This window comes from Cryptomeria japonica, chromosome 10 (genome assembly GCF_030272615.1).
Source record: "Cryptomeria japonica chromosome 10, Sugi_1.0, whole genome shotgun sequence".
Lineage (NCBI taxonomy): Eukaryota > Viridiplantae > Streptophyta > Pinopsida > Cupressales > Cupressaceae > Cryptomeria > Cryptomeria japonica.
In genome coordinates this window covers 656,326,993-656,471,171 of record NC_081414.1, presented here as the reverse complement: position 1 = coordinate 656,471,171, position 144,179 = coordinate 656,326,993, and positions in this window count along the sequence as shown.

Genomic DNA, 144,179 nt, shown 5'->3' with positions numbered 1-144,179 from the left:
GGCTAGTAAGTCATACTTCTCTTTTACACAAGAAATTTTAAGAGAGGGATAAGTGTAATTCATTAGAGCCTTATTCCTAGAAAAAGGGATTTTAGAATGAGTAGAAAATAAAGCCTCATAAGTGGGATTAAAAATTTATTGAGGAGATTCATAAAGAGATTTGTTCATCACCAAGATTTCCTTATGAAGGGGATAAGTGTTGGAAGAAGTAGAAGATGATTTAATCGAGGTGAGGTTATCATCACTACTAAATATAGTACTCACATTGAGAGGTGGTCTTTTAGATGATTTGGTGGGCTTAGAAGGATTATATCCAAGTCCAAATGAAGCTTCATGTGTATTATGTTCAAAAGGAACTTTAATTCCTTGTTCATTTGCACTAGAACCATTGCCATAATAGCCACTCTTAGCTAAAATGTGAAAACCAAGACCATAAAGGGATGCTAAATCAGATCGATATGGTGATGCCTCATAGGTATCAATGCTATATGAATTAGAGGAAGGATTTGAAGAATAATTTGAATTAGAAGTAGCCACAAAATGGTTACTTAGTTGTTTAGACAAAGTAAGTTTCTCTTTAGCTTCCTCCTTAGATTTTTCCTTCTTAGTCTTAGATTCTTTCCAAGGTACCCTATATTATCCTATAAAAGTAGGGGTAAAGTCTAGAGATCCCCAATCATCATTTGCAAGCACTTTTTTGGGAGAAAAGATGTCCTTGGGAGGAGATTCTAATTGAGTAGAAGAATCAGGAGTACTAGAAGGAACAACATCATTAAAGGAAATAGATGTATTTGAACAAGAAGATCCAGATTTTAATGGTTCTTGAGATTTGGCAACAAACAAAGTGTATTTCATATTGTTAAAAAAGAATTTGACTTGCCTATGCAAAGTTGAAGGGACAAATTGTATTCTATGAATCCAAGGTCTCCCTAATAGAATGTTATATGTCAAATTACTAGGCATAACATGAATAGGTGTAGGTAATACAATAGGACCTACCCTAATAGGAAAGGTTGTGAAACCCAGACATTATTTATAAACATTATCAAAGCCTCGAATAGTAAGAGAAGAAGATTCGATGAGAGAATGATCCATTTTAATCCTATCAAATATGTCCATAGCACAAACATTAAGGCCAAATCCATTGTCCCCAAGGGTTCATCTTATAGCACTATCATGGATAATAACCATAATCATAAGAGGATCATATTGATTTTGGATTTCAGGAGAAGGTAACTCATCTCGTGTGAATATAATTTGAGCTTTGGATTTGTTCATAGGATCAATCAAAGAAGTCATGTTATTAGATGTCACTGCAGGTGAGACATCTAATCTTTTCAAATCATCTTGCAACATCCCATGATAAGTAGGTGAAGATTGAACCAAATCCCAAATAGAAATCTTAGCAGGGGTGGTCTTAGGTTGTTCAATGAGATCATACTCCTTGCTAAGATTTTATATACGAGGTGCTTGTGGAAGAATAGGTTGAGAGAGAGGAAGTTAAGTTGGGATAACTAGAGGAGGACTAAGTTTACTATCATTTCTTGTGTTGTACGTATGACAAAAGGTATGATAACTCTCTCTAGTAATTTTCTTAGCATACTCATAAGGGCTCTTAGTAGGATAACCTCCTTGCATAGTAATAATAGGTTTCTTAGGAGTACAAAAATAATCATTAGCATAACCACCTTGAACCACTATGATAAGCTTACACTGAAAATTTTGAGAAGGACAAGCACCTTGAACTGTGAAGAGGTGTTTATTAGGTGTTTCATTCACATGTATCAAATTGATTGATGATGGTTTAGAAATATCGAAGGTGTCCTTAGAAGAAGAATGAATGAGATTGTTAGAAGAATTGTTGATAGTCTCTCCTTAAACTAAAATGTTATCATGGATAAGACTAATTTTAGGAGGGAGACAAGAAGTAGGCATTGACGTTTTAGGAGGAAAAGTAGGAAAGGTCATATCATCCTATATCACCAAAGGATCTACATGGGGAATAAACTCTCTAGGAGAAATATCAACATTACTCTTTAAAGTCTCACCTTTGAGAGGGAGATCTTTGAAAGAGATGTCAACAATCTTACCATGAACTAGGGTATCCTTATGAGTAGAACCAAGTTGAGGAGAGGGAGATCCTTTACTTTTAGAGGGATAATGATTGAGATTTATGGAAGGTGAGATGCTATCAAGGGAGTCATCAGTCATGTTTTCATCCTCTTTGGCTAGGGTTCTCTTATGGGGGAGATAATAATAAACACCTTCTTCTAATGGTTCATCCCAAATAGTGAGGTCATTAAGGAAAAATATTATAAATATCTTGCACAAAGATGTCCTTATTGCTAATGCCAATTTTGGAAGAAGGGATCATATTTTTCTTTTATCATTCATCCTTAGGAAGGAGAGAATCACTACATGTATTTAAATGATCCTCTTTCCTCAAAATGTCTTCAATAGGATCTTTAGGGGAGAGAGCATTAAGGAAATTAATTATGATTTTATCTTCTTCCTCTAAGGAATCTTTAAGGATAAGAAAAGCTTTAGGAGAAGGGCAAGAATTTCTCATTAATGCATCATCTCTAGTGGGAATTTTGTTGAAATCAAAAGAGGAAATGCCATCACTAGGAAAAGTAGGGACAATAAAATCTTCATGCACAAATTCAACCTCATGAGGGGAGTATTCTTTAGGAGGGAGATGAAAATATTTCTCCAAAGATTCATTCTTAGGAAGGATATCTTTGGAAGAAGTGTTCATAACCTCTTGTTGTACTAACATGCCCCCATTGGTAAGACCAAGTTTAGGAGAAGATAAATCAATGTACCTCCATACCTTTTCACTTAGAGAGGCATCATGTAAGGAAGGTTAAGTAAGATTAATAAAATTTTTTATGATATCATCCTCTTCCTTTAAGATGGATAGATGGGAAGAGCACATTTTAGGAAAATTGTCAAGATCACTCTTCAAATCTTCATCCTTAGAGCATTGGAAAGTTTTGTAGGGATTGGTAACAAACATTTTAGGCACTAAAATTTTGTCATAGATAGGAGGAGGCTCTTTAATAGAGGGAAAAATTGAAGAAAGGGAAGATAACCCATTATCACATCTACGGAATGAATGCATCATGACAAAAAATTCCTCTTTCAAATGATAACATATGCAAAATAGAAAGAAATATTCAATTTTAACCAATGCAAGAACTATAAATATTGATTTAAATGAAATTTATGAGTGAAATGTGTTCCAAAATCAGATCTGAAATTAATGATCCAAATTAAGCTATCCACAAGTTCAATTTAGGGTTTTTAACAGAATTAACCTCTAATTTTTTTTTGAAATTTGTAAGAAATTGAAACTTGTAAATGTAAATTTGAATTTGAAATAGAAAACACACTCAAATCTAAGAACATAAATGAGAATTAAAGAAGTTTGGATTCACGTTGGGTTCACCAAAATGTGGGGGTGGGAAAAGTGAGACCAAGTGACTAGGACCTAATCCCACTTTCGCCAACACATTGGGAATATGAAAGAGCCTAGAGAGATAGCTCACTTTGGCTACTTCTTGTGAGAAAGAGAGAGCCAAGGATTACCTCTTAGGGTTTATATTCCTCTTGTTACAAATGATGAGAACAACTAGGGTTTGAATGATCACCTAGACTAGGAGATACAAAATGAAGCACAAATGAACTTGAAATTGAACAAACTTGCAGATCTGAAACTGAGATACTAAAAGCATGAAAGGGGAAGTATTCTGAATGTGTACCTAATTTTGCGAATTGAACCAAACTAAACTAGAACAGGGTGCCATGCCACTGTCCTGTTTCTGCAGACAGGAGGCTGCAACTGAAACACTGCAAATCTGAGATCTTGAAGCTACACCCTGCTAAAAATCACTTAAAAGAAGAGGGACCATGATGCCATGCCACTGTCCTAGGAAGGAGTAGGGTGCCATGCCCCTGTCCCAGGAAGATTAGGGCAGATCTGATGATTCTGGGTGATTCTTGTGCCTTTTGCTGAGCTGAAAGTGCCTTTGGGTACCTGTTTCAGCACCTGCAATTAAAAAGGGAAGGTTTTATGGCTACATGGGGTTTTTCATTAGTCAAACCACTATGTTGGTGATTTCCACCTCCACAAACAGTCAATAATATACTAAAAATGTGTGTGCTAGAACCTTGTGTGTATGCAAGATCCTAAAATGAAAGAAACTAGAGCTACCATACCCATGAGAGTAAACCCTAAATGTAAATGTGAATGTAAATAAAAATGATTCAAACTAAATATGCTAAATGATCTAAAGCATCAATGTAAATGTGCAAATTGATGTAAAGAAGCTCATACAAAGACATGAAAATAACATGAAATCATACCAATCCCCATGGGAGAGATATTGTCACAAGATCTCCTATTACTCTTCAATGTCTTCAAGGATCCTAATTGATGATGAATGCTTTCTGAAATATTGTTTAATTTTGTTGAATATTTTTGAAGAATCCACAAAGGATTCTCTTTCACTACATAGAAGGCTCCTTATGCTCCAAAAACCTGCTCTTAGATTCTTAGAAAGATCCCTTCAAATGAAGAAAGAGAGCTCTTATGTATCAAACCCTAGATCTTAATTTTGACTTAATTTTTTCTTTAGGATGAACTAGGAATGGAATTTCCTGCCAATATTTTGGGGTTAAGCATTATAATATCATAGATTTGTGCTCCCGAAATTTTGGGAAAAAATCCAAGGACTATGTGCACTCCCACCACAGTTCGACCAAATTCTCACCAAATTTTCAAGGCCATTAGATATGATGATATTACAGCGGATCCCAAAGTTACAACTGATTTCGAGGTGTTTTGATATGCAAAATCAGGCCTTAAAGGTCGAAATAGGACATAATTAGGGTTTATGATTAAATGATTTCTTGGAGGAATAAAATAAAAAGGGGCACACTTAGGGTAAAGGGCCAAATTTAATGATGTATGAAGTGATGAAATAGGACTGTAGATTTAATTAAATTAATTAAATTCTTAAAGGGAAATAATAATGCAAAATGCAAACACACTAAGGTGGCTGCTAACCTAAGTGTGAAATTGTACCACACTAGCAAGGGTGTACAATTTACAACACTATAGCTGTATTGAATATTTTCTTTTTCAATTTTTTATTCATGATTTAATTGCCCAATGGAGTAAGCACTAATCCATATTGGTTCAAGGTCAAACACTTTTATTGAAATAGTATCACTTTTAAAATAGTTTGATGTTGGAGTAGGTTAGTGTTAATTTAATTTGTCTATGTTTTTCACAATTTAGTACTGTTGACTAGGGAATTATTTTAAGCTATCCTAAATGCCAGGTATTAAAAAAAATATGTTTAATATATCCACAACTAGCCACAATGTATGAAAAATTAAAATATTATTATAAAAGGGTATAATATTTGGGTGGGTGCAAGAAGTTGAGTCCCACTTTTGGGCAAAAAGTGGAAGTGTTTTCCCTATTTTTCATTTATTTTGTCGATTGATGTCAAAATTTGAGGTACTTAGAGTTTGAATATGAACAAACTTTAGTAATAGAAAATGTAGTGCTCGGAGTCTAATTTTCAAATATGTAATTTATTTCAATATTCACATGGTAGAAATTGCTTTTTAGTAGGCACATTTAAAAACCACTTTTTCAAAATGTCTGTTTCAGGACCATACCACACATGTGTACGACCACCATATTTTGATGTAAATAAAAGAATTTTTGCAAATCCTTCTGGGAAAAGATACCTAATACACCAAATATTGATGAGAATATTTTTTCTTATTTTTTTATTGAATATATTTTTTTTAATTAATTTTTAATTGACTATAAAGTATATTTTCAAAACATCTGGTGTATGACCACCATAATTTGATGAAAAAATAATATTTTTTTTATTTTATTTTTTCAATCTTCAAAAGAATTGTATGTAGATTGATGTCATATAATTTATTTTCAAAAAAACCTAAAAACAAAAAAGTTATTAAAGTTTTACTAAACCTCACTATTTTACATTTAGGTACCACTTTTGATTAATAAATAATGCAAAAATAGTAAAGCTAATCATATCACTGTGAAATTTACATTTTTGAAATTAGGACAGTGAGAACTCTAATGGGTTTTTATTTCATTAAAAACTATGATTAGGAAGACCTTCAAAAAATTACGGCAAGGCATAAATCTAGTATTCTAGTGCCTTAGCCATTTTTTTGGAGGTCCAAGCATAGGCTTGGTCCCACCAAGCCTAACTCGAAGCCAAAATCGAGGCATAGGTGTGTTCCCCGCTCAATCTTTTATGAAATGGGCACCCGTTATTTAAAATTCAAAAAACGGGCACCCATTTTGAAATTTATAGTACTTTAAGAAACGTGTGCCCGTTTTTAGAAACGAGTACACGTTTTTAGAAATGGGTGCCCATTTTTAGAAACATGTGCCCGTTTCTAAAAATTGTGCACCCATTTCTTTACAGTGGTCCAATCCTAAATGGGCACCCATTTTTCAAAACGTGCACCTGTTTTATTTTTATGGGTCGGGGCTCCGAAGCTAAACGGGTGCCCGTTTCTTAAAAAACAGGCACTTGTTTCTAGCAGCAATTTTTTTTTCTCATAGACTTCTACGGAATTGGGACCCAACTTCTTGTACCCACCCATTTCTTGAATGCATAGATATATGTGCAATGTGTATTATTAAGTATAGAACTCTAACTCAGCTAGTTGATCTTAACCTCATGACAAATATTTAGGATTAATTATCATTTGGATATAGCTAGTAATTATTTTTGTATTATTATATTTTAATAGATGTAAAACCCTGTTAAGGACACCTCTAGGAATATTGCATTGCACTTAAGTTAACCATAAAGTGTATAAATATTACCAACTCAAAATAGGCCTTCAAACATCCAAAAACTATTAATTAGTCATAACATCATCTCAAAGAGGGTCAAAATTTTTACATATCTTATTATATATCCCTACAGGTATTAGCATGGTGTGACCATAAAGTATTGGTGTTGTTATTCTTGCCATCAAGATTCATATCTTTGGGTCAACAACTCATATTGTCATCACTCCATTCATCCTTTAATTATTTATTAGTTATCATTTATTTAATTATTTTGATAATTTTTCATTTGTTAATTAAATAAATATATACTTGTCAATAGACTTCCCCTATGAGAAAGCATCTTGATCAAAACTTATATTGTCAACACTCCATTCATTAAATATTTTGATTGATGAGATATTTAATTATAACATTGGGTAACCACTAAGACCTTACTCAACTATGTGTCAAAACATATGTAGATTTTAATTATTATATAAATAGTTACACAAAAAAATTGATAGAAAAAATGTGAGAAAATAGTTTATATTCATTTCTAATTGGTTGTTAACCATCTTATTAATAACTTCTTATAAATTCAATGAATGTGATAGATTTTCCATGACAAGTATGCAATGTGTCAAAACATATGTAAATTTTAATTATTATATAAATAGTTGCATAATGTTAAAATACATTTAAGCTATTACCTTAATCCTTTAACCTTGTATAGATACAAGTGCTAATTTATTTAATTAATTTTACAATTCAGCTTTATCCTCTTTGATCATTGCCCTTAATTTTTTCACATGAATCATAATATATAGTTTTCATCATGTGACAAGTGTCTCTTTCACATTTTTGACTAAGTATGGTTTAGAATCATTATATCTAGACACTTACTCAAATTCAAACAAACTTCTCATTTGATCCATTCATTCCAAACTAAACCTCTCAATCCTAGCCACTCACATTAGGATGTTGTCATAATGCATCTCCTAAACCTAAATAAAATTTATCATGTGACACTTGTCTAATCACTCCAACTTTGAGCTTAACCCTAATCTTCATTGAATCTTAGCCATCCATCATCAATGTCGTATAGCACTTGATTTTGCCTCTTGAGAATTCTATAAAGTAGAGTCATGATACCTGACTTGCATAGCTTCTTTGCTTCTTTTATTATGATGTTATGTTGTCCAATTTTCTATCTAAATATTCTACCATAGATTTATGCTAAAGAAATTTCTATCTTATCTTTCATTATCCCATTCAGCTCAATCTACAGAGAAATAAAGATTTTAGGTGAAGGTATTGTGTCTTTATTATTAATTTTATCTTAATTTTATGAAGTGTGGAAAGGAACAGGTGTACTATGTAGGCCAAGACAAGAAATTATTGACCATCATATTTATTGTAGTTTACCATCTTACAAGTGCTGAAGTGGTCTATGAGTTGTACTATTGTTTGTGTTGTTTTAGTGATTCTAGAAAAAAAAAAAAAAAACCCAATCAGGCATGGGAAGGAGATAAAAGGTTTTAGATGAAGGTGTTGTGTGTATTTTAGTTATTCTCCACTTTTTTTACCTTTAATTTTTTAATCTCTTTCATATTGATTTTCTCTGAAAGCCCATGCCATGAAATTATTCACTAAAATATTTCTAGTAATTTACCATTACCAACTTTATATGTTAACCATCTTACAAGTGGTTTCAATAGGTAAAGAGAGAATTGACTGACAACATCAATTTGGGGTCACAGACTTGGTGATGTAAGATTATGAATATTTGGCCCGAACAGAGAAGAGTATGAGGGAAATTGTCTTCACCTTCATTCTTAAACTCTTGAAGCTTAGGAATTTTTTAAGACTTTGTTATTAGAGTGTTGGTCTTCCAATACCCGATCCTTTGAAATTGAGGTAATGACTATTCAATCCATGAAAATGCATCGAGATGATTTATTCTTCTTCATCACATTATTTCTTTGATGTGAATGAATGTCTGGAAATTCTATTTTTTTCTTCAAAATTGTTAGTGGATAAACTTATGAGAAAATGCATGAGATATCTGGAGGCTATTGTCCAATATTAGATTTTTTTTATAGTGACCACTAGAAATGGTTTATCCACCTAGAAATGATTATTCATTAAAAGGGTTTGGATTTTCATGTAAGTTGCAACAATAAAGATAAAATTAAGCCAAAATTTCATAAATGATTTGTTGAATCTCTAAAGTAGCTTGATAAGATTAGATCATTTTTAATGAATTATTATTTAATCAAAAGGGATAAATTTGATGAGAATAAAAGATATAAGTAGCATATATTGTATTTAATATGACAGTTAAGATTTTTAATCTTGATGGTGTTCAATCTATCTCGCAACACAATATTTGCAACAAATTTTGTTGCTCAACCATACCATATCACTGCAAATTTACATGCATCATTAATGGATTAAGTGATTTGTAGGTTTCTCCTTGCTTCCCTTGATATTTGAACTCATTTCCTAATGGTTATCATGCATTTTGAAAATTAATTATAATATATCAATAATTGTGAGAATGGGATGATGGGTTTTCTCACATCAACCAAGTTTTTATCATCCTTATGTTGTCATCCACATGTTGGATACCAAAATGATGGATCTATATATACCAATTTAATTTTTCATGTAAATTGTTAGTCATCAATCCAATTCATGGGTTTACTAATCTATAAATATATTATAGGGCATTAGAAGATGAACATTTGAGCTACAAATTGTAGCATCCTAAATTATACTCCCTTACAATTTGGACTGCATTTAGGACTCTCACCTTAGCGCTTGCATCTCCATTCTTTATCGAGACCTATTTAACCCCCACCATGCAATAATGGCCATATTATATCATTTTATCTTACTGGACTGCTAACCCTAGCCTAAATATGGGGCGGGACCAAGGCATGGCACCAAGGTCCTCACCAGGACCATGCCATGGTCCTCCCTAATTGGAGCCCATTTTGAATCCTTTTCCCTATTCAAAATTTAATTGAGAAACATTTCCTTGTATTGGCCTATGTCGCAAAATTAACATTAACGATTGGCAAGTATATAAGGAGGTCTACCAATCTCATTTGGATACAAGAGGCATAAGTGGATTTGAATTCTCTTTTAACAATACATTAATTAATTTAATTAAATGTAAAGTCTTCTTTTATCATTGTACACATCATAAAATTGGTCTCTTTACCTTAAGTGTGCCCCTTTTTATTCCTTCGATTAATTAATTCATCAAAAGACCTAATTATGTGCTATTTCGACCTTCAAGGCCCAATTTCGCATATCTAAACACCTTTAATTGTCACATACACTTGGGGATCATCTAATCATCACAATACCTTTTATCCCTAAAAATTTGGGAAAATGTTGATCATGTCGATGTGAATCACATCGATCTTACTTTTTCTCCCAAAATTTTGGGATCATGAATTGGTAGTATTATAATGTTCAAAATTGATTTGGTGTGAATATATATCATTTATAGGTTGGCTTATGATTAAAAACATTGTTATGGTTTCATATATATATCCTTTCATTTCCTCATTTGAAGGGATCCAATCCATCAACAAGTAATTGAAGGGAGCCTCTTGTGAAGTCAAAGTGTAGATTATGTCAAGTATTCTCAAGCATTCATCAAGTCTACATCAACCATTTTTTCCAAAATTTATGGAGAAAATTAACATCATTAATTTGCAATCATGTATGTGTGATTAGGGTTTTTTCATGTGCATTCCATTTCATACAACATATGTGATTACATTCAAGAAATAAAGCATTGATATCAATCATTGCATATTTGAGGTATACCTTTACATTATTTATTTCAAGAATTTGCATTATTTCATTCAAGGTTGATTCCAAATCAGGATTTGACTTGGGCAAAACCTATTCTCTATTGAGATACATGTGTCTCAACCTTACAATTTTTAGTAAATTGTTCCAAATGTAGTTGGGAGGTTTTCCATGTGTTGGTGCCTTGAAAAAAGGTATATGAGTTGTCAAAAGATGCCATGTCCATAGTATAATATAGGAGGGCCAGTTTTAGAGATTATATGACACATTTCATGTTAGTTATGAGGGCCAAAAATAGGGGATAAGAGTTTGGACGTGAGTAACTATGTTTAACCTAGTTTTCTTATCTTGGAAAAACAAATGTCAAGGGTGGGCAACACATGTCATGGAGGTTTAGTCCATGGTATTGTAAAACCACAAATGGTTTCCAGGTTGTAAAATTCTTATATAATGAGGGCTTGGAGAGGAGTTTGTATGATGGAGTTTGGTTTGCAAGGCTAGGTGCTAGAAGGATGCTAGTGAAGTCTCTCTGAGCTTGAGTTGAGGTGATGCTCTTGTAAGAACTTGCATTGCAAGTGTATTGTAATCTCTTGTTGATTTGTTAATATACTGTGCAAGTTTTAGAGTGTGGGGTTTTTCACCCATATGGGTTTTCCCCACGATAATCACTATGTTATGTGTTTATTGTGATCTCTGTAATAGTTAAGTTGAAATTTGCATAATCATCCTCTCAAGATTAGCGTAGGAAGTGTTTCTGCACACCTTTGCTTCCTTACAAGTGGTATCAGAGCCTGGCTAGTTTTTGGTTGTATTTGTTGGGTACAGGGTTTTTTGAGCTAATCAAGGTTTGAGTGGGAGCTTGTGCAGAGTATTTCATTTCTGTATTGCAGGATCGTAAAGATGGCAAGTATATCAGGGAGGATTGATGTAGAGAAGTTTTCTAGCACAAACTTTGAAATGTGGAAGCTGAAGATGGAAGATCTGTTGATTGATTGAGATCTATGGGATGCAGTCGATGAGAATAAGTCGAGGCCCACAGATCCGACTTTAGCTGCACAATATGATGTAATGGATAGAAAAGCTAAAGGTCTCATAAGATTGTGCCTTGCAGACTCAATTCTGATTAATGTCCATGAAAAATCTACTATGAAGAAGCTTTGGAAGAAGCTAAGTGAGATCTACCAAGCAAAATCACTTGTGAATAAAATTTTCTTGAGGAAGAAGTTGCATTCCTTGAGAATGGAAGAAGGTGGACAAATTTCTGAGTATCTGGAAATTTTTAATATGCTGGTGACTCAGTTGACCTCAGTTGGGGTACCAATGGATGAAGAAGAAAGGTGCCAAATCCTACTATGTTCGTTGCCAGACTCATGGGATAGCCTTGTGATGGCCATAGGGAGTACTGCAGTTGCCTTGAAGATGGGGGATGTTGTTGGTTCTCTACTTTCTAAGGAGATGAGAAGGAAGGTCTCTCTGAATGCCAAAGAGGCTTTAAGTGTTCGAGGAAGACCAAAGGAAAGAGGCAAGAATGAAAAGCAAAATGACCATTCTAAGTCCAAGAATAAGGGGAGATCAAAATCTCCTGGTAAGTCCAAGGTAATTTGCTGGAATTGTGGAAAGCCCAGACATTTCCGAAAGGACTGTAAAGAAGAAAAGAAGAAAAAGAAGAAGAAGCAAGATTCTGATTCTGAGTCTGAGAAGGAAGATGGAGATGCTTTTATTGCAGCCTTGGCCACTCATGCAAGTGACAATGCATGGTTGATAGACTCAGGTGCATCTTTCCATATGACTCCTATTAGAAATTGGTTTAGTAAGTATGAAAAGTTTGATGGTGGTAAGGTGTATTTGGGTGATAACTCCTTTCTTGATATTGTTGGTCGTGGAAGTGTTCATGTTAAATTTTCTGATGGTAGAACTAGAAGATTTGATGGTGTCTTGCATATCCTAGGACTAGCAAGAAATTTGTTATCTATTAGCAAACTAATAGATGTGGGTGTGCATGTACAGTTTTCTAAAGCGGGTGTGAAAATGGTGAGAGGTGCTATGGTAATAGCAAGAGGAAGTAGAATGGATACATTGTACCCGCTTGATGCATGAATAGTTGAGTGCAATAGCACTTCTGATAAGACTGTGATAAAGACTATGTTGGAAAAGGAGAGGGTGTCTCTTTCAGTAGATGGTCATGGTTTTTGGGTACCCAAGGGTGATTTGTCTATCAAATCAAAGTTTCTTGCAGAGAAGACAATGTTGTGGCACCTGAGACTTGGCCACATAGGTGAGAAGGGTCTATGAACTTTGAAAAATAAGAACCTTGTTAATGGGTTGAATGATTGCAATCTTGAAATTGATTTTTGTGAGCATTGTATTTATGGAAAACAAAACCGCATTCAGTTTTACTCCAATTCTTATAAGTCTTCAAGTGTTTTGGATCTAATCCATTCAGATGTATTTGGTCCAGTTGATATTTCTTCTATTGGTAAATCAGTTTATTATGTTTCTTTCATTGATGATTTCAGTATAAGAACATGGGTTTATTTTCTTAAGAGTAAAGCTAAATTTTTTAGTTGTTTCAAAGAATTTAAAGCAATGGTTGAGTTGTAGACTAGAAAGAAAATAAAATGTTTAAGGATAGATAATGGCAGTGAATATTTCCAATGACTTTGACACATATTGTAAAGATTGTCATATTAAGAGATAGAAGACAACTTCGTATTCTCCACAACAGAATGGAGTTGCAGAAAGAATGAACAGGACCTTGATGGAGAAGGCTAGGAGTATGCTAAGTGGTGCTGGTCTAGAATAAAAGTTTTGGGCTGAAGCTATAGCCACTACCTGCTACCTGATAAACAGGTCTCCTACATCAACTCTTGTTGATAAAACACCAAAGGAAGCGTGGTCGAGCCACAAGCCTTCACTTAGTCATCTGAGAGTTTTTGGTTGTGAGGCATATGCTCATGTGCCAAAGGAGAAGTGGACAAAATTGGATAACAAAGTTGTTAAATGTATATTCATTGGATATAGTTATAGTGTGAAAGGATACAAGCTTTGGGATCCTGTTGCACAAAAGGTATTTTATTCCAGAAGTGTTATTTTTAGAGAAACTAAGTCTTCTTCTGTTACAGTGTAGCCAAAACAAAAGGAAGAAAAGAAAGATGTGATTCAACTGCCTGCTACACCTGAAAAAGTTGAATCGAGGCCCTTAGAAAGACAAGAAGTTGATGAGAGCTCTACAAGTTCTGAATCATCAGAGGAAGAAGAAGAACCTGAACCTGAACTTGTTCAAAGGTCTACTAGACAAAGAAAACCACCTGAAAGGTATGGATATTCTCTTGATGATTGGAGATGCATATTTGCTTTGAATGTTAATATTGATGAACTGAAATCTGTAGAAAAGGCTCTTGGTATGAATGATTCAGAGTCTTGGAAAATTGCCATGGATGAAGAGATGGCAGCTCTTAAGAAGAATGACACATGGGACCTTGTACCATTGCCTAAAGGACGAAAGCCTGTTGGTTGCAAATGGGTGTTCAAAAGGAAGATAGGTTCAGATGGAATAATTGAGAAGTACAAAGCATGTTTGGTTGCAAAAGGTTACTCCCAGGTTGAGGGAGTAGATTATGGTGAGATTTTTTCTCCTATAGCCAAAATGACATCCATTCATTTCTTGCTTTCTATTACAACAACTTATGATCTAGAGGTCAAACAAATGGATGTAAAAACTACTTTCCTTCATGGAGATTTGGAGGAAGAAATTTATATGACACAGCCAGAGCACTATGTGATAAAAGGTAAAAGTAATTTGGTCTGTAAGTTGAAGAAATCCTTGTATGGTTTAAAACAAAGTCCTAGGATATGGTACCATAAGTTTGATACATATGTATTGAGTTTGGGGTTTGTGCGGTCTAAATATGATCATTGTATATATTTCAAATCTGATGGTGATCATTTCCTAGTTATTGCCTTGTATGTTGATGACATGTTGTTTATTGGGAAAGGAAAAGGTTTGATTGTAGAATTAAAATCTCAACTCTCGGCAAAATTTGATATGAAAGATCTTGGTACAGCAAGACACATTTTTGGGAGTGGAGATTGTAAGAGATAGACAAAACAAAAAGCTTTGGCTAGGCCAGAGTAAGTATGTTGGTACTATTCTAAGAAGATTTAATATGCAAGATTCTAGACCATTGAGTGTTCCCGTTACAATGGGAACAAAGCTTTCTAGTTTACACTGTCCTACATCCCCATTGGAGATGGAAGAGATGAGTCGAGTACCATACCAAAGTGTTGTTGGAAGTTTAATGTATGCTATGGTTTGTACAAGACCAGATATTGCCCAAGCAGTGGGAGTTCTTTCCCATTACATGTCTAATCCAGGAAGAGCACATTGGGATGCAGTAAAAAGAGTTTTTAGATACTTGCAGGGTACCTCAGAGTACTCTATATGTTTTCATGGAACAGGAAATGAACATTCCTTGGATATTAGAGGCTTTGTGGATTCAAACTGGGCAGGTGATGTTGATAGAAGAAGATCCACCAGTGCATTTGTGTTTACATTATTTGGTGGTGCAATTAGTTGGATGAGAAAGCGACAGGCTGTGGTTACTTTGTCTACTATAGAGGCAAAGTATATGGCAGCTACTCATGCCTACAAAGAAGCCATTTGGCTTAAGAGATATAGAATTTAAACAGGGTGCAATGACAATTTATAGTGTCAGTCAGAGTGCAATCTGCCTAACGAAGAACCCGAATTTTCATGCCAGGACCAAACACATTGATGTACAATATCATTTTGTGAGAGATATGGTAAGGGATGGCAAGGTGAAGCTGGAGAAGGTAGAAACTTTGGTGAATGTTTCTGATTCATTAACTAAGCTCATGAGCATAGAGAAGTTCAGATGGTCTTCAGAGTCTATGGGCCTCTTGGCCCCTAACTGTTGAGTCCATGGTAATATGGATCCCCTGACTCTTGCAAGGTATTCGACAAGTGGGAGAATGTTGAGATACATGTGTCTCAACCTTGCAATTTTTAGTAAATTGTTCCAAATGTAGTTGGGAGGTTCTCCATGTGTTGGTGCCTTGAAAAACGGTATATGAGTTGTCAAAAGATGCCATGTCCATAGTATAATATAGGAGGGCCATTTTTAGAGATTATATGACACATTTCATGTTAGTTATGAGGGTCAAAAATAGGGGATAAGAGTTTGGACGTGAGTAACTATTTTTAACCTGGTTTTCTTATCTTGGAAAAACAAATGTCAAGGGTGGGCAAAACATGTCATGGAGGTTTTGCCCATGGTATTGTAGAACCACAAATGGTTTCCAGGTTGTAAAATTCCTATATAATGAGGGCTTGGAGAGGAGTTTGTATGATGGAGTTTGGTTTGCAAGGCTCGGTGCTAGAAGGATGCTAGTGAAGTCTCTCTGAGCTTGAGTTGAGGTGATGCTCTTGTAAGAACTTGCATTGCAAGTGCATTGTAATCTCTTGTTGATTTGTTAATATACTATGCAGGTTTTAGAGTGTGGGGTTTTTCACCCGTATGGGTTTTCCCCATGATAATCACTATGTTATGTGTTTATTGTTTTATTTCTACTCTATGTGCTTCTTGTGATCTCTGTAATAGTTAAGTTGAAATTTGCATAATCGTCCTCTCAAGATTAGCATAGGAAGCGTTTCCACACACCTTTGCTTCCTTACATTCTCAACCCCTCTTCTTTTCTTTCTAGGTGTAGGAAACATGTATGAAGCTCTACTCTTTAGATTAAGCTTTATTCACAAAGACAAATCATCCCTCTTTGGCATGCGAAAAGTTTGGAGGACCAATGTGATGCACCAAGATCCTAACACTTTTTGGGGAATTTTAGGGAGCAGGTCTGATTTGACATATATTGCTCAGACCTACATGCGTGCAAAAATCTTGCATTTGTAGCTCATTGATTTCTTAGCTTTTCCTTCAATTTTTAGCATTTACCCTATTTTAAGAATTCAACTCACAAAAGAGGAATACATTCAATCATAATTCACTTAGCATTTTGTCTTCATCTAATTCATGAGTAGATCTAGTGAATTCCCCATCCTCTTTTGAATGTAATGTCCTTTAAGTGAAAAATTAGTGGTTTTCAAATTTTGGGTGTAAATCCTAAATTTTTGCGCATTACATTTTGGTGAACCCAACTCCTAACACCATTTTTTATGATTTATGTTATCAGATCTGAGTGTTTTTGCAATTTAAATTTGAAATTTTCATTTAGAAGCTTGATTTCCATGCAAATTTTAAAAAATTAGGGGTTAAATTCATTAAAATTCTAAGTTTTTATTTTCAAAATTGAACTTATGTTTTTCTTAATTTTGAATAATTATTTTAGATCTAAGTGCTTTTCATATTTAACAATTCAAAATTTCATTTGCAAGTTAAATTTTCCAATAAATTTTAAAATTAAGTGGTTTATTTCAAAAACCCTAGTTTTCAAATTTAAGATTAACTTTGTGGGTTGTCTAAAGTTTTAATTAATTATTTTTATATTTGGTAGTAATTCAAATTCAAAATTTCAATCTTAGACCTCATTGGAAATTAAATTTTAAAATTTTGTGGTTAATTAAAAGGACCCTAATTTTTAAATTTAAATTAATTTCTCAATTTTGCATTGATTACTTCAATTTTCAAAATTTGAACCTTAGATCTAATTTTAATTTTAAATTTTAAAATTCAGAGGATCTTCTCACAAGACCCTAATTTTAAATTTAAATTTTGTAAGAGGTTACATAATTTTTCACAATTATTCTCTAATTTTTCAAAAAAAAAAAACATCACAAACCAATTTGCTTATTTTTCTTGAATAATCATTTTCTAAAATTTGGCATTATTCAAGTTTCAAAATTCAAATTTCAACGTTCAAAATTCAAAATTCAAATTTCAAATTCTCATTTTTAAATTTTATTTCAAATTTTCAAAATTTAAATCTCAAAACAATTTTTTTTTTATTTGAGAATTTTATTAATTTGCATAAATTAAGAGGTTTTATTTATAAAATCCTAATTTATTAATTTACTTCAATCTAAATTTAAATACTTGTCATGGGAATTAATGGATTTGATTTATTTTCTATTTCAGATATGATTACGTTGCTTTTTATGTACATTTATTATACTTGTGTTGTATAATGGCTTTTTTCACTTCATGTTACTTATTTTCATTCATAGGACTTGGATGTATTACATTTTTAGGATTTCCAAGTTTCTTCCATTTCATTAGCTAGATCTCAAAGATTATATTTATTATATATGTTACTTTTTGGTGATATTTTTAAAACAATGCATTTCATATGTAGATCATTTAAAAGCCTTTGTGGATCCCACAAATAGAGATGGTAATGGAACATTTAATACTTGTACCTCTCCTATGGAATATAATGTGAATAAAGAACAAACTAATACTCCTATGAATTATCTCTCTAATGCATAGAAAGCATTGAAGAGCAACATGACTCCATCTTCTTCTCATATGCATACCCTAGCACAAGAGAGGAAAAATCAAGACATGGGTGTTTCCATCTCTCTAGATCACCCTATTCTCCTAGAGCATTACTTAATCATCAAAAAAAAATTAGAGAGGATGATGTTATGTATTTAATTCATGATCTCTCTCCCCATATAACGTTAAGTAAATATGAGGCCTTAGATGATAAGGGTCATCCCTCTCAATCAACCAAAGAGGATATGCATGATGAAAGAATGGAAAATCCTCCTCCCCAAGATATTCCTTCTTCATCTACTAATACTTTCATGCCTTCTAAATATTCTTACACTATAAGATTCAAATAAATTCATTATAGTGTTCCTCCCCCTTTTCAATTAACAAATTCCTATAGGAGTGGCTTTAACAAAGTATCAAAACAAGGTTTTAGAGGATGAGGACTTGACAAATTTGAACAAGGAATTAGAGTCCCTATAAACCCTACTACACAAATTACTACATAAGGCCTAGGACATGATCATAAATCTACTATGGATGGCCTCCTTAGGATTCAAGACTTTAAGGATCATCTTGCAAGACAAAGGATGCATCAAGAGGCTAAAAGGAATCCTTCTTCAAAGACTCCTTTTTGTTCATTTCATCAAAATCATGATCATGATGCTAGTGATTGTCCAGATTGTCAAGACGGTATACAAAAACTAGGTGATAATGTAACTATTAAAATCATTGAAGAAAATCCTTCTTCTTCTTGTCCTAAATCTCAATATTCTAAATCTACACCTATTGATGATCAAGAACAATTAGCAACTAGAATAACTTGGAAATTGAAGTATGACAATAATGTTATTTTTCCCTTTGTGTAATTTATCACTAAGCATAAAGAATGAATTGGATATTATCTTTTTCATTATTGTGGTTCTCATTCTCTCGGAAAATATAAAACATTCAAAGAATTTGTTGAAGAACAATATGATTGTGCTCATATACATCATTCAATAGATCTTTCTCTGTTTCTTGGTGAAAAGGTAGTGCCTTGGCACTCCCCTCACCCTCGTGTTTCTCCTCACCCTATAACACAAGTAATTAACTTAATTGGTGGACCTTTGTAATTAGAGGTGGTACCTTTTCAATTTTAGATATATTGGGGTATCAACATGGTTCACTTTCTCATCTTTAAACTTTCACCATTTCCTTTATGGAGTGCATTTTTCATAAATCGATGTCCTTTCTTGCATAGGCTTATCTTTCAGGTGAATGCATGTGTATTCCTTGCATAGAACTTATTCTTATTTTGAAATGGAACATCTATTGTGGATAATCTCTCCTAAGGAAATGTGTAGTCATCCCCCCTAATCCATCCTTTTATTCTTGCTTAGGGGGAAATGATGGCTTCCCCCTTTCTCCCTTCATCTCTAAAGTTTTATTATTCTCTTTAGGGGTTGCATTTCTCATGTGTTGATATCCTATATAACATGAAATGATATATCTTTTATGACTAATCTATCTTTAAGTGGAATATGTAAGCTTTCTCTTCCCATTTCTCTCTTTAAATATTTTCTCTTCTATGAAGATGCATTTTACATATATTAATGTATTATCTTATATTGAATATCTATCTAAGTGATTATATTGTGTATTTATTCATGTAAAATCTCTTCTTAAAAGGGTTTATATTTCTTTTTCTCACTCTCCCTCTTTGAAGATTACCTCTTCCTTTAAAGCTCCATTATACATAACTTAATGTTCCTTCTTGCATGGGATTATCCTTCATGCAATCACATGTTTGTTCCTTGGTTAGGATCTATTCTTTGTTTGAGATGGTATTTCTCTTATGAATATTTTTTCTTTTTGAAGATGTGCAATTATTCTCATTATCCTTGCACTTGGGGGGCATTGATTTCTCTCTCTTATATTCTCTAAGGATCTACTTTTCCTTTGTTTAGTGGTGTTTACTTATAATTTGGTATCATTACTTGTGTGAAGTTGTATTTTTCTCAAGGATTCTATCTTTTATAAGAGGTGTAATTTCTTGGCTTCAACCTCTTCCTCACTAGGAAATGTATACCTATCATAAACTTACTCTCTCATATCCATTAAAATGTGTGTCATCCTTCATCAAGAATCTCTTTCACATAGAAATAGGGGGAAGGTATGATTTCTTGTTCTCCTTCCTTTCTTTTGGTAGAAGATGTTATATTTGTTCAAGAAACTCCTCTTGGAGGTCTTTTGAGAAAATATATCTTCTCCTCCAAGGATCCTCTTTACACTTGTGGCAAGATATCACTTTTTCAACTATCTTATCCTTGCTTGAAGAGTATTCCCTCTTAAACTTGGATTTATGACATTGTTGCATAAAGCATATCTCCTTGGTATTGAATGTTGGTATCCTTGTCTCTAGCTTCCTTAAGAAATCAACATAGGGTTCGGTTGACATCTTAAGGGGGACACCCATAATGCTCCCTTCATACCATAATATACTATATTTTTGCATATCATTTTTGCATGTCTTAAACAAGGTGTTCATTCCCTAAACTAGAGGACACAAATTCTTATATGAGATGCTTCACACCCGAAACCAAACGCAACATTTGATATATGAGTTGGATGAGGGTACACATCATCAAAACCCAAGAAAAAGTCTTACATGGGATGTCCTCAAAACTAGACATGTATATGTCATTCACGTCTTGGAATTTATTTTTGCACACACAGTCACCTCTTGGCATTTACATTTGCACACACAGTCACCTCTTGGCATTTACATTTGGACACACAGTCACCTCTTGGCAATTGCATTTATATTGCATGTCTTAAACAGGTTGATACACACTCAAAAATGAGGTGCTTCATACTTGAAACTAAACATCACTTGCACACATGCACAAGGATGACTGGAACTAGCAGAATAGGGCTAGACTATTCCTACTCTCCTCTCCAACATGGATCATGTAGATGCAAACATGTAGAGGCAAGGTATCTATGTTCTCTCTTTGTCACCATTCTTCTCATGAATCATCTAGATAAACACATCTCATTTGTATTTATGTTCTCTCTCTCCTTCTTCTCATGACCTCATAACTTAGCTACTTGTAGTTCATGGATGACGCTTACTTTTCTCTTTTATGTGATCACCTGTGTTCGTGAGATGGCATTTGTCAAGAATGATATTAGTGGTTGAGATATTTTGATATCAAGGTCTCTTCATCTAGTTGACTTGAGGAGTTCTTTTCAGTTCTTAGCATTTATTGTGTGTCCTTTTATGTCTTTTGCCTTTGTTTGCCTTTTTGTTTTTGTTTTTGTCTTGTTTTGTGTGCCCTTTAAAATGTTTGAGTGAGTTAAGATCCTAATATTGGGGGCCTAGTTCATCAAAATTAGTGTTGTCTTATACTCCTTTTTATCTTCCTCTTCATTTCTCATCTTCTTTATCTCTCTTTCATTTACTTTACCATGAGTATTTGTGTAAGCTCATACTCTTGCAAAAGTGGGGGATAAATGTAGCATACTAAATTGTACTCCCTTACAATTTGGACCATGTTTAGGGTTCTCACCTTAGCACCTACATCTCCATGCTTGATCGAGACCTATTTAGCCCCCCACCATGCAATAGTGACTATATTATATTATTTTATCTTACGAAACCATTAACCTGTTGGCATTATTGGTATTAAGTTGTCATTGATGTCAACTGGTTTTGTAATGCCCCGCCAGGAACCCCAAAGGAATACCACAAAACTAGGCAACAAAGGGGGAGAAATAATTTTTTTTTTAAGGTATAAAACACCTTAAGTGCATTAATTACTACATTGCAAAAAATAAAACAAGTGGAAGACTTACACCAAAATTCCTAAAGGGTTATCAATGAAGATTAAAACTAAAAGTTAAATTACACAATTACGATTAATCCATTTAATCCAACATTACTCAATTAACAAAACTAATCATATTCAATAACAAATTACACCATTAAAATAATGAAAGAGTAACAATATAATATCCTTTAAAATAAAGCATTTATACATATCATAATGGAAGCTGATAAATAACTTCCCACTCTTAGGATTACATTGACCATAAAAATACATGGCTTTCAATATACATTTAAAGTTAACATCCATATCAATTACAAGGTTACATAAACTTAATGATACAATTGACCACATAGGTCTCATAAGATTAAAATCCAACATGAGCTAGAGCATGAATCACGAACCACAGGTACACCTGCGAAGCAAATCCTCACATGAAGCTATGAACAAGAGTATTCAATGGGAAGTTGCACTACCACTCGACAAAATCACTCCACAATACTCATGTGACTCAAACTAACAATACACTAGTGACCCTAAAGAGAGAGTGATATCGCATGGCTTAAGATAGTTACCCTAAGTAGGCCTCCATAGGTCTCAGACCCCATCCTGGGTTATCCTAGTAACCTTTTCCAAACCCCTAGCTCCATTTAAGTCTCATGTGGACCCTACCAACCTTTTGTGAAGACAAGGTGGTAGGTTTTCCATTCCAGGCCTTCCCACTACATCTTGAGCCTATACGAGCACTCAACCATGTGCGGGGTACAATATCTTAATTAATATTACAACTACCCACCCCCTAATCAATTATTAATTGACTTCCAATGGGTTATCTTGCCAACCAATTTGGGTGTGGCCCCCACTCGACAACCACTCTCTAATAGGACACTAACAAACATGGTCACTCTACGAGGACCCTATGGCGACACAAAAAGCCATAACACCACTATCCAAATACAAGTGGCCAAAACAAAGACATACTAATCCCTGACCAACCATAAGGATCAAGCACTACATGGTTACAACAATGAGGTCACACTACATTACTTGGTCAAGGAATACCAAAATACGTCACAATAGGACAACTAACATAAATGAGGGATAACAACCAATTAAACCCCCTTGCAAGAAAAGCTAAAATCACTAAGACCCAACACAGTCAATCTTTTAAAAGAACAACAATCATGTATATAACTTACAATTTTCATCAATCAATTTAAACAATCATCAACACCATAAAACTATGAGAAAATCAAGTCATCATTGCACTGATAGGGCTAAGGATCTAACTAATCAGAATAATTTATTTAATTCAGTTAATTTGAAATAAAAATCATAACAAAATAATAGACAAATATTTCCCAATTAAAACTCATTTATACTCAACAATAAAACCACTTTATTATATTATTAATAAATTAATAACCATTATTATATATAACAAAATATATATGTATATAATAATCGTTATAATCGATTAATAATTAATAAATTTCCAATTTAAAATTACCACACTAAAAAGACTGGCAATATTACTTAATACTAAAATATGTATTAATAATATTAAATTAACTAAATTTTTTTTTTTTCATTTTAAAAAATTAATAATAAAAATAAAAACTTAATACCAAAAAGTATTAAAAAATACTATTTAATACTTTAGTTAAAATTCTATTTTAAATTTTAATTCAAAATTTATTAATAATAAAATAATTTAAAAAAAATTAAAAATAAAAATTAAATTAAATTAAATTGAATGGCAGTTTGTCCACGGCCCACCGTCGACAGTTGCCTGCTATCACAAACATGTGATAGCAATGCACTGCACTACTATCACATGCTTGTGATAGCAGGCCAGCGAAGCCTGCTACCACTAGCAACTTCGTGCTTGTGATAGCAGGGCAACGAAGCTTGCTACCACTAGCAGCTTCGTGCTTCTATCACATGCTTGTGATAGCAGCTCGCTGCTTGGGGTAGAGTGGTCAAGGTGAGCCCGGCTCCTCGCCATGCAACCCAAATAAAATAAATAAATTATATTTTATTAAAACTCTTTTTTTTTTAAATACCAATTTTTTTAATAAAGTATTTCAATAAAAATTTAAACAACCCAAAAAACTATGACTAGTAAAAAATACCCAAAATCTTTGTGACAAAACAAAGAATAGTATAACTCAAGTTTAATAAAAAAATTCTTCTACAAAGCCAAATTGGCTGAAAACTAAAGAGATTGGCAAACCCCAAATAAATATTTGGGCCAAAATTAGAATAGAGAAAGAACAAATTTAACTCAAATTCCTCATTCCTCTAAATTTAAAACACTTAGGAAGAAATTTAATTGGAAAAACAAGAGGGTAGTTTTGGCAAAATTTTGCTAGCATAGCCCCCCCAAATTTCACAAATCAAAACTAAAATATACACAGAAAATCAATTCCATCCATTAGACATAAATGGAGGAATTGATTTCAAGCTAAAATATAAACATGAAATAACCAAAGAAGGAGATTGGAGAAGCATTCTAAAACAATATTGAACTGAAATTTCCATTAAATCTCAAAGCAACTACTCCAAAACAACTACAATCATTTTCAAAAATTTCAAACAACACACAGGGAGAAGAGGAAGAAATTTAAATTCTTTGATGAAAATACAAGAAGAGGCTATCCAACGTGTGAAGCTATCCAGGAAGCAATTTGTGGAAGAGCTTCAACCCTGCAATTAAATTCTCAAACCCAGTTCCTTCTTCTAGAACAATTTTCAAATTTTGCCTTCCAAAAATGAATCCCCCTCTTCCCATGAACTCACAGGCATAAATACAAAAATATTTCAACCTAAACTTTTAGGTTGAAAGTTTTCCCCCAACCAATCAAAATAAAGCTATTAAACAAATAAGGAAATCTGATTTACTTTATTCTCATTAATTAATCTTTTTCTTTTAACAATTAAATACCAAAAGTCAAAAAGAAAGGTAGAGAGAAAAATCCTTTATTATTTATTTTTCTCATTTACCCTTTCTAAGAGATTTTAACTCAACATGACATTTTTGATATTTAAATAGAAAGGAATATACTTACTAATTTGCCAAATATATTAATACTATTTAACACAATATGTATTAAGCCATTTTAACATTCAATTCAAGCAACTTTATCTATTTAATTTAAATCAATTACTCAAGGCATATTTAAACAACTAAGTACGCCAACACAAAAATAGTATCATTCACTCAATATAACAACCATTTAAATAATCGAAAGTATGCAAAATGAGGAATGATCAAAAGATGACTCACAAAGCGAAAATACTAAAATAGTACGACTCGCATACTGGTCAAACGGGAAAGACGACCGACTGACAACACTCACATGAGTGCGACTACAGGTCAAGTTAGGGTCCAACCACTATCTCCTCCACTCCCATTGGACAAATAAGGTATGCTCAGACCTATGAAACCAAGTGGAGTCGATACCCCATACCTACAACATCCTACATCAACGAACCACACATGCATATTGTAGGATTTTGCCAAGATCAAGGGCACAATGAAAAGCATAAAAAGAGACAATAGAATGACAAGAACAAACTGTATTCTCATCAATATGCAAAATGATCAACTAGCTTAACCAATACAATGAATATAGGCCTACTTATATAGGCAAGGCCATATGTATTTATGAGCACACAAATATGACATGTGGCTCAATGAGAAACAAGGGTAGGTAAGAAATACTAGGGGTAGGTAGGAGAAATAATATAATATTCCACAAGAGGTGGATGACCTACCGAATGTGGAGTGTAACAGCAAAATAAGACCACAAAAGGTGGAATTTCTCCTACAAGCTCTATCCCTATGTGCACACTTCCCTAAGTGTCTCAAATCCAAACTACAAAGAGATGCATTATCCTAAGTTAACTTAAGTAACTGTAATAATATCCAAAATGAATATTTATTTACACCAACACCCCCCTTTAAGTGCAACTTAGGGGAATGAAAACTCAAGTCAACAATGCAAGATGGGTCCCGGCTACTAGGCCATGATAGGTACCCATGTACAATATGCAAATGCAAGCAAAACTATGCAATGCAATCTCTCACAAACAGAGAAAGGGAGAAAACCCAGTGGGAAAAAACTCCCCCCAAAAAGAGAGATGAATGTACAAAACACTCTCAAAGGAGAAGGACAAAACCTAAAAGAGGAAAAAGTCCCCCCCATAAGAGAGGAAGGAGAAGTCAGCTGACCCCCCCTAATGACACATCCCGCACCCCTAAGAGAGATCGCCACTACTGGAACTTACTCTTGGTGAAAGGTTTGGTGAATATGTCAGCAACCTGCTCTGTTGTAGGATAATACTGCAAATCAATGACCTACTCCTGGATGAGCTCTCGGATATAGTGCATATGAATCTTGATGTGTTTGGTCCGCTGGTGCTAGACCGGGTTCTTCGAGATTGCAATAGCACTCTGATTGTTGCAATGTAGAACTATCGGCTGTGGAGTGGTGAATCCAAACTCGGTGAGAATGTGCTGGAGCCAAATGGTCTTAGTCACTACGTTAACAACACCTCGATACTCAGCCTCAGTCGAAGAGAGAGCAATAGCATGTTTCTTCTTGCTCTGCCAACAAATGGGGCCTGAACCAAGGTGAAAACTATAACCAGAAGTAGACTTACGATCATCAAGATCACCAGCCCAATCGGAGTCTATGTAACCAACCAAGTGAAGTCATGTGCCTGCTGCATAGTGAATCCCATAGTGATGTGTACCCTAGATGTAATGAAGGATGCGTTTGGCAGCTTTCCAATGAAGCTCATGTGGTTCCTGCATGAAGTGGGAAACCATGCCAACTGCAAATGAAATATCAGGGTGTGTATGAGTCAAGTAGATGAGACTAGCCACAAGCTGACGATACAAAGTGGTATCAACTGGTGGAGAAGAACACTAAGCCTCAAGCGTGACTCCTGAAAGAAAAGGAGTCGAGGTAGGCTTACAATCAGCCATATGAAAGCGTGCAAGTAGATCAAGAGCATACTTGAGCTATGATAGTGTAGTCCTGAAAGGTGACTGTGAAATCTCTATCTCGAGAAAGTAGTGCAGAAGACCCAAGTCAGTCATAGAAAATCTGTCATGCAAAGCAGATTTGACCCTGCTAATGATGGATGAAGTACTCCCTGTAATGATCAAGTCATCAACATAGAGAACAAGTATCAAGTGAGAGTCATCTTGTCACAAAATGTAGACATTCGGATCAGAATGACACCTGGTGAACCCTGCGGAGAGAAGAAAGGAATCCATCTTGGTGTACCAAGCCCTGGGGGCCTGCTTAAGGCCATAGAGAGATTTCCTTAGTCTGCAAACCAGGGAAGTATCCTGGATGAAACCCTATGGCTGCTCCATATAAATCTCCTCATTAAGATCACCATGAAGAAAAGCACTCTTCACATCCATCTGATGTACAGCCCAACCATGAGCTGCAGCAATAGCAAGTGTCAAATGAATGGAGTTCATCTTGGCTATGGGTGCAAAGGTCTCAGTATAGTCAACACCTGCAACCTATGAGAAACCTTTCGCAACAAGCTGAGCCTTATACTTATCCACACTACCATTCGATGCAAACTTGGTCCAATAGATCCACTTACATCAAACCATCTTTCTCCCCTTAGGGAGATGGACTAAATCCCATGTGTGGTTCCTCATCAAGGAACTATACTCTTCCTCCATAGCTTGGTCCCACTCAGGAACCCCTGATGCTTCAATAAATGTCTGTGGATCGGAAGCGGTAGCAATGAATGCATGTGGAAGATCCTGATGTTGTGATCGAGTTCTCTGTGTATGTGAAGGATCCCCAACAAGAGAACCTGTGGACTCAAGTTTCTGTCGAGCCCAATGAGGTCTAGGTGGAGGTGGACAATGAGGTTCCTCAACTGTAAGTGGACCCTGCGGAGGTGTAACCCTGCGAGTCGGAGTTGAAGGAGTCTCATCATCTGAATCACTAACATCACTATCCACAATGGAGGAGGGTGGAGGAGGTAGAGAGGCTAAGCTAGGAGAGCTTTCCTCAAAGTGAACACTCCTCTCAATGAACACCTCATGTGCCTCTAGATCCATCAATCTGTATGCCTTAACACCCTCAGGATATCCAACAAATATGCAAGGTCGACTCTGAGGTTCCAATGCCTTGCGTTTTTGCTGAGGTATGCGAGCCCATGCTAGACACCTAGAGACTCTGAAATGTCTCACAATCAGTTTCCTACCAGCCCAAGCTTCAAAAGGAGTAACACCTTGCAAAGCTTTGTGAGGAACCCGATTCTGGATGTGTGTGGCACAACTGATAGCCTCTGCCCAAAAGGCGGGATCAAGAGAATGTGCATGTATCATACAACTAGCCATTTCTTTGAGAGTTCTATTCTTGCGTTCTACAACCCCGTTCTGCTGTGGAGTGTATGCTATAGAATGCTGAAGATCAATCCCCTCAAATGTACAAAAATCCTCAAGTCTTTTGTTCACATATTCCCTTCCATTATCTGTGCGAAGAATCTTGACTACTTTCCCTGATTGCTTCTCCACACGAGTCTTGAAGTCCTGAAATCTATCAAATACTTCACTCTTATGAATGTGAAAGTAGACCCAAGTGAAGCGGGAGTAGTCATCAATGAAGGTAAGAACATAGCGGGCCTTACTAAATGAAGGTGCTAGAAATGGACCTGCTACATTGATGTGAACAAGTTGAAGAACTTCCAAAGCTCTCCAAGTTTTCCCTTTATCAAACTTCTCTTCGGGATGCTTGCCTATGGAGCAACCTGAACATACACCCTCTGAAAAACCGATTCGAGGTAGACCTGTGACCATGTCTTTAGTGCTTAGCTACTGAAGATAGCGGTAGTTGAGGTGACCAAACCGCTCAGGCCATAGCTTACTTTCTAAATTTGAATGAGTAAGCAAGGCCCTAGAAGGTGAACTTGGCACAAAGTGGGAGAATGAATCAAGCCTTGAGTTGTCATTGACTTGTCCCACTGCTACCAAGGCATCATCATCAAGTTCCCTTACCACAACTGAATCTAGTGTAAACTCAACCTTTTTCCCATTCCCATAGTGAGTGATTTGGTAGATGGAGAGAAGGTTGGTAGACAAGTTAGGAACATAGAGAACATTCTCAAATGTTCCATCATCCATGTCAACTGAACCTTTCCCTTCAACCTCTACTTGTGTATCATCACCTATGTAAATGTGAGGTACCTTAGATGGCTCTAATGAAGAGAACTGCTCCTTTGTAGAACCCATGTGATATGAGGCACTCGAGTCAAGTATCCATTGTTGTGAAGAACCTATTGTAGCCACAAATGCTTGCCCTTTTCCCTTAGACTGTGAGGAAGAGGAAGGAGATGAATCCTTCTTTGTGTAGGCGGATGGCAAGTTGATGTTGTTTTTCTTAAGAAGATTGGTTAACTCATCAACTTGCTTTGCGTGGCATCGATGATCATCATGACCATACTTCTTGCAATATGCACAAATTGGTTTATCCTTCTTAGATGGTGTTCCCTTCTTGGAAGAGGATGAAAAATCACCTTGTGATGGAGAGGATGATTGTCCTTTTTCCTAGTGTGGCTTAGACTTAGAGTGCTTCTTCTTCTTGTTGGACTCTTTGCCTTGACTTCCTTGATTCCCTTGATTAGCCACCAAAGCCTTGGACTTTGAAGACTTGAGAAACCCCATGTTCAATGACTTAGATTGTTCCAATATTAACATTTCTATGAAAGCATCAAATGAAGGCATAATATAAGAACTCCCCACTGTCAAACGATGAGTTTGGAAGCTAGACACAAATGCTGCATATTCTGGTGCAAGCTTGTCCAACTAGTTGAATATCAACTGAGCATCCTTTTTGTCAATTCCACAATCCTTAAGCTTTGCTCTTAGCTCATTTGTTTTGGTGACATAATCTTGGATTGTATCAAAACTCTTGGGATCCAAGTTGGTGAGCTCATTGTCAATCTACTAACCTCTGATTTCATCAACTTGACCATACAATTTCTGAAACATATCCCAAGCCTCTTTGATTGTTTTACACTTCTCAAAGTGAAAAATGAGGTCATCTGATACATACTTGCGTAAAGTTCCAAGAGCCATGCAATTCATTGTGAGCCATTCTAATTAAGCATTTGGATCAGCCTTAGGATCAAGTGGTGTTGTTATTGTTCCATCTATGTAATGTGTGAGACCCTTTTCCATTAATTTACTCCATACTTTAATTTTCCATGATGCATAATTATGTGGAGTTAAAGGTGGAAATTTATTAGGACTCATTGCAACAAAAATGGAAAGAGCACAAAGAGAGGCACAATCACACAAGACACCCCCCCAAATTCACTCAATCAAAGAACCCCCCCCCAAAAGTAATGATTTGGCACTTTATAAGTAGTGCGTATACAATTGGGCACTTGCAAAAAATGGCAAAGTGGACTTCTGATTTACAATTTTACAACTACCTCAATAAGGCCAAAAGAGACTCAAACTGATAATGCAAGAGATCTAACTAAGATCCAAGCAATTTACAAGTACCTAATAGGCCAAATAAGACCAATATCTGAAAGTACAATTTCCACTCAAAATCTCTAAAATCTGATCATAGATTATGAAAGTAGGCAAAAAAATATGCAATTTCAAAAAAAATGGCACCTGAAAAGGAGGTCGTATGAGCTCAAACGAGGCCTTTGAAGTTGCAGAATTGAGGATTGGACAGGTACAGCTGAGAGAATCCAAAAATTCCGAAAAAATTGTGCACCAAAATCAGAAAATAACCACACCATTGCTAAGATCATGAAATTTTTGCCCATTTCAAAAAAAATTGCACCAAAAAAGGAGAAAAAATGAGCAACATATGACCTTTCAAAGTTGGACTGCAAAACTGAAAAGCTCAATGGAGAGGGATTAAATTTTTTTCAAAAAACTGCTAATGTGGCACTGACGTCAACAATTCACTGTCTTAAATTTGACAGCTGTATGACCGTCGCAAAAACTTCGCCTCCCTACTGATTGGGCGTTCGTACTGTATGGACTGCTGACTGGGCAGATGACTGTGCTGCCATACGGATGCTGGTGTGGCACTGTGGAGTGGCGTACGGATGGATTGCATGGTGCGAGTGACGTGGCGTATGGAGGTTTGCACGTGTGCCGCATGGTGGGGTCCCGACAGCTGATTGGGCTCTGCGTGGCAGTCGGCGGTGACTGGGCGGTCGCTGGAGATCTTTGGCCGGTGACGTTAGGTAGACAGTCGCCAAAGAGGAGGAAGCGGCCGAAGCTGAGGATGTCGGAGGTGGTGGCAGTAGCATGCAGAGACCGGTGGGAACCTGCTCGGGCAGCAACGGCAGAGACCGACAGGAGGCGGCCGGCAGGAAATTTCTCGGGCGGCGGCGGTGGTGGGTGGTACCCGTTGCGGTACTGTCTGCAGCGCGGTACAACCTGCAACACATGGACTGCGGGTACGGGGAGCTCTGCGGACCCCCAAACACAGCAAAAAAATTATTTTTTTCTGATTTTGTCGCTTTTTGATTTTTCGATTTTTTTTTTTTGAAATTTTTTTTCAAAATCTGTACGATAATAGCCAAAATGGAGAAAAAAAATTTCTCACCAAAATAGGTTGACTTTATAGTTGAAATTTATGGAAACGGTCTCCCGGATTCAACGGTAATGTCCAAATCATTGTATGATGCCCCCAAAAAATGAAGATCCCCAAATCCGAAAATAGAAGCCTTCCACGATGTCTCCAAAAACCAATCAATGAAGCCCCAATAGCTCTGATACCATGTAGGATTTTGCCAAGATTAAGGGCATAATGAAAAGCATAAAAAGAGACAATAGAATGACAAGAACAAACTGTATTCTCATCAATATGCAAAATGATCAACTGGATTAACCAATACAATGAATATAGGCCTGCTTATATAGGCAAGGCCATATGGGTGTATGAGCACACAAATATGACATGTGGCTTAATGAGAAACAAGGGTAGGTAAGAAATACTAGGGGTAGGTAGGAGAAATAATATAATATTCCACAAGAGGTGGATGACCCACCGAATGTGGAGTGTAACAACAAAATAAGACCACAAAAGGTGGAATTTCTCCTACAAGCTCTATCTCTATGTGCACACTTCCCTAAGTGTCTCAAATCCAAACTATGAAGAGATGCATTATCCTAAGTTAACTTAAGTAAGTGTAATAATATCCAAAATGAATATTTATCTACACCAACACATATATACAAATATATAATCAAACACAACACACACACCGATGAAAGAGAATTGTGACGCTCCCTATCTCAGTGGAGTGAGTGAAGGAAAATCATCCCCTTGCATCCCATACACTTGCAAACATGCAACATAAAAATAACACATCGCATATGTAAGGTAAAAGTTTGAATCCATGACAATAATCCATTAAAATAGAATTAATCATAAGTAATTAAATACTACATGAAAGCATACATCGCATATCCAGTAAAAGCATGAAATAAGACCACATAAAGTCTGAATCAATATACAATAATGTATCCATGGAATAGTCAATTGAAGTCAAACATAAGTCCAAAAAGAGTTTGATCGAGTAGGGGTACTACAGGTTTTGCAAGGTCACCAGTATGTAAGAAGTGGTGACCAAGAAAAGAAGAGAAAGCCACTTGATGGAAATGCACATGTAAGTGAACAGACAAAAGGAAGGTTACCAGTACACATGAATTGTGTCATCTATTGGTAAAGAAAGCTTACCGGTAAGGCACAAACTAAGATGAAGGCTGGTTGATTCTTTGTGATGAAGAGTCAGAATGTTAAAAGAATCACAACAACACCTAGAAAGCAGAACATAGAGGATAGTATAAAGACATACCAGAAGGCAAGATGAATTATCAAGAGGATGTGTTGTCGGTCAAGAGGATGAGTGGTGGTTATACCGGTAAGGTGAACTGAGCCAATAGTCAACCTTGGTCAACAAATAATGTCAAAACGACATAGAAATCCAAGCAGAGGTGGAAGTCAACAAACATGATAGCTGGATGCCAGGTGGTGATATTACACAGGTCGATGAAGTATGCATCAACATAACAAGTCAACAAGCAGATCAACTTTTATGAAGAACCCACAAGTCCTGGAGGATGCCAGAGGATTGCGGCTCAAGGAAGGCAAGTTGGCAAGCAATTGAACTGATCCTGCAAGAAGATTTGATCTTTGCACCCCTTTGTTGAAGGAAATAGAAAAGCCATTAATGGCGTATGAAAGAGACAAGCATAAAAGAATGGTGCAGACCTCCAGATTTAGAAAATGCACATTGGAATGTAAATCTTTGCTGGTGTTGATCAATGTCATGAAGATCATATCCCTGGAAAAGAAGATCGAATCAAATCGAATTTGGTTCAAGTTGGAGAAAAAAAAACTTAACACGACATTGTTTGAATGGAGTTTCTGGAGGGAATCCAAGATTATAAATATGTGAGCTTGAGACAAAAATGATTGATGCATGATGTGAAGAAGGAGAGTGAAGAGAGATTGAGCATAGAGAAGGATCATCTTCCTTAGAATTTATTCTAATAAAGTTGTAGAGTGAGTTAGCAGGAAAATTGGTGAGAGGGTTTGACCGGTAGAGACAGAGTACTAGTAAACTATTGCAGGTCTGATAGTTCAGCTAACAAGTGAGCTGTAATCGGTCAAGAAGACATCCAAGTGTGACTGAGCATGGTGTGAGGTGGAGAGAGAATAAGAGAAGGCTATGAACTGATAGAAATCTATTTGATCAAGTGTTACACAACTCATTTGCAACAAGAAGCTATAACTGTATCAAAATTGTATTTCAATATACATCACCAAGTTGGAGCTTAGTGCAGGGGTTGGTTCTCCTTGGGTTCCAGTGCCCTAAATCTTTGTAATCCATTGTTTCACTTGTGAGGATGCATTGGAATAGTAATCTCTAGCAACATTTGTCACCGAGGTTTTTCCCATATTGGATTTTCCTCGTATATGTAGCGTTGTGGGTTGCATTTGTGTGTTTTTCTCTTTTGATATCCTCATTTGTCTTATTGGTTTGATTGTTTAACTGCCTATTATAATAACCGGTATCCTAAGGTTGTTTTAAAAAGAAAAGGAATTTAGGAACCACTAATTCACCCCCTCTTAGTGGTACATTGTGTTCAATAATTGATATCACAAGCATAGGATCCCGATTGATTAAAGCTTGGGTAGATTTTGGACTTAGAACATAATGGCAAGAAATGAGTTCGTCTCCTCAAAATCCCCCATGTTTGATGGATCCAACTATTCCTTTTGGACCAGAAGAATGGAGACCTATGTTTCCTCCCTTGCTTTTGATGTGTGGATGTCCATCAAGAATAGGTATGTTGTCTCTAGTGTTCCTCCCACTGATCTGGATGCCAAGAAGGAGTATGAGAACAATGAAAAGGATAAACATGTTATCTTAAGCGGGTTGTCTAATAATGAGTTTGTCAAGGTCATGTATTGTGCATTCACCAGAGAAACTTGGGATAAAATGCAAGGGTTATTTGAAGGAGATGCAAAATTCAAAGAGGCCAAGCTACAAACACTAAGGGGCTAGCTTGAAGGCATCAGGATGAAGGATGAAGAAAATATTGCAGACTACCTTCACAGATTTGATGAAACTGTGAGCACCATCAGAGGACTTGGAGAAGAAATTGCAGTTTAGATTCTTGTCAAGAAGGTACTTAGATATCTAACACCTAAGTATGATACTAAGGTGTCTGCCATAGAAGAAGCCAAGGATCTGAAGACCTTCACAATGGATGAGCTATTTGGCTCATTGATAGCCCGTGAAATGAGAACAAGCGGTGATACATACTCAAGAAAAGAGGCAGCGTTCAATTCCACCAAGAATGGCAAATAAGTGGTTTCTCATAAAGGATCCAATGAAGACTCTGATGCAAAGGTAGAAAAATTTGTCAGAAATATCAAAAGAGGATCTGACAAGTATAAAGGAAAGCTACCACTCAAATGTTTCAACTGTGGTAAAGTTGGACACTTTGCTACAAAATATCTTTATAATGAAATCGGTGGAGATGAGTCAAGAGGCTTTAGCAAATCTGCTGGAAAAGATAAAGAAAGAAATGTCTATTGGTAAGGAAGAAGAGGCTACTGGAAGTAGAACAACCTATATACTATTGAGGATGATACCACAAATGAAGAAAGTGCATCAGAAGATGACTACCAAGAGAATGAAAGAGAAGTTAATCTCTTTATGGCACTTGATGAACCGGTTGGTGAAGATGAGGAAGAAGAAGACGTTGAGGGTGAAGTTGATCTAGAAGGTGAGCTTATAAGTTCTCTTGAGGAGCTAAGTAAAACAAGAAGAGAACTCAAGAAGTTTAAGCTTGTTGTTGTAGTTGAACAAGGTCTCTTGAAGCAATCCCCAGATGAGTCCAATCAAGTTATATCTTTCTTAAAACTTCGGCTAGAAGAAACCAAGAGGATATGTGAAGTTACATCTTCTGATCTGCTGAAGAAGAAAAAGTAGCATCAAAATCTGGAAGCAGAGATAGTGAATCTCAGAAAGGAACTTGAAGAAAATAAGGAAGAGATAAAAGTGGGAAAGCGAATATGAAGGAAGCATCGAATCCTTAGACAAAATGTTGAGCAAACAGATGAAATCCAAAGGTACCGGTGGCTTAGGATTTGAAGAAGGTCAAAGTTTAAAAGATACATCTGATAAGGAGATATAATTCACTTCTTCAAGTGAAGGTGAAGAGAAGAAGACATTCACAGTAAGCAAAGACACCGGTAAGAAGACAGAAGAAGATGTTGTTAGAAATCACCACACAAACCGGTATGTATAAGAAATGAACCGGATGCCACACTTAGTGTACCGACATGCAAATCCAAGGAGAAATGCAAGAGTTGACCATGAAGGATTCACCAAAGTAAGTAGCATGAAAGGAATACCCTCGATGAGGTAGTCATTTGTAGGACCAAGGAAACCTAACCCGAATGTTTCAAACTTTCATAGTTATTGTTACGTGTGTAACAAATTTGGACATAGAATAGATGGTTGTAGATTAACCAATAAGCCCTCTATGAGTTATGAAATTAGAAATCCTTTTAATGTACTTTGGGATATGAATGTTGTCTATTATCAGTGCAATGGATATGGTCATAGGAGTTTTGAATGTAGGATGAACAAACCGGTGCCCTACAATAATTTCAAAGATTCATCTTTAAATGAAAATGTGAAATGATGTAACTATCAAGAGTTTGGACATATAGAAAAGTTTTGTAAAAATAGGAAGATCAAGCAGAATAAAATAGACCTTAGTCAAGAACTGGTAGTTGAACCGGAGCACAAAATAGCAACTAACAAGAAGAAGGAAACCAAACCGGTACGGGTTGAGAAAGAAAAAGACAAGGAAGAATCAAGTCTAATAGTACGGACTGCCTTACATGTTGAAAGGAAAAATCTATGAGTTGTAGACAGTGGTTGTTCCAACCACATGACCGGTGATAAAAAGAAATTTATCAAAATTGAAGATTGGAATGGTGGTTCAGTAAGATTCAGAGACAACTCGTCCATCAAAATAAAGGGAAAAGGTACTCTAAATATTGATGTAAAATTGATGGCACATGATGTATATTATGTGGAAGGCCTAAAGCACAATCTGCTTAGTGTGAGTTAGATGTGTGACAAAGGTTATAAATTCACCCTTGAGTCTACCAACGGCCAGATAAAGAAAGAGAGTAGCAGTCAGGTTGTGGCAAATGGAAAGAGAACATATGGAATGTTTACAATCTAAAGTAATGTTATGAGTCCCAATGCATGATGGGATAGATTGATGAAACTTGATTGTGGCACAGAAGATTAGGCCACATAAACTTTGATAACTTAGTTGTAGTAAGCAAAAAGGGGTGTGTAAGAAATATTTCACCCATCATCAAACTGGTAGGCACATTTTGTAATGAATGTGTGAAAGGGAAGCGAACTACGGTGAGCTTTAGGACAAAAGAGCACAACACCTCAAGACCACTTGAAATTGTACATATAGATCTGTGTGGTCCAACTAGGATAGGAGCTCTTGCTCGTGAAAAATATTTTATGCTCTTTATTTATGATTATTCAAAAATAACATGGGTCACTTTCCTACAAGATAAATCACAAGCATTTGACATATTCAAGATCTTTAGGAAGATGGTGGAAAAGGAAAGTGGGTGCAAGCTAAAATGTCTAAGATCGGACAGGGGTGGAGAGTTCACATCAAATGAGTTTGAAGATTATTGTGAAAGACATGTAATTAGAAGGCAGTACTCAGCCCCTAAGACACCAAAATAAAATGGTGTGGTAGAAAGGAAGAACAGGACAGTCAAAGAGATGGCCAGAACCATGTTAAATGAGGCCAGTCTGCCAGCCATATATTGGAAGGAAGTTGTTCATACTGCTGTATATACCTTGAACTGGGTTCAACTAAGAAAAAACAACAAAATGACACCTTATGAGTTGTGGTATGACCGGAAGCAAATTCTTTATCAAGAGAGACATGGATGGTCTAGGTAGTTTTGATGCCAGGAGTGATGAAGGAATATTCCTTGGTTACTTATCCAGCAACAAGACCTATAAATGCTACAACAAAAGACTAAGAAGATTCATTGAGAATGTGCATGCAAAAGTTGATGAGAACATGTACAAAGGAAGTCAATCACAGGTAAACCGGTATGATGATTCTAGTGATGAAGGTGAGGAAGATTAGATAAACAATGAATCGGAAGAAGCATCCAAAAAGGATCCTAACCGGTATGTACAGTTGAATCAGCCGAAAGAGAAAATTATAAGAAATAAGAGTGATAGTGTGCAGACTAGAAGAAGACTTGCTTCAAATAATGAACAAGTCAACTTCTGCCTCATAACTGAAGTAGAACCTAAAACATGCAATAAGGCTAGCAAAAGACAGGAATGGATGGATGAAATGGAAGAATTGCAATAGATTGAGAAGAGAATGACTTGGGAGTTAGTCCCTAGACTGAAAGACAAGAACATCATTGACACTAAATGGGTCTACTGGAATAAAATGAATGAAGAAAGTAAAATTCTTAGGCATAAAGCTAGACTTGTGTGCAAAGGATACTCTCAAGTAGAGGGCATTGACTTTGAAGAAACATTTGCACCGGTAGCTATATTAGAATCAATTAGAATGTTTCTAGCCTTTTCTGCCTACAAGGGTTATAAAGTATATCAAATGGATGTAAAATATACCTTCCTAAATGGAAATTTGGAAGAAGAAGTGTATATAGAGCAACTGGATGGGTTTATGCTACATGATGATGAAATATTTGTGTTTCGGTTGAAGAAGGCCTTGCATGGATTAAAGCAATCTCCTAGAGCATGGTATTCAATATTAGATCAATACTTGAAGGAGCAAGGATTCAAAAAGGGGAGTGCTGACAACAATTTATACACAAAGAAAGATGGAAACCACCACATGATCATTGTGGTTGTGTATGTAGATGACATTATTTTTGGAGAGAATAAGGACACCCTTTGAAAATAATTTGTTGATCAGATATTGTCAGAATTTGAGATGTCAATGCTTGGTGAATTGACATACTTCCTTGGTTTACAAATATTATAGCAAGATAAGGGAATCTTTATCTCACAAACCAGGTATGCAAAGGATGTGTTGAAGAAATTTCAAATGGAGGACTACAAACCGGTAAGTACCCCCATGGTGACCGAATGAAAATTAAGCAAGAATGATGAATCACCGATGGTGGATCAGATATTGTATCAATCCATGATAGGCAACCTATTGTATCTAACTACTTCTAGACCAGATATAGTACAGGTAGTGTGCATGGTGGCCAGATTTCAAGCTACACCAAAGTAGTCACAGATGAATGTCGTAAGTATAATTTTTAGGTACCTCCAAGGAACACTCAATTATGGTTTGTGGTACCCTAAACAAGGAGAATTCCTCTTGGAATCATACACTGATGCTGATTGGGTAGGTTGCATCGATGACCGGAAGAGAACAAGTGGTGGTGCATTATTCCTAGCTGACCGATTGGATTCATGGCATAGTAAGAAGCAGGATTCAATCTCCTTATCAACTACTGAAGCAGGATAAATTGTTGTTGCTACATGCTTCTCTTAGGTACTTTGGATGAAGCAAACACTCAAAGACATACAAGTGGACATCACTGATCCTATTCTCATTGGCTATGATAATTTGAGTGCCATCAACATATCAGAGAATCAGGTGATGCATTCCAAGACAAAGCATATAGCCATCAAGTATCATTTTCTCAAAGAGAAGGTTGAAGGATGATAAGTAAAGATGGACTATGTCCCTACCGGAGCACAAGTAGTAGACATTTTCACCAAAACATTGTTGGTAAGCACTTTTGAGTACCTAATATACAATTTGGGAGTTGTGTCACCTTTCTTATGCACTTGAGAAAGGAAGGATTTATATGGTTCAGGGGGAGTTCATAGCAACATCTATAACTCTTGAACCACATTTCAGTATCGGCTGCAATCACTTGTAGCAACCTAAGGGGGAGCTAGGTATGGATCAAACGGGTAGTGTACAGAACCCTTTGTCATTGTGTCAAAGCGGGAGAAATTTGCTGGTATGAAGTGTCTTGGAATAAGTTGACATCAATGCCAAAGGGGGAGATTGTTGGCATTATTGGCATTAAGTTATCATTTATGTCAACTGGTTTGGCAAGGTCACCAGTATGTAAGAAGTGGTGACCGATACAAGAAGAGCAAGCCACTTGATGGCAATGTACATGTGAGTGAGTAGATAGAAGGAAGGTTATCTACACATGAATTGTGTCATCTGCTAGTAAAGAAGGCTTACTAGTAAGGCACAAATCGAGATGAAGGTTGGTTGATTGTTTATAATGAAGAGGTGAAATGCTAAAAGAATCACAACAACACCTGATGAGCAAAAAGGAGAGGAGAGTATGAAGACATACCAGAAGGCAAGATGAATTATCGAGAGGATGTGTTGTCAGTCAAGAGGATGAGTGGTGGTTATACAAGTAAGGTGAGCTGAGCCGATAGTCAACCTTGGTCAACAAAGAATGTCAAACTGACATAAATATCCAAGCAGAGGTGGATGTTGACAAACATGATAGCTAGATTCCAGGTGGTGATATTGCATAGGTCGATGAAGTGTCCATCAACATAACAGGTCAACAAGAAGGTCGACTTCTATGAAGAACCCACAAGTCATGGAGGATGCCAGAGGATTGTGGCTCGAGGAAGGCAAGCTGGCAAGCGACTGAACTAATCCTACAAGAAGATTTGATCTTCATACCCATTAGCTGAAGGAAACAATAAAGCCATTAATAGAATATGACAGAGAAAAGCAGAAAAACATGGTGCAGACCTCTAGATTTAGGAAACGCACATTATAATACAAATCTTTTCTAGTGTTGATCAATGTTATGAAGATCATATCCCTAGAAAACAAGATCGAATCAAATCAGATTTGGTTTGAGTTGGAGAAGTCAAAACCTAACACGACATTGTTTGAATGTGGTTTTTGGCAGGAATCCAAGATTATAAATATGTGAGCTCGAGATAGAAATCATTGATGCTTGATGTGAAGAAGGAGTGTGAAGAGAGATTGAGAAGAGAGAAGGATCATCTTCCTTAGAATTTATTCTAAGAAAGTTGCAGAGTGAGTTAGCAGGCAAACTCATGAGAGGGTTTAACCAACAGAGACAAAGTAAAGGTAAATTGTTGCAAGTCTGATAGTTTAGCTAACAAGTGAGGTGTAATCAGTCAAGAAGGCATCCAAGTGTGATTGAGCATGGTGTGAGGCTGAGAGAGAAGAAGAGAAGGTTGTTAACCAATAGAAATCTATTTGATCAAGTGTTGCAGAACTCATTTACAACCAAAAGCTATAACTGTAGCAAAGTTGTATTTCAATAAACATCACCAAGTTGGAGCTTGGTGCAGGGGTTGGTGCCCTAAATCTCTCTAATTCATTATTTCACTTGTGAGGCTAGATTGGAGCAATAGTCTCTAGCAACATTTCTCATTGAGGTTTTTCCCAGATTGGGTTTTCCTCATACATCTGGTGTTGTGGGTTGCGTTTGTGTGTCTGTCTCTTTTGGTATCCTCATTTGTCTTACCAGTTTGATTGTTTAAGTGCTTAGGATAATGACTAGTTTTTTAAGGTTGTTTTAAAAAGGAACAGAATTTAGTAACCACTGATTCACCCCCCTCTCAGTGGTACATTGTGTTCAACATAACCCTGGCTCAAATATGGGGTATGACCAGGGTGTGGCACCTTGGTCCTCACCAGGACCATGGCACCATGTCATGGTTCTCCCGAATTGAGGCCTATTTTGAACCCTTTTCCTTATTAAAAATATGAACAGGAAACCTTTCCTTGTGTCGGCCTATGTCAGAAAATTAACGTTGATGTTGGGAAAGTATGTAAGGAGTTCTTCCCCTCTCATTCAGATACAAGAGGCATAAGTGGATTTAAATTCTCTTTTAGCATTTAATTAATCAATTTAATTAAATATAAAGTCTTCTTTTATCATTCTACACATCATTAAATTTGGCCCTTTACCCTAAGTGTGTCTCTTTTTATTCCTTCAATTAATTAATTCATCAAAAGACCTAATTATTTCCTATTTAAACCTTCAATGCCCAATTCTACATATCTAAACTCCTTTAATTGCCGCACCCACTTGGGAATCACCTTTTCATCACAATACCTTGAATCCCTAAAAAATTCAAAAAACGTTCGTCATACCGATGTGAATCACATCGGTCCCTACTTTTTCTCCTTGATTTTTGGGATCATGATTTGGTGGTATTATAATGTTCAAACCTAACTTGGTGTGAAAATATATCGTTTCTAGGTCGGCCTATGATAAAAAACAATGTTAGGGTTTCATATATATAGCCTTTTCTTTCCTCATTTGAAGGGATCTGATCCATCCACAAGCAATTGAAGGGAGCCTCCTATGAAGTGAAAGTGCAAATTATATGAACTCTTCTCAAGAATTCATCAAGTCTACATCAAGTCTACATCAACCATTTTGTAGAAATTTTACATCATTCATTTGCAAGCATGTGCATGTGATTAGGGTTTTTCCATGTGCATGTCATTTCATACAACATATGTGATTACATTCAAGAAGAAAAGCATCATTATCAGTCATTGCAGATCTAAGCTATTACCTTTCCATTATTTATTTCAAGCATTTGCATTATTTCATTCAACATTGATTCCAAACCAGGGTTTAACTTAGGCAAACCCTTATTCCCAACCCCTTTTCTCTTCTTTTTGTGTGCAAGAAATAGCTATGGAGTCATTCTATTCAGATCAAGCTTTGTTCACAAAGATGAATCATCCCCCTTTGGTGTGAGAAAATTTTGATCCGGTGAGAACACTTTTTGGGTAATTTCAAGGAGCAAGTTCGATTTGGCTTGTATTGCTCAGATCTAGGTGTGTGTGAAAATCTTGCATTTGTAGCTCGTTGTTTTCTCAGTTTTACCTTCAACTTTTAGCATTTTATCCTATTTCAACAATTCAACTCATAAAAGAGGAACACACATTCAATCCAAATTCACTTAGCATTTAGTCTTGATTTGATTCATGACTAGATCTAGTGAATTCCCCATCCTCTTTTCAATGTAATGTCCCATGAGTAAAAAATTAGTGGTTTTCATTCTTTTGGGTCGAAATCCTAAATGTTTCCACATTACACAAATGAATTGAAATTATTATATAATAGTTTCTAAAGGTTTTTATTGTATATATTTTATATTGAATATCTCCATGACACTTTGTAAAGATTCTAAGGAATGCAAGGTCACAACTATATATTTCTTCTCACCACATTCACCTGTGCAACTATAGTAGAAGCTTGATGTATGTATGAAAACATCTTATACATTACAAATGTATTAGTCATAATTTCTTGCAGAAGAGTCATTGTAGTTCTGAGATAGATTATTCCACATACAGATTATATTTAATATAAATTTTGGTTTTCTTAAAATAAAAAATATGATTCTATTGATGTTGTATTGAATATATTCCATTTTAACTTGGTATTCATAATTTCATTACTGAATGGAGAATTTTATTTAAATAGTATAATTTTTTATATCTAGTTGTAGGAGTAGATTTGTGTTACTTAAATTTATGTATGTTCTTCATTATTTAGCATTGTTAACCAAGAAATTATTTTAAGTTATCCTAAATGTTAAATATTCAAATAATTATGTTTAGACCTTGCCACAATCTATGAAAATTAATTGATTATTGTAAGGAGTTGTAAGATTTCTTGAATCTATAAATGCATCTACAATGATCTCGACCTAGTCACAAATACTTATGGTCAAGTACTAATTTGGGTATAGTTACTAATTGTTGTTGTAATTTCTTGTTAGGACGCCTCTAGGAATATAATTTATTAAATTTAATTTAAGCTCAAAGTGTATAAGTATTATTCACTCTCAAAATAGTTGCAACATCATCTCAAGAAAGGCAAAATGTAGATAATTGTTTTTGTCCATACCTAGTTACATTTAATTCTATTTAATTAAATACATATAATCTATTTTAATAATTTCATCATTTGTTCCATTCTATCCTAGATGTAATTATGTATATATCTATTTTTTTTAATTATTAAATTGCCCTTCACTTGATCCCATTAATTAAATAAATATTTATTATTTATTTAGATGATTTTAAAAATTAATTGTATTTCTTTTATTATTGTCCATTCAATCCCACTTTTAAGTTGCTTACATGGATTATAATATAAATTTTCTATCACATGACATTGTTCCCTTTCACATGTTTAATTAAATCTTGTGTGGATTCATTGAATCTAGACACCTCACAAAAGTCAAACTAACTTTTCATCCCATCCATTCATTCTAAACTAAACCTCTTAATCTTAGCCCTTCACATAAGAATGTTGCTTTAATGCACTTCCTAACCCTAGATTATATCCATCATGTGACACTTGTAGCATGACTACAACTTTGAGTTTAACCCTAATTTTCACTCTAATTTTAACTATCCATTATCAATCTATTGTTGCTCTTGATTTTGCCTCTTCAATCATCATTATTTAAGCTGTCCAATTTTCTATCTAAATATTCTTCCATAACCTTATGCTGAAGAAATTTCTATGTAGACTTCCATTGCGGAACAAATCAAATGGAATCAGGGTGCAGTTTATTTCAACTCTCAATATAAGCAGAAATAAAGATTTTCAATAAAGGTATTGTGTCTCTATTACATTTATCTTCCATTTTATTTACCTTCAATCTTTTCCGTTCCGTTCATCATCATGATTTTCCCGAGTTTTATTATATGGGGCAAGAAAAAGATGTACTGTGTTGGCCATGACAGAAATTTTTTACCTTTATTCTTTAAAAGATGGTCGGAGATGTTATATATGAACTATATTATTGCTTGCGGTGTTGCAGTGATTCGAAACAGAAAAATCCAATCAGGCATGGATTTAAAAAACCCCTAATCAACACATGACGACCCAGCGGCATCAATTTGTGGCCTCAAATTCCACCGATGTGAAATTACGAATATTTGGGCCAAACAGAGAAGAGTATGAGGGAAATCCACTTCATCATCATTCTAAAATTCTTCAAATGTCGGATTTTTTGAGGGCATTGTTATCAGAGCGCTGGTCTTCGAATATCCGACCTTTTGAAATTTAGGTAACCACTTTTCAATACTTTGGAAACTAAAATGCATTGAGATGATGTATTCTTCTTCTTTTCATTTCTGCAATGTGGATGAATGCCTGGCAATTCTCCCAGTTGCTTCGGAATTACTAGTGGATAAACTTATGCCTGGCATATTTGGAGGTTGTTCGTTGGAATTCAGAGCAAGAGTCTAATATAAGAGATCTATTGTCCTCTTTGAATAGGAGTGTATCGCCCGATTTGAATGCAAGGCTTAATAAACAGAAAATGACATTTTAGATTTTGTCATAGAGAATGTCAAAACAATGATCTCTTTTCTTTCCAGTGAAGAATGTATCGATGAGAGGCAACCAAATATTCGATAAGCAGTGAGTCAATTTATTTTAGAGAATTTGCAGGGAGATGCATCTTCAGGCATTGCAGATGTGTACAGGCAAATCATATTAGAGGTTTTCGAAGCTAAAATTACTAATATGTGCGAGCCTACCATTTTCAATTTTAATGTGTCTAAAGCTAACATTAAAAGCGTTGTGCTGCCTCTCTATGGAAGTGATCCTTCCCTGCTGTGGCCCTTTAATGTAATTGTTCAGTGTGATAGGACGACCATGGAAGCCACAGTGAACCCTGAACCCTGAAAAACTGAAACCGTTCTGCGTATTCTGTTGGGCTGTCTGGAGGCCCTTTAATGTAATTGTTCAGTGTTATTGGATGACCATGGAAGCCGCAGTGAGGATATTATGTGAAAAACTAAACCCTGCTGAAATGGGAAGATAATTGTCCTCCCATCACAGCGCTCAATTAGAGCAAAGGGCCACAGCAGGGCAAAATAAGAATGCTCCTCATCTGCCAGATTTTTTTCAGTATTTGATGTCATAGCAATTGCAATGTTAGCTTTAAATTCCTCTAAAATGATATGCCTGCACATTTCTGCGATCCCTGAAGATTCATCTTCCTGCAAATTTTCTGCTATAAATCTGCCCACCGCTTCTCGAATAATTGGTTGTTTCTTTTCGGTTGTTTCTTTTCGGCAGTTACAAATGAAAAGAAAACATAGCATTGCTTTGATATTCTCTCTCACAAAGTCTAAATAGTTATTGTTCTGTTTATCAAGCCATGCATTCAAATCGGGCAAGACAATAGATTTCTAATTTTGGACTCTTGCTCAGAGATCCAACGAACAGCTTCCAGATATCTCCTGCATTGTTGCATAAGTTTATCCACTAACAATTCTGAAGCAACAGAGAGAATTACCAGGCATTCATCCACATCGGAGAAACGATGAGTTGAAGTAGAAGAATACATCATATCAATACATTTTAAATAGTTTTCAAAGGATTGACTAGTGCTTACCTCAATTTCAAAGGGTCGGATATCTGAAGACCAGCGCTCTGATAACAAACTCTTAAAAAATTCCAAAGCTTGAAGAGTTTGAAGAGTTTGAGAATGAAGGCGAAGAGGATTTCCCTCATACTCTTCTCTGTTTCGGCCAAATATTTGTAATCTTACATCATCAGAGTTTGTGGCCCCAAATTGAGGCCACCGGTCAATTTGCTCCTTACCTGTTGAATCCATGCCTAATTTGATTTTTCTTGGAATCACTTCAACAATACAAAAATAATTCAATGCATAGATGACTTTGCCACTTATAAGATGGTTAACATATAAAACTTGTAATGGTAAAATAGAATAAATATGCTGGTGAATAGTTTCTTCTGATGGCCTTTACCTCGCTTAATAAGTTTTTGAGAAAATCATGATGGAAGATAATAAAAGATTGATCAAATATAATAAAAAAAATTGAAGGTGAATAAAATGGAAGATAATTGCAATAGACATACCTTCATCCAAAATCTTTTTTCTCTTTAGATTGAGTTCTTGATCCACAATTTGTTCATTAGATTTTGAAGTCATGCCTGATTAGATGTTTGTGTTTCGAATCACTGCAATATGACAAACACTAATAGAGTTCATAGATAACTTCCGACATAGTGCATCTTTCCCACTTGTAATATGGTTAACATATAAAGCCTGTAATGGTAAATTACAATAAATATGCTAGGGAATAATTTCTTTGCATGGCCTTTTAGAGAAAATCAATATGAAAGAGAATAAAAGATTAAAGGTAAAAAACAATGGAGAATAATTGCAATACACACAATACCTTCATCTAAAACCCTTTTTCTCCTTCCCATGCCTGATTGCATTTTTTTTGTTTTGAATCACTGAAACAACACAAGCAATAAATTGAGCCCAATAAGATAATGGAATATTTGATACAAATATATTCAGCATAAATCTATGGAAGAAGATTTAGATAGAAAATTAGACAACATAACATCATAATAAAAAAAGATATGCGAATGAGGTATGAGACCTCTGGTTTATAGAATTCTCAAGATGCAAAATCAAGCCCTAGGCTATATTGATGATGGATGGCTAAGATTGAATGAAGATTAGGGTTAAGATCAAAGTTGGAGACATGAGACAAGTGTCACATGATGGATTTTATTTAGGGTTAGGAGTTGCATTATGACAACATCCTTATGTGGATGGCTACGATTAAAAGGTTTTGTTTGGAATGAATGGATTAGATGAAAATTTTGTTTGACTTTATGAAAGTGTTTCGATATAATGAATTTAGACAAGCTTAGTCAAAAATGTGAAAGAGGCGCTCGTCACATGATGACCCAATTATATATTATGATCAATGTGAATAAATTAATGGCAATGATAAAATATTTTAGAGGTGAATTGTAAAATTAATTAAACAAACTAGCACTTGTACCTATACAGATTCAAGGATTAAGGTAAAAACTTTAATGCATTTTAACATTGTGTAACTATTATATAGTATTCATTGAATTTATAAAGAGTTGCCAAAAATTTATTTAACAACAAACTAGAAATGAATATAAACTATTTTCTCACAATTTCTTTGTCATGTTTTAGTCAATTTTTATAAAAAAGATTATCATGAAGAAATTGTTAAATTTGGTACTTTCAGATTGAATAAAACTCAGAAAATTAGAATAAGGTTAATTAGCTTATTGTTTTCCAAACTTAAGCATAATAAAGGAAATGAAATGCAAAAGACAAAACACAGTTACCCTGGGAAAACCTCCTAGGAGGAAAAATCTAGCCAAAGGATCCTCAGATCTGATTATGATTTTAATTCAACTGGACATTACATATGATCTGCAACCTCTTATGAAGTTCGCTGCCTTTAATTATGGATCTGCAGATGTCTTGATGAAGTTCGCTGGTTGTTGTTGAGGATCTGAAGTTCGCTGCCTTTAATTATGGATCTGCAGATGTCTGATGAAGTTCGCAGGCTGCTATTGAGGATCTGAAGTTGCCTAATGGAGTTCGCTATCTACTGCTGCTATCTAGAGTAGTTCGCTGGTTGCCAGATCCCTGAATATGGAATTCACTTTTTACCAAAAATACTTTTCATCTGCTTGAAATTGTTATGTAATAATGAGAAGCAAATGCCACATTTATAGGAGACTTATTCCTTTTAACATGTCGGCCTTCTTTTAAACTTAATTAATTATATTAATTCCTTATTAGATAGGGTCAGCCCTATCAAGGAGGCGTGAATGGTTTAAGTGAAGCATGGAACCTTTTTGGGTGCACCGAAAGGTATTGGGCCAGGCCCTATATTAAGGAGGTGGATTCCAATGTTGCCCAAGGCAATTGGAATCCACCAGGCCTAATTACAACCAACACTCCCTCTTAATTAGGGAATAGAATCATAATCATAATCTTCCAACTTGCACACAAGCATAGACTGGATCCACCTTGCATTTCTCACAGAGGGTGGAGAGGATCCTTTTCTACCATCTTACATTGCCCGCAGAGGATGGTCAAAGGTTACAATACCATCTTACATTGCCCGCAAATGATGGTTTAACAATTACACTTCTCTTTGAGAAGTTTACAATACCACCTTACATTGCCCACAGAGGGTGGTTAACATTTACAATACCATCTTACATTGCCCGTACAGGATGGCTAAGAATTATAGTTCTCCCTGAGAAGTTTACAATACCACCTTACATTGCCCGCAGAGGGTGGTTTTATACAATACAAAGTATCACTGAAATTGAGACTCCCTCTCAATCAGAGTTTCATTTTCCACAATACCAAGTCTATCCCTGAAGTACACAAACTTTACTTTGGATAGAGGCTTGGTAAGCATATCTACAACCTACTCATCAGTGCTGATGTATTTCAGCTGAATGGCACCCCTTTGCACCATATCCCAAATAAAATGATAATGGGTTTCCACATGTTTTGACCTATCATGAAACACTGGATTGATAGACATTTTAATACAACTCTGGTTATCATAGTGAATAACTGTAGGGTCCCATGGCTGACCAGACAATCTAGCAAGAAGCTTACGAAGCCACACTGCTTCTCTGGATGCTACACTTGCTGCAATATACTCAGCTTCAGCAGTACTCAATGCCACTAAGGATTATTTTCTGCAGGCCTAAGAGATCACTGCAGAACCCAAGCTGAAACAAATACCGGAGGTGCTTTTCCTATCTTTGATGCTTCTAGCCCAATCTGCATCAGAAAACCTTCCAAGGTTATTGGAGTGTTACGTGGATACTTCAGCCCAAAGCTAACTATGCCCCGTAAGTATCTTAGAATATGCTTGGCTGCAACAAGGTGAACATGCTTGGGCAAACTCATGAACTGACTAAGAGCATTCACAGCAAAACATATGCCTGGTCTAGTGTTAACTAGATACATCAGTGATCCAATCAACTATCGGTACTCGAATGGATCTGCAAATTCAGAGTTAGCTGCAGAAACACTTAACTTCTTTAAGTTAGATTCCATAGGAGTAGACATTGGTTTACAATCCATCATTCTAAATCTTTTCAAAATGTCAATAGTTTACTTTCCTTGACTTAGAAAGATTTTGTTAGATCTTTGCCATACTTCTAGACCTAGAAAATAATGCATTAGGCCTAAATCTTTCATTTCAAATTCTGAAGCTAATTCTTTCTTACATCTAATAATGAGTTCATCTTTACTAGTCAGAAATAAGTCATCCACATAAAGAACTAGAATTAGCATTTCATCATTGGCTACTTTAAAGTAAATGTTAGGGTCAGCATCATTTTTACAAAAGCCTAGACTTAGCAAATATTTATCAATTCTTTCATACCAAGCACAAGGAGCTTGTTTAAGACCATACAGAGCTTTCTTTAACCTGCACACATGGGTTAATCTATCCTGAATCTCATATCCCTCAGGTTGCTCAATGTAGACTTCTTTCTCAATGACACCATTGAGAAAGGCAGTCTTAACATCCATATGATGAAGTTTCCAACCCTTAGAAGCAGCAATAGCAATAATTGTTCTAATGGAAGTATATCTAGCAATAGGAGCAAATGTTTCTTCATAGTCTATGCCTGCCTTTTGGGAAAAACCACGCGCTACAAATCTAGCTTTATATTTTTCAATACTACCATCAGCATTATGTTTAATTTTAAATAATCATTTAGAGGAAACAACAGACTTACCTTTGGGTCTAGGCACAAGGTCCCATACATCATTCTTAATGATAGACTGCTATTTTTCATCCATAGCAAGCTTCCAGGCATGATGACTTAAGGCTTCTTCAACATTGCAAGGTTTAGTTTCAATGAGATTACACATTAAAGAAACATAGTTGGAAAATACCTGAGGTTTCTTAGTTTCATGAAAGGTGCCACTTGGAGCAGCAAATCTTTCAGCTTCTTGAATAGTGTTTCTTACCCAAAGTGGTCTCTTCTTGGTAACGACAATGTCACTAGGAATATCAGTGGGATTCATGGGTTCTAGAGGATCATCATGATCATCTTGAGATGGAGTTCAACTTGCTCCCTCTGAATCTCAGGGTTAGTATCAACGTTTATATTTTGATTATCATTAGATTCATCAATAGCACAGGAACCTTTCGATTTCTTAAACGCAATGTCTTCTTCAAATTTAACATCCCTACTTACCTCAACATACCTTTGGCCTGGGATGTAAATCTTGAATGCTTTGCAGGATTCACTGTATCCCACTAGCATGCCTTTCTTTCTAGAGGGTTCTAACTTTGATCACTTTTCCTTGGGCACGTGAAAATAGATGGGACTTCCAAAGATCCTGAGGTGACTAATGTCTGGTTTGAATCCCGTGAAGGCTTCTTCCGAGGTCATGTTCTTTAGAGAATGATGAGGACATCTATTCTGGATATATACTGTTGTTCTAGAAGCCTCAGCCCATAGGAAAGTCTGCAAGTCTTGATCGTGGATCATAGCCTTTGCAGCCTCCACAATGGTCCTATTCTTTCTTTCAGCAACACCATTTTGTTGAGGATTGTATGAAACACAAAACTCCCTCTTAATTCCTGACTCAACACAAAAATCATGAAAGCTACCAGAGGTGTACTCACCTCCATTATCAGATCTTAAACATTTGATTCTTTTACCAGAGAGGTTTTTAGTTAATGCTTTAAACTCCTTAAATTTACTTAAGACTTCATCAGATTCTTTAGATTTCAAGAAGTAGATCCAAGTTTTCCTAGAGAAATCATCTATGAAGATTACATAATAAAGGAATCCACTAGGAGATGCTATAGACATAGGACCACATAAATCAGAGTGAACAAGTTCTAGTTTGTCTTTATCTCTATTTTCACTTTTATGAAATGGACTTTTAACATTCTTACCAATAGCAAAACCTTTACAAGTGTTATCATGAATTTGACTGAGTTTAGGCATACCTTTGACTAACCTTTCAAGGGATGGAAGGGCTTGATAATGTAGATGTCCAAGTCTTCTATGCCATAATTCACATGATTCCGGGGCCTCATTAATGAGGGCTTAGAATTGGTTAGTAGCGAGCTTATAAAGACTATCATATCTATGGCCAATTATACGAGCAGATTTAAAACTATCTTTCTTAGGCCAAGCAAGAACTTTTCCTTCAGAAAATGCAATTTGATAACCTTTATCTTCTAGAGCAGAAATGGAAATTAGGTTTCTTTTAATTCCAGGAACAAACAATATATCACTAAGATGCAAGGAAATACCAGAATCTAATTCTAGAGAAGTAGAGCTAGAACCTCTTACCGAATAATGAGCATCATCACCAATTACCATGTGAAGGCTGGCATCCTTTTCTACTAGGCTGGAAAGATGATCACAGTAACCTGTGATGTGTCTGGAGGCACCACTGTCAATCAACCATGTATTGCTATCTAATGGTACACTGCTAGATAGAGTGGAGATGAATAAGAAGTCATCATTTTGTTCTGAGACTTCATTTAGGTTTGCTTCACTTTGGTTAGGGTTAAACTGACATTCCTTAGCATAATGACAGAATTTGTCACATCTAAAACATCACACATGCGAGGTATCTCTTGGTTTCTTCCAAGGGTGTTGGGAACTAAAGGATCTGGAATCCCTATTTCTTTTAGGATAAGGTTGATTCCAATTTCCCCTTTTCTTGCATTGAGCTGCAAGCATGTGATGTTCATCTACATGGGGGCTCTTGGATTGACTCCTTGTGAAGAGGCGAGACTCTTCTTGGATGCAATCATTCTTAAGGCGATCAAGAGTAGGTAACTCCGACCGACTACTTACGGTTTGGATAAATGACTCCCAAGAGTGAGGTAGACCATTAAGGGCAATCATGACAAGGTCTTTATCTTCCATGTTATGGCCAATTAAACCTAGCTGATTCTTTAGTTCTGAAATTTTTATGAAGTAGGAAATAACAAAATCTTCTTTAGCCATTTTGATATTAAGTAGTTGTTGTCTTAATGTTATTGCCCTACTAAGATTGTTAACTTCATATGTACCTTGTAGGTGGCTGAACATTTCCCTTGCAGTGGTGAATGAAGCAATAGAAGTGACGAGGTGGTCTTTGACTGAATCAATGAGAATCTTCCTGGCTTTGATAGCATCCCTTTTGAATTGTTTCAACTCAGCTACATCCGAAGGCTCGGTTAGCTCTTTCGCTTCAATGAATTGGAGAAGATCTTCTTCCTCAAGAGCCAACTTGATTCAAAATTTCCATGCAGTAAAATTTAGATTCCCAGCAAGCCTATCTTCAACTTTCGGCCCCATTGACCTGATTTGCAAAAGCTACAACAATCTGGAAATAAAATTGTACTGAATTTTAAATCTGAAGATTGATCTAACCAATTAGCTTTGATACCATGTTAAATTTGGAACTTTCAGATTGAATAAAACTCAGAAAATCAGAATAAGGTTAATTAGCTTATTGTTTTCCAGACTTAAGCATAATAAAGGAAATGAAATGCAAAAGACAAAACACATTTACCCTGGGAAAACCTCCTATGAGGAAAAACCGAGCCAAAGAATCCTCAAATCTGATTATGATTTTAATTCAACTAGACATTACATATGATCTGTAGCCTCTTATGAAGTTCACTGCCTTTAATTATGGATTTGCAGATGTCTTGATGAAGTTTGCTGGCTGCTATTGAGGATCTGAAGTTCGCTGCCTTTAATTATGGATCTGCAGATGTCTGATGAAGTTCGCAGGCTGCTATTAAGGATCTGAAGTTGCCAAATGGAGTTTCCTATCTACTGCTGCTATCTAGAGTAGTTTGCTTGTTGCCAGATCCCTGAATATGGAATTCACTTTTTACCAAAAATACTTTTCATCTGCTTGAAATTGTTATGTAATAATGAGAAGCAAATGCCACATTTATAGGAGACTTATTCCTTTTAACATGTCAGCCTTCTTTTAAACTTAATTAATTATATTAATTCCTTATTAGATAGGGTCGGCCCTTTCAAGGGGGCGTGAAGGGTTTAAGTGAAGCGTGGAACCTTTTTGGGTGCACCGAAAGGTATTGGGCCAGGCCCTATATTAAGGAGGCGGATTCCAATGTTGCCCAAGACAATTGGAATCCGCCAACCCTAATTACAACCAACATAAATCTTATATAATTCATATCAAATAGATTAACTTATGATACTATTGCATTCATTGAATTTATAATAAATTATTCAACAACCAATTAAAAATGAATATAAACTATTTTCTCACAATTTTTTTGTCATTATTTAACCAATCATGCCTGAGTGAGGTCTTAGCGACCACCCAATGTAATAATTAAATATCCCATCAGTCAAAGTATTTAATGAATGGAATGATGACAATCTAAGTTGTTCAAGATGTTTATAATGGTGAGGTTTTCTCTCAAGGGAAGTCTATTGACTAATATTAAATATATTTATTTAATTAACGATATGTAAAATAATATAATAAATAATAATTAATGGGATGAATGGAGTGATGACAATCTGAGTTGTTAAAAGTATTCTATCGACTAAAAATAAATATGTATTTAATTAATGGTATGTAAATAATCAAATAAATCATAACTAATAAATAAATAATAGGATATATGATGGTTTGTTTTGAAAAAAAAAAGGTAAACGCTTTTGACCCAAAACTATGAATCTTTATGGAAAGAATAACTACACCATAACTTCACCATCACACCATGCCAATACCCATAGGGATATATAATAAGTTATGTACAAAAATAGTTGTCTACATTTTGCCTGTCTTTGTCACTAATTAATAGTTTTTGGATGGTTGAAGGCCTATTTTTAGTGGTTAGTATTTATACAATTTAAGGTTAACTTAAGTGTAATGCAATATTCCTAGAGGTCTCCTAAACAATGTTTTACATCTATTAAAATATAAAAATACAACAATAATTAGTTGATATATCCCCAAATATTTGTCACTGGGTAAAGATCAACTAGCTAAGTTAGAGTTATATATAGCTAATAATACACATTGCATATGCATCTATGGGTTCAAGAAATATTATAACCTCTTATAATAATCATTCATTTTTTCATACATTGTGGCAAGTTTTCGATATAATTAATTTTTTTTTTTAATATTTGAAATTTAGGATAGGTTAAAATAATTCCCTAATTAACAATATTAAATCATTAAAAACATACATAACTTAAACTAACACTAATCTACTCCAACAACAAACTAGAAAAGTGACACTATTTAAATAAAAGCATTTTACCTTGAACCAATATGGATCAGTGCCTACTCCACTGGGCAATTAAATCATGAATACAAAATTAAAAAAGAAAATATTCAATACATTAATAGAACCCTATTTTTATTTTAGCACTATTTAATCCGGTGAGAGGATATATATAGTTGTGACTTTATATTCCCCTAACTCATTACAAACTATTGTGGAAATATTTGTTATAAAAGATATATAATTAATATATATATATATATATATATATATATATATATATATATATATATATATATATAATTTATTAATATAATATATTCAATTGATTTATAGTTCAATTGCACATCTATTAATGCACTAGAATTAATTTATAGATTAGTAGACTCGTAGATGACTAACCATTACATGAAAAGTTAAATTAGTATATGTATAACTATCATTTTGATATACAACTTGTAGATAATCTAAGAATGATAAAAACCTAGATGATGTGAGAAAACCCATCATGGCCAACTCACTATTTGTTGTATTATGATTAATTTCAAAATCACATGATAACTAATAGGAAGTGAGTAAACATATCATAGGAATAAATGAGTAACAGTATTCAAACACACAAATTTATTTTACATTAATGATGCCTTTGAATTTGGAGCAATATGGTATGGTTGAGCTACAAAGTTTGTTACAAATATTTTTCTAAGAGATGAATTGAAAACCATCAAGATTAAAAACCTTAAGTGTGATATTAAATGCAATATGAGGTAGAAATACATTTAAATATACTCAAATTTATGCCATTTTGATTAAATAATGATTCCTAAAAAAGTTAAGAACAAGCTACTTTAGAGTTTCAACAAATCCCTTATGAAATTTTGGATTAATTTTGTCATTATTATCATAACTAGTATATGAAAATATAAACCCTTTGATGAATAATGATTTCTAGGTGGACAAACATTTTCATAGTGTTCACTATATCTAATTTAATCATAGATTATCTTTAGTCTGTATAGGGGGTAGGTGAGTTTGGACAGTAAAATATGTTGGAGTGTCAAACTTCAATGGTCAAAGATAACTCATACAATTAAGGTGTGTGGAATGGGGGGAGTCTAATAAAACAATCCCAAAAAGTTGAGATAATTTTAGAATGTCATAGGTTGGAATCAAATATACATTATGAAAAGTAGTTGGGGAGATGGAAAGTTAAAAATCCAACTCTAAAAGAGTACTTAATGAAAAGGTTTAAGAATTAGGAGCTTCAAGTAGGTGAAGAATACATGATGTGAAGGGATGTTTAGAATTTTCAAATATGATTTTAAAACTTTTAAACATGTTTGATTAGGATCATAGGAAACAAGTACGCAAGTAGAGGAAATCCTACAACTCTAACTCTAATGAACAACTTAAGGAAAAATTGAGTCAAGAGTCAAAAATTAGGGGATGTTCAAATGATTCAAAAGAAAGGAAAATTTTTAATATGAAACAAATGAGAGGTGGGCATGAGAGTGTAGCATCCAAGATTGCACTCTCTTCCAATTTTTCCCTCATTTCAGCCATCACCTTGGCGTTCATGTCCCAAGGTCTGATCAGAGCCTTGACTCTTCTCACACCATGCACTAAGCTCAAAATTTTCATCATGCACACTTTATTCCCCAACTTCCTATGTCCCTGATTGGTCAAGACCAAGTCATTAACACTATACTCCTCCCAATTAGGGCCCATTTTGGGCCCTCTCGATGGTAACATGATTATAGCGGGAGCCTACATCTCATGTCAGCTCATGTCAAAAAATGAAGTTGTTTTCGACAAGCATGTATAAGACGAGGTTTACCACTCTCATTTTGATATCCATTCGATCAATTGGAAAATTCAAGAAATCAAGCAATCATTCAAATTCAAGTGACCAAGCAATCAATCTTCTTTAAATCATTGGAGTAGAAGTAAGGTCAAGATTCAATCATTGGAGTTGATGTTCATTAACTATGTTTATGAAGACTACATGAAACCTTAATTCCATGTGTAGACAAAAAAAAGCCATAAAATGGTATAACATTAGTGTTTCAGATATTATTCAACATTTTTCTCAAAAGGAAATCATTTCCACTACAACAATTCAATTACATTTCATTTTTATTTCATGGTTAATTCCAAAACTAGGGTTTGACCTAAGGTAAAACCCTATTCCAAACCAATTTCTCTTTTCTACTATGTGCAGGAACATGTACAAAGGTGTAATTCTTAGGATTGAATTTATTCATGGAGACAAACAAGTTCCCCTTTGGATAACAAAAAGTGAGAAGGACAAGAGCAACAAGTATTTTGGTCCCGATTTTTCAGGATGACCTTTTCGGAATAGATCCAAACACCCTCATATAGCTCAGATCCAAGTTCCTAGCTATATCTGATGACTTTAGCTCACTGTTTATGCATAATTACTTAAAGTTCAACACGTTTAACCTAATTTTAGTATTTTCACAATTCAACTTAAAAGTGTGTACCAAATCCTAATCCAGTGAGTCCAATAGAAATTATTAGCCATATCCTTGTTGATTTGAGGGTAGGTCTATTCTGTTCACCCCTCTTTAATGTAATTGGTTTCTAAGTAAAATTCAAGGCTTTTACTATATCATTTGGTGAAACCCTAATTTTTCACCACATCATATTTTTGTGGTCCCGACATCTTAAACTCTTAATTTCTGATTTATTTTCTTATATTTGAGTGTTTATGTATTTTGAAATTCAATTTTACATTTCCAAGTTTAATTTTTAATTGAATTACATAAATTTACAAGTTAAATTCACAAAACCCTAATTTTCAATTCTAAAATTGAGCTTGTGGGTTGTCTAATTTAGATTTATTATTTCAGATATGATTACTTATATGCAATTTCCAATTAAAAAAAAATCATTCATAGATTTAATTTTCAAGTGAATCACATAAATTTAGTAGTTGAATTTACAAAATCCCTAATTTATAATTCTAAACTTACATGTGGGTTGCATAATTTTTAAATCAATTTTTACATCTAATCTTTATGATATGCTATTCTATGATCTATATGCATTTATCTTTAAAAGTCACAAATCAAATTGCTTAATTCATTGGTTAATCAATCTTTTTTATAAAATTTTGCATTGTTTAATCACAAATTTTAATTTGCAATTTAAATTTCCCTCCTTTGTGCATGAGTTTTACTACCATTAGTCCTACCTACAATGAGAAGAATTTGTAGAATTAAGGCTTCCCAGGGTTTAATTACTAAGGATATGGATCCTAATTTGGATAACTTATTTCATGATAATGTTGGTGGTTCCTCTAATCCAATAAATGATGTCATTTATCCCCATTCTTTTCATAATTCTCATGATGTGGATGAATCACTACTAGGGTTTTAATTGATCAATTGGAGAAAATTGACAATGAATTCGAACAATGGAAGAGTCAACAATACCCCAAAAGTGAGGCAATCCCATTGATTCAAGGATTAAAAAGAATGGTACAAAGTGATAAACTTGGTGTTGATATATTGTGTGCCCTTTCTTATATTGTTGACACTAATATCATTCCTATGGAAATTTGTGTTCATGTCCTTGGTTATACTCAAGATACTAGATAAGTTAATCATTCTATTCATATGGTAAAGTCCTTGCCTAGCACCTATATTCACATCTTCTATCATGACAACTTCCACACAAAATATTAATCCTACACATGTTACATGTTACTCAAGGGGGCAACTTTGTGAATCAAAATTCTTTCATGTACCTCAATCCATGAGTCTTGCATTTGTGACCCAATCATCTCTCATACCTACATATCATAGTGTTCCACCTACTTACTCCAACCTCAACCTACATACAACAATTTTACTCCTCCATCCCAATCCAATATGTCCAATTTCAATCCATGCACCAAAACAAGAATCAACAACTTAGCCCAAACCATTTCATCCTTGCAACAACAACTATCTTCCATTACCCAATCTAAGTGTAACGTACCCACATTTGATGTTGTGAGCCCATTATCTGATGACATTCTCCATGTTGTCCCTCCTAAACATATGGAAGTCCCTCAATTGGAGCTTTACAATAGAAAAAGTTATGACTTGGGTCATGTGAAAAAATTTCAAACTTTGTGTAGTGACTTTTCTCATGATCAAAGCCTTTTGGCTAAATTGTTTACTAGAAAATTTAGGGAATAAGCTTTGCAATGATATTGTTCTTTGCCTCCTTGTTATATTACATCATTTCAATAATTATCTAATGCTTTCATTTAACAATTTCACAATAATATTGGTCCTAAAATTACTTCAACTAATTTGATTCTTTGTAAGCAAGGTGTTAAAGAAAAAGTAACTAATTTAATTGGTAGATATAAACATTTGTATTCTCAAATTGCTTATCCTATGTCTAATCAAGATTCTCAAAGAAGTTTTTTTTTTTAATTTACAAAAAGACATTAAGAATAAACTTCTCTTTTCAAATTTTTCTCCTTTATGTAGTTGTGCACAATGCTTCATAATTATCCTAGCTTTAAGTGTGTCAATTTGAATCATCACCTTCAATGGCTCTAGTTGATAAGAATGAAAACACACTCAACAATATTTTGTGAAGTTTAAAACAAACAAGAGATACATCAATTTCAATGACAACATCAATAATCAAGTAGCAGCTGCGACATCAAATGTACCTCCTTTATCCAAATACTTTAGAAAAGAATTTACTCCTCTTTCCAAGTCTTTGCATAATATTATGACACAATTGTTAAAAAAAGTGTTGAAACTTCCTCCCATCAAGTCAATTGATACATCCAAACCTTTTCTACCTAGTCATGGCATTGAAAAGTGTTATTCATTAAGGATTAAGATTGAAGGCTTTATTGATAACAATACCATATTCGTAGTAGGTGTAAATGACAAAGGAAACAAATTTGTAGCTCCTAATCAAAATCTCCAAATCTTTACTAATCCTTTTCCTTCCCATTCTACTAATATGGTTGAGTCAGAGCATCTTGATTTTTCTCCCAATGACCTTGGCCTTGAATGTGGTGAATATTTTTTATAAACCTAAACCTCTGAAGCACCTATGCATTACCTTTGATCCTAGTAAGACTATTAATGCACCTAATGGACCACTATATATCACTGTGAATATCAATAGAAAACTCTCATGAGGGGTTCTTATTGATCCAACGTGTATGGTGAATGTGATAATTAAAGAATATCTTTATACCTTACAATTGCATCAAGTAACATATGATAAATTGGATGTAGTGGTTAAGGTGTATGATGGTTTCTCTTACCCTATGATTGGTTCTATTAAGTTATTCTTGTTGAGGTTGGTACTAAGTGCTTAGATATCATTTTTTCTATTATTCCAACATTGGATCTATTTTGTGTGATGTTGGGACATCCTTGGCTCTCATCCATGAAATATATGCCTTCTACTATTCATAAATGCTTAAAATTTCCTCATTATGACAAAATCATAACAAACAATCATAGCATGTATCAACCCATAGTGAGACATAGATATGTTAACTTTGATTATTTTTGGCCTAAAAAAGTTGAGCCTTTTAAGCCTCGTAGTGATTCTCTCTTTCAATCTTATCAAAAGTGGAAGAATGAGATGATCTTATCTTTGAGTAAGCCTAGAGATCCTAGAACAATTACTCCTACTCCTCATGATGGACCCTATCTCCTTTCTACACCTTATATTCCTCCTCATTATGTTGTAGTCCTAGCTCCTACATCTTGCAAAGGGAAGTGTCTAACATCTCCTTTCTTTCAACCTATTAGACCTTCTCACATTCCTCCTTTAAAAAAAGAGAATAAACCTATGTGCATTGATCCTAAACTTTTACAACCCTCAACTAAAACTAAAAGAAAGAATTGTGTGAGGGAACACCGACAAAGATGCCATGCTAGGGCTCATGAACTTTATTCTCAAACCTTTCCCCCCCCAAAGACATCATACATTGACTTGGTCCCATTTTTCTAGCCTTCGTCTAACCAGAAGGAGGAATTTCAACCTAAATCTCCAAGATTAAAAATTATTGAGAAAGATGATGGTTCATGTTCTATTCATATTAGAGATCCTATTTTTATCAATCTTGACAAAGAAAAGGATGAAAATGATGTTCATGCTAACAATGATGATACTAATGATTCTAATGATTAATATGATCATGTTGATGTTGACTTTGATTAATCTAAACAATTTTCAAAAGAATTATTCTTACCTCTTGGTAACAGACAAAGTGGTTCATCATTAGAGAATGGTCCTTGTTTGAAACTTGCAATAGCTCCATCTGCCATGCTTGAAGTTACTCCTCTTTCATCTTGTCCATCTTCCCAAAAATATGTTCAAAAAGATTGGGAGGTGGATGATTTTCTTGATTACCTTAATTCATGCCATAGATTCTCTCTCTCTCCTCTCTTTCTTGTTCGTAACATTCCTCCATTTATTTATCAATTCTTCTATTTGTTGTCCTTAGTTTTGCTTACTTGAGGACAATGCAAAGCTGTGAGATCTCTTTTGATCTCTTCCATATTGACTCAAAAGATGCATGCGCCCTTCTTCGATTATGGTTCTACTTACTTTGGGGGATGAGTTAAATTCAATGAAAATATATATACATTATTTATCATAAGAGCATACTGATCCCAAATTTAGTAGAACCCTTATATGTTTTCTGACCATTATGCTTTGATTTTTCCTTTTTTGGGGGGCATATCATTGTGGTAACATTTTTTTTATTTTTATGCATGCTACCTTAAAGAAATTTCTCCCAATGAGACATATGCAATTAGTTTAACGTGGGGGAATACACTTTGCTCATTGTTTGACTTTTTGCATACACTTTCACATATCTTAATACTCAAGTTACTTTGCAAGATGACCCTTTTTCTTTGTTATTTGGTATTTTTTTTTTATGATTAAAAGTAAGTGAACCCTACTAGGCTCTAGTAGTCATTATATTTCTCTCTATCTCTTATGATGTCCCTTTTATCTTGATATTGAAGTAGTAAGATCCTAAATCCCATTGGAGGCTTGGTGTATCTTGTCTCTTTGGTGGCTTCATAAAAGCTTTTTAGAGCAAGCCTTTGTACTTCACTAAGAGAATTTTTAGTCTCATACTGTTGCTAAAGTGGAGGTTAAATGTAGCATCCTAAATTATACTTAGTTACAATTTTGTCCTGATTTGGGCCCTCACCTTGGTGTTTGTGTCTCAAGCCTTGATTGGAGCCCTAATTATTTTCACACTATGCACTACGCTAAAAATTTTCATCATGCACACTTTATTCCCCAACTTCTTGTGTCCTTGATTTATCAAAACTAAGTTGCTAGGAATTTGGTCCTCAAAGACTAGAGCACCTAGTGCTCTAGTCCTCCCAATCAAAGCCCATTTTTGGGCCTCGCAACGGTAACATGATTATAGTGGGGACCTCGATCTCACATATCATCTCATGTCAAAAAATTAAGTTATTTTTTGACAAGCATGTATGAAAAGAGGTTTACACATCTCATTTTGATATACATTCGATCAATTGAAAAATTCAAGCAATCAAGCATTCATTCAAATTCAAGTGATCAAGCAATCAGTATTTTTTCAATCATTGGAGTAGAAGTAAGGTCAATATTCAAGCATTGGAGTTGATATTCGTGTTCTATGTTTATGAAGACTACATGAAACCCTAATTCCTTGTGTAGATAAATAAAATTCCATAAAAAGATATAACATTAGTGTTCCAAACATTTTATGCATTCCCCTCAAAAGGAAATCATTTCCATTACAACAATTCAATTACATTTAATTTGGTTAATTCCAATACCAGGGTTTGACCTAAGGCAAACCCCTATTCCCAACCAATTTCCCTTCTCTACTATGTCTAGGAACACATACAAAGTTGTAACTCTTAGGATCAATTTTATTCACAGAGATGAATAAGTTCCCCTTTGGATGGCAAAAAGTGTCGAGGACCAAAGCGATGGCCATTATAGTCTCGACATTTTTTGATGACCTTTTAGGAATAAATTTGGACACCCTCATATTTCTCATATCCAAGTTTGCGGCTCTATCTGATGATTGTAGTTGATTGTTTATGCATAATTACTAGAATTTCAACACATTTACCCTAATTTCAGCATTTTCACAATTTAATTTAAAAGAGGGTATTAAAACCTAATCCAATGAATCCCATAGGAATTCTCAGCTCTATCCCTGATGATTTGAGGCTAGATCTATAGGGTTCACCCCTCTTTAATTTAATTGGTTTCTAAGTAAAACTCAAGGGTTTTACTATATCATTTGGTGAAACCCTAATTTTTCACTACATCACAGAGAGAAAAGGCATACCAAGAAGGTGAAGTTTGATGAATTGATAAGAGTAGAGGGAAAAGGTGAAGATGAGTGAATGATATATCAAGATGGATAAAACTACAAGTTTAAATTTCCAACAACTCGAATAGAGATAGGCTTTGATTAGAAATTACCTCAAAATTACAACTTTTTTACTTCTTGCAACTATTAGCACATGGGGAATGACACAAGGCAATACTTACAAAAAGTTGAATCACATGGGATATCAACTTATACTATCTTGTAGTGGTTATAAGTGATTATTTTTTAACTGATTTATTATTGAGAAGGTGAGGGACAAGAAAAATGGAATTACACATTGAAGTCCCAACAAGGGTAATAAAAATAATAATTCTATATCATAACACTTAAGAGTTATTAGATATAGTTAAAATAGAAGTGATGCTCATATACTGATTCTCTTCATGTGATAATAAATCCATGGTATATATTGACCATCTTTGATATCATCATTACCTTTCCTATTGATTCTTACTTCTACTCTATTCTATTGTTAATTCTTATTATGAATTAGTAGATGTAAGCTAGAAGATGGATTAAGAGAAAGTCGAAGGCCATTTTGATGTGTATGTGAATCATGGCTGTGAAAAGTGTTACCATATTCATGGGAATGGATGGATGTTGGATGTTTGTTCTGATTAGATGGATAGTGGTGGATGAGATAGCAATGAAGGTAATATAGAAGAGTATGGGAAATTGGTGAAAGGATAAACAATGGATAGTGTGTAATAGTGTAGGTACGATCAAACTACTACAGGCTTATAAAATGGTAGTAGGAGTAATGTAGAGTATGATCTAATGGTAGTTTTGGCTAGATTTAGAAGGTTTTGAGGTAATACAAATAAAATTTCAACTATTTCTAGACTCGTATATCCATTATATAAAATGTAAAGAGACCTAATTCATGTCTAATATTCTTAAAAAAACTATAAAAGGGTAAAATTTCATAAAATTGAAAGATAAATCCTTGAGAATAGGATATTTTAATATTATTATAAAAATATATGATGGAACCTTGAATTATAAAAAATATTTTGAGAGGCTGTACAAACAAGGTAAAAGTAGGAGATAAAAGTGTGAATCATATTCAAATTAGATTCAAATGAGATAAAGACGATGACTTAAGTGAGTAACGTAATGGTTGTATATATAAGAATGTATATAATTTAGTATAATTTAATTTATACTTTTTGCACAATGCATATCTAATTTCTCCCTTTTTATTGCATCACATAAAGGCTTACTACATATAACATAATATTAAACCTTGGATTCTTCTCAATGTTTTTGTTTCATCACATGGGAGAGGAAGATGTAGTATATCCCATAAACAAAGTAGACGAAGTAATTTTAATACTAATAGTTGTTTAGGATGAAAATGGAGCAAGGTATTATTAGGGTTAAGATGCACTTTCACACAAACATTAGAATATCAAGCCACAAAGATGTGAGTGAATTTGACTAACTCTTCACAAAAAGAGTCAAATGGTACATTAGGGATTCTATTCCTTTTCTTCTTTGGAAATGGTATAAATTTGAAATGATATTCAACTAAGATCTAGATATGATGAAAATGAAAATCTAAAATATTATAACAAACTAATGCACAGAAAAAAAAACTTCGTAACAAGTATAGAAATGAACTTTAAATATTGAGGTGCACCTGCTACTAAACTCTAGGGCCAAATTCACTTCATCGGCTCACCCAAATTGCTCTGGTCTTCTAACTTTTGCACATAAACTCAACAAAGACCTTCTAATACCTTATACTCTACTCACCCCAAATTTGGTGTAGACTTCTAAGGACTAGGATTCCTGGAGTACCCTGGTCTTTGATAGGGGAGCCTAAAGTGCCCTGATCTAGGGTATTTTTCTCCTAATTTATGGTACTAATCTATATATGCCTGAGGATCTTTTGTCTTTTTCACAAACCTATAGTTGCACTTGCAAAATAGAAAGAGGGTAGGGGGGCATGGCTATATAAAGGTTTTCCTTTCTTAACCACCTGTTTTGGTGATTTCCACCTCCTCAAATTGTAAGTACTTAAATTGGAATAGTGTGTGTTATCTTGAACCTTAAGTGTGTCTAAGATTGCTATGAGCTAAAGTGCATAAATCAAATCTAGAGTCTACTCAAATATACTAGACGAAAAGCCTAAATGATATGATTTGAGTGCAATAACATATTAATTACATAACCTGAACAAAAAAATATAAATCTAAAGCTTAATGAAATAAATGTTGAGAACAATATGAAACCATACCAAATCCCTTAAGAAGAGGTACAATCCAATCATTGGTTGATCATTCCCTATTTTCATCCAATATCTCTTGAAGCTTCTATGGTTAATGAATATTGATGAAGATTTGACAATGAAAATTTTTTAGATCTGAAATTCCTCCTAAAATTAGCACCATTACTTCATAAGGATATCTCCAATTGTCACCTTCAATTGATAATTTTAGATAGATATCACAGATCAGGAAAGAATTGCTATGTATATGAGATTCCAAGTTTAATTTTATGGATAGTTGACTTAGATTTTTTTTTTTTTTGCATAGAGATAGATTTGAATAGGATATGACTACCTTTTTATCCTCCTACAACTCATAGATAAATTTGTCAGATTGGGATGCTCGAGGTGCACTCATCCAAATAATTTTAGGCCAACTTCTTAGGGGTGCAAGATAATAGGATCCTAATGCCAAGAAACCAAAAATCTATTTGATAAAGTGTTGCAAAACTCATTTACAACCAGATTGTATAACTGTATCAAAATTGTATTTTAATATACATCACCAAGTTGGAGCTTGGTGCAGGGGCTGGTGCCCTAAATCTTTTTAATTCATTGTTTCACTTGTGAGGCTGGATTGGAGCAGTAGTCTCCAACAACATTTCTCATCAATTTTTCCCCATATTCTTTTTTCCTCGTACATCTGGTGTTGTGGGTTGAATTTATGTGTTTTTTTTTTTGGTATCCTCATTTGTCTTACCAGTTTGACTGTTTAAGTGATTAGGATAGTAACTGGTATTCTAAGCTTGTTTTAAAAAGGAAAGGAATTTATGAACCATTGATTCACCCCTCTCTCAGTGGTACATTGTGTTCAACATAACCTTGGCCCAAATATGGGGTATGACAAGGGCGTGGCACCTTGGTCCTCACCAAGCCCATGATACCATGTTGTGGTCCTCCCAAATTGGGGCCTATTTTGAACCCTTTTCCCTATTAAAAATTTGAGCATGAAACCTTTCCTTGTGTCGGCCTATGTCAGAAAATTCTCTTTTACCATTTAATTAATCAATTTAATTAAATCTAAAGTCTTCTTTTATCATTCTACACATCATTAAATTGGGCCCTTTACCCTAACTGTGTCTCTTTTTATTCCTTCAATTAATTAATTCATCAAAATACCTAATTAAATCCTATTTAAACCTTCAATGCCCAATTCCACATATCTAAACTCCTTTAATTACCACACCCACTTGGGGATCACCTTATCATCACAATACCTTGCATCCCTAAAAAATTGGAAAAAACGTTGGTTGGATCGATGTGAATCACATCAATCCCTACTTTTTCTCCTTGATTTTTGGGATCGTGATTTGGTTGTATTATAATTTTCAAACCTGACTTGGTGTGAAAGTATATCATTTCTAGGTCGGCCTATTATAGAAAACAACCTTTTCTTTCCTCATTTGATGGGATCCAATCCATCCACAAGCAATTGAAGGGAGCCTCCTGCAAAGTGAAAGTGTGAATTATATGAAGTCTTCTCAAGAATTCATCAAGTATGCATCAACCATTTTGGAGAAACTTTACATCATTCATTTGCAAGCATGTGCATGTGATTGGGGTTTTCCATGTGCATGCCATTTCATAGAACATATGCGATTATATTAAAGAAGAAAAGCATCATTATAAGTCATTGCAGATCGAAGGTATTACCTTTCCATTATTTATTTCAAGCATTTGCAATATTTCATTCAAGGTTTGACTTAGGCAAACCTTATTCCCAACCCCTTTGCTCTTCTTTTTGTGTGCAAGAAATAGCTATGGAGCTGCTCTCTTCAAATTAAGCTTTGTTCACATAGATGAATCATCCCCCTTTGGTGTGACAAAAGTCTAATTGCTCATGATACTTTTTGGGTAATTTCTTGCATCTGTAGCTCATTGTTTTCTCAGTTTTACCTTCAATTTTTAGCATTTTACCCTATTTCAACAATTCAACTCACAAAAGAGGAACACACATTCAATCTTCACTTAGCATTTAGTCTTGATGTGATTCATGACTAGATCTGGTGGATTCCCCATGCCCTTTTCAATGTAATGTCCCCTAAGTGAAAAATTAGTGGTTTTTATTCTTTTGGGTCAAAATCCTAATTTTTTCCACATTACACAAATGAATTGAAATTATTATATAATAGTGTATAAAGGGTTTTTATTGTATATATTTTATATTGAATATCTCCATGACAGTTTGTAAAACTTCTACGGAATGCAATGTCACAACTAAATATTTCTTCTCACCACATTCACTTGTGCAACTATAGTAGAAGTTTGATGTATGTATGAAAACATATTATACATTACAAATACTTCGTAATGGTCATATTTTCTTGCACAAGAGTCATTGTAGTTCTGAGATAGATTATTGCATATGCACATTATATTTTATATAAATTTTGGTTTTCTTAAAATAAAAAATATGATTCTATTGATGTTGTATTGAATATATTCCATTTTAACTTGGTATTCATAATTTCATTACTTAATGAAGAATTTTATTTAAATATTATAATTTTTATATCTAGTTGTAGGAGTAGATTTGTGTTACTTAAAGCTATGTATGTTCTTCATTATTTAGCATTGTTAACCAAGAAATTATTTTAAGTTATCCTAAATGCTAAATACTCAAATAATTATCTTCAGACCTTTTCACAATCTATGAAAATTAATTGATTATTGTAAGGAGTTGTAAGATTTCTTGAATCCATAAATGCATCTACAATGATCTTGACCTAGTCACAAATACTTATGGTCAAGTACTAATTTGGGTATAGTTACTAATTGTTGTTATAAAATCGTTTAAGGGCACCTCTCTGAATATAATTTATTAAGTTTAATTTAAGCTCAAAGTGTATCCGTATTATTCACTCTCAAAATAGTTGCAACATCGTCTCAAGAAAGGCAAAATGTAGACAATTGTTTTTGTGCATACCTAGTTACATTTAATTCTATTTAATTAATTACATATAATTTATTTTAATAATTTCATGATTTCTCTCATTCTATCCTAGATGTAATTATGTATATATCTATTTTTTTTAATTATTAAATTGTCCTTCACTTGATCCCATTAATGAAATAAATATTTATTATTTATTTAGATGATTTTAAAAATTAATTTTATTTCTTTATTATTGTCCATTCAATCCCACCTTTCAGTTGTTTACATGGATTATAATATAAATTTTCTATCACATGACAAATTTCCCTTTCACATGTTTAATTAAATCTTGTCTGATTCATTGAATCTAGACACCTCACAAAAGTCAAACTAACTTTCCATCCCATCCATTCATTCTAAACTAAACCTCTTAATCTTAGCCCTTCATATAAGAATGTTTCTTTAATGCACTTCCTAACCCTATATTAAATCCATCATGTGACACTTGTCACATGACTAAAACTTTGAGTTTAACCTTAATTTTCACTCTAACCATCCATTATCAATCTATTGTTGCTCTTGATTTTGCCTCTTGAAAATTCTATAAAGTAAAGGCCTCTCACATCATTTACATACCTTCAATCATCATTATTTATTGTGTCCAATTTTTTATCTAATTTTCTATCTAATCTTCTATCTAATCTATTGTTGCTCTTGAGAATTATATAAAGTAAAGGCCTCTCAGACCATTTACATATCTTCAATCATCATTATTTATGCTGTCCAATTTTCTATCTAAATATTCTTTCATAGCCTTATGCTGAAGAAATTTCTATCTAATCTTCCATTAGGGAACAAATCAAATGGAATCAGAGTGCACTTTATTTCAACTCTCAATCTAAGCATAAATAAAGATTTTCAATAAAGGTATTGAGTGTCTATTACATTTATCTTCCATTTTATTTACCTTCAATCTTTTCCTTTCATTATCATGATTTTGTCGAGTTTTATTATATGGGGCAAGAAACAGATGTATTGTGTAAGCCATGACAGAAATTTTTCACCTTTATGCTTTAAAACATGGTTCGAGAGGTTATCTATGAACTGTATTATTGGTTGTGGCGTTGCAGTGATTCTAAACATAAAAATCCAATCAGGCATGGATTCAAAAAAAACCCATCGAGCAAACTGTGGATCAAGAAATGATGGATTCAAAACCTAATCAACAAATGACGACCCAGAGGCATCAATTTGTGGCCTCAAATTCCACCGATGTGAAATTACGAATATTTGGGCCAAACAGAGAGGAGTATGAGGGAAATCCACTTCATCTTCATTCTGAAATTCTTCAAATGTCGGATTTTTTGAGGGCATTGTCTTCGGATATCCGACCTTTTGAAATTGAGCTAACCACTTTTCAATCCTTTGAAAACTAAAATGCATTGAGATGATGTATTCTTATTCTTTTCATTTCTGCAATGTGGATGAATGCCTACCAATTCTCCCAGTTGCTTCGGAATTACATTTTAGATTTTGGACTAGAGAATATCATTTTAGATTTTAGATTTTGTCATTGAGAATGTCAAAACAATGATCTCTTTTCTTTCCAGTGAAGACTGTGTCGATGAGAGGCAACCAAATATTCGAGAAGCAGTGAGCCAATTTGTAGGGAGATGCATCTTCAGGCATTGCAGATGTGTGCAGGCAAATCATATTAGAGGCTTTCGAAGCTAAAATTGCTAATATGTGCGAGCCTACCGTTTTCAATTTTAATGTGTCTAAAGCTAACATTAAAAGCGTAGTGCTGCCTCTCTATGGAACTGATTCTTCCCAGCTGTGGCCCTTTAATGTAATTGTTCAGTGTGACAGGACGACCATGGAAGCCGCAGTGAGGATATTATGTGAAAAACTGAACCCTTCTGACATCAATCGAAGATAATTGGGGTGTCTGGAGGCTCTAGGAAATGGGAAGATAATTGTTGAAACGGGAGTCACTGTGGCGTCAAGACTCCCTTTGCAGGGGAGTTTCATTAGAGTAAAGGGCCACAGCAAGGCAAAATAAGAATGCTCCTCATTTGCCGGATTATTTTCAGTACTTGATATCACAGCAATTGCAATGTTAGCTTTAAATTCCTCTAAAATAATTGGTTGTTTCTTTTCGGCACAGTCACAACTGGAAACAAAAGATATCATTGCCTTGATATTCTCTCTCACAAAGTCTAAATAGTTATTGTTCTGTTTATCAATCCGTGCATTCAAATCGGGCAAGACGCTCAAATTCAGAGAGGATAATAGATTTCTAATTTTGGACTCTTGCTCAGAGTTCCAACGAACAACTTCCAGATATCTCATAAATTGTTGCATAAGTTTATCCACTAACAATTCCGAAGCAACAGATAGAATTTCCAGGCATTCATCCACATCGGAGAAACGATGAGATGAAGTAGAAAAATACATAGAATTGTTTTCAAAGGATTGACTAGCGCTCTGATAACAAAGTCTTAAAAAAATCGGAAGCTTGAAGAGTTTGAGAATGAAGGCGAAGAAGATTTCCCTCATACTCTTCTCTGTTTGGGCCAAATATTTGTAATCTTACATCAGTAGAGTTTGTGGCCCCAAATTGAGGATGCCGGTCAATTTGCTCCTTACCTGTTGAAACCATGCCTAATTTGATTTTTCTGTATGGAATCACTGGAACAACACAACAATAATACAATTCATAGATGACTTTGTCACTTATAAGATGGTTAACATATAAAACTTGTAATGGTAAAATACAATAAATATGCTGGTGAATAGTTTCTTCTGATGGCCTTTGGCCTTTGTCTGGCTTAATAAATTTTTGAGAAAATTATGATGGAAGGTATTAAAAGATTGATGAAATATAATAAAAAAATTGAAGGTGCATAAAATGGAAGATAATTGCAATACATGATACTTTCATTTAAAACCCTTTTTCTCTTTAGATTGAATTCTTGATCTACAATTTGTTCATTAGATTTTGAAGCAATGTCTGATTGGATGTTTGTGTTTGGAATCACTGCAATAGGACAAACACTAATAGAGTTCATAGATAACTTCCGACATAATGCATCTTTCCCACTTGTAAGATGGTTAACATATAAAGCTTGTAATGGTAAATTACAATAAATATGCTAGGGAATAATTTCTTTTCATGGCCTTTTAGAGAAAATCAATATGAAAGAGAATAAAAGATTAAAGGTTAAAAAAGTGGAGAATAATTGCAATACACACAATACCTTCATCTAAAACCTTTTTTCTCCTTCCCATGCTTGACTGCATTTTTTTGGTTTTGAATCATTGAAACAACACAAGCAATAATACAGCTCATAGAGAGCATTAGTGTTTGTAAGATGGTAAACTACAATAAATATTATGGTCAATAATTTCTTCTCATGGACTACAAAGTACATATTTTCTTTGCAACACTTAATTTTATCAATAATAAAGACACAATACCTTCACCTAAAATCTTTATTTCTTCGTAGATTGAAGAAGATTTAGATAGAAAATTGGACAACATAACATCATGATAAAGAAGATATACAAATGAGGTATGAGACCTCTCCTTTTTATAGAATTCTCAAGATGCAAAATCAAGCCCTAAGCTATATTGATGATGGATGACTGAGATTGAATGAAGATTAGGGTTAAGATCAAAGTTGGAGACATGAGACAAGTGTCACATAATGGATTTTATTTAGGGTTAGGAGTTGCATTATGACAACATCCTTATGTGGATGGATCTGATTAAGAGGTTTTGTTTGGAATGAATAGATTAGATAAAATGTTTTTTGACTTTATGGAAGTGTCTCGATACAATGAATTTAGACAAGCTTAGTCAAAAATGTGAAAGAGGGGCTCATCACATGATGACCCAATTATATATTATGATCCATGTGAATAAATTAAGGGCAATGATAAAATATTTTAGAGGTGAATTAAACAAACTAGCACTTGTACCTATACAAGGTTCAAGGATTAAGGTAAAAACTTAAATGTATTTTAACATTGGGTAACTATTATATAGTAATAAAAATCTACATATGTTTTGATGTACTTGAAACCGGCAGTATTATTGTATTAATTGAATTTCTAAAAGTTGCCAATAAATTATTTAACACCAAATTAGAAATGAATATAAATTATTTTCTCAAAATTTTTTTGTCATGTTTTGATCAATTTTTAAAAAAAAGATTACCATGAAAAAAGCTTACACATTCATGTCAAATAGATTAACTTATGATACTATTGGATTCATTGAATTTATAATAAATTATTTAACAACCAATTAAAAATGAATATAAACTATTTTCTCACAATTTTTCTTGTCATTTTTTAACCAATTTAAAAAGAAATCTTACTATGAACAAAGCTTACATGGTTCGTGTTAAGTAAATTAACTTATGTGAAATATAAATAATAGAAAGAGAATACCCTGAAAAAAATAAAACCAATTAAAATTCTTGAACTTTAAAAGCCAACCAAGCATGCCTGAGTGATGACAATCTAAGTTGTTCAAGATGTTTATGATGGTGAGGCTTTCTCAAAGGGGAAGTCTATTGACTAATATTAAATATTTATTTAATTTACGATATGTAAAATAATCAAATAGATAAATTAATGGGACGAATGGAGTGATGACAATCTGAGTTGTTCAAAATATTCAAATAAATCATAACTAATAAATAATTAATAGGATATATGATGGTTTGATTTTTAAAAAAAAGGGTAAATTCTTTTGACCTAGAACTATGAATCTTTATGGCAAGAATAACAACACCATAACTTCACCATCACACCATGCCAATACCGATAGGGATATATAACTAATAAATAATTTATAGGATATATGATGGTTTGTTTAATGCTTTTGACCCAAAACTATGAATCTTTATGGTAAGAATAACAACACCATAACTTCACCATCACACCATGCCAATACAGATAGGGATATATAATAAATTATGTACAAAAATAGGTGTCTACATTTTTCCCCTCTTTGTCACTAATTAATATATTTTGGATGGTTGAAGGCCTATTTTTAGTGGTTAAAATTTATACACTTTAAGGTTAACTTAATTTTAATGCAATATTCCTAGAGCTGTCCCAAATATTTGTTACTAGGTTAAGATCAACTAGCTCAGTTAGAGTTCTATATAGCTAATAATGCTCATTGCATATGCATCTATGGGTTCAAGAAATGTTATAACCTCTTATAATAATCTTTCAATTTTTCATACATTGTGGCAAGTTTCCAATACAATAAACATATTTTTTTAATATTTGGCATTTAGGATAGCTTAAAATAATTCCCTAGTTAACAATATTAAATCATTAAAAACATGCATAGCTTAAACTAACACTAATCTACTCCAACAACAAACTAGAAAAGTGATACTATTTAAATAAAAGTGTTTGAGCTTGAACCAGTATGGGTCAGTGCCTACTCCATTGGGCAATTAAATCATGAATAAGAAATTAAAAAAGGAAATATTCAATACAACATCAATAAAACCATATTTTTATTTTAGTGAAATTGCAAACTATATAAAATATAATGTGCATACTTAATGATCTATATCAGAACAACAATGACCCTTGACGAATAAAACCTAACCATGTTACCAAGTATTTGTAATTTTTAGATGTTTTCATACATATATCAAACTTCTATATTTATGGTCGCACTATTTAATCTGATGAGAGGATATATATAATTGTGACTTTACATTCCCCTAAGTCATTACAAATTGTTGTGGAAATATTTGTTATAAAAGATATATAATTAAAAAAAAAATTATACACTATTAATATAATATATTCAATTCATTTATAGCTCAAATGCACATCTATTATGTAGTATAATTAATTTATAGGTTAGTAGACCCAGATATTGGCTTGATGTCTAACCATTACATGAAAATTCAAATTAGAATACATGTAGCTATCATTTTGATATACAACTTGTAGATAATAGGCTAAGAATGATAAAAACTTAGATGATGTGAGAAAACCCATCATCGCCAACTCACAATCTTTGTTGTATTATGATTATTTTTAAAATCACATGATAACTACTAGGAAGTGAGTAAAAATATCATAGGAATAAATTAGGAGCATGCTAATCTGAGAGGATCCAGTTAATACCGAGAGGGGAGGTGAATCAGTATTAAAAACAGTTCATAACTTAAACTTAAACTGATAAAACTTCACCAAATCAATCACAAACTAGTAATAAACTATTTACCAGTACTGGCAATCACTGATATCCAACTGTTAAACTGATTTATCAGAACTGCTCATTAAGTGTTCATCAACATGCATAAACTGAAATTAAATCAAAACAACACATCAAAAGCATTCACCACATGAACACTAGAATTTTCACATGGAAACCAAAATAGGGAAAAACCATGGTGGGAATTGGTACCCACAAAAATTGTGCACTCTTTCAAAATGTGCCCTTTTAGGAGACTAGCCTGGTTAGGAGATTATGATGATGCCATGTTAGGATCTTACAATGATGCCATGTTAGGAGCAGAACCTCTTAGGAGTCACCCAGTTAAGGGATTTCTACGATGAGCCCTGTTAGGAGCTTTGCCCTATTAGAAGCAACCTCGCAAGAGGATTTAAGACTCAAATGTTGAGCTACCAGGTTAAGGGATTTACAATTTGAGGCCTATTAGAACCTACCCAGTTAAGGGATTTTGTCTGCTACAACTGTTACAGAACAACAGATGAATGATCTAGAAATAGCACTAACTACTTGCTTGTTCAGATCCAATTTAGCTCCAATCTGCTACACTCTTGTAGATACACCACATTGGTTTGAGTTCACACTCTTTTCTCAAATCACTGACACACTAAACATCAACTATACCAACCTAAATAACCTTTACATCTTAGTTAGTTACAAAACCCTAGATACACCAAAATTCAAATGAATTTACAATACAAATCATCATAGATCATTAAAAAAAATTCAAGACAATAATAGCAGTTTAATGATCGTAACTCATCATAGCAACTCAATCTGATAAGAAATCAAACCCTTAAAACACTCTTCTATGCTCTTCGTTGTTTCCCAATAAATTCTATCCTTAATCGCGCCAAAATGTCAACTTATCTTTTCACACAGGTTGTGCCACATCACCATCATTATTTAAACATGATATAAATCACCTCCAAACCATAAAAGATCACCGGTTAAAATAATTTGTTACCGGTTCTAAAACCCTTCTTAAACCCTACAGAAAATACAACAGAAATCATAAACATGACTCCCAATAATCAAAGAATGATGTGGTTTTGGTCAAAGATACATTAAAATGATACAAATACATGTTCCAAACCTCAACACTTGACTCATCACCAATCTCCAGAACCAATCAAAACATTTGCACGTTTATCGGTTAAGGTCCTAATTCCTAGTTCATTGTCTTCATTACTGGTAAGCCATTTCCGGTACACCAAAAAGACTTAGATGACAAAATAAATAGGAAAAAAATAGTTGCCACATAGTTTTCCATCAATGACAACACAAATAACTGATCAAAGTCATTAAGCCAATAATATCAATCTCTTCATCACTTTATCATTACCAACAGTCCTTTATTGGTTCATCAACATTCTCCATCAGCATCAGTTATGCCAATCATACCAACAATCTCCCCCTTTGGAATTGATGGTAACACCAACATATCCCACTGTCAACTATAATCTTCTATGCTGCCTTCACTTGCTCTTCTTCGACTACACTACTTCACCTACTCTAATTCTTCTCCTCCAGATCATATTAATTCTCCCCCTTTCTCTTACAATTCTTCTCCCCCTTTGACAACAATGCCAAAGGTGCAAATGCATCTCTGGTATTCATTCTTGTTGTTGTTGTCTCCAACATCTCTACAAATCTCATCTAAGGTGCTCCCCATACTAAGTAGCCATCATTTCATCAATCCATAGTGAAAAATAATCAATAAGCCCACTAGATTGATGCATCTCTTGCATCTTAGTTGATCTTATGTAGGGGTCTGACCCCTAATTTACCTCTGCGGTACTCAAAGGTTGTCTTCAGTAAAGGTTTAGTGAAGATTTATGCTAACTGCTCTTTGCTTGTCACATATTCCATTTTGACTTGTTTCTCTTGTACTCTCTCCCTCAGAAAGTGATATTTCAGTTGTATATGTTTTTTCCTTGCATGTAACATAGGCTTTTTTGAAATATTAATAGAACTAGTATTGTCACAATAAATAATCATCGGTTAAGAGATATCTTTCTTAAAACCTTCCAACATATGTCTCATCCAGATAGCCTATGTACAATTCATAGATGCTACAACATATTTTGCTTCAGCTATTGACTATGATACACATGTGTGCTTTTCCGATCATCAACATTGCATGTCCCATCTGCATTAGTAAACACTTTCAAAGAAAAGTCATCTTTATAAGGATACCATAAGCCGTAATCCATTGTTCCTTTCAGATATCTGAATATCCTTTTCACCGCTACCAAGTGAGTCTCCTTGGGATCTTTCTGAATTCTTGCAACCAATCCAACAACATGTACAATATCCAGTCTACTGTGAACAACATAATGCATCTTACCAATCATGAACCTGTATTCCTTTTCATCTATAGATGGTGAATCATCATGTTTAGACAACTTACAACCTGTCACCATCAGTGTACCAACTAGTTTGCAATCTTCCATGCCAAAAGTTTTCAATACTTCTTTTACATATTCAATTTGGAAGATAAATATTCCACCATCTAGTTGCTGGACCTGCAACCCAATGAAATTTTTTATCTCACCAATAAGAGACCAAATTATTTCTTCATTTCCTTAGCAAAAGCCATACATAAATCATCATCACCACCAGAGATTATATCATCAACAAAAACTTATGCTATCAATATTCTATCTACATCATTCTTTAAATATATGTTACTATCCTCACCAGTGTACTAGAATCCTATCTTGATCAAATGTGTATGCAATCTTTCAAACCATGCTCTCGGTGCTTGCTGCAAACTGTATAGAGCTTGGTGTAATTTGCAAACCATATTTTCATCTTCACTTTATGCAAATCCATCTGGTTGTTCTATATATACTTCTTCTTCTAGGATACCATTTAGAAAAGTTGATTTAATGTCCATCTGATATACCTTAAATCCTTTAAAAGCAGCAAAGGCAAGTAACATTCTTACACCTTCCAATCTTGCCACTGGTGCAAAGGTTTCACTATAGTCTTATCCTTCTTGTGCATAGCCTTTGCAAACAAGTCTTTCTTTATTCCTTAAAACCTTGCCATCTTCATTTAACTTGTTTTTAATAACCCATTTTGTACCTATAACATTCTTGTCTTCCAATCTGGGAACAAAAGTCTAGGTCTTGTTTTTCTCTATCTGATCCAATTCCTCATTTAGAGAATTAATCCAGTCATCATCCTTCAATGCTTCTCTTACTGTTTTAGGCTCAATAGTAGAAATCAGACAAGAGTTTTCTCTGATTTTCCTTCTAGTCTATACAACAACATTCTTATCTCATATAATTTGGTCTTCTGAATTATTTAATTTGACATACCTTGGTATTACTGGTTCTAGTGTTGTTCCTTCTACTTCATGTTCATCATTTTCTTCGTAGCTTTCTTCATTTATCAGTTGAGCACCTATTCCTACATTGTTTTGATCATCATTATTCTACACTTCTAGTTGTTTCTAAACAAGTACTTGGTTCAAAGTATAAACATCTATACTGATTGTTTCCCTCCAAAACATCTTAGGTACTACACCTTGTATCAAGATTGTTCTAGCAGCTTCTTGAATTGTCATGTTCCTTCTCTCAGCAATTCCATTTTGTTGTGGAGTTTTGGGTGCTAACATCTGCCTATTAATTCCATGTTCATCACAAAACTTCAAAATACTCATAAGAAGTGAACTCACCTCCTAGGTCAGATCTCAAACATTTCAAACTCCTCTCGGTTTCCTTTTCAACTAAAGCTTTAAATTCCTTGAATTTACTAAAATCCTCAGACTTTTCTCTCAGAAAAGTTACCCACGTCATCTTTGAAAAATCATCAGTAAAAATCATAAAGTACTTATCACTATAATAGCTTCTAGTCCTCATAGGACCACATAGATCAGTGCGAACTAAAATCAAGGATATGCTCTAAAAAAAAAATTTTACTCTTAAAAGATACCGAAGTCATCTTACCCATCTGACAGTCCTTACACAACACATTGTCTGGTTTCACAAGTTGAGGCATACCTATCACAATACTTGATTTTCTAACCTTTATCAATCTTAGCCACCAAACAACTATTCACATTAGTATTCAAATGAAATATATTACCTCTAGTCTTCTTTCCAGTAGCAATAAACTCTCCTTTACTTCCAAGGACCCTACACACTCCAATCTTAAATTCAAGAAGATATCCTTTATCATTTAATTGTCCAACACTCAATAAGTTATTTTTTAATCCATCTACCCAAAATATATCATCTTCATTACCAAAACTTTCAATGAAATAGATCCTTTACCTTTAACCATGCACAGTGAGTTGTTACCAAACCTTACCACACCACCATAAAATTCGTCAAGAGATATGAACTTGTTTCTATCACTAGTTATGTGGTGTGAGAAACCACTATCTATTATCCATTCATCACTGCTATCCATGTGTGATACCAAATATTTTTCATTAGTCAAATATTCCTTCATAGCAACAAAGACAATTTCCTTATTGTCCTCTTCCTCGGATTCCTCATCTGTAAAACCTTCATCAACTACAACATAGCAATGATTATTTCCTTTTCCTTTAAATTTCTTGAACTTTTCCTTTTTATCAATAAGACAATTTGCAGCAATGTGTCCAATATTATTGTAGGAAAAACACTTCAGAGGAAGTTTATCTTTGTACTTATCGGTGCCTCTAGGAAATCTTTTAGCCAATAGTGCCTCAAGCTCCATCACATGATCTTCATCATCACCATCTCCTCTGCTACCGTCATGACTAGACCTGCAATCATGATTATGACAAATATCCTTTCCTTTCTTCACAAATGTACTGGCTAAAGAAGCCTTAAAAACAGATTCAGATGGCCTAGAAACACTATTATCAAAGATGTTTAATTCAAATGCAGTCAATTTACCAATAAGGGAATCGATAGTAGCTTTATCTTTAGAAACAGATCTCAATTCTTGTATTGAAGATACCCTAATAGCATATTGTGGTAAGAGAGTTCTAATCATCTTACTAACCATAGTGTCTTCTTCAACTTTAACTCCAGCATTCTTAATACCACCTACGAATTCCTTAATCCTTTGTCCATATTGTGCTATATTCTCACCATCAACCATTCTCATATCATCAAATTTACCTCTAAGACTTTCTTCCTTAGCCCTTTGTACATGTTCATCACCTCCATAAATGAAACCTAATTTCTCCCATACTTCAAATGTAGTCTCTAATCCATGAACATCTATATACTCAGAGTCCGACAAAGTACTTACAATTGCTTCAAGTGTCTGGATGTTTACTTGCTACTCCTTAAGCTCATCAGGTGTCAGGGGACTGGTAGTAGGAGCCACATACTTGTTTGTCACATTATGCCAAAACCGAGAACCCATTCCTTTGATATATATCTTCATCTGATCACTCCATACCCGATAGTTGTCCTTGGTAAACTTGGGACCCTCTTTCATCATCTTTCTCAAGATCTTTTTCTAAAGTTGTTAAGATTCTGCACACAGAGGACCTAATGCTCTCATACCAATTGTTAATATGAGAGCATCCAGTTAATAGTGAGAGGGGGCGTGAATCAGTATTAACAAAAATTCATAACTTAAACTCATACAAATTTCTTTTACATTAATGATGCCTTTGAATTTGGAGCAATATGGTATGGTTGAGCTACAAAGTTTATTACAAACATTGTTCTAAGAGATGAATTGAACACCATGGAGATTAAAAACATTAACTAAGATATTAAATGCAATATGAGGTAGAAATAAATTTAAATATCCTTAAAATTATGCCCTTTTAATTAAATAATGATTCCTAAATAGTTTAAGAACAAGCTACTTTAGAGTTTCAACAAATCTTTGATGAAATTTTGGATTAATTTTGTCATTATTATCATAACTAGCATATGAAAATATAAACCCTTTGATGAATAATGGTTTCTAGGTGGAGAAACATCTTTATAGCATTCACTATATCTAATTTAATCATAGATTATCTTTAGTATGTACAGGGGGTAGGTGAGTTTGGATAGTAAAATGTGTTGGAGTCTCAAACTTCAATAGTCAAAGATAACTCATACAATTAAGGTGTGTAGAATGCGGGGAGTCTAATAAAATAATACCAAAAAAGTTGAGAGAATTTTGGAATGTCATAGGTTTGAATCGGACATACATTATGAAAAGTAGTGGGGGAGATGAAAAGTTAAAAGTCAAACTCTAAAAGAGTACTTAATGAAAAGGTTTCAGAATTATGAGCTTTGAGTTGGTGAAGAATGCATGATGTGAAGGGATGTTTAGAATTTTGAAATATGATTTAAAAAATTTTAAACATATTGGATTAGGATCATAAGAAATAAGTACCCAATTAGAGGAAATCCTACAACTCTAAATCAAATGGAAAACTTAAGGAAAAATCGAGTCAAGAGTCAAAAATTAAAGGATGTTCAAAGGATTCAAAAGAAAGGAAAATTTTTAATATCAAAGAAATGAGAGGTGAGCATAAGAGTGTAGCATCCTAAATTGTACTCTCTTCCAATTTTGTCCTCACTTTTGCCATCACCTTAGTGTTCATGTCCCAAGGCCTGATCAGAGCCTTGATTCTGCTCACACCATGCACTAAGATCAAAATTTTCATCATGCGCACTTTCTTCCACAACTTCCTATGTGCCTGATCGGTCAGGACCAGGGCGCTATCGCTCTGGTCCTCGCAATTAGCGCCCATTTTGGGTCCTCTCAATAGTAACATGATTATAATGGGAGCCTACATCCCATGTCAGCTATGATGTCAAAAAATGAAGTTGTTTTCGACAAGCATGTTTAAGAGGAGGTTTACCACTCTCATTTTGATATGCATTCAATCAATTGGAAAATTTAAGCAATCAAGCAATCATTCAAATTCAAGTGAGCAAGAAATCAATTTTCTTTCAAGTATTGGAGTAGAAGTAAGGTCATGATTCAAGCATTGGAGTTGACATTCATGTTCTATATTTATGAAGACTACATGCAACCCTAATTCCTTGTGGAGACACACAAAAATCCATAAAAAGGTATAACATTAGTATTTCGGACATTATTCAACATTTCTCTCAAAAGGAAATCATTTCCACTACAACAATTCAATTACATTTCATTTTTATTTCATGGTTAATTACAAAACCAGGGTATGACCTAAGGTAAACCCCAATTTTAAACCAATTTCCCTTCTCTACTAATTGCAGGAATAGGTAGAAAGTTGTACTTTTTAGGATTGAATTTATTCACAGAGACAAACAGGTTCCCCGTTGGATAACAAAAAGTATGAAGAACCAGAGCAACAAGTATTTTGGTCCCTATTTTTCAGGATGACCTTTTGGGAATAGATCAAAACACCCTCATATAGCTCAGATCCAAGTTCATGGCTCTATCTGATGAATTTAGCTCACTGTTTATGCATAATTACTTAAAGTTCAACACATTTAACCTAATTTTAGTATTTTCACAATTCAACTTAAAAGTGTGTATCAAATTCTAATCTAGTGAATCCAATAGGAATTCTTAGCCATATCCATGTTGATTTGAGGCTAGATCTATTGTGTTCACCCCTCTTTAATGTAATTAGTTTCTAAGTACAATTCAAGGATTTTACTATATCATTCGGTGAAACCCTAATTTTTCACCATGTCACATTTTGGTGAACATGACATCTTAAACTCTTAATTTCTGATTTATTTTCTTAGATTTGAGTGTTTATGCATATTCAAATTCAATTTTATATTTGCAAGTTTAATTTTTAATTGAATTACTCAAATTTACAAGTTAAATTCACAAAACCCTGATTTTTAATTCTAAAATTGAGCTTGTGGGTTGTCTAATTTGGATTTATTATTTCAGATCTGATTACTTATATGCAATTTGAAATTAGAATTTACACTTATAGATTTAATTTTCAACTGAATCACATAAATTTAGTGGTTGAATTTACAAAATCCCTATTTTATAATTCTAAACTTACATGTGGGTTGCATTCTTTTTTAAATCATCACATCTAATCTTTATGATATGCTATGCTATGCTACGATCTAGATGCATTTATCTTTCAAAATCACAAATCAACTTTCTTAATTCATTGTTTAATGAATCATTTTTATAAAATTTTGCATTGTTTAATCACAAATTTCAATTTTAAATTAGATTTCCCTCCTTTGTGCATGAGGTTTACTACCATTAGTCCTGCCTACAATGTTCCTATGAGAATAATTTGTACAATTAAGGCTTCCCAAGGTCTAATTACTAAAGATGTGGATCCTAATTTGGATAACTTATTTCATGAGAATGTTGTTGGTTCCTCTAATCCTACAAATTATGTCATTTATCCCCATTGTTTTCATAATTCTCATGGTGTGGATAAAAAACTAACTAGGGTTTTGATTGATCAATTGGAGAAGATTGACAATGAATTTGAACAATGGATGAGTCGGCAATACCCTGAATGTGAGGCAATCCCATTGATTGAAGGATTAAAAATAATGGTACAAGGTAATAAACTTGGTGTTCATTTGTTGCGTGACCTTTCTCATATTGTTGACACTAATATCATGCCTATGAAAATTTGTGTTGATGTCCTTGGTTATACTCAAGCTACTAGACAAGTTAATCATTCTATCCATATGTCTACATCCTTGCCTAATTCCTACATTCACATCTCCTATCATGACTACTTCCACACAAAATATTAATCCTACACATGTAATATGTTACTCAAGGGGGAAACTTTGTGAATCGAAATTCTTTCATGTACCTCCTTCCATGCATCTTCCATTTGTGACCCAATCATCTCTCATACCTACCTATCATAGCGTTCCACCTCCTTACTCTCAACTTCAACCTACATACAACAATGTTACTCCTCCATCCCAATCCAATATGTCCAATTTTAATCCATGCACTGAACCAAGAATCAAAAACTTAGCCCAAACCATTTCATCCTTGCAAAAACAACTAGCTTCCATTACCCAATCTAAGTTTAATGTGACCACATTTGATGTTGTGAGCCCATTATCTAATGACATTGTCCATGTTGTCCCTCCTAAACATATGGAAGTCCCTCAATTGGATATTTACAATAGAAAAAGTGATTCCTTGAGTCATGTGAAAAAATTTCAAACTTTGTGTAGTGACTTTTCTCATGATCAAAGACTTTTGGCTAAATTATTTATTAGAACATTTAGGGAAAAATATTTGCAATGATATTGTTATTTGCCTCCTTATTCTATTACATAATTTCAATAATTAGCTAATGCTTTCATTCAACAATTTCACAATAATATTGGTCCTAAACCTTTTTTTTTTTTGAGAAAAGGTGGTAGTGCCACTTAATATATTTTATTTATATATTTCCTTACACAAGCTGATTCAAAGAGCTCTCAGAGATAAGAACCATAAAGAAAAACTTTGATCCTTTCTCGATATTACATAGAAAGGTTGTGAAACTTAAATCCCTAATATGCCACAAAAGTACAACATATCTTGTAATGTCTAGAATACCAAATGTCGCAAGTCATCTCCAAGTATCGAATTCTTCTTCAAGTATGTTGACCAAGATGAAGTCTAAACCAAAACATCATGAAAGTTGTACACATTTACATAGCAATCCACAGTCTGCCTCGCTTCATAGATGCCCAAATCAACATTTCATTCACATCATTCAGATACTGCACAACCACAGAACCCTACAATTATAATACCTCACATACCAACTTTTTTTCATTATGAAAACATCTGCATAACCATGTACAATATTATCCTGTACCCATATCCTCCAAAATTATTTTTCTAAGGATTGGAAGAGAATCAAGATCACAATTCAGACCCATAATATTATTATATCTTGGAACTTCCCATATTTGCCAAATGATCTGCAACCCGGTTTCCTTCTCTATACACGTGTGAAATTATAAAATTTACAAATATATCAATGAGAGCCCATGCTTGTTCAAGAAAGGTGTTAAAGAAAAAGTAACTAATTTTATTGGTAGATATAAACATTTATATTCTCAAATTGCTTATCCTATGTCTAATCAAGATTCTCAAACAAGTTTTTTTTTTAATTTACAAAAAGACATTAAGAGTAAACTTCTCTTTTCAAAGTTTTCTCCTTTACACAGTTGTGCACAATGCTTCATAATTATCCTAGCTTTAAGTGTGTCAATTTGAATCATCACCTTCAATGGCTCTGGTTGATAAGAATGAAAACACACTCAACAATCTTTTGTGAAGTTTAAAACAAACAAGGGATACATCAATTTCAATGACAACATCAATAATCAAGTAGCAGCTACGACATTAGATGTACCTCCTTTATCCAAATACTTTAGAAAATAATTTACTCCTCTTTCCAAGTCTTTGCATAATATTATGACACAATTGTTAAAAAAAGTGTTGAAACTTCCTCCCATCAAGTCAATTGATACATGCAAACCTTTTCTACCTAGTCATGGCATTGAAAAGTGTTATTCATTAAGGATTCAGTTTGAAGGCTTTATTGATAACAATACCATATTCGTAGTAGGTGTAAATGACAAAGGAAACAAATTTGTAGCTCCTCCTAATCAAAATCTCCAAATCTTTACTAATCCTTTTCCTTCCCATTCTACTAATATGGTTGAGTCAGAGCATCTTGATTTTTCTCCCAATGACCTTGGCCTTGAATGTGGTGAATATTTTTTATAAACCTAAACCTCTGAAGGGTGAACTCACAAAGCTGGTTCCCACTTTTTGGTACATCCTGATTTTTGCTGAAATCATACATTTTTTGGAAAATATAATTATTTAAGCTTTAAGAGGTCCCATTTGAAGTAATTAATTGAAGAGAGTTAGATCAAAGGCTCTTAGATCAAAATTTCTTGGATAGAACCTCTCTACTTCTAAATCATACTTGCAATGGAGTCTCCTTTGCATCTATCAAATGCTAATAAAAAACCAATTTTACATTAGCTTTTTGAGGGGTCAAACGAATTCATTTAGTAGTTTTGTTTTCTTGAGCATTTAGTCCTTATTATAAGCTTTCCAAATAGTATAATTTTTAATATATTTAAGTTTATTAATATATTTTTATTTTATTTTTTATGAATGTAGGTTTTTCATCGAACATGAAATTCTTTGTTCAATGCATTGGGAAAAATAGCAAACTAATTCAAAAAAATTCTGAAAAATATCTATGCCCTAGGTATTGATGTCTTCTTTCTAACAAAAAAACAACAACTTAATTTTGATATATATAGAGAAAGTTATGTGTTCAAAAGTACACCTATATCTAAATTATAATTAGTCGGACTTCAAAACTTAATAAAATAAAAAATATTCAACATATCACTATCAAACCAACTGCATGCCCTGGGTATTGATGTTACAAACCAAAATTTAAAAGAGATAAGTTTTTATCATTTATAGAAAAAAAATTATACGTTTCGGGATGCACATCACTCTTAAAAAATGTTGTTTCTTGTAAAAAACTACTTTTGAGGGAGATGGAAAAATCAATAAAATTTTATTCAAAAAAATTTGAAAAAAATATATTTAAAATCTGCAAAAAGGATGTTACAAATCATTAGTTTACATCATCTTCAAATTCTTAATGATTTAAAAGTTATAGGTGTCAGAAAGTGAAGGTTTTTTGCAAAATGTTCATCTAAGTGTCAAAGTTGGTCAAAAAGTGGGAACAAGTATTGTGAGTTCACCCTGAAGCACCTATGCATTACCTTTGATCCTAGTAAGACTATTAATGCACCTAATGGACCACTATATATCACTGTGAATATCAATGGAAAACTCTCATGAGGGGTTCTTATTGATCCAACGTGTATGGTGAATGTGATAATTAAAGAATATCTTTATGCTTTACAATTGCATCAAGTAACATATGATAAATTGGATGTAGTGGTTAAGGTGTATGATGGTTTCTCTTACCCTATGATTGGTTCTATTAAGTTCTTCTTATTGAGGTTGGTACTAAGTGCTTAGATATCATTTTCGTTATTTTTTATTCATTGGATCAATTTTGTGTGAATTTGGGACATCCTTGGCTCTCTTCCATGAAAGAGATTCTTCTACTATTCATAAATGCTTAAAATTCCCTCATAATGGCAAAATCATAATAATCAATCATAGGATGTATAAACCCATAATGAGGCATAAATATGTTTACCTTGATTATTTTTTTCCTTAACAATTTGAGAATTTTAAGCCTCATAGGGATTTTCTCTTTCAATCTTATCAAAGTGGAAGAATGAGATCATATTATCTTTTAGTAAGCCTAGAGATCCTAGTCCTATTCCACCTCCTCACGATGGACCCAATCTCCTTCCTACACCTTATATTCCTCCTCATTATGTTGTAGTCCTGGCTCCTACATCTTACAAAGGGAAGCATCTAACATTCATTAATTTCAACCTTTTAGACCTTCTCGCATTCCTCCTTCTTTAAAGGAAGAGAATAAACCTATGTACATTGATCCTAAGCTTTTACAACCCTCAACTAAAACTAAAATAAACCATTGTGCGAGAGAACACCGATAAAGATGCCATGCTAGGGCTCATGAACTTTATTCTTAAGCCATTTCCTCCACAAAGACATCGTACATTAACTTGGTCCCATTTTTCTAGCCTTCATCTAACCATAGGGAGGAATTTCAACCTAAATCTCCAAGATTAAAAATTCTTAAAAAATATGGTGGTTCATGTTCTATTCATATTAGAGATCCTATTTTTATTAATCTTGATAAACAAATGGATGAAAATTGTGTTCATGCTAAAAATGATGATACTAATGATTCTAATGATTAGTATGATCTTGTTGATGTTGACAATGAATTATCTAAACAATTTTCAAAAGCATTAATCTTAGCTCCTGGTAACAGACAAAGTGGATTGTCATTAGAGAATGTTCCTTATTTGGAACTTGCAGTAGTTCCATCTACCATGCTCAAAGTTGCTCCTCTTACATTTTGTCTATCTTCCCAAAATAATGTTCAGCAAGATTGGGAGGTGGATGATTTGCTTTATTAGCTTCATTCATGACATAGATTCTCTCCTCTCTTGCTTGTTTGTAACATTCCTCTATTTATTTCTCAATTATTTTATTTGTTGTCCCTAGTTTTGTCTACTTGAGGACAATGTAAAGTATTGAGATCTCTTTTGGTCTCTTCCATGTTGAGTCAAAAGATGCATGTGCCCTTCTTCCATTATGGTTCTACTTCCTTTGGGGGATGCGATCAACTCATTGAAAATATATTTCATGATATACATTATTTATCATAAGACCGTACTGACCCCAAATTTAGTAGAACACTTACATGTTTTGTGACCATTATCCTTTGGTTTTTCCTTTCTTGGGGCCATATCATTGTGGTAACGTGTTTTTTTTGGATGCAGGGTACCTTAAATAAATTGCTCCCGATCAGGCGTATGCAATCACTTTAACGTGGGGCATACACTCTGCTCATTGTTTCAAATTTTCCATACACTTTCACATATCTTAATACTCAAGTTACTTTGCAATCTGAGCCTTTTGCTTTGTAATTTGGTATTTTTCTTTTTTATGACTCAAAGTAAGTGAACCCTACTAGGCTCTACTAGTCATGTTATTTATCTCTTTCTCTCATGATGTCCCTTTTATCTTGATATTGAAGAAGTAAGATCCTAAAGTCCATTGGAGGTGTGGTGTATCATGTCTCTTTAATGGCTCCATAAAAGCTTTTCAAAGCGAACCTTTGCTCTTCACTGAGAGAATTCTTAGTCTCATACTACTGCTAAAGTGGAGGATAAATGTAGCATCATAAATTTTACTTAGCTACAATTTTTTCTTCATTTGGGCCCTCACCTTAGCGTCTATGTTTCAAGTTCTTATTGGAGCCCTAATTCTTCTCACAACATGCACTAAGCTCAAAATTTTCATCATGCACACTTTATTCCCCAACTTCTTGTGTCCCTGACTGATCAAGATGAGGTCGCTAGGAATTTGGTCCTCAAAGACTAGAGCATCCAATTCTCTAGTCCTCCCAATCAGGGCCCATTTTTGGGCCTCTCAATGGTAACATGATTAGAGTAGGAACCTAGATTACACATGTCAGCTCATGTCAAAAAATTAAGTTATTTTTTGACACGCATGTATAAAAGGAGGTTTACCCATCTCATTTTGATATACATTTGATCAATTAGAAAATTAAAGAAATCAAGCATTCATTCAAATTCAAGTGATCAATCAATCAATCTTCTTTCAAGCATTGGAGTAGAAGTAAGGTCAAGATTCAAACATTGGAGTTGACATTCATGTTGTAAGTTTATGAAGACTACATGAAAGCCTAATTCCTTGTGGAGACAAATAAAACTCCATAAAAAGGTATAACATTTGTGTTCCAGACATTATTCGGCATTCCCCTCAAAAGGAAATCATTTACACTACAACAATTCAATTACATTTCATTTCTTTTGCATGGTTAATTCTAAAATCAGGGTTTGACCTAAGGAAAACCTTTATTCCCAACCAATTTCCCTCATTTAGTATGTCTAAGAACAGGTACGAAGTTGTAACTCTTACGATCAACTTTATTTATAGAGATCAATAGGTTCCCCTTTGGATGGCAAAAAGTGTTGAGGACCAAAGTGACAGGCATTCTAGTCGCGACATTTTAGGATGGCATTTTAGGAGTAAATCCGAACACCCTCATATTTCTCATATCCAAGTTTGTCTCTCTATCTGATGACTGTAGCTCATTGTTTATGCATAATTACTTGAAGTTCAACACAATTACCCTAATTTCAACATTTTCACAATTCACATTAAAGAGGGTATTAAAACCTAATCTAGTGAATCTAATAGGAATTCTCAGCCCTATCGGTGTTTATTTGAGGCTAGATCTATAGGGTTCACCCCTCTTTAATGTAATTGGTTTCTAAGTAAAACTCAATGGTTTTACTATATGACTTGGTGAACCCCTAATTTTTCACCACATCATAGAGAGAAAAGGCATGCCAAGAAGGGAAAGTTTGATGAATTGATAAGAGTAAAGGGAAAAGGTGAAGATGGGTGAATGATATATCAAGATGGATAAACCTACAAGTTTAAATGTCCAACAACTTGCATAGAGATAGGATTTGATTAGAAAATACCTCAAAGTTACAACTTTTTTTACTTCTTGCAACTATTAGCATGTGGGGAATGACACAAGGCATTACTTACAATAAGTTGAATCACATGGGATATCAACTTAGACTATCTCATAGTGGTTATAAGTGATTATTTATAACTAATTAAGAAATAGAGAAGACAAGGGACAAGAAAAATGGAATTACACATTGAAGTTCCAACAAGGGTAATAAAAATAACAATTCTATAGCATAACACTTAAGAGTTATTAGATATAGTTAAAATACAAGTGATGCTCCTATACTGATCCTACTCATGTGATAATAAATCCATGGTATATATTGACCATCTTTGATATCGTCATTACCTTTCCTATTGTTTCTTACTTCTACTCTATTCTCTTATTAATTCCTATTATGAATTAGTAGATCTAAGCTAGAGGATGGATGGTTGATAAGAGAAAGTTGAAGGCCATTTTGATGTGTATGTAAATCACGGATGTGAGTAGTGTTAGCATATTCATGTGAATGGATGGATTTTGGATGTGTGTTGTTATTAGATGGATAGTGGTGGATGAGATAACCATGAGGGTAATATAGAAAAAGATGGGAAATTTGTGAAAGGATAAACGATGGACAGTGTGTAATAGTGTAGGTACGATCGAACTACTACAGGGTTATAAAATTGTATTAGGAGTAATGTAGAGTATGGTCTAATGGTAGTGTTGGCTAGATTTAGAAGGCTTTGAGGTAATACAAATATGATTTTAATGATTTCTAGACTCATATATCCATTATATAAAATGTAACGAGACTGAATTCATGTCTAATATGCTTAAAAAAACTATTAAATTTTTTAATTTCATAAAATTAAAAGATAAATCCTTGAGAATAGGATGATTTAATATTATTATAAAATATATGATGGAACCTGACATTACAAAAAATATTTTGAGATGCTATATAAACAAGGGAAAAGTAGGACATAAGAGTGTGAATCATATTCAAATTAGATTCAAATGAGATAAAGAAGATGAATTAAGTGAGAGTAAAGAATGCAAAATATAAAATAGACATCTATAAGACAATTAGGAATGTTAATATATAACGTAATGGGTTTATAAGAATGTATATAATCTAGTATAATTTAATTTATGATTATTGCACAATGCATATCCATCTTCTCATTTTTTGTTGCATCACATAGAGGCTTACTGCTGTAAAGCGGAAAATAATTGAACCCTAGTCGTTCTCCCCTCCCCAACTCCGAGGAGAGAGAAGGGAGAGTCACTAGGGTTGATGGTTTTCACTTAGGAGGGACTTTACATTCAAAAGAGGGGTTGAAACCCACAAGATCCAATCCCACGCAATGCAAGATTGGATTCTATATGAGTTTCAAGGGTTGTGATAGCAAGGATACCCTCTTTTGTAAAGAATGTAGATGGAAAGATTGAACTAGGAATGCATAGAAAGTGAGAAAGATTCGCTTATAAACTGAGTTAGGGATATAGGATGAAGCTGCGGACCTGGAATTAGCAGTAAAATGTCAAGACGGCGCTGTCCTGCAAATTTGAGCAAAAGTTGACAGGACGATGGCGCCCGGCGTGCACACGGTCCTCCGAAAAAGCCGCGAAACGAAGGGGGATCTGTTCGTCTCTGCACAAGGATTCCAGATCTTCAATTTCAGCCGCGTACCTGCAACCTACACACAGAAAAGCGAAGACGATTGGGGGGTTAGGGATTAGGGGTTTGCCCTTAGGTCAAACCCCGGTTTTGGAATTAACCAAGAAATGAGAAATGCTGTAAATGTAATGTAAAACAAGTACTAATACCTTGTTGTAAGGATGTTTGTATCCTTATATGCGAAGGTATAGATGTTGTTGTTTGTTGTATGTTGTATGTTGTTGCATGTAATGTGTTGTAAGTGATCTCCTCTTCAATGGTTGAATCCTTGTCTTGAATGCAACACTTAGCCTTGAATGGAGACTTAGAATGATCAATTGCTTGAAGGAATGCTTGAATGCTTGAATGCTTGAATGTTTGAATATCGTTTTCACCTTTTTTCATCCTCCTTAAAATGAGAGAGGAAAAGTAGTTTATATACTTTCCAATTAGGGTTAAAAGACTGATTTTCCCGACCTTAGGCCGACCAAGAAATGTTATTTTCCAAATTGCAAACAAAAAGGCCCGAAGTCCCATTAGAGACCGGGCCCAAAATAGGGCCAGGGACCAGGGCGCTGGGCGCCCTGGTCTTGAAGGACCAGGGCGCTGGGCGCTCTGGTCCCACCTCCTGGGACAGCAGGGTGCAAGGAGGATCAGGCTAGGGTGCTGGAAAAATGCAGTTTTTGGTGTCATGAGCAAGTTTCGGGGTCTCCATTCAGGTTGAGTGTTGCGTCGCCATCGTGAAGACCCAAATGCGGTCGAAATAGCAAGTGTCGCAATTTTAGGACGCTACATTTAGCCCCCACTTTAGCGGGAGTATAAGTGTACGCTCATACTTCCGGTAAAGTACAAGGAAACAACATTGAAAAACTTTCACCACGTCAAGGAGGCAAGATACACCAAGCCCCCAGTGGACTAAGGATCTTACGAATTCGATTGACAAAGTAAAAGGGAAGATCACAAGGGAGAACCATGACTGTCAGCAGTAAGGTTCCCTCACTATGAGTCATGCAAGAAAGATATCAAAAATTTTCAAGGCAAAGCTAAATTTGTCAAGAAATTTTCAAGTATCTTGAAAAGATATGAACGGGATGTATGCCCCCCTACGTTAAAGCGATTGCACATGCCTCACCGGGGGTGATTTCTTTAAGGTAGTGATACATATAAGGAATGAGAAAGGAAAGGAGCACGTTATCACAAGGATTTAGCCCCCAAGTGTGAGATAAGCCCAAGGATAATAGACACAAAACACAAAGCACAAGGTAACTTCACTTTCCTCAGGGTCAGTATGTTGTATGATAATTCATGTATATCATATGTATGTATGCATAATTGTTCTTCATTCCCTAATCAAGGAAGGTTACCTAGAAGAAGGGAACACATGTGTCTTTTGAGTCAACATGAGAGAGATCGAGAGATCTCAATGCTTTGCATCATCCTCAAGTAGACAACACTAAGGACAACAAATAGAAGAATGAGAATAACACATAGAAGAAGTAACAAAAGAGAGGGGGAGAGAATCTGCTATGCTAATGAAACTAGTCTAGCACGTCATCTACCCCCCGATCTTGCTGATCAATGTTTCGGGAAGGTAGGGAACACGCTAGAGGAGGAACATCCAACATAGTAGATGGAGCTATCACAAGATCCAAACAAGGGCTATGTTCATATCCCAAGCCACGGTGTTCTTGTCTAGGAGCTAGGATAAGTGCTTTAGAAAATTCGTTAGATAAATGGTTATCAATATCAACAAGTCCATATTCACTATCAGAATGAACAAGAGTAACATTTGCATCATGAATAACATTTTCATCTATATCATCATCAAGATTTATAAAGATAGGGTCTTTAACTCGCACAGGATCAAGACCATCATGCATCTTATGTTTAGGAGATTTCGGCTCAATCGTCGGCTGAGGAGAAAATGGAATAATGCTTGTTGAAGGTGTTTTTGGGGATTGCAAAGTTTGAGCTCTAAGACGACGCTTTCGCCGGCGTTCATGTGCAGAACGATTTCGTCTAGTCTTAGTAGGAAGTTGAGAAGATTGAGGAGGAGGAATGTTCTCATCCTTATCACTTGGGTATTTAGGTTGTGGTCTCTTAGGCTGGATAATAGGAGAAGAGGAAGGTCTCTTCTCTCTATAAAAGGATTGAGGAGGAACTGCTCCATATAAGGGAGAAATATTTGGTTTAGGAAGGAGACCAAGTCCATCATGACGAGGAGGTATAGGTCTACTCTTAGGAGGTTTATTAGATATAGGCATAGTCACATCCATAGGGATGGGTTGGGAGTCTTCTTGAGGAAAGACATTAGTTTTATCTTTCAAAGGAAGAACTTCCTTCTCAAGAATGATAGGAATGTCAAGTTTGGGTGTTCTAGGTTCACTTAGAGATAGGATCATATCTGTTTTCCACTTTTGATAAGATTTGAAAAGATGATCACTTCGCGGAGGAAGAGATTGGAATTGTTTAGGCCAAAAGTAATCAATAGGAACGCTAGAAGTTCTTTCAGCTGGTTTAAAGAGACTATGATTGACAGTAACAACTTCACCATTATGGGGAAATTTCAAGCACTTATGAATAGGAGAAGCAATAGCTTTCATGGAAGATAGCCAAGGATAGCCTAGCTTCACACAAAATTGTTCGGAAGATGGAATAATAGCAAAGTTCACATCAAGGGATTTGTTACGGACCTCAATAGGTAATGTAATAGAACCAATTGCAGGAGAAGAAAATGCATCAAATAGTTTCACAACCACATCTGTTTTGTCATAGATAACTTGATTCAATTGCAAAGTAAAAAGAAATTCTTTAGTAATGACATTAACCATACAAGAAGGATCAATAAGCACTCCACGACAAGGTGTGTTCTTGACTTTTGCAACTATATATAAAGGACCATCAGGTGCCCTGATGGTTTCACTGGAATCAAATGTGATGGAAGGTTCTTTAGGGATTTTTTGTTGCTCCACAAAATTAATCACATTTGGAGTCATAGACACAAGATCATCAGGTGAGACAGAGGAATCAGTAGTATCAATCGCATTAGAGGTATGAGAAGGCAATGGATCAGTAAAAATCTGAAGATTTTGGTTAGGAAGAGCTACAGATTTGTTGCCTTTATCATTCACACCAGAAACAGAGATAGTATTATTATCAATCAAATCTTGAATTTTCCCCTTTAAAGCAAAACATTTTTCAGTATCATGCCCAGGTTGACGATGAAATTGACAAAAAGATTTGTTATCAAAATAAGGTGAAGTAATCTTTGCAAGATCAATTTGCCTTATAGGAGGAAGAGTAAGCACATTTTGTTCCAATAACTTATTCATAATACTATGCAATGATTCATTCAAAGGAGTAAACTTTCTTTCTCTCTTCAAAAACTTAGAAATAGGAGACACACCTGATGCTGCATTCACATTGTTGTTGATGATGTTTTCATTGAATTTAATGGACTCTTTGTTCGGTTTAAACTTCCCAAATGGTTGTTGACTACTATCACCCTTATCACTCGGAGTCATAGGATGTGATTGTTCCATTTGACTCACAGTCAGTTGATAATTGTGAAGAGTTGCGCACAACTGTTGGAAAGAAGTAAACTCAGAAAACAGGAGTTTTTCTCTAATGTCTTTTTGTAAATTAGAAATAAAGATTCTTTGAATATCATTGTCAGGCACTGGAAAGGAAATTTGAGCATACAAATGCTTATATCTACCAATGAAATCAGTCACTTTTTCTTTAACACCTTGTTTACAATGCATTAAATCAATCAAAGTAACTTTAGGACTTATATTGTTTTGAAATTGTTGAATGAAAGCATTTGCAAGTTGTTCGAAAGAAGTAATAGAATAGGAAGGCAACGAGCAATACCATTGTAGGGCTTTGTCTCTTAATGTTCTAGTAAAAAATTTTGCAAGCAACCTTTGGTCATAAGCAAAATCAGTACATATTGTTTGAAAGGTCTTAACATGTGTTAGAGGATCACCCTTACCATTATAAAGCTCCAAATGCGGAATTTCAACATGTTTAGGGGGAATAGCTCGAACAATGTCAAGAGAAAGTGGACTCGCAACATCAAATGTGGGCACACTAAACTTAGATTGATTCATAGAGGCAATTTGTTGCTGTAAAGAAGAGACAGTTTGTGCAAGATTATTAATGGTCGCTTCAGTCGAAGAGTTCATATTAGATGTGTTAGATTGTGATGGAGGTGTTATGTTATTGAAAGAAGGTAGAGAATAAGGTCGTGGGACACTATGATAGTTAGTCATAGGAGATGATTGGAAAGGAGGAACACTACAAGGAGGAATGGAAGGGTTAAATGAATTGCCCCCTTGCGTCATGTTCATTTGTGGAGATATAAGAGGAACACTCATTGAAGGAATGAATGAAGAAGTTGGATTGAATGAAGGAAAAGGGTTAATTGAAGAAGAAGGATTGCCCCCATGACTAGTGATCATAGGAGGAATGTCTTGTATTGAAGTAGTCATTATATTTGATGTAAAAGTAGGTATACTAGCAATAGGAGTCGTCAAAGGAATATAATGATTGTCTTGAGTAGGAGGTTGTGTATAACCTAAGGTTTCGGCACAACTTTTCATAGGCATCACATTTGAATCCACAATGTGTGCAATACCACGCAAAATATCAATTCCATTCTTATCACTTTGAAGCATACATTTTAGACCCTCAATTAAAGGAAGAGCTTGACTATCAGGGTATTCTTGAGACATCCATTGTCGAAAATTGTCAAATTGGTTAACCAATTTTGAAAGTTGTTCTACAGAAACCTCATGGAGAGCTTCTTCATCATTAAGAGGATTAGAGGAATTACCCATGTCCTTGTTAAAAAGACCATTCAAATTAGGTTCCATCTCCTCAGTAATTAAACCTTGGAAAGACTTAATTCTAAGGCTTCGTTTAACGGGAATAGTGTAAGTAGGGCTTATTGTTGTAAAACTCATGCACTAGAGAGAGAGAAGATTTTGAATTTTAGAGGTAGCAAATTTCAGTAAAACCAGCCAATCTTCTAGATTTAAGCTGTTAAATACAATCAGGACAATCTCCCAAAATTTCGGAAAAAATGTCCGGGATCATGGCGCTTGGGGTGCACACGGTCCTCGCAACTTTTTTCGAAATTTGTAGGGATGAAAGTTATGATGATTTTGCAGCTAACCTGAAAAAATTGAGTGATTTTACGATCTGTAGATAGGCCAAATTAAAGTTGCAATCTCAAAATTGAACCCTACCAAGATTGTCAAAAAATGCAAAATTTGAATTTTGAAAAAGAGAGGGAAACTGAAATTTTGAATTTTATGATTTTAGAGGGTATACCAAAAGCAATGCAAGTTTTGAAATTTGAAAGTTGACTCAATTTCACGCAAAATTCAATTTTGAAAGCGGAAATCAAAGTTGTTGTAATTAAGCACTTAATTTCAAAAGTCACAAATTGCGAAAATTTGAATAAATCACTGAAATTTCGAATGAATGATAACACACTTTTCAGATTTAGGACTGTAAGAAACACAATTTTGACACAAATTTCAATTTCAACAATTTTTGAATGATTAGAAGCCTCAATCCAAGCAATCACTAGACCAACTTTGACTGTAATTTTGAAGGTGTTAAAATTGATAAAATCAACCAAAATTCTAGATTTTAGTAGGAAAATACAGTAAGATCTCGCTCCCGAAATTTCGGAAAAAATGTCGGGGATGATGGTGCTCGGAGTGCACACGGTCCTCGCAACTTTTTTCCAAATTTTTAGGGATGAAAGATATTGTGATTTTATTGCGGAATCCAAAGTTACAGCCGATTTGGAGGTGTTTTGATCAGTGAAATTGTCAGACAAAGGTTGAATCAAGAGGGTTTCAAAAATTAGGGTTTTGACACTTAACCACTTAATTTTCAGAATTAAAGCACAAATATGAATTGACAATTTGTAATAGAAGGGCAGATCTGAAACACGCATCAACAATTAAACATTTCACAAGTTTAATTACTTAAAAAGAAAATTTAGGGTTTTTCTGCAATTAACCTCTAAAATTTTGCAAAAGATCAAACATGGAAATGTAATCAAGGAATCCAATTTTCAGATCTAACTATGAATAATTAGAAAGGATGTTCACGTCGGGTTCACCAAAATGTAAAGCGGAAAATAATTGAACCCTAGTCGTTCTCCCCTCCCCAACTCCGAGGAGAGAGAAGGGAGAGTCACTAGGGTTGATGGTTTTCACTTAGGAGGGACTTTACATTCAAAAGAGGGGTTGAAACCCACAAGATCCAATCCCACGCAATGCAAGATTGGATTCTATATGAGTTTCAAGGGTTGTGATAGCAAGGATACCCTCTTTTGTAAAGAATGTAGATGGAAAGATTGAACTAGGAATGCATAGAAAGTGAGAAAGATTCGCTTATAAACTGAGTTAGGGATATAGGATGAAGCTGCGGACCTGGAATTAGCAGTAAAATGTCAAGACGGCGCTGTCCTGCAAATTTGAGCAAAAGTTGACAGGACGATGGCGCCCGGCGTGCACACGGTCCTCCGAAAAAGCCGCGAAACGAAGGGGGATCTGTTCGTCTCTGCACAAGGATTCCAGATCTTCAATTTCAGCCGCGTACCTGCAACCTACACACAGAAAAGCGAAGACGATTGGGGGGTTAGGGATTAGGGGTTTGCCCTTAGGTCAAACCCCGGTTTTGGAATTAACCAAGAAATGAGAAATGCTGTAAATGTAATGTAAAACAAGTACTAATACCTTGTTGTAAGGATGTTTGTATCCTTATATGCGAAGGTATAGATGTTGTTGTTTATTGTATGTTGTATGTTGTAGCATGTAATGTGTTGTAAGTGATCTCCTCTTCAATGGTTGAATCCTTGTCTTGAATGCAACACTTAGCCTTGAATGGAGACTTAGAATGATCAATTGCTTGAAGGAATGCTTGAATGCTTGAATGCTTGAATGTTTGAATATCGTTTTCACCTTTTTCATCCTCCTCAAAATGAGAGAGGAAAAGTAGTTTATATACTTGCCAATTAGGGTTAAAAGACTGATTTTCCCGACCTTAGGCCGACCAGGAAATGTTATTTTCCAAATTGCAAACAAAAAGGCCTGAAGTCCCATAGGAGACCGGGCCCAAAATAGGGCCAGGGACCAGGGCGCTGGGCGCCATGGTCCTGGGGGACCAGGGCACTGGGCGCTCTGGTCCCACCTCGCGGGACAGCAGGGTGCAAGGAGGATCAGGCCAGGGTGCTGGAAAAATGCAATTTTTGGTGTCATGAGCAAGTTTTGGGGTCTCCATTCAGGTTTAGTGTTGCGTCGCCATCGTGAAGACCCAAATGCGGTCGAAATTGCAAGTGTCGCAATTTTAGGATGCTACAACTGCGTATAATGCAATATTAAACCTTGGATTGTGGTCAAAATTTTTGTGTCATCACATAGGAGAGGAAGATGTAGTTTATCCTATAAAAAAAATAGATGAAGCAATTTTAGTACTAATAGTTGTTTAGGATGAACATGGAGCAAGGAAGGATTAAGGGTAAGATACGCTTTCACACAAATATTAGATTATGAAGCCACAAAGATGTGAATGAATTTGACTAACTCTTGACAAAGAGAGTCGAATGGTAGACTAGGGATTCTATTCCTTTTCTTCTTTGGAAATTTTATGGATTTGGAATGATATTCAACTAAGATCTAGATATGATACAAATGAAAATCTAAAATATCATAACAAACTAATACATAGGAAAAAACAAACTTCACAACAAGTATAGAATGTTAGAGTATTCGAGTATTTACTTGATTAATTAAACATTATTTGTTTAATTATTTAAGTTCCCTTTATCTCTTTTACACTTAAGCTAACTTTAGGTGCATATAATTAATTATTATGTGCAAACCTAGGTTTTCCCTTTTAGGGTTTCTTGACCTATTAAAGGTTGAGTTATTTCTTTTCATTGTATGAAGAAGGATTATTATTGACAATACATTTTGGAGATTATTGAGCTCTCATCTTTTGGAGCATATTTTTCCTGTGTATTATTTCCTTCTGTGATTTGCTTCATTGCTTCTCCTTGTAACAGGTTTTTCAGCTTGCAGAGATTATTTGGGCTCCTGTGGTGTTATATTTTCTCAACTTCTATATGGTATCAGAGCGAAGATCTGTAGCTACCTATTCCTGTTTTTGAGAATTTTTTGCATTGGAAGCAAATCTAGGGTTTCAGGAATTTTTTATGTACCTAGGGTTTGACCTTTTTTCTAAGAACTTTGGGCCTAAATAGACCTCACCATCATGCTCAGAAGGCCCAAAAACCCCTATGGTCATATAAAATTTGACCTATTTTGGTTCTTGAGCCTCTGGGAGTATTTTCTTCTCAGATCCAGGTCGTACGGCCCTGGCATGCAGATCGAGAAAAAAATTCAAAAAAAACAAAAAATTATTTTGCCTTTTTACGGCATGCAGGCCGGATTTTGATATTTTTTGAAAAAAAAAAAAAAAAAAAATCAAAAGCGATAGTTGTTTTTTTTACAAAAAAATAAAAAATAAAAAATAAAAAAAATTTTAAAAATTGGGAGTTTGTTCTACATTGTGCAGTTTACCGGGCTGATAGTCTGGCCGTCGTACAACGATCAGACCTGTCAGTCTGGTTACCCGCCGTGGTCACCGTCAGCAGCTCCCTCCGGCCCCCGCGGCCCTGCCGGTAGCTCCCTCATGCCTCCTTCCGGCAAGGCCCCCTTCGGCGACACTCGTCGCCACCTGAGGCCCCCCGCTCCCCAGTTGCCACCTCTCGGCCTCCGCTGGCCCCACGATCGCTGTCTGTAGCCCCCACCACCCTATCGTCGGCCGCTTCCTATGTAGCCTCCTCCGCCCGGCTCGCTGCCCAGCCGTAGTGCAGCACCGCCCCGCCACGGCCCACCACCCGAGCGGCCCCCGCCCAGCCGCCACCTATAGCCCGCTGCCACAACGGCCCCCGCCAGTTTTTTCTAGTCGACCATCGCCCAGCCACCAGGATGCCACCCGGCTACCACCCACTGGCCACCGGACCACCAAAGAGCCACCAGACCTCCATTTTTGCCTTTTTTAGGGGGGGTTTGGTTTTTTGGCTCTATTGTGGGCATATGGAGTCATTTTTTCAAAAACGAATAAGCATCAAAAAGCTAGTTCCAAGGCCGACTTCATGGTGTTGGTATTTTTTTCCAATTTTGCTATTTAACTATGTTTTTTTCCAGTCAAAGTGAGGTCTATTTTTTGCACTCCGGGAGCCATAGAATAAGCATCTGACCTCCATTTTTTGAAAACTTTATATTTTCGGAAAGTGTGTGTTGTGTACTTTCCATCCATATAAGTTTTATTCCCAGATTCTTCTCCATGCATATTTTATTCAGTTTTTTGCTTTTCAGCACTCTGGTGGTTATCGTGGTTGTTTTAGGTCCTGGGATCTCTTCTCTGAGTAGGATGTCTCTATTTTGGTTCACATTTCTATTTCCAGTCTTCTTATCATTGTAGCTTTTATTTATACAAACACACTAAGATATAGTGCCATCTTGCATTGTTTACTTGGAATCTTGCATATCTTGTGTCTTGTTGTACATGCACTATTGATCAAGTGCCATGAGGGGGTTGATGTTTTCCTGTTGTTTGCCATCTTCCTTTGTCTAGTGAGTGTTCCTTCCATGACATTCACCTCATGATGATGTGTCTCAGCACCTTTGATGTTCCTGGCTCTTTGTCATGCAGTTTTTTTTGGCTATCATTTTCAGTGTTCTTGTCCCTCTCCCACTTCCACATTATGGGGAGGTTTATCCTATTGGTTCTACTTCTTCTGTGGTTTGATTGATCAACTCTTCAGGCTTTGGTTTCTCATGCCATCTGTATCTTCGATTTCAGTTGTTTTTGCCTTGTTTGCCTCTTGATTCGAGTAGTGTCATTTGAGGGCACTCATGCAGATTATAGTCTTCTCTACCTGGTCATGTTCTATTTCAGTGGAGGTTCTTCAGATCAGCAGTTATTCTTCGACAGAGTTTGGAGGTTCTTCATGCTTCAGTGGTGTTCTTTTTATCTCTTTTTGGAGTAGAGTTTTGTTCCCACGTGGTTTTCTCTATTTCTCCAGTTCATAGAGATTTCATTGTATTTGGGTACCTGATCAGGCCTTATTGTCGGGACCCATCTTTATTGCTTTCAGTAGTTGTTCTAGGTTTTAGCTTCTCCCTAAGTCTATCTTAAGGGGGGGTGTTAGAGTATTTGGGTATTTACTTGATTAATTAAACATTATTTGTTTAATTATTTAAGTTCCCTTTATCCCTTTTACACTTAAGCTAACTTTAGGTGCATATAATTAATTATTATGTGCAAACCTAGGTTTTCCCTTTTAGGGTTTCTTGACCTATTAAAGGTTGAGTTCTTTCTTTTCATTGTATGAAGAAGGATTATTATTGACAATACATTTTGGAGATTATTGAGCTCTCATCTTTTGGAGCATATTTTTCCTGTGTATTCTTTCCTTCTGTGATTTGCTTCATTGCTTCTCCTTGTACTAGGTTTTTCAGCTTGCAGAGATTATTTGGGCTCCTGTGGTATTGTATTTTCTCAACTTCTATATAGAAATGAACATTAAACATAGAGGTACACCTGTTACTAAAATCTGGGGGCAAATTCACTTGATCAGGTCACCCAAAGTACTATGGTCTTCTAACTTTTGCACATAAACTCAATGAAGGCTTTCTAATACCGTATACTCTACTCACCCCAAATTTAATCTAGACTTCTAAGGACTAGGATTTTTGGAGTACCCTGGTCTTTGATAGGGGAGTCTAAAGCACCCTGATATAGGGTATTTTTATCCTAATTTATGGTACTAGTCTGTATCTGTCTGAGGATCTATTGTCTTTGTCAGAAACCTGTAGTTTCACCTAGAAAATAGAAACAGGGTAGGGGGCACGACTATATAAAGGTTTCCCTTTCTCAACCACCTGTTTTGGTGATTTCCACCTCCACAAATTGTCAGTATTTAAATTGGAATAGTGTGTGTTCTCTTGCACCTTAAGTGTGTCTAAGATTGCTATGAGCTAAAGTGCATAAATGAAATCTAGAGTCTACTCAAATATATTAGAGAAAACCCCTAAATGATATGATTTGAATGAAATAACATATTAGTCACATAACCTAAACAAAAATATATATATCTAAAGCTTAATGAAATAAATATTGAGAACAACATGAAACCATACCAAATCCCTTAAAAAGAGGTACAAGCCAATCATCGGTCGATAATTCCCTATTTTCATCCAATATCTCTTGAAGCTTATATGGTTGATGAATGTTGATGAAGATTTGATGATGAATATTTTTTAGATCTAAAATTCCTCCTAAAATTAGCACCATTACTTCATAAGGATATCTCCAATTTTCATCTTCAATTGATAATTCTAGATAGATATCACAAATGAGGAAAGAATTGCTATCTATATGAGATTCCAAGTTTAATTTGATGGATAGTTGATTTTTATTTTTTATTTTTATTTTGCATAGAGCTGGATTTGAGTAGGATATGACTACCTTAATATCCTCCCATAATTCATAGAGAAATTTTTCAAATTGGGATGCTCGGGGTGCACCCATCCAAACAATTTTAGGCCAACTTCTTAGGGATGCAAGATAATATGATCCTAATGCCAAAAAAATGTTTGTGTGACAACACATAATGTTTAGGTAGGGAAAACCTGTTTTGATATTTTAAATAGGGTAGGATCTATGATAAATGAAGATGATTAAAAGATAAAGGGTACACTTAAAATTAAGGAGACAAATGAGAGTGTGATGAGGTTAACATCAACAAAGGATTCATATTTTAAAATAATCTATTAGTTAAATATATATGAGAGTCTTATAATGAATAGTATAATGAAACATACTATAATGAGTGCTAATAGAGCATGGAATTGGACACCCTAATCGAAGTTGTACAATTTGTGATGGGACATTTAGACCCCACTTTAGCAATCATATAACACTACATGCATATGCAAGTTACAATACAAAAAGGTAAACATTCATGTAATAATCTTTTTTGAATTGATAAGGAGAAAGAGAAAGAGTGAGGATAGGTGACTAACATATCGAGATGGGTAAACCTACAAGTATGAAAGTCCAACAACCTACATAGACTTAGGATTTTATTGGATAATACATCAAACATATAAATTTTTGGATTTCTTGCAACTATTATTAAAAGAAGAATAATGCAATGAAATACTTAGAAAAAATTGACTTATGGGACACTAAATTAGACTACCTGAAATTAGTTACAGTGATGATTTTAAAAGAGTTAAGATACATAGCAGGGAGGGGACTTGAGAAAAAATACATTAAACATTTGAGTGCCAACAAGGGTAGTAAGACAACCATTCTATACCATAACCCTTAAAACTTATTAGAAATAGTTGACATAGAAGTTATCCTCATCTAATAATTCTACTCGTGTGATAATAAATTACCTTAATTTGTATCAAGTTCACCCTTGGCATCATATATTAAGAAGGAAGGTACCACAAATATCATAAGTAGTGGATGTACAATTATATTGTATATGGTGAAAATGGATAACAACAATAACAATATTGAAAGGCTAAATGAATTCAACCACAAAACCCTAGCCTAACAATCAACAAAGATCCACCATAACATATGAAGATTACCTAAGACAATGCAAATCAAATGAAATTACAAAGATTATACCATCACATGTCCAATAGGGTTTTGATCTCTATTATTCCTATCTCCATTGATCTTGCTTGATATATTTGCTCTCAGATTTTATATGCACAAGAGCTCAACAAAGAATGGAATGTGGTTGCAAGTAGGATCGTAGTGTAGTCAATTGCATAAAAGATGATTAGCATAAATGATTAGGATGATTGATTAGGGTTTGATAATGAAGGAAGCATCTCCTTATATAGAAGACACTATATGAAATGGAGGGATAAGATTGAGAGGTGTAAAACGAGGTCGGCTATGATTAGAGGGTAGGTAAAAGAAATAATAAAATAATGAAAGGGGTAGGTAGTGTATGAATTAAGAGATGAATGACATGTGTCATAGGTAGAAAAGGCTAATGAATTAATTAAATAAATAAAAATTTATTTAATTAATAGAAGAAGTAGGATAATTAAATAAATAAGAATATTTATTTAATTTAGGAAAAGGATAATTTAAATAAATAAATGTATTTATTTAAATGAGAAATAAGGCTAGAAGAGGATAAATGAATTAATTAAATAAATAAGGATTTATTTAATTAATTAGACTGGACAATTTTAGGTGTCTACAAATATTATCATAAGCCCATGGATTATATTGAGCATATTTTAATTCTTCTTCACCTTTCCTATTGGTTATTACTTCTACTATTTGTCCTAATTCATGTTATGAATTAACACATCTAGGGTAGAGGATGAATGGTTGATAAGAGAAGGTTGAAAGCAATTATGGTGTGTATATGAATGGTTGTGATAATTATGAGGGATGAAAGAGGTAAGAGGTTAGGAAAGAGAAATGGAAGAGTAAGGATAATAAAGCATGTGCATGGGAATAGATGGAGGATGGATGGGTATGATAAATATGAGGGATGAAAGAAGTAATAAGTTAAGAAAGAGACATAATAGAAAGGATGGTGAAATTTATACATGGGAATAGATAAAGGGGTAGGGAAAGTAATATACATTATAGGAGAAACGATGGTAGATATAGGAATGCAATGGCCAAGAATGTTGTGACTAGTCAGATAATGATGCATGAGATAGGCATGAAGGTAATATAGAAGCCAAGAAATAGGAGCAAGGATAAACAATGTATGGTGTGTACTAGTGTAAGTGGAAGAACTACTATGAAGTTAGAAAGAAGTAGTAGGAGTAATGTAGAATATGGGCTAATGATAGCATTGTCGTAATATAGAAGGTTTTGAGGTACCATAAATATGGATCATTTATAGGCTCATATAACAATTATATTAACTTAAATAAGATATAAAAGTGTGAAATATAATAAAATAAAAAAGTAAATTCTTGAGAGTAAGATAAGTAAGTGTTATTATAAAAATACATAATGGAACTTGACATTAGGAAAAGGCAGTAAGAGGTTATATAAAGAAAAGAAAAATGAAAGATAAGAGTTATTGAACACTTAGTACCTAATATATTCTTTTCTTCAATTATTTGTTATTAAGGACTAACAACATTTAAAAATACCATTAGGATGTTGTCAAATCACTAGAGACAAGTTCTCCTAGGTGAACTTTGAAGAGAGACTAGCTTTATAGAGATGTTAAATATAAAAAAAAGATCAAGTACATAACTCTTCTACATGATGATTACAAAGTAAACATTATCCCTTTTAACGCATCAATTAAAGTATTTATCTAATAAACTCTTTTTATATGTAAATGTTTATTCAATGGTTTATGGATATGAATTAATGTCCAAATGAATAAATATAAATACAAGTATAGAAATAACAATGCAAAAAATTTGTCAATCCATATTAGGGTAGGACTGAAATAGGCACAAATAAACCAAATTTGAATTTACTTTTTTGAATTCCAAGGGTTAAAAATATAGATACAAGATCAAATCCATTCTCTTCTTATTGACCCAAGAAAACATGGAGGTGCCATAAATATAAAGTGCACAAGAACATCTACATAATAATATAAGGAAAACTTAGATATTTGGGAATATGTTTAAATAGATATAGATAAATGACAATAGAATAAGCCAGCTCTATATGAGATTGTACCATTTATCGACATTTAATTATACTAAGATAATCTCATAGAGAACACAAAACTAATCTAGAAATTTCTACAAAGATGTAAATTTTATCATTATAATAATTTAAAAGAGAATAATAACTAGGAACCATGGTTTGGTATGCAATGGGTACGTTAAAGAGCCATGGAAGGTCAATTAGGGAATTTTTTTGTGTATTTTGCATACATTTGTTTAGTGTGTAAGCTCAAGTTGTAGGGTATTTAAAAATTAATGTTATTTGTGCAACCAAAGTTTCAATCAAGAAGTGATAGCTTAAAATGAACTATGCATCTACCTATAGGGATCCAAACATCACTAAGAAAGCTCTAAATTAGGAAGATAATTAGATTCCATTACCAATAGGATCATGTTATGTTTTCAATAGATACGAAGGGAGATAGATATATGAATAGATAGAGAGGGAGGGAGAGAAATAAATAGAGGTGTGTGTGTGTGTGTGTGTGTGTGTGTGTGTGTGTGTGTGTGAGAGAGAGAGTGAGTGAGAGAGAGAGAGAGAGAGAGAGAGAGAGAGAGAGAGAGAGAGAGAGAGAGAGAGAGAGAGAGAGAGAGAGAGAGAGAGAGAGAGAGAGAGAGAGAGAGAGAGAGAGATATGGGAAGATAGAGCTAGAGGGAGAAAGAGAGAGATAAAGGAGATAATAAAGAGAAGAAGAGAAGGTAATAGAGAGAAGAAGGGAGAGGGAGAGAGATAAAGATAGAGATAACAAGGGAGAAGTGAGTAAGATTTAGAGAGATGGATAGATAAAGGATAGAGAATCAAAGAAATGTAGAAAGAGGGAGTAACATATAGAGGAGAGAGAGAGACACACAGAGAGAGACAGAGAGACAGAGAGACAGAGAGATAGAGAGAGGTACAAATAGGGAGAGATAGGGATGCAAAGAGGGAATGATAGAGATAGGCATTGTGGGAGAGAGAGATGTGGAGATGGAGATGGAGATGGGAATATAGAGAGATCGAGAGTGATGGAGAGATAAATTAAATGTATTATATAAATTAAAATAAAAATTCAAAATATAGCTGTTCTGCAATAAATTAAAATTTAAATAAGATAAATAATTATAAATTAAATTAATTTTAATAAATTTTAATTACCATTTTTAATTTTTTTAAAAGACATAAATAATTATAAATAAATTTCAAACTTAAATCTAAAAAAAATTAAAATAGAATAAACTAAATGCAAAGTCAAAATATATGAAAATCTAAATATTAATAAAAATTATATTAAATAATAAATATTTTAAATTTAAAAATAATTAAAGACTAGATCAAAATATGGAAGATCATTTAGATAGAAAATTGGACAACATAAATAATGATGAATGAAGATATGTAAATGATATGAGAGGCTTCTACTTTATAGTATTCTCAAGAGGCAAATCAAGGGCTAGGATAGATTGATAATGCATGATTAAAATTAGAATAAAGATTAGAGTTAAATGCAAAGGTATATTCATGTGACAAGTGTCACGTGATGGATAAAATCTAGGGTTTTGAGGTACATTAAAGATATATTCTTATGTGAATGGCTAAGATTAAGATTTTTAGTTTCATTAAAAGGAATGGATGAGATGAAAAGTTAGTTGACTTTTGTGAAGTGTCTAGATTCAATGAATCGAGAAAAGACTTAATTAAACATGTGAAAGGGACACTTATCACCTGATATAAATTTAATATTATAATCCATGTGAGCAACTTAAAAGCAAGATTGAATGGAGAATAATAATAAAAAGATAAAATTAATTGTAAAATTAATTAAATAAATAATAAATATTTATTTAATTAATTAGATCAAGTGAAGGCCAAAATAATTAAATAAATAATAAATATATATTTAATTATAGGTTGGCATAGAATGGGATAAATGATGAAATTATTTAAATAAATAATATGTATTTAATTAAGTAAAATTAAACGTAATTAGGTATGCACAAAAATTGATGTCTATGTTTTTCTCTTCTTGAGATGATGTTGCAACTATTTTTAGAGTGAATAATACTTATACACTTTGGGCTTAAATTAAACCTAACGAATTATATTTCTAGAAGTGCCTTAAAAAGTAAAATACAACATTACAGTTCGTAGCTATACCTAAATGAATACTTGACCCTAAGTATTTGTAACTAGGTCAAGGTCACTTAGATACATTTATCGATTCAATAAATCTTACAACTTCTTACAATAATCTATTAATTTTCATAGATTATGGCAAGGTGTACATATACTAAACATATTGTTTTCAATACTTAGCATTTAGGATAGCTCAAAATAATGTTATGGTTAACAATGCTAAATAATGGAAAACATGCATAACCCAAAGTAACACTAATCTACTCTTACAACTAGCTATAAAAAGGATACTATTTAAATTAAAGTCTCTATTAAGTGATAAAGTATATATTTAATTGGTAAACGGCAGAGCGAGAGGGTTTATATAAAGCAAATAATAAAGATAATTACAAAAAAAGGTTGAATCCATTCTGTCCTTGGACGTTTAAATCAATCATGATCTAAATGAAAGTACTGCTAAGATTAACAATAAACAATCCTTCAAGACATATAATCGATATATTCTCAAAAAATTATACATACGTCATAAGAACTTTAACAAAATTAACAAAGTCTATGACATTAAAACTGAAATTTTTTTCCCAATGCCAATCTAAGGTAGGATTCCGGATTGGAGCTAGGCTGGCCTAAACACCGAGCACTCCCCCTACCTCACGGCTGACCCCTTCCTCTGCCACTGCCTCTTCCAACACCATACCACCCTTGGCCATCAATCGCTTGCGTTGCGCCTTGTTCATCCCCGCCTCGCAGCCGACCCCTACCTTTGCCACTGCCTCTGCCACCTCCATGCCTCCCTTGGCCATCTGAGATTTGAAGTTCACCTCATTCAACCCCACCTACATGCGGGCCACCATGTTCCGATTTTGGTTCGAGGAAGCTGTTCATTCTGGCAAAATCCCTAAACTCATCCTCTCTATCCCATTTTTCAGGCTCATCCCCCCAAAATTTCCATTATAGATACATGCATTCTATTGTTGCAAAGGCCCTATGGCACATAAGAGTCGAGCCTTTGAGGTCAATGAGGAAGGGGTAAAAATTTATAGTTTCTCCCAAAACAAAAAGGAGAATCATATCCCCAGGCCGCTGCAACCCAATCCCATCCAACATGCATGTTGAAGAATTGAATCCAATCCTACCAATAGCTCTTCATCGGACAAATGGGAAACCAATGCCTTTATCTCCGTTTTGGGAACATGGTTATCAAGCAACGAAGCCACAAATCTTGAAGAGATGCAAGCTTTGTCTCTTGGGTATTCCTTTGCAATTGACCATGACCCAAGATTAATTTAACCGTTAGAATGACCATCAATTCTAAACTATGGAGGTATCTTTTTATCCTTTGATCGGAGATCTCTCTGAAAGAGACTTGGCAAGTCGATCAGGAAAGAGAGATAGGAGTGTCTGCTTCGAAGCAAGATATGGGGTCTGGGAATGCCCTTACTGTAAAACCAAAATCGGAGATCTCTCTGAAAGAGACTTGGCAAGTCGATCAGGAAAGAGAGATAGGAGTGTCTGCTTCGAAGCAAGATATGGGGTCTGGGAATGCCCTTACTGTAAAACCAAAATCGGAGATCTCTCTGAAAGAGACTTGGCAAGTCGATCAGGAAAGAGAGATAGGAGTGTCTGCTTCGAAGCAAGATATGGGGTCTGGGAATGCCCTTACTGTAAAACCAAAAGGGTCTGCCATGGTTGTAGTGTGAAGTATAAAAACACATTGACTCGAAGGAAATAATAGCCGAAATTGAGGAGACATAGCTGGAGGAAGAGTGAAAAGCAAAATAAAGCCCAAATTGAACTTGAAAGGACTCCTTTCATAAATGACTGTACGCAACATTTTCTCTTCTTCCTGCCAACTTTTATGAGAGTTACCTTGATTAACTAAAAATGGAGGAAAAGGCGGCACTTGTTTGTTTCCCAAAGATTGATTTTAAGAAAGGCCCCAAAATAGTGTCACGGTATCTTTTCGAGCTCCCTAACCTTTTAAAAAATGTGTCCTTTCCAACTATGAAGATTATATACTCGATTATGGTGACATCATCCAACCTCCTTGAAACATGCCAGTACCAAACCTTGTATGATTTCTGGCATAATAACTGCCCAAATGATCTGGTTCCTCCATTTTAGCTGAAGGTCCTCAAAAGTTTAGTAAATGTCTAACCAGCTTGGCAAAACTATTGATATAAGAGAACGCCAAGTTGGTGAGAAGTGAATTCAGACTCTATTATTTATCTAAGAGGAAAGACTACGGACTCTAGCTCATCTACTCCAGCTAGACCTCCTTGATGGCGGGGAGATAGCACATTTATGAGATCTTTTGATCGTTATAGACTATAACGATTCACTAGGTTCAAAATTTGATTGTGGAAGTCTTGTTTATTTTAATTTTGGATGATGTACCCCGAACCAAAAGTGGGATTGGTGGCCGAAACTAATGCCTATCATTTCATATACATGCATTCATTTAACTTGAGGGAAGAATTCCTGCCAAATGGTTCATGTTGCATAAGCTCATTAAATGCAAAGATTGACTAGTCCCTCTAGTCATGCACTCCAAATAACTCTTTGAAACTATTAACAATTTAAATCTCCATCCCACCAACTCAGAGCAAACCCTTTTGACACTGCCCTGGATAGAGCATCCACTTCTATATTACCTTCTCTGTATATAAATCTCCAATTTGGATTCTTCATTGATCTAGCTGTATTTATAGCAATTGTTGAATCCCCTTCAATTTCCAGATTCTTAATTCTTCTTTTATAACATTCCATAATGCCTAGTAGGAGAGCTTTAAATTTTACAATGAACAACCAATTTGCACTTCACTATTCCTGTGTGATCTTTGACTACACATCCAATTCCAGAAGTTCCTAGGTTTCCTTTGGATTCTCCATCAAAATTTAGTTTAGACAACCAATTTTAGGAGGAGTCCAAGATGCACTTTCTTGTAGATTAGAATTTTTCCCTATGAAAGGTGGAATTATGATTCCATTTCATCTTAACCTAATTCTTCTATCCCAATCAATAAAACCTTTCTTTAAATTTGGATTGAGAAGAAGATTGTAATTTATATTCTCAACTATGGAAGCTTCAAGTGAGGAGAGAACTAATTCTAATTTCCTTGCTCTGTTATCAGAGAGTTTCCTGTTACACTCTTTCCAAATTAACCAAACCAAACAAGAGGGTGTGATTTCCCATAGGGGACTTAGAATACCATCTTTGGGTCTAATTGGCCACCCTTGAAAGAGTGAGACTATGTCATCGGGTAGGGTCGTAATCCAACCAATCTTAGCACATAGCCATCTCCAGTGTTTTGTTGACAAGGGGTAGTTAAGAAGTAAATGATTGATTGATTCCTCATGGGCTTTACATAGTACACATCTAGAAGGGCCCTCATATCCCATCTTTTTGAATTTCTCTATTGTGAGGATTTACTTTCTGGTTGGTAACCATGCAAAAATGTAAGCTTTAGGGATAACATTACTACCGTAGAAATTTATTTGAGGAATACCTTGATCCTCGGACACTCCTTGATTGGCAAGAAGGTTATATCCGTCCTTGGCATTATAAAGACTATATTTTGAAGGTTCCCATACCAGAGAATCTTCTCCTTCTCTAAAAACCAATTTCCCATCTTTTAAAATCTCGGTGAGATGGTCTTTAATTCATTGGGGAGAAGAGGGAGGCTTTCCAGTTTCTTCCAGGACTATTCTGGTAAGAAATTATCCCTTGAGATATCCACATAGTCCTTCACACAAATCCCCCAATGTTGTCTTAGCCAACCCCTGGTAGTCTAGACTGAAATTAGACTGTCTAAGTTTGGATATCTACCCTAGGAGTCTTCCCAAAATAAGCTTAATGATTCATTATGAAAATCCCATGAGACATATAGAGAATTCTTCTTGACACACCCTATGTCAATATTAATAGTGTCTGAGGGCAGTACAAAAAGCTTGCTTCTAGGACCTTTCTTCTTGAAAATTTTCACCTCAGGTTCTTGTTTGGTCTCATTAGAGGAAAAATAAGCAACACTTCTTTTAGCACCTTGATTCAACTTAAATCTGACATGTTTTATCTTGGATTTATATGGCCTATACTTGGATTGGGGGTACCCAGAAGAGTGCTCTAATTCTTCCAACCCAATCTCATATCCTTCTTTTTGAATCCTTCCCTGCCTTGAGTGGATAGATTGGTCTTGATCGAAGAAGCACTTCCATCAACATGAAACTTCCTTTGCTGCCTATTTCAGAGGAACTTCCGCCTTGCAATCCCTTAAAGGAATTGTTGGCATTATAAAAGGAGTTTCTATTATCATGAAAATTGTGTGGATGCTTTTCATCCATCGATGGAGTCTTCTTAACTCCTAGAATTGTCTTATTGAACCAATAGTTATTGCATTTTTTAATAGGAATCCTATTAGTACCAATAGCCACCTTATTAGGCCAAGAATGATTTCCATTTGAACCCTAGGGATCCCTTAAAGTAAAAATCTTAAAAGTTCTATCACTCTTAGGAGGAAGGCCTCCCAAGAAGCTCATTTGTTTCTAAAAGTCTCCTCTATAGGGCCTCCAGAAATTATAACTCCACTATTGATGCTCAACGTGGGAGTTTTACATGGAAGAGGGAGAGTAGCCCTTCATAGAGAAGAGACGCTGCAATGCACCATGACTCCATCTATGCTTGGAGTCATATTGTTCTTATAGATTCAGGCATTCTCCTTTGAAGCCTTCAAATCTAGTTTGGGCAAACTCTCAATGATCATCCCAGTGCGCTACTTCACCTAAAAATTTCTTCCTATTAAGTAATTAAGTTATGAATACCAAATTGAAATGAAATATATTCAATACAACATCAATAGAACCATATTTTTATTTTAAGAAAACCAAAGACTATATAAAATATAATGTACATACTTAATAATCTATCTTAGAACTACAATAACCCTTGTGCAATAAATGTGGTCGTTACAAAGTATTTGTAATGTTCAAGATGTTATCATACATACATTATAGTTACACAAGGTAATGTGGTGAGAAGAAATATATAGTTGTGACTTTACATTCCCTAGAATATTTACAAAGTGTCATGGAGATGTTCATTATAAAATATATACAATAAAAAACCTTTATACATTATTATATAATAAATTCAATTCATTTGTAGCTCAAATTCAATTCATTTATTTATGTATTATAATTAATATTTAAAACAAATGATAACCAGTAGGAAATGAGTTAAAATATCATGGGAAGAAAGGAGAAACCTCATTCAAACCTACAAATCACTTAATGCATTAATAATGCATCTAAATATGGAGTGATATGGTATGGTTGAGCCACAAAATTTGTTGGCAAAATTATGTTCAAAGATAGATTGAACACCATAAAAATTAAAAACCTTAAATGTCATATTAAACACAATATATGCTGCATATATCTTTTATTCTCATGAAATTTATACTCATTTGATTAAATAATGGTTCCTACAAAAATGATCTAATCTTATCAAGCTACTTTAGAGATTCAACAAATCATTTATGGAATTTTGGGTTAATTTTATCTTTATTGTTATAACCTACATGAAAATCCAAACCCTTTTAATAATAATCATTTCTAGGTGGAGAAAACATTTTCTAGTGGTCACTATAATAAATTTAGTCATAAATTTGACTTTGGTATGCATTAGGAGATAATAAAGTTCAGATATTAAAACTTGTGAGAGTTTCAAACATCAAGGTTCAAAGATAGCTCATACCATTAAGGTATGCGGAATGGTGCAAGTCTAAATAAAAAAATTCCAAAAAAGGTGAGAGAATGTTGGAATGTCAAAGGTTTAGGGTTAGACATAGATTATTAAAAGTGCTCAGGGAGAGGTAAATTCAAAATTCCAAATCTAAAAGAATACTCAATGTAAAGGTCTCTAAGTTAGGAGGTTGGAGTTGGTGAAGAAGGCATGGTGTGAAGGGATGTTTAAAATTAGGAAAATAATAATTTGAAAACTTTTAAACGTGCAGGATTGAGATGATACAAATTCAGAAAAAACTGATTAAAATTAAAAAATAGAGGAGGTCCATAGGATGAAAAAGAGAAAAATTCTTAACACCAAATAAATTAGAGGTTGGGCATGAGATATTTAAGACATTCCAAGAAGGGGAAGTCCAATGGGTTGATAAGGAAAAAGGGAAAAGGTGAGGATGGTGGAATGGTATATTGGGATGGATAAATTTACAAGTATTAAAGTATAACAACCTGCATCGAATTAGGATTTTATTGTAAGATACCTCAAACATAGAACCTTTTGGATTTCTTGCAACTATAAGAACATTAAGAATAACACAAAGAAATACTTATAATAAATTTGACTCATAAGAAACTTACTTAGACTATCTCATATTGGTTATAAGTGATCAGTTTAAAAGAGTTAACATACACAAAAGGGAAGGGACTCAAGAAAAATGGCATTAAACATTTGAGTCAAAACAAGGATAACAAAAAAAAAAACTAAAGCATAACCCTTAAAATTTCTTAGAAATAGTTAACATAGAATTTTTCCTCATATAAAAATTGTACTCATGTGATAATAATTGATCTTAATATTTATTAATATCGCCCTTGCTATCATATATTAAGAGAAAAGTTGTCACAAAGCTCATAAGTAGTGGATGTATAACAATATTATCATAAGTGCATAGTTTATATTGATCATCTTTGAATTCTTCATTGCCTTTCCTATTACTTCTTACTTCTACTCTTTTCTCTTCTTAATTCACATTATAATTAGCACATCTAGGTTAAAGGATGGATGGTTCATAAGAGAGGGCTTAAATCCACTATTGCGTGTATATGAATGGATGTGATAAGTATGAGGGATCAAAGAGGTAATAGGTTAGGAAAGAGAAATAGAAGAGTATGAATAATGAAGTGCATGTGCATAGGAATAGGTGGAGGTTGGATGGGTGTTATAAATATGTGGAATGAAAGAGATAATAAGTTAAGAAAGGAACATATAATAGGAAGGACAATTAAATGTATGCATGAGAGTGGATATGGGGATAGAACAAGGAATGGAAATTTTATGAGAAAGGATGGTAATTGTTGTAATGCAATCACCATGAGTAGTTGTGATTAGTCAAATATTGGTGGATGAGATAGGTATGAAGGTAATATAGGTGGGAAGTTGAATAAAGGATAAACAATGTATGGTGTGTACTACTATAGGTGGGATAACTACTATGGAGTTAGAAAAATTTAGTAGGAGTAATGTAGAATCTAGGTTAATGGTAGTGTTGGCCAGGTATATAAGGTTGTGAAGTACCACAAATATATTTTGAATCATTTATGCACTCGTATATACAAGTTAAATAGTTCTAAAGCAACACCCTCACTATTGATACTTGCAAAAGAAACCCACATCTAGCATAGAAAATGAGGAATGCTTCTAGGTAAGACCCAACTTCCGCTAAGAGAGAAGCCTAATGCAAGAGGCTAGAATGTCTGAAGGAAGAACCTCTAAGAAGTCTGCACCATCAGCAACAACCCTATTGGCCAAGAAATCCACAATGATATTGATCTCCCTATAATAATGAGAGATAGTTAAGGAGGAAAAATACTCCAATTGCACAAGAATGCACTCTAACAAGTACTATAAATGCCAAGAGATACATTTTTTGGCAACAACTACCTAAAAAACCAACATTGAGTCTCCTTCAATAGCAATATCTTTAATATTCAAAGAGATAGAGAGATCAAGACCAAAAGATAATGCCTGAAATTCGGCTGCATTATTAGAGCTCTGACCAATATATTTTCCCATAGCTTTGATAATCTTAGAAGAATGATAAAAAATGACCACTCCAATACCAGACCTTCCCATATTTCCCTTAGAAGCCCCATCAAAATTGAGCTTGAAGGCAAAATGGGTGGGAGGACTCCATTTGGCCATCCTATGCTTAACAAGAGAAGATAAACCAGATGTTATAGCCCCATGAGAGGGCATTAGATGAAGAGAGCCCCATTTCCAAGCTACCCAATTATTTCAGTGAGTAAAAGACCTCAAGTGATCTAAATTTTTATGGATGTAAGAAAGCACCACCTCACAAATGGAGGAGTGAACCTTGCCAAGAACTTCTTCAAGTACAGTAGATTTATGTTTAAAAATCCTGGAATTCCTTTCTAGCCAGAGACTCCATACCACAAGAGACAGTGCCACAATCCAAAGAGATGAATAAAAAGAAGATGAATACAACAAGGGCCAAGCCATGAAGTGCAACAATAGATTAGGGCTACAAGCAGAAGACCAACCAAACATTACAAAAATCTAGTACCAACATTCACGAGCAAAAGGACAGATATGATCCATGGTTTCCATACAATAGCCACAGAAAACACAAGGGAATATCATACTAATCCCAAGCCTGTCCAATCTCATCCCAGAGAGAACTTTATCCTGGACTGACAACCAAGCAAAAGATTTTTCTTTAGGAAGACAAGCCGGATGCAAAAACAGTTTAGTAGGTCAGGAGAGGGAGGTCGAGGAAGCTTGAGACAAAGAATTGTACCCTTCTTTTACTGAATAAGCACCTGAGGCACTCTTAGTCCAAACCAAGGTATCCTCCTTATCTTGAAATACAAGAGGTCTTTTCTAAAGTTCTTCCATAAAAGCGAGTGTAAGATGGTTAGCAATGGGCAAGGGAGGAATATCCTTCCATTTAGCTACTATTTATGGACCTGTAGAATCAATATCAAAATAGTTTGCAACAAAACCCCCCCAAAGATCCGATAAAATATCAGGCAAAGGGGACCAATCCCGAATAGTTAAAAAAGCGAGATGCCCATTCCAGATTCATCCCAAAACCAGGCCTTTTTCCCATTATGAACAACCTAAGAAAGGTTTGGTAAAATAACCATTTTGCAAGAAACCAAAAAGTTCGAAAAAGAAGAACCCTTTGGGAGAGATGCAGTCATAAAAATATGTTCTCGAGGAGCTCCCCTTAAATACTTAACAAGCATAATGGAAGCCCATTTACTCAAAGGGTCTACATATAACTTCCACACCAGTTTATCCCCCGAGGCCTTATTCTGGGCTACTAAATCATGAATACTCGCACCTCCTAGTTCTTAAGGACAATAGATTTTGTCCCATGGTACAAGAGGAATCTTCTTTCTACCCCCAACATTATCATTCCAAAGAAAGGACCTTAGGGAAATCTTAATATCCTTGACAACTTTAGGGGGAGCCTTCAAAATAGACATCAAATGTGTAGGGATGGCATTCAGAATTGATATAATTAAAAGAATCTTACCAGCCATTGTAAGCCACTTATGATTCTAGGAAGATATTCTGGAAGTGATCGCATGAACAACTTTATCCCAAAAGGAGGTCTTTTCTGAGCCCAGGAAAAAAGGAATGCCTAGATACTTGCAAGGAAAGGTCCCTACTTGAAAGCCCCAAAAATGAATGAGTCTATTTCTATCTAGAGGAGATACATTCAAAAAGAAAACCTTAGATTTCTGGTTATTAACTTTTTGATCTGAAAATGCAGCATAATCAAAAATAATTTTCTTTATAACTCTAGCTTCTCTCAAAGAGGCAGCCCCAAATAGAATCTATCATTAGAAAATAAGCAATGGGATTGTGAAGAAGGAAGGCCATCAATTTTGATTCCCAATCATAATCTAGATGTTATAGCATTAGAAATGGCCCTACTTAATGCCCCAGCCAAAAGTATAAATAAAAAAGGGGAGAGAGGATCCCCTTGCCTAATTCCCCGGGAGGAAGCAAAGAACCCCGAAGGAGAGCCATTGATCAACACTGAGAAACAACCATAAGATATGCACGAAAACACCCATTTAACCCAAAAATGTGAAAACCCAAGGTGAGTCAAGACAACAACAAGGGACTTCCAGTTGACACGATCATAAGCTTTAAGCATATCTAGTTTAAGGATCATGGCCGGAATCTTTTGTTGTGAAATGGAGTGAAAAATTTCATGAGCTACAATCGCACCTTCGGTGGTTTTCTTCTAGGCACAAAGCCACCTTGCTCCATGGAAACTATCTGAGGAAGAAGCCTAGAAAGCCTAATAGAAATTGCCTTGGTAAAAATCTTATAAAAAGTAGTACATAGGGCAATAGGATGGAACTCAAAAAAAGAGCTAGGATTATCTACTTTTTGAATAATAGCAATAAGGGTAGCATTACGTTCTCTCAAAATCGTCATATTTCTCCTAGATTCTTCCAAGGCTAGTAAGACATTCTTTACGATAAAATCCCAACACTTCTGAAAAAATAAAGTTGTAGAACCATCCTAACCTGGAGCATTTTCCGAATGCATGGAAAACACTACCTCTTTTATCTCCTCCAAAGAGCATGGAGCCATAAGCATCTTATTATCCTCTTGAGTCACTAGAGGGGGGATCAAATTTACAAAAGTATTATCTAAAGCTATAGGTTCAGCCGTAAGCAAAGACTTAAAGAACCTGATGGCTTCAGAGCCAATATCACCCTCATCAAACAGACTTTTCCCATTAGAATCAATAATACACAAAATTATATTGCATTGCCTCTTAAGCTTAGTAGAAGAAAGGAAAAACTTGGCATTTCTATCCCTCTCTGATAACCAAAGATCCCTAGATTTCTGCCTCTAATAAGTTTCTTCCCTAGTCAGAATCTCACCTAATTGAAAATTTAAAGATTTAAGCCTATCATAAGAAAAAGAGGACATACCCGAACTAATGATACTCTTATTCAACTGCTCAATTTATTCTTGAATCCTTTCCTTTTCACCAGAGATATTCATAAAGTGTGGAACATTCCAACTTCTAATCTTATGTTTTAAGAAAGCTAATTTCTTAACAATTTGGTACATCCTAGACCCAGGAATATGTGGGGTAGAAAGCCACCATTGTTTTAACGAAGGCAAAATAGATTGATCCCTAAGCCACATTGGATCAAACTTGAAAGGTAGTTTCCTAGGGGCCCTATCCTCAAGAAGAGAAAACAAAACAAGGAAATGATCTGACCCAGTGAAGGGGAGAACTAAGGAAACAAAATCCTGACCCAAATTAAACCAAAAACTGGTCCAATCTTTCAGCAATTTGACAGAAATCTCTCTGCATGTTAGTCCATGTGAATGGATCATTAAGAGGTTTACAATCAATCAAATTCAAGGTATTGATAAAATGACAAAAATGTGAGATAATATGCTTATTAGGGATGATTCCCCCATCCTTCTCATCTAAACCAACAATAGCATTAAAATCACCCCCAAAAATCAATAAGGCATCTTGCAAAGGAAACGCAACTGAAGCTAAAATCTCCCAAAGTTTCCTCTTTTCCAACACCCTAGTCGGGCCATAAACATTAAAAAGACAAAATTTAGAATTTGATAGCCTACTCTTAACAAGTCCAAGCATCCAATTAGATGAGGAAGAAATCAAAGGGAAATCCACACAAGCATCTTTCCAAAGGAACTCAAGACCACCTAAAGCACCTAAAGAGGAAGATGCACAAAATTTCCAAGATTTCCAAGCAGAAAATAACATATCTGTAGATGATAAACTTAACTTAGTTTCTTGCACCATCACAATATCACACTTCATTAAGTCCAACTGAGACCTAATCAAGCATCATTTGTTAGGGGCATTTAAGCCCCTAACATTCCAAGATATAATCTTCATTGACCTAGAGGGGAGGCATCAGCTCCCCTCAAAACACACAAAGAAACTTGAGAGTCCTTTCCCACCAAAAAGGCCTTATGAAGACTTCTCTTAGAGGCCAAAGCTATTGTAACTGGCAGACTAAAAGGATTTCTTATTCGCTTCTTTGGGTTGATTGAATGCCCGCATCAATTTCCAACTAAGTCATGACATGATTAGGCTTCCGACCTATCTTACCAAGAGTAGACAAAGGTGAAGCAGGAGAAAGGGGGGATTGAATCAAAGGAAACCCATTGAAACCCAAAGGTGCAGAATCACCAGGTTCCTTATCTTGACCTTGATTCAATTTGCCAGATTCAATGGAATCCGAAGGTGCCCCAAGAAGCGACAACACCGGAGCCCTCTCCGGATTAAGAAGTTCAAGAGAATTATTTGTAGGGAAAGCAGCTAACTCATTCTCTAGATTACCTAAATTGGTAGAAATCAAAGAGATTACTCTATTAGCTAAAGCAAAATTAAGAGCCAAATTACTATTGTTAACAATATATTGAACTTGAGCAATAAGATGGTCATCCGGAATGATAACAAAACTATCAACCTCAAAGGGATGCTCAACACTTTTCTTACCCGACCGAGGAGTTCTAACTCATCCCTCAAGTCCTTCTCCAAACCACCAGAATGCAAAGATGGTTTTCCCGCATTCAAGATATCATTGATATTATCTAAATTAGAGAAATTATCAAAGCCGACCACAGGAGAAGGAATGGAGCAATGAGGCAAATCTGAATTAACCCTAGTTGAGACATTTTTGTCCAAAAGGGAAGGAACAGAAGCCAAATAAGAATCTTGAACCCCTACATGATTCTTATTCCAAGCAAACAGTTCCACATTCTTATCAATTGAGGAATCAATGCCTCCTGAAACAAATTGAATCTTTTTCATGTGAAAAAATAAGGGAGAATCCATAATCACCGAAGAACGACCAAATTCCATAGAATCTCTAATAAGGTTTTGATGCAAAATACCAAAGGATGACCGAATGTTGTAAATTTTAGGAGGAGAAACATTAATAGTAAGTAAGACACATATTTTGACAATAAACAACCCATCTTCGAACATCGAATGAGACGACAAAAAGTTGCCAAAAGAGTCCCCGATCCTTTTTAAAATGTCAGATTCCACAAATTCGGAAGGTAACAAAGGGAGTTTAAAATAGGAAGAGACCTTCTTAGAGCCAACCCCAGAGGGCTCAAAAAAGCGTTTCCAAGATTCCATAAAAATCAATTTTTTTCCAAACCAAAAAAATGGAACACTCAGAGCCTTATCCCCAGCTTCCGCAGAATCAAAGATAATAATAAAAGAATTTGTAGATAAAACTTTGAAGTATAGAGTGTCATACCAATGAGAATGAATCTTACAATGTAGCTTTGAAAGATGAATGGAATCACCCCATACCTGAATAATAACTGCCAAAGCCCGAAGATCACGAGCCTTTTTCCCTAGAAGAGAATCTGAGGCATCAATCAAGGGAAGTGGAAGCCAAACAAACCACGGTTATGAGGACAAGTCAGGATTTGGAAAAGGGCAAGCAGAAACCCCTAAATTTGGCTCCAGCATAGCAGCATTTTCTTTGCTTTTCTTCTGTCGAGCCTTATTTTCAGATACCCTAACATTTTGTTTGCCCGATTGCCGACCACCCTGATCCATGACACCCAAATTGTGGCCTTGATTCCCCTGCCGATGAAAGAACCCCTAAAAAGAAGAAGAGGAAGTAAAATCTCACCTAGATTGTTTACCACATGAAAAATCCCCAAAACCATCAGTCGCACCAGGGTGAGGAAGACCAACACAAATCATAGTATCCACCCATTTGCCATGTCAAAAAACCCATTGAGGGACATGACCAATGGTCTTGCTGAATGGATCCTTGGGTGGAAGCGGATCTGCCACCGCTTCATCACCCCACGACCTGTTCGACTGCATGACCCTCGAACCCTAAACTTCGCTAATTCCAAAAATTCACTCCCCCATTGAAATTTTGCTCAGCTCAATTGTATTCTACATAATTATATCAACTCAATCTACATAATTATGATCACTGGAACAATATTTTTAATAACATAATGGACTATTGATTAAATCTAATAGGTTTACTACAATTTAATATTTGCTTTGTGGCTTTCTAATAGGTTTATTGCAATTTAATGTCTATATGTATTTCTTGTTTAGAAACATTTAGCATAAATCATTTCAAATTTTCTAACTATATGGCTAATGCAAAGAAAACATAATTATGATGTGTGTAAATCAGCCTATAAATTTTCCTTTCTGATTATATGCACTCAATTTTTTCTATTATGTTATACCATTGACTTATATTTCAATGTAGGATTTACAATTAATTATAATACACATGCATTCATATTGCCACTGTCCCCTATTAACAGCACTATAATATTTTCCTTTCTAATTATATGCACTCAATTTTCCCTATTATGGTGTACCATTGACTTCTATTTCAAAGTTCAATCTAGGCTTTACAATGAATTATAATACACATGCATTCATACCACCACTATCCTCTATTAACAACACTATAATTTGGCTCTCCACCGTTCACAATGTATTAATGTTAATAATGATCTCTAGTGATTGTAGGTTTTGATTTTTTTGCACTTTGCACTCCTAACAACAACACTCGTCATTACCTACTATAACCAACTGCATCTGCAACCCTAGCATTATTACAAAAAAAAATTTCAAATGGAAAGGACTCTAGCTACATAGCAGCTCTTGTTATATTTGGTAATATCTTGGTTCATGAAAGATTTATTGTATTTGACTGTTGACTTTACCTGTTAACATGTGTTTTATTTTTAAAATCATAGACAATTCAAAATAAATATTTCTTGGAAATTCATAAGATGTATACAAATAAGTATACATTAATTTAACTTCAATAAATAAATGTTCTGATTGATTGAAAAACAGGTTTTAAGGACCCGAAACCATTACAACATAGTTAGAAAGAAAGCTGAGAAAATAGAGTCCACATACAGAGCGTCTGGTCAAAAGACCAGCGAACAGAAAAAATAGCTAAACAACAAAAACCAGCATAGACCCCAAGGAGACACTACTGTCTTTTGAATTTAGGGGTTACTATCTGTTGAATTTAGTGTTAAAAGTATATAAATAAATAGGAAAATAAATGGATATATTTTTGTAGTAAAGAATGAATGGATTTTGATGTTGATATTTAAATTTAGGAAAATAAATGGATATATATGTTTGGTACCTTAATCCAAATATTCTCCCACTTGTTAAATAACTTTCAAGAACTTATCAATCAACGAAAGGGGCAGAGAGGCCCACGGAACTAGAAGACCATTTGAACTCCTCTATATGCACAAGTTTCACCAATGCATGTGCAACATTAATCAAAGTGTCATCTTTCTCTAGATTTATCTTCCCATCTCTACCATATCTCAAACAAAATGAAACTGAACATCTATTTTCTTTGCTCTAGCATGGAAACTTACAAATTTTTCTAAGAAAATGACACTCTTACTATCACAATAGATAGTAATTAAACATTCATCAAGCCCAATATCTTAACACAACATTCCTATCCAAATGGCTTCCTTACAAGCATAAGTGGCTACCATATACTCTTATTCTATCATTTACAAAGCAACTACAACATGCTACTTACTCATCAAACTAATAGCACCATTGAATATAGTAAAAATATAATCACTAGTGGATCTTATGTTGTCAATTTCACTTGCCCAATCTAAAACCACATATCCATAGATACTCATAAAATTTCAAGGTCCAATAGCATGACCATAAAAACACAAGGACTACTCAAAAGAACCTCTCCAATATTTGAACACTCTTAATTGCATCACAAAGAAATCATCTAGGGTTAGACATAGATTGACTCAAGACTACCACTATTTAGGCACTTTTAGTCTAATACAAACCATAGCATACATAAGACTATAATAACTCTCACATATGATGAACTATCCATGTCCTCCACATCAATAGGATATTTTGGAAAATATTCCACTAATAACTTCATTCAAAAGTCAATAGGAACTATCATGGATCTATAAGATATCATGTTGAATTTCTCCCACACTAAATTCACATACTTACTTTGGCTTAACCAAACCTTTCATTATCTTTGTCTATTTTAATATCCATTACCAAAATGTTCCTAGCTGCATTCAAATCTTCCATTTTGAATTATGCTAACAACTAAGAAGTTTCAAGTCAAAAATAAAATATCTATTAGAAAATAGCAATATATAATCTACATATAATGCAATAGTGAGAATCCAACCATTATCAATTTTGAATTTAACATAGTGATCAAATTTAGACCTCTAAAATATCAAACTCAACACATAGGTATAAAAATACTTGTGCCACATTTTAGGAGACTATTTGAAACCATACAAATAATTTTTCAACATGCAAACTAGATTATTTTTATCTTGATTCATGAAATTCTCTCACTATGACATATATATCTCCTCCTCCAAATCACCATGAAGGAATGGTGTCTTCACATCCATTTGATTGATTTCCCAGTCATGAGTTATAGCAAGTGATAATAAGAATTGAATGGATGTCAACTTTGTAAAGGGGGACAAAATATCACCATAATCTATTCCCTCAACCTAGGAATACCCCTTTGTGATCAATTGTGATATATGTTTCTCAACACTACCATCAAGACCACACATTTTCCTAAACACACATTTACATCCCATAGGCTTCCATCCTTCAGACAAGATTATAAAATCATATTTAATATTCTTCTTCAAAGATGCCATCTCTTTGTCCATGTATTTCATCCATGAGTTTGCATCACTCATACCCATAACCTCTCTCAAAATCCAAGAAAAATAATACTGGAATCTAAAATTGAATGACAAAACCTATTTAGTTATCACCTAATTCTTATTGACCTCCTCAAATGTTGATGTTGAGGTTCTTCATTTATTTTGAAGATTTAAATCTACTAGAGCTCTCTTCATCATCAAATCCATTAGGAGGTCATAGTTCTTCTTTCTTAAGGGTTGAAGGAACTTGAATTACCTCCTTGTTTTACTTAAGCTCTTCTTTAGCGATAGGTCAATAGCATAAGGTTTCATCTCTCTAAAAATAACACAACTACTATTGATAACTTGAACTCTCACTAGATCCCAAAGCTTGTGCCCGTTTACACCAGCACCATAACTAATAAAGATGCACTTCAGTACCTTGTTCTCTAACTTAGACCTATTTTCACTCAGAACATGAGCATAAGATTCACAACCAAATACTATAAGATATTTCATTGAAGGCTTTTTTCATGACCACACCTCCATATATGTTTTATCAACAAGTGTTGATATAGGAGACCTATTTACTAAATAATAGAAAATGGCTATAGATTTCATGCAAAAAAAAATGAGGCCAACACCACTAACAATACTCCTAACCCTATCTATCAATGTCCTATTCATCATCTCTATAACTTGATTTTGTTGATGGGTGTATGGAGTTTTTTTATTCCTCTTAATCCCATGCTCCTTACAAAACTTGTCAAAATCTATAAATAAAACTCACCACCATTGTCAATTCTCAAACACTTAATCTTTCTATAACTTTGATTCTCAACAAGAGCCATACTCTCCTTTAATAAACTAAAGACTTCATATTTTCTTTTGAGACAATAAATAAATATCATTCCACTATATTTATTGATGAATGATACAAACTACAAAGTTTTGGAAATTGAAGGAACTTTAACATGACAAAAGAAATTAAAATGCAACTTGATCTAGAAAAGCAGAAAATTTATGAGAGTTAAAGTAAAATTGAACATGATTTTTCTTTCCATAAATGCAATGTTTTCAAAAATCAAACTTAAGATTACAATCATCAATCCCCTTTATGAGGCATTTATTTTTTAGGGTTTTTAGACCCTTCTCACAAATTTGACCAATTTTTAGGTGCCATAACAATGTCTCCTCCACTAGAAGTCTCATGTAAAAGGCATTGGCACCCATAGGTTCCTATAAAGTATGACGATCAGATCTAGAAGTAAGATGTCTCTTCACACCTCAATTGATAGTGTAGATGAAGAATATATAGTCCTCTACTTTTACTCCTTAGAAGTACTATCACAACATACATTCATGTATCCAAATTATACAAGATGTCAATTCAAACACCCTTAGAAAAACCATATCCCCTATATTCATCTTACATCCACTTGTGAGAAAATAACCTACACACCCACATCACTAAATTTAGTTATAGAAAGTATGCTACATGACAAACCCAAGATATGCAAGACACTATCAATCCCATTCACTCTACCATCAAGGAATATAATATTTACACTTCCACGACAAAAAATATTTAGATGATAATAATCACTGAGGTACACCTTCCCAACATCATAATCTCCATAATTCATGAACTAGCCCTAATATGATTTCATGTGGAATGATGCACCTAAATCTTTCAACCACTCATATTCTAATTCATGTGTTTCCAAGTTTGCAACAAAGGCTTCACTATCATCCTAAGATGATTTCAAAACTGAAGGATTTTAATTTATTCTTCTTTTTCTCCTCCTCATCCATCTTTACATTTGTAGTTCTACTATCAATTTCTATAAAAAGGTAGTCCCATGAGTCTGGAAAACAACATAAGAGAAGAATGCAATGATCTTCCTCATCAATATTTTTATTAGCAAGTCTCATCTAAGCAATTATTATTTTGAATGTGCTAAGATGATTTGTAATTGATCGTCCATTTTTCATCTTCAAAGAATACATTTTCTTTCTCAAGAATAACTTTCTTACCTAGGATTTAGTTTGATAAACATCTCCAAGCTTCTTCCAAAAATATTTTACACTCTTTTCTTCATGGACATTTAATAGAACAAATTCTTCTAAATAAAGAATTATGATGCCCTAATCCTTTTGATCAATTACATCCCAAATATCCTGGTCCATAGTTCAAATTTAGTTTCATTAGACTTCTCCATCTTAATTTTTCTGAACTTTCTTGCCATCTTTTTCCTGCAACAATATTTGAAAGTGCTCTAAAAAATCTCTAACTCAAACTTATATTAGTATAAAAAACCTAATACCCAATAGTGGGAACAAAATTGGCTAGGCTCTAATTCCATCTAAAAAGAAACAAATATATAGGAAATGCTTCCTGACACTAATTTAGTGGGAGAGATTATGCAAATTTTCTTTACAAAAATTAACTATTACATAAAGAGAAACATATTCCAATAGAGATAATTAGCTTGCAAATAGTATATGTCGCAATGAACACACAATATAAATGGAGAAAAACCTCTCAGGAGAAAAAATATACACTCCAAAAGTATAGTACTTTGTATTTTCAAAACACTTGGTAGTTACAATACAATATTAGCACTAGGCATCTTCAACAAAAGTATTAATTTAACAACCCACAATCTAGATTTTTTTCTAGTAGTATAACACTTCACCTACCAAGCATAACATACATAATTCTATAGAAGACAACCTTATATACCATACAGGTATCTTCTAGATGATGATAGAAGATGGGGTCATCCAAATATACTTGATACATTTTCCAACCACATGTAAACATACAAATGACACATGTACATCATCTTTTGACTCCTCATTCAAATCTCCAAAATTGGGTTCCTAAAACTTTGTATATTTAGCTATAAAAAATAATCTTACACATCTTATAATTCTTATTAAAATTATCATAACAAATAGCACCTACTTCTATAAGAGAATATGTCATAACTAACTATTAATATGTGATTCTCATATAGCTTGTCATTATCCAACTTGGGTTTCAACCTTCTCCATCCAAGGGTGTCCACTGACACTTGGTCATTCTATTATAGAATCTATCATATGTTGTCACAATTTTTCATAGATTATATCATAAAATTGGCTTTACATGACACATGGTACTTACCTATCAGTAATCCAAGATCATCTAAGTGTGGTCCACCTACTTCCTCATGTGTAGACAAAAATTCCATGTCACCTTCCCAATAATATGACAAGTCAACAAGCCAACTCCTACAAGATGATGAAATAACATATACAAATGAAGTTTTCTAGTAGGCTCATAAAATTAAATCAAATATTAAATAAATAAATCCAATTACCAATGTTAGTACTTGCAAAGGTTGAGACAACTTAATCGCAACATCCTTGTGGATATTAATTCAAACAAAAATTTAAAATAATTTCATGATCATATTCCCATTACATTAAAAAAGATAAAGAAAAGGCATGGTCATTTTCACATACCAAAGTAAAAGGAATCTCAATTTTGGCCTATATATTTTCGTCAAGTAACTTAATTACTAGCTCAAAGATGTATTTTTTATATGGTCTTGGTTCAATCTAGTGAAAACAATAGTATCTTGTTATGATGATGAATTATATCCTATAGAAAAATTAGGATTGATTGTACCATTTAAATATGATCCCCAACTGCAAAATGGTCTTACCTCATAGACAAGTTAAAAGAGGGATTATAGGATTCTATTCTCTAGTTATTTTAGTTTGACATGTGTGACATGTGGAGGCATGTTGATGCGCATTGACAAAGATGGATTTTATGATCTATATCATTTTTAAAACCATGAACTATACCATAGTACCCATGAAATTCTATGAGGACCTTTTTATCTTCATCATGGTTAAGGCACTTTAAGTAGATGCATTCAAATTTTATTTTGTGCAATATTCTTCATTTGATCATATATTGAATAATTTTCAACTTGAGTGCTCTCTTATGGTTATAATTCTACTAATCTAGGCATTGTTTATTTAGTGAATATGCTTTGTCAAACCTTGGTTATCTAGATGGATGTTGGTTTGGATACTCTTTTAGTGGTTGTTGTGTCATCTTGTATTCAAGGTTGTCTGGAATGCTTTTGGTGCCCTCCGAATATGTTGTTAATTGCATTGCAATTTATTGGATCATGTTATTTTGGTCTAGATATGTGTTGGGAGATGTGTTGAGAGGTTTATTTGGGTCTCACCTTGGCGTGTGGAGATCCACATAGATTATTTTGCATAAGAAGTAGTTATGTGGTTGACTTGTTAATTATGTCGACACATTATTCTTTATAACATCATTTGGAGTATGTTTTAGCATGTGAAGATTATTGGATCATTCATCGAATGATTTGTTTTGGTTCCCTCTTTCTCCTGGAATAGACCAATCTAAGTACTTTAGGTCTAGGTGGCTTATTTTGTGTAATATTGTTTATTCTATTTTGGCCAACCCTTAATTCTAGGATATTAATGTTGTATCTCATATTTAAGATATGTACGTAGCATTGTAAATTGTTACCAAGACAATTTACAGCTCATGTTTGTACCCCTACTTTAGTGTGTATCCCTCTCATCTCCTATCTAGGACCATTCAATGCCTTAACTCCAACTTTTTATGCCTTAAACACCTACCAAATGACTCTCTAGAGGTGTGTCCTCCTCCCTGGGCCTTAATCCTGGAATAGACCAATCTAAGTATTTTAGGTTCAGGTGGCTTATTTTGTGTAATATTGTTTATTATATTTTGGCCAACCCTTAATTCTAGGATTTTAATGTTGTATCTCATATTTAAGATGTGCATGTAGCATCGTAAATTGTCACCAAGCCAATTTACACCTCATGTTTGTACCCCTACTTTAGTGTGTATCCCCCTCATCTCCTATATGGGACCATTCAATGCCTTAACTCCAACTTTTTATGCCTTAAATACCTACCAAATGACTCTCTAGAGGTTTGTCCTCCTCCCTGGGCCTTAATTTTGGCCCTTTGAGTTAGGAGGACCAAGACACCACGGTGCCTTGGTCCTGGACCAAAGTGCCCAACGCCCAGGTCCCCCTCTTTGGGGCCCATTTTTCAAGGAGGAAGTGTCACCCATCTCTCCAATGAGAAATAAATTTGGTGGCTCAATATGCCTATTAGAGGCTGGCCTAATTGGTAAATTGACCTAGATCATCATATATAAAGGCATTTGATCAACTTAAATTTATACCTCAGCATTCTAAGTCTTCACATCCAAGTAATAAAGCATTCAAGCATTGAAGTGTTCATCATAAATCATTTTTAGAGGTCTTTAAGGCTCCATATTATTAATTCAATAATTGTGGAGCAAGTCACATCATTCATATGAAATCATGTGTGTGTGATTAGGGTTTTGTCATGTTCATGACATTTCATACAACATATGTGATTACATTCAAGAAGAAAATCATCATTATAAGTCATTGCAAATCTGAGGTATCTCCTTCCATTATTTATGTAATTATTTGAAACGTTTCATTCAAGGTCAATTCCTAAACCGAGGTTTGACTTAGGCAAACCCCAATTTCCAACCTATTTCCCACTCTTTCTATGTGTAGGAAGTAGGTACGGAGATACGATATTCAAGATAAGCTTTATTTACAGAGATGAATCGATCCCCCATAGGAGTGTGAAAAGTTAAAAGGACCAGAGTGACCATCACACCAGTCCTGATAAATTAGGAGATGCTTCTAGGAACAAGTTTGAATCCTCTTACAATCCTTAGATGCAAGTTTGTGGCTCGATCTAATGATTGTAGCTCACTATTTGCACATTTTTACATCAATTTTAGCCCATTTACCCTCATTTTAGTATCTTCAATAAATCAATTCAAGTCAAGGGAAAGAAGAGGGATCATTCAACACCCCTGAATCTTATCAACACCTAGACCTCTTAGGTTTAGATCTATCTAATTCCTATATTTCCCTAAGGTAATGGTCTCCAAGTAAAAATTAATGGCTTTCATACATCTAATGGTGGAAACCCTAATTTTTCACCATTATAGTGCAAATGGATGAATTGAGTATGGATAAGAAGTGAATTTTGTGAGAAGAGTATGTGAATGATTTTTAAACATTATATTAGTCTTGAATTTTTGAAGTAATTTAGCCTCCCCTCTCATTTTTGTTTGGTGTTCGACATTATATTAGTCATTTTTTGTTATCCCACTTATTGATTACTATTAACAATCAATCTATACATACAATAGTATCAATGTTTGTGATAATCCTTGCACTTGACTAGTTTCATAGGGAAAATTTCAATTTTTAATCCTTGTAGTATATCATTTTTATTTTTTCTGACTCATTGAGTTCACTTTGCATCATTAAATATTAACTATAGCATTATCTAGGAAAGAAGATACTTTGGTTCCAATAATATAATGTCTACATTTTTATATCTTAGACCAATTTAAATAATGCTTCTCCACATAAGGACATCTACTTCAACATTTTTGAATGGCGAACACATAAATCTGATAGGCTTTTCACAATTAATATAATCTCTCTATGTGAATATGGCTACATAGGAATGCTTAGATGTCAAAGAGTAAATGTAAACTGGTCTATGCAATCAAGAAAAACTAAAATTAGAGCCTTTATGATGAATCTTTTGATTTCCTTGAAGGACTATTTGTTTTGGTTTTCCATGTTATTTTATTATGTCCTTCATTAGAATATCGTTTAGTGGTTTCACAATTTATATGAAACTAGAAATAATTTCTTGAAAAAATTTATCATTTCAAAGAAACATCTCATCTCCTTTTTGCTAGCACACATGCCCGACTATTGTATGACCTACTGTTTTTCCTAATCATATTACTCCAAAAAAATAACTTGTTTGGATTGAATGATACTCAATTATCCTTACATTGTTGTAGTATCTTTTGTAGATTAACCATATGGTCAAGCCTAGTTTTGAAGAAGACTATTAATTAATCCATGTAAATAATTATGCATTTACTAGTAATATTTTAAAATTCCAATTTCATAGCTTTTTGCAAGGTTAATCCTAAGTCAACAATTCTAAATGAAAATATTCTATATGCAAAAGGTATCCATTTGGTTGTAGTTTATGTAGTTCTCATCCCTGGTTCATCTTTTTTGTTGTGCATCGATAGACTATATCGATATAGCTTACATTATTTTGTGATGTTTTTGATAGATGTTTATGGGTTTATCTATGACTTGGACATTTTATAATTGATGGTAGACATATCATATTTGCAGTGGACATTGTGGTTTCATATGGATGATGATATTCATGGACTACTATGATGGATGGACTTACATTGATGATCTATATACACTTATTATATATGTGAGGTTCATAATTGCTTATAGTGCTATGATGGTATCTTACTATGTGCTAACCCTACCACATGGTTATATTGGATATGATGTTTATGACATTGTTTGGTTGTCATGATTGCCTTCTACTATGGTTGTGCTAGGGATGATGTCACACCACTCATTTATGAATATGATATGATGTTGTGACTCCCTTTCACTTGTCTGATTATTTCATGTTATATGCTCTATACATATGTTTTTGTGTGTACTTTGGTGGCGATAGGTTTGTAGGTACTGGACATTGACTCCACTTGGCTTCACAGGTCTGAGCGTGTCTTTATCCCAATGGCAAGTTGATCAAAGGTGATGCAAAATCCCATTCTACACTCTAGGTTTAGATAGTATCCTATCAGTCTTAGTCATGGTTAGAGTTGCCTTGTAGTGCTATGTGGTATCTTAATTGGGTTGTCTTGAGGAGTTATGATTATTGATTGATTAAATTATTAATTAATTAATTGGCGTAAATATTTTAATAATGTTAAATTAATTTAATAGGTGATATTAATATTTATATATTTATGTGTGATTATTTTATTTAGGATTTATATTTAATTATGGTTTTATATTATTTGATGGTTCAATATTTATTTGATTGTCTATATTATTTGATTTAATTATTTTATTAGTGAGCCTTTCTATTTATTTATTTATTGTGGTTTTAAATTTAATTGGGCTTTTGATTTATTGAGTTTATTTTATTAAGCCTTTATATTTTATTTGTTGGTAATTATTATTCATTTCCCATTTTCCAATTAGGTTTATTCATTTATTTATTATTAAATTATTAATTTTACCTACCCTATTTTCTGATTGGGTGTGAGATTTGGAAGGTTTAAATATATTATTTTATTATATTCTGCCTCAATATTTGGCATGGTTGGTGAGAAATATTATATTTCAGATTATTTTTTTATTGGCTGGGAGTTTTGCATAGTTTTGGTTTATTTTCTATTTATATGATTTTCTGAGATTGTCATGGGGTTGCTTGGTTGGAAGCTTGTCAGGACTATTGTCTTCCATTGTCATGAAGGAATGGGTTGCCCAACCTATCTCTATATTTTGTATTTAATCCTGAGATGTTGTGATGTTCTATTTAAAGACTTTGTCTATTCTAATTTCCCAAATGCTAGTGTTCTAATGCTAGAGTTTTGTATAGTTTTGGTTTATTTTCTATTTATATGATTTTCTGAGATTGTCATGGGGTTGCTTGGCTGGAGAATTTCCCAAATGCTAGTGTTCTATGAATTGAATTTGTGGAAGCTTGTCTTGGATTTTTGGATTTGGCTATTAGTTGCGCTTCATCAGATTTCTCAATTCATAACTTCTATTTTTCAAGTTGGAAGAATTTTAACCTGCTTTGCATTTTAATTTGTAAAGCTTTTCTTCTTTGTGCCTATAAAGAAATTTGGCTTCACAAATAATTGAAAAATATTTATGGAAATTATGGTTTTGCTTTAGTTTATTAATGGTGTTCCAAAAGGTCTCTTGTAGTGCAATGTCATGAGTTTTGTCCTTGATTTAATAGTCTCGGGACTATTATCTCCCATTGTCATGAAGGAATGGGTTGCCCAACCTATCTCTATATTTTGTATTTAATCCTGAGATGTTGTGATGTTCTATTTAATGACTTTGTCTATTCTAAAGGTTTGGTGTTGTGTAGAGTTTCTGTATTGCCACAGTAAGGCATTTTGTGTCGTGTGGGGCCTTAATGGTGATTTTTCTATTTATTAGATTTGTGGCTTCATATTATAACCTTGTTTTAAATTATTTTTCCTTGTTGATGTGTTTTGGGTGTTGTATTTTGGTTTGCATCACCCGACACATAGATGATTATGTTTTGTTTCGTTTCTGTGGGCATATGCGCTAAATAATTTGATATATATGTTGAAAGAGTATAAGCGCTACATGATATTTTGTATGTGTTCGTTTGTCCCATGTATGCATTGAAGTTATTAGTAAATGTGTTGTTCTAAAGTCCAAAATCTCTATTTTGTCACTTGAATACGTTGTAGTAACCTACTTATGCACTAACCTGGTAGATGTGCTACCTAGTTATGTAAATACACTGCACAATTAGGTGTATGCGTTATTATGTCCATTGAATATGATAAATTGGTTTGTGTAGGAATTGTACTATCTTGTGAAAGCATTGTTTCTCTCTGCAATGTGCTACTTTGTTGATTGAATTTGCCAAACTATTGCATATTGTCTTTCTGTGTTAGTTTGTCTTTTTGAATCTTTTCTTGGCTTTTTGCTTTGGTTTTTCATTAGTCCAGAGGCCGTGTTTGATATTTTTGAGTTTCCCGAGGTATTCCGAGAATTGGTTTATTGATTGAGATTGGATATTTTCATTATATTTGTTAATCAAGATGAATGATACCTTGTTGATTGTATTGGGCTCATTTGGATATACTTGATATTGTGGATCATATTGGATGCTATATGTTTTCTTGTTGCCTATGAGGCTATGATTGTTATGCATTTATTTAATGATTATCTTTTTGGTTGGAAACCTTGGTTATTCAGGTTATGTTTTGAGAGCCCTTCTTCTTGCAGATGTTTATGTTATTTCTCTAAGGGCTAGGAGCATGATTAGGGAGAGTGGGCTTCCATGATTCTATCGAGGTCATGAGGAATGGTTCACTAGGATTCCTTGTGATAAGAAGTCGAGGTCTAGACCATTGGAATAACTCATTGGGAGTTTATTGCATAATTCAAGTGATAACCTACTAAATTAATCTTAGATTTGATGGGTAGTAGTAATTCATCTTAGTAAGATAATAAATGTATTGGTGGTGCCCCATCTCATGGCCTAGAGTGCTAGTACAGACTCGAGATGAGGTTTGGAAATATGTGGTAACTAGATAAACTAAACTCCCTTGTTTTTCTTAAAGGTTGAGATGGTTCCACATGTGTATCATGAATGTTGGGAAGAGGGAACTCACACTCCCCTTACCTAGGATATCCTTTTTTGTTTTGTAATAGCATGTGATGACACTCTTCCCTACATGTAGATCCTAGTTCCTTATCCCTTTCTATTCTGGTGCCTCTGGATGTCTTCTGCTTTTGACTTAGCCTCATGTTGTGTTTTAGTGTATTGTTTATGTGAATGTATTTCAGTTGTGGAGAAAATATTTCAAAAGCAATAACCCAACAACAAGCTCAAGTTGTCAAATAGAAAGAAAAACCAAACCTAAACCCTTACCTCAAAATCAACCAATCAAAATATTCCTTTTGGGAATATATTTTACCTACCCATGTTAGGTTGTACTTTTATTTCTCATTTCAAATTAAACTAATGAGAATATATGAAACACATTTATCATTATAAGTGGGATGTACAAACCTACCCACGTTAGGTTGTATTTTTATTTCTCATTTCAAATTAAACTAATGAGAATATATGAAACACATTTATCATTATAAGTGGGATGTAAAAAGACATAATATAAGATACTTTATTACGACCAATTAATTAATAATGAGACTATACAAATAACTATAGGCTATGATTAAATAGATAAATCAAATGGGCAATTGAATAAATAACCCAAGGGTTTATAAAATAAATAAACAACCTCTAATAAATATTATTCAATCACTAAAGCCAAAGACCTAATAAAAAATAAATAAATAAGTAAACAATAAATATTAAATAAACCATTAATCAACAATAAATAAATATTTAAACATAAATTTTAAATAAACAATAAATATTAAATCTCAAATAATCAAAACACCAAAAAATACAATAATTAAATTAAACATTAACAACTATTTAATTTCTCACCAATTAATTATTTAACAATATGGGAGGACACAACATGGATGATGAGTCTTCAATGAGACCTATAGGGAATTTGTGAGATAGGCAGAAGTGTTAGGGAAGAGTGATATCCATGTAGAAGAGCATTAGCTTGCAAGTACAAGTTCCATAGAAATGTGGTTTCCCTATAAAGGACTATATAAGTAGGTATAGGTGTAATGGGTTGAGTCCTTCCCTACTTAATTTAATCTTTAATAAATTATGAAAAATAAATTATCTCTATTAATTAATTGAGAATGTATAATTTGTTAAAATATCTATAATACTTTGATTACTAGAAAGTGTACAAAATTGTCTCTTATATTAATTTCATATTGCATATTAAACAAAGAATGTAGTAGCATTGTCAAGTACCTAATCTCCCACTAGTATCTTTATAACCATCTAGCCAATCGCAATGTTCTTATTTTGACTTGCAATATCTTGTCCCTATCACTAAGGTTTTCATCCTCTTACCTCCTTTTACCTTCTACTGCTTCCTCATGCTTCCTCGGAGATTCCACCATTATTTTAAGCCTTCACCATCATTGATGGTTTGCAAAAAACAGTTGGGTTGTTGTTTTGAAGTCCACTTTCCTCCCTCTGTAGATCTGATAAGCATCTCTATATGTGTGTAGAAAATGAAAGATACATTTTTAGGAGAAATAGGAAAAGATTTTGAATAGTACATGAAAGAACATTACATCTCCCACTATCACCAACACACTCCCCCATGCTTCCTTCCCCTATTTTTAGTCTACAAAAAAAATTAATCTATCATTCAACTCCTATCAGTTACAAGATATCTCTATTATTAGAAGATGTAACTCATAGGTTCTACGAACGTGTGATGCCCCTATAGGGAATTTGTGAGATAGGAACAAGTGTTAGGGAAGAGTGATATCCATGTAGTAGACCATTAGCTTGCAAGGACAAGTGTCATAGAAATGTGGTTTCCCTATAAAGGAGGACTATATAAGTAGGTATAGGTGTCAAGAAAATGTGGAAGTAATGTAGATGAGGATTTTACACAAATAGCTATTAGGTACTAAGAAAGTGTGTTGTCTTTGCAATGTAATAGTTGATAGGAAAGCATAGGCACCCAGATAGTATAAGAGAGGGTATGGGTCTTGAATAAGCCACAAACATATAAATATTAACTAGATTTGGTGGGATAATGGGAAAGAAGGATGCAAATAGTGACAACTTATAGAGAAAATGTGGAATCCCTTATTCAAAGTCTATTTCTATGTGCTTTCCTTTATATGTATAAGGTCACAAGTAGGAAGGGATTGTGAACATAATAGAATCATATTTGTGCACATATGTGATTGGTTGATAGGATCAAGTGGTTTGGATGAAGTAGATGTGGATGGAGAATATACCCCCAAGTGTAAGGTACTTTAAGCTAGAAGATGTATGCATGATGCTTATTTCCCAGTTTTAATCATTGTACAAATCCAAGTTTTTATAAGAATATTTTTATTGTTGGATTCTTTCTTCTGTATATTATTTTTTTGGTTGTGGGATGGGAAGATGCAACCACAATAGTATGTCCAAGTATGGGACATCATGATTTTTTCCTAACATCATAGATTTTTTTGATACAATTATTTAAACCTTGAGAGGATCCATTTAAAGGAATTTAATTAAACTAAAAGCATAAGATCATGAGAAGATAATAAGTATGACAAGAATAAATTGTATTTCTCTCAAGAATACAATAGAATGGAATTAAGTTGAATTAAGATTACAAAGGATAGCCCTTGGATATGAAGGCCAAGGTGAGACATAAGATAGCATAATAAAATGACAAGTGTATTAATCTTATGATATGAGATATAAAGTATCATCCACATACCCCTTGGATATGCAAGCCAAGGTGAGACATAAGATAGCATAATAAAATGACAAGTGTATTAATCTTATGGTAAGCGTCCACTTAAGGTGGAATTCCTCTTAAAGTGGGAATGTTCCTATGTAGCCTTTTAAGTAAACTTAAGTAACATGTGTGATTAGGATCTAATTGAAGAACCTACTAAGTACAACACCTTAATGACACCAACACATAAATTCCAATATATATATCTTAATCTTCACCATGAAAATGAATGTTTTGATATAAGTTACTGTAAAGACATACTTATTACTATAGAAATAATATGTGAATCTATTATTAGATAGGCTAGGAGTGGTAGTAGTTGTATTTTCCTAACAAATGGAAAAACTAGATCTAATACAAGTGGAGGAATTGAGATGATACAATTATGACTCCAATATGGGCTTGATTGTTGTGCTTTGATCTAATTCCACCTATGCGGCCTCCCCTCTTGCCAGATGCAACTGGGGTTTCTTGCCACAACTGTGTAATGCAAATGGCCAAAGAAACAGTGACCATTGACTTTTATGTTAACTTTTTTGTAAACTCTCCCGGCAACTTGGAAAGACGGCAAGCCTGGACAAAGATTTTTTTTACGAGACCATCAAGCCAAAAAAAAAAAAAAAACTCGCCATTTTCTATCTACTCAACGGTTCCCACCATTCCATGGTATGGCCTTTTGTTAGGATATGACATGATGCTAAAGACATTTCATATGATACCATTTTGTATGGAGATTAGTTACTGCAGTGAAAGAGTTTTTGTGGTCTTTGTAGATGATGCAGGTCGTGGTAGGGTAGACATTATTATATGATGCTTGCCTTGCAGGAAGGAATGTATTGCAATTCAGATAGGCCATAACACGATAAACATCAGATATTAAAAATTTGGTGTGGATTTTATGAAGCATCGTAAGTATAGCTATCTACTGCTGGTAACTAAGATGGTGAGCACTATAATACCAGTTCTCATATTTTAATCATTCTCCATTAAATGAACCTTACTTTCTACTAAATAGCTACTAAATAATTTCCTAAGATAATTTACCATGACATTAAATAATTCAAAGGTTTGGTTAGACGTAAAATAAAATACAAACACAATTTATAGTCATCATTAAATGCAAATAGATGTCAGATTCAACCAAAAATAAACCTTATACTAATGCCAAATCTTCAACACAATAGTTTCTCAAACTCGGCCAAGGATCAATCAAGACAAGAAAAAAAATTACTAGTGATCTTCATAATAAAACACATAAAACACTGTTCAACAATATTGTAGTTTAGAAAAACAATTGAACATGTCCAGCCAGAACTTCACACAAAGTACTAATTCTCATATTTAAATTAATTCCAACTTGAAGCAGGTTTGAATCTACTATAATTAATTTTTAATGCTTCTTTCAATCTTCACAATGAAAAACCCAACATAAACTTTCAGCATCATTTTCAAACAAACTAGTAGCAAGTTAGCAATACCATATACAGTTTAGTAGGGATTAGGTCCATCTTCCACTTTGCAATCATGCAATAGCCATCCCACATTTAACTTTCAGACTAGGATATTACTAAATCCATCTTCCATGTCTTATCTTTCTATCATGAATTTATGCTTTTCTATTACAAATGCTTTTCATGGGTTGGGTTAAAAAGCCAGCAAACACTTTATGAAGATCACTGTTAACAACATAATTTCAATACATAGGAACATCAATTTTTAACTCTCCTTTCTTTCTGAAACATATTCATCATTCAGCAACAAACTTGTCTTGAAGAGAGGAAATAATGTTACTTTGATACCATGTTTAAAAATAAAAATAATTTCATTGTTATACATGAAAAATAAGATTGAAAGTGAAATAGTGATATTTTAAATAATTTCATATCATAAATGAATGATTTGTAAAACTTTAATTTTTCTTTAATCAACTAATTAACTAACTTATAAAATGTAATTATCAGAATAATTATTTATTAAATTTAATCCTAAATCACTAAAGTGACTTTATTAAAAATATATCCTTTAATTTTAACAACACTTACATATAACATTTAATTACATCAAAGAACCATAATAGGATAAAATAAGTACTCCTTAAAACACATCAAAGAACCATAGTAGGATAAAATAAGTACTCCTTAAAACACATTTAATTACATCAAAGAACCATAATAGGATAAAACAAGTGCCACATAGTGGTGAGTACTTGTCTTAATATTTTTTAATTTAATAATAATATTTGTTATAATTATTAGAAATATTTATTTATTGTAACTAATATTAGCCAATCATTTACAAGAAAAATAATTTTTGTAAATTATAAAGTTAAAAAACAAGCATCTATATTATAGAAAAAAGTTGAAAAATATTAAACAAAAGAAAATATTTTGTTTTCATTTGTAAATTATAATGTTAACAAATGTGCATCTATACTATTAAAAAAATTAAAAAAATTTAAAGAAAGAAAAATAATTGTTTTTCATTGGTCTAAATAATTTTTTTTAATAACCATATAAGCACAACAAATGAATTTTCATTACAATAGTATTAAGTACTCCTTAAAACGCATCAAAAAACCAGAATAAAATAAATACTCCTTAAAACACATCAAAGAACCAAAGTAGAATAAAATAAGTACTCCTTAAAACACAGCCTCTTTTTTTAATTGAAAGATAGCGATTGCTCCCTTGGCACCCCGTCCACTACCCAAGTCTATGATGAAAAGTTCTATCAGGACTAGGTAATCCTCATTCTATGAACAAAACCTTAATAAAGTATGAAGAAATTGATATTGAATATTATAGGAGATAGCACATTCATAAATGATTTTTTTTTTCTGGTTATGGTTCAATGTGACCACAAATTGCAGCGACGGATGATTAGGTTGGTGGAAATTAGATAAGCCTTAAAAAAATATCTCATTTCAAATGCTTTCATTTGTGTCTATTGTTGAGGGCAATCGTATCACTATGAAATTCTAAAGGAGATAAGCTCTCAGAATTAAGTGTAAGTTGTAAGTTGTGTAAAGATTAAACGAACAGAGAAATGAAAACAAGAAAAAGAATATAGAAATAACAAGAGACAACACAGGATTTACAGTGGTTCGGTAATTACACACTATATATATTCATGTATGAAATGGTCATGTGACCGATCGACACATCCATGCACTGTGGCATCCTCTGCTCTCCATTTCGATCATTACAGACTCATAAAGATTTTAATTTGGCTAAACTCTACTCACGAAAACTTGGAATGAGCCTTTTCCAACTCAAACTAGAGTAAAAAACATTTTCAGGCACGAAAACTTCGAATGAGCCTTTTCCAACTCAAACCAGAGTCAAAAACATTTTCCGACACAAATTCACTGATTATGCCAAATTCACTGATTATGCCAAAATCGAAAACTTCGAATGAACCTTTTCCAACTCAAACCAAAGTCAAAAACATTTTCCCGCACAAATTCACTGATTATGCCAAAATCAAAAACATCAATGTGTGATATGAAACCTTCATCCAGAAATAAATCTTTTAATAAATTTTCAACTTCTGAAATACGAAACACTGTAGATTGCTCTTGCTTGAGTTGTTCTCCCCATACGGCAGCCACTTCGTATTCCCCAACACCCTTCATCAACTTCCAATCATCTGCAAAGACCTTACAGAAATCTCTTCAGCTGCCAACTGCTTTAATATGTTAACAGGAGATATAACACCTATCACATCCCCAAAAACTACTAAATTGTTAACTAGAAGGAGCTGGTAAAAGGGGACGCTACTGCAAGCATAAAGAGGATCTCCTCCTCTGGTAGAAAGAATTCCAAGTGAAGGCAAGTTGGCCTGCGCCTTCATTATCTGCTCTAAATCCGTAGTCCCCTTATACTCCCCCGTCACAAGCGCCCATGGGAAATCGATTCTAAGGAGAATAATCTTTTTTATTAGATCCAATTTTACCTGATCCATTTCATCATCCACATTGTAACTACAACGCAGGCCATCGTCGGATCTGTATTTGGTCATTGTTACACCCAAAACTACAGCCACAATTTGTGGCTCAACAATTTCATCTTCCCTAGGCTCTTTGGCATCGTCTTGCTCACCATAGTGTAAATGATTCTCACTCTCATATCGGTCTATTGTAACATACATGCGACTACCACGAGAGGCCATTTGTGCATCAAAATCATCTTTGTGTAAGTCTTGCTGCAACCACATCATCCCCACGTGTTCCTCCACACAAAATCCCTCAACCTGTCTTTTGGAATCGACAGACACCGAATTCAGGGAACTGCCCAATTGAGAGGTAATCATTGATGCTGTGAGTGGCTCATATAACCGCAGTTTGTTCAAAAAGAACAACGTAAATGTCACCATATTGCTGCTACCTGCAATATACCCATCGCAAACATCCGTAACTTTGGATTCATCACAGATGGTAGTAACGCTTCTTGTTCAACATATGTGGTCTCTTTATTTTCTCGCTCCAACAGATTATCGTGTCCTGCAGCTTCCAATCTCCAGTTCGTGTCTTTCTCAGCCAATAGCCTATCCACCTCGGCTAGCTTTACTTCTCCGACCTCCACAGACTCTTCAATTTCCATGGTTGCGGCGGGCACCTCATGAGCAGGGGAGATCTCCAAAACAATCCACACTCACCACGCCATTATCTTCGGCCACCATGGCTTGTGCTTGGCAGAGAGTGCAACAGAATTGTTAGCGGTAGAGAGAACGGTTCTGGAATCTCCGCAATCCTTCTCCCCGAAAGTGAACAGGCCGTCATTAACGTCCAGCTCCACCATACCATCACAATAAAACCCAGCTCTTAGGTTCGAAGCCGTGGGAGAGGAGCCGCTTCGATAACCATACCCAGCACCGACAGGCTTCATGTCAAATAAGTTTTTGGTATTTCTAGCAGAAGTTTATGCAACACCTATAATTAATGCATTCCACTTGGCTTCTACTTCTGCAATCTTCATCAATGCTTCTTCTTCAGGGTCGTCCTCATTTGCTAGATTCGAGACTACATCCTCTTCACCTTGGGAGCCATCCTCCTCATCTTGGACGGGAAACAAACCAGTCTCTTCTTTTTCAAACAACGAATACAACAAACCCTCTTCTTCTCCTAGTCTAGACTGCCAAGAAATTTTTCTGATTCGGCCTCATCATCTGAAACTTTAGCCTGTTTGTTGATAACATAAAAGCACACTCCGGAATCAAACCAAAAGTAAGGGCACCCATCTCCATGATCGACCACCCAACCGGATCCCATCTCTGCTCAACATTTCACCATAGCTCTGATACCAATTGTAAAGATTAAATGAACAGAGAAACGAAAATAAGAACAGAATAAAGAAACAACAAGAGACAACACATGATTTACAATGGTTCAGCAATTGCCTACATCCACTCTCAAGTAGGAAATTATCGTACATTAACTGTATCCAATACACACTGTACATAGACTACGCACATATATTTATACATATATTCATGTATGAAATGAATAGTCTGGGGAAGTCGAATGATCATGTGATCGTTAGACTTCACATCCCAACAAGTTGCATAAATGAATGACAAGAATTAAGACAAGCTCGCTATCTAAACAATATTATGTAGCACAACTGACATAAAACTCAATGGTCAGATATGTTGTTACTAGTTAAAATATTGGGCAGCCTAGCTTCACATTAGCTTATCCTAATGGAATATTCACCAAGATATTACTGTAACTCTTTTTCTATTAAAAGGGACATTAGTTTCATAACATTCATAGACATCGGAATGCTGCAAATTGAAATAATTTTATGGTCTCAGTAATCAGGCATCTGCAACACCATTGTCGTGCTGCATCAAGCATATGGTAGGTTCCCTCCTCAAAATGTCAATGTGATTCTTCATATGCTATTTAAAGTTTACACCATAAGAATGCATGAAGGATTGCAGGCTCTCTTCACATTGCAAGCTTATGCATGTGGGATTGTCCCTGTTTCCTCGTATTGGCTCTAGGATGTGAGGCAGCGACTCATTGGATACTCTGGGCTACTCTGACTGACTTTTGTGAATGCTTTTCCAGTCTTCATCTGCAGCTGATTTAGTAGATCTATAATAATATTTTCCTGTGTGTTCCATTGCTCATACAAATACAAATCTGTCAGTCTCTAGTTTATTGAGAGGTTCAATTTGTTTCCACATTCACTTCTATGATTATAGTTGATCTAGACTCATATTCTACATGGTGGTTATTGGTATCTGGGTGACTTCTCTAATTACTACTCACTCTAAATACTACTATTTGCCATGATGTCAAGCACTTGGCTCAAACATAAGAGATGCTCCTTTAAAATTCTAAAATGCATTTTTGGACTG